This window comes from Blennius ocellaris (genome assembly GCF_963422515.1).
Source record: "Blennius ocellaris genome assembly, chromosome: 4".
Taxonomy (NCBI): Eukaryota; Metazoa; Chordata; class Actinopteri; order Blenniiformes; family Blenniidae; genus Blennius; species Blennius ocellaris.
Window position 1 is genome coordinate 3,859,748 of NC_137653.1, and position 143,204 is coordinate 4,002,951.

The window sequence follows — 143,204 nt, forward strand, 5'->3', positions numbered from 1 at the left end:
TCCCACCACTGGCAGCGGAACCAGCAGGTGCTCAAGTTAGATGTCATTTTCCCAGAGGAAATCAGAGCCTCCGTTCCAGTTTAATCTCTTCATTATACGACAGTAAATATGTTGTTTCTGCTCCCACCGTGTTGTGAGGTCATTCTGTTTAAGCAAATCCTTGCAACACCTCCATTTATAGCCTCAAAGGAAAGTACATGCGCGTCTACGCCAGCCTGCATAGTTAATAGTTGTTTTAGAGAACCTCATAGCTTCTGAAGCGGTCTTAAACTTTTTTGTTGTTGTTGTTGTTTTTGACGACACTGTTGTACATTTGGTTTGACTGTAGGTTATTACTTGCTTTAATATTGTGAGAGGCTACTGAGGAAACTAAAATATCTAGTAAGTCATAATAGTCTTATTTTGCCAACAACATTAAATTGTTGGACGTTTTCCAATAAAACCTTCTTGAAATCCAGCGAGACACAAGTTTTGTTCAATAATTTTTAATAGCTTTAGAAGTAGCTCTGATTGTAACTAATTTTTTTATTATGTATTAATGGACTAAAGCATTTTTTTTTTTTTTTATTACTTCTCGAAAATCACTAAAATGGAAAAGAAAATTGCATTATCCTTCATTAAGACTCAAAAAGTGCCCTACATGACGTGTCTTTTGGTTTCCAGGTTACCTCGGCTACACCAGCGGCTTCTCCCTCAGCTGCATGGTCTTCTTCCTCACTGCTGTAAGTTCACACGGTGGCACGTCGTTACAGCGACTCTTCACACAGAGCCTTTATTTATTCTGGCATGTCGTCTTGGCACGCACGTCGCCCACTTTCCCGGCCTTGTCTCTTTCCCACCCCGGGTCTCTATTTTCAGCGGAATGTGGTTATGTTTGATAAGGCGAATATAGGAGCTACTTAAACACATCAAAGCCTGCGAGGAAAAAACCGAAGTACTTAAGAGGCTGAGTCGCCCTAATCTTGTCTGAGGGCTCCTTGTGTCCTGACACATGTCTCCATCCTTACATCTCACCTTTTATTACATGCAGGGTTTATTTTTTTTTGTTTTTTGTTGTTTTTTTCTACACACACACACATCTTTCTGCAGGTGAGTTATAAGAAGTTTCAAATCCCCTGCCCCTTTGAGGAGTTTTCGGCCAACGGTACCCACGGCAGTCTGAACGTCTCCGACCACAGTCACGAGTTCAACCACAGCCTGGTCCACGAGCAGGACGACTCCCACTGCAGCCCGCGTCTGTTCACCATCAACTCGCAGGTAGGCAGCCGGATTCAGAGTAATAAATATATAAATGACAGACTTCCTCATCTTGATTTTCCGATCCGACGTCGACGCGCTTTGTTTTGGAAACGCAGCCCCCCACTCCTAGTAATAATAGAAAGTCATGTGCTTGTGCGCATCTCTCTCCTCAGACCGCCTACACCATCCCCATCTTGGCGTTCGCTTTTGTCTGCCACCCGGAGGTCCTGCCCATTTACACCGAGCTCCGCAAGTGAGTCACCCCTCGGCTGCCGGCGATGTTTGAATGACACGTGGGTGCAAAATGTGACGGCGGCGTAACCGTCAGTGCTCTGTTTGCAGTCCGACCAAGAAGAAGATGCAGAAGGTGTCCAATCTCTCCATATTTGTGATGTACACCATGTACTTTCTGGCGGCCCTCTTCGGATACTTGACCTTTTATGGTGAGAGCCGTTGTCCGTGCCACCGCCTCCCCTGTTTACGTTTTCACTGCCGGGGGCGTGAGTGCAAATGTCCTAATTACATATTCAAAACTGCGACGTAGGCTTCTCGTTGTTGAAATGATAAAGGAGGAGGAGAGAAGCCTGCTGTGCTCGCTTTGGTTGAAGGCGAATAGATAAAGGAAACTTTAAAAAAAAAATGTTTAGCTGTTCCGTATGACCTCTTTCTGGGTTGATTTCACTCTCGGAACATTTTTCAGTGATGAAATGATTCGCAGTTGTCATAGTTGCGGTTTATTATTATTTTTCCTGTAATGTGGTTGAAAACAGTTATTAAACTTTGCACAGTAATAACTTTTTATTTTGTTATAGAGACCAAACTCCCTCTTGTGCAGACCGTTTGTCATAACGTGTGGTACACTGTTCACGCGCTATATTAACGTACTACAGGGGCTTGAACTGAGGAATGGTTTGAAGTCTTTGGATTTCTATTTTTTTGTTGCCTCTAACACGCGATTCTTAGGCTGATTGGAGTCTCTAAATTGGCCGAAGGTTTGTCTGTGATGGACTAACCTGGTCAGGTGCAACGTCTCCCGGCACCATGACCGTCGTCTGGATAAAGCACGTGTAAAGGATAAATGGATGTTTATGAATAAACAAATAGATACTAGGTGTGTGTGTGTTTATGACTGGTCTGTTTACACATATTAATCATGTTTTTTTTTGTTTTTTTTAATTCCCCCGCAGACAAAGTGGAGCCTGAACTGCTGCACACTTATGCCCGGATCGATCCTTATGACACTTTGATCCTGTGTGTGCGAGTGGCCGTCCTCACTGCTGTCACACTGACTGTGCCCATTGTGTTGTTCCCTGTACGTTCAAACCTTCCTCCTTTCTCGCTATCAAATGCCACTGTTTTTGTCATTACGATTTGCTAACCATTTCCCCCTGAATCGAATGCACTCCTGCAGGTGCGACGAGCCATCCTGCACATGCTCTTCCCCACAAAGTCTTTCAACTGGATCCGCCACGTCGCCATCGCAGTCGTTCTGCTCACTTTGATCAACATGCTGGTGATATTCGCCCCCAATATCCTGGGCATCTTCGGCTTCATTGGTTAGTACTGTGGTTCTCATGGGAACGTTGAGAATTGGGCAAGTTCCCACACGCCCGGAAGCAACTGGAGATAAAGATTTCGGTTCCTTATTCCGTCGGCAAATTGAGTCCGCGTGCTTCGGGAAGACGGCTACTTGTATCAGAAAAGCATTAAAAAGCAAAACTAAAAAAAGCGTGTTTGCTCGGGGATGGACTGACAGCTCGAGTCAATATTGTCGCCACACTCTGTCCTCAGCTTGGTGGCCACGTTCCAGGGGTCAGAGGTCAGAGTAGAAAATGTTTATGCTAAAGGAGCACCAAGGGCATCTTCAAAGCCGCTTCAAAGGTTCCTGCTTCGACAAACATGCGGCTGCATTTATGTACACGTGTGTGTGTGTGTGTGTGAGCACATACCAGGCTTCCTTAAACACACATACAAGCACTGAAACATGAAGAACTGTGACGACACAAACTCTTTTGTGGCAAAATAAACAAAAGGAAAAAAGAATTTAAAACCAAAGGAGGAAACAGATCTGTGGATGACGCAACATCCAGCAGGATCATGACTTATCATTTTCCGTTTACTTATTTAATATTTTAACGTCTTTACTTCTGATGTATTTCTCTGTGTGTCTTCTGTACCATATAATAACGTGTCATGATTTCAAGATAACGAAACGCCCCGAGGAGGTTTTGCTGTGCTTGATAAAAGACTTTGAGTCTCGACTTGGGATTAATCTGCACTTCATTTGGAATTTGAAGATAATTTAATGTTGATTGCTAACCGACCACGGTTTGATTAATCTTTTACTGGATATCATCAAATTATCCATTTCTTCTCATATCTGTTTGCTTTTTGTGGTGAAGTTAAAGGGGATTCTCATGAAGGGACAACAATGAAGGGACGTGTCGGTTCCTGACCTCTCTCCCCCACGTTTCTTCCTTCAGGTGCCACGTCGGCGCCCTGCCTCATCTTCATCTTCCCCGCTGTCTTCTACATCCGCATCGTTCCCAAAGAGCGCGAACCCATGAACTCTACCCCGAAGATACTGGTGAGGCTTTTAAATATGTGTCCCGCTGTCAGGGTGGGATTCACGTGCTGCTTTTCCCAGCATGCCTTCTGTCTTGTTTGTTTTCGGGGGAAAAAACTGTGGTTTAAAAGGGAAGCCAGTGAAACTGGTTTAATCAACGACAAGTGTTTAAAGAACTGAATCAATGTCAAGGTAATGAAGATAATTAAATGACACAGATATCGTCTATATTATTGAGGTCTTTGGTCGCCACACTATGTGTGCTGAGGAAGATAAATAAGATAAGATAAGATAAGATAAGATAAGATAAGATAAGATAAGCCTTTATTGATCTCACAATGGAGAAATGTACTTGTTACATTCTGCTCTTCAGGACACTCAGTAGTAGGAAAGACAAGAAATGTGCAAACAGTTAGGTAAGAATAGAGGAATCTTATATACAATGACTATCAAGAACCCTAAGGACCAAAAATATTTACATTAAGAGTAATAATAAGTAGATAAAAAAAAATAGGACTAAAAATAAGATAAAAATCACAAACTATAATAAAGTATAATAAGTTCTAAGAGGAGCAAAATATACAGTAAGATGAAATACAAGGAAAATTATGATGGGGGGACGGCAAAGTGTAGAATAAAGTACAATAAACATACTATAGTAAAAAATAATATCAGTGTTGGCAGTGCTCATTTGATTTAAACGTACATCGTAGTTTTCCACTGAACATTTGGGGTTCAGTGTTTTGCTGAAGGGAGAAACGAGACAACCGCCGACACTCACACCTCGGGGAGATTCAGGGTCAGATGGATAAAATAACAAGTTAAAAGGCTATAAATGTGAAACCATATGTGTAACAGCAGGCGGATAAGTTCAGGGATCCACGACAAATGCCTCCAAGCTTCGTATTCATGTGAAAAATCTCTTCTTTGGTTGAAGACTCCACTTCAGTCCCAAAATTTTGAGCTGTATTGCAGTATTTCAGTGAGTTTCCACGAGAGTTGGCCGGCCCCATTAAACTACTGTAGTTTATTTCTTATCGCTGTAAACAAAAGATTTCATCTGCGAGATAAAAAGGGGGGGAACTAAACACTCCTGCATGTAATCTTGAAATGCATTTATTGTAATAATTTAGCGATAGAACCATTTTTTTTGTTGTTTTTTTAAAAACTTCTGCTCTTCTTCCTTCTCAGGCTGCCTGTTTTGCTGCTCTGGGTGTCTCCTTCATGGTGATGAGCCTCAGCTTCATATTTATAGACTGGACATCAGGGAACAGCCGTGCTGCCGGAGGCCACTAGATGGTGTTGGAGTGTGTGTGTGTGTGTGTGTTTGTGTGTGTGAGGCCTGAGTAGAAGGAGTGGGCTGAAAACCCAGTCTTTGTAAAGGGAGTCGTGGAAACACCCGACAGGGCTGCGGCTCACGACGCTGCCACAGTATGGTATGATGAGGAATCACGCTGGTGTCGGTGAAAATGAAAGTCACTTTTTCCACAACAAGCATATGTCCGATTTAACGCAGAGCCGTGATAATGTAAGTTTATTCATATAATCAGGAACGGAACAGGGTCTCTTCTATTGATGCCATCTCTCAAATGGTACTTTACACACAAACAATTGCAGCTGGTACTGTACAGAGAAAAGATCAAAAAAATAAATACATAAATAAATAAAAATAAAAATCGTGTGATTGCCTTCTGGGCTGAGGACAGAAAGACAGTATATAACAAGATAACTTTAAAGCTATTTTTTAAAAACTACTTAAACAGGAGAAAAGCAGGTGATTTTATCATGAACCAGCAACGGTTGAAACTTTTCATCGTCACGTAATGTGAGAAGTGGAAGTGCTTTTCGGCCTCCGACTGCAGGAGAGTTTTTTTGTTTCTCATGCATGAATAAGCAAAGTTTCTTCACGAGCCCCCGGTGCCTTTTAGTATTTAGAACAGCACACAAGTATACAGTACAAAAACGAAAACAAAAAAAAACTCGAGTATATATTTATTTAACTCGCTTCTATATCTGTGTTTTTAATTTCAAATGGACTATATTTAACTACTGTATATGATGAAGGTAATGATTACAATACATTGTCTATGGTATTGTGTAGTTTGCAGTATGCAAGTGTTACAGACTGACAATATTTTATATGCTTGGTAAAATGCAAAGAGCTTGATTTGAAGATTTGATGCTACTTGTTAGGAAAACATTTAACACGCACACGCACACAGTTATTTAAGTTTAGTTTTTAAAGGAGCTCTTGATTCCTCCGTCAAAGATTACAGAAATAATATGTTCACGTTGGACAATAAAATCAAAACACTTCATTAGCGATGATTGATGCTTAAACGGAGTGAATATTTTAACTGAAACTGCAAAAGGTTTTAAAGCTTCGGATAAAATCAATAGTGCACCGTTTTAACAGCTGGTTTGTTTTTGCAAATCACTTTAAGCTTTAAAGTGTTTAAAGAGTTTTAACTTATTCAGCACAAGATGTTTTTTTTTTAAAAGACGCCAGAAATATAGTGAGCAGCAGCCAAAATGGACGATTTAGGAAGAAAAATTACATATAATCACTGAGTCTGAGTTAGATTACAACTAATCCAAACGTTTAAGTGATTCACTTTTTTTTTTTTATGAGTCAGTGAAGAGAGCCCGCTCTAAAAGCTTTCATTTTACAGATCTTATCAGATCTCATGGAAGAGAAATTAACCAAACAAAAGTCGCTCACTGCAGGAATAAAAACTGTAACTTAGAGTTTTGCTTCTCACTCTGTCTCAGTTATTATGAAGTGGCTTATGTGGGTTTTTCCTTCCCGTGTAGTTTCAGGTACTTCACTGTACGTGTCACAAATTACTCAACCGTGTCCCGGTATCCAAATACAAACCAGCAGTGTCTAATTTTAGTTTTTTTCCACTTTCACTCACATCTTCTTCTAAATCCAGTCTCCGACTAACTCGTGGTTATTTTTGAACCTGCTCTGTAAGCTTTCATTTGCAACGCTACCAAATACGATGGAAGAGACATGAAAAAAACTAAACAAAACATAAGACATATTCAAGGTTGCTTCTAGTTTAAAAGTGCCACGCTTGATGGAATAAAAAAAAAACCCAAAACAAAAAAAAAAAAAACAACAAAACTTGCTGCTGTGATTGTCGAATGTTGAGTCCATCCAAACGGCCATATTACCCCGATATTTGCCAATGAATGTGTGAATTGAGTGTAATGATATAAATGCTTTTAGATGTACTGTAGTATCCCGGGTTCTGAAGGTCCGTTTTATGGACAAAACAAGTATGTGGACAACATGATCTGGATTATGTTTTATTTACATTTTAATGAAGAAATTATTTTAACCAATGCCCCCCCCCCCAAGACGAGCCCCTAATGGTCTGTTGGTTTTATGAATATATTATTTTAACAATGTCTTGTGCTTTTTCGTGATTTTGCCATATTTGTTTTGCCTTACTGGATTGTAGTGTTTAGTTGGGTCTTGTTTTTGCATGACGTTTTGCTCCGGTCGACCCCGTAGTCAGTATAATAACCTGCACAGAACCTTTTTTTTTTTTTTTCTTTTTTCTTTCCCTCCCTCACTGTCATGTATAGATAGTATTTGTAAATCTGTACCCCTGACACGTTATAGTGAAGTGTTTTGAAGTCCCAGTCTGTGCCGTCGTCGTGTTTTTATGAAGCGCTGCTACAATTTTATGTCAGTAAAAAAAAAAGAAAATAAAATAAATCAAATCCTACATAGTTTTAATAGTGACACAAGGGGTTTTCACACCCACAACCGCACAGACAAACTGCATAAGCGTTTGTTTTAATTTAATTTAATTTTTTTTTTTTTTTTTTTTTACAGTATTTCATTGTTCCTTTCTGGTGGCAAATTGAAACTACGCAGGGAGTTGGTGGTTGAATCCCGGTCGGGGGAAAAGATAAACTTAACGCCTCAGGAGCAAGTTGCAATGACTTCCTTTGGCAATTTCAGTTGCTTTCATTACATCAGAGGATGGATATGAAGCGTTAACTTGCAATAAAAAGACAAAAAAACAAACACAATTGCCATATTTACCCAAAGAAAGTTTTATTATATCACAATTCTCAGGCTTTGGTAGAATTTAAGTGCTCAAGTGGTTCACTTACTTTATAAACATATATGTTAAGAGAGAAAACGTTTAGTAGCTCCGATCATGACCACTGCATTTCACAGATAATGAACAACGACTGAAGGAAGATAAAGTCCCGAGTATCAGGCTGCTTTCATGTACTTGAAGTGGTTGTTGTTGTTGTTGTTGTTGTTGTTCAGCTTGAACCCAGTGTTTCTTCACTTCAAGGGATCGTGACAAAAATAACAACCGACAACCTACCGCTTGGAAACGCCTTCAGTTTTTAAACAGTTACCGCCGTTTTATTACCAAACGTATGAAACCAAGTAAGACGTTGACCTGTACCCGAATGAATATCTGTGATGCTTTATTATAGCTGTTGTTCAAGATGTTGATCTGTGGGAATAACATGACTATAAATAAATAACAAGGTCGATGGAATTTTTTTTCTTTTTGGTAATTAAGACGTGACTTTATATAAATAATGTATATAAATGTATACCTTTTATATTCACGATGCATATTTACAATATAGCCTGTAAAGTGTAAATAGCACGGACAGTTTTAGTTTGGCAATAAAATAATTGTAGATGTTTTTAAATCGACTCTGTTGTCTTCATTTCCCTTCTCGATGTAATTTGAGGAAAGTTAATGTCATCGTGTTATGAAGTGTAAATGCACAAGCGAGCTCAGAAAGGACAATAATTTTTTTTTTTTAAGTTTATAATGCAAGGAATAAAACATTTTTGCTTTAACATAAAGAACTAAGGCAGAGATTTGTTGGGTTTCTCTCTTAAAATCACCTTGACATGACTGTATTGTATTGGGTTCTTTATAAATAAAGTTGAATTGAACTCGGATTTACATTGGTGAGCACAGTCTCCCGCACACTTGTGTTTACAGTAAAAAAAAAAAAAACATTCAGAATGTGATGCTTTTGTCAGACATTTAAGTAATCTGTCAAGGCTGAGATGTTTCTTTTCTTTCTTTCTTCTTCTTTTTTTTTTTTTTTAAACCAAACACTAAATCCTAATTGTTTTGTCGATAAACTTCCAAGTTTTTACTGTGACACAAAAACTTGCAGGCTTGTTTACTTTGAATTCGTAGGGGGGGGGGAAAATAAACTCGTTCTACAAATGAGTGAAAGCAAAATCGGAGAAATGCCTTGCTGGAGAGGTTGTGGGTGCAAACCCAGCTGGAGCAAGATGCCGGATGCAGCTTTTATAGAGACTTGGCTTGGTGTCCAAGAGCGCCATCTGGTGACGACAAACTGTTTAGTTTTTTGGTAGGAAACGATCCTAGAGGCTCTTCAGTTCGCGAAACAGTCTGATGGCTACAAATTCCACATTGGTTGTCAACATATTGATGCAGAGAAGTGACGCTTTTTTGTTGTTGATAAAATAGATTTATTAAGGTAGAGTAACATAAACAGTTTTTATGGAATTCAGTTTTGTTCACATATTGTATCCAATTTTAATAAGCATGACTCCTCTGTGCAGTGATGATTCAGCAACTTTCATACATATACAACCATTGATAGGTTTCGGGCTGGAAACAGTTGTAACATGACAAAAACGCCACTACGTCGACCTACTTGGTATTTTCATTGAACAGTAGAGGGGGTGCACCGTTCCTGGAGGTACTGCAATACCAGGTCGATGCGTGGAGTGGACGGAGCAAGCCCCTATTCCATCTCCCTGTTCCAAAAATCAATTTAATATATGGTCCCCGGGTAGGGGACGTATCAGATATTAAACTGATAAGAACAGATACTACACTTGATCTTAGCCAAAAGGCCGAGAAGCGATACCTACACTGGGTCCGCGGAAAGGAAGTGTTTCTCGGTAATGACTGCACGAGTCCTGGTGTGACACCGACACAAGTTTATTTAAGGCTTCACGTGGAAAAAAGGAGCATAAACAACACCGTCCAAGCATCACTGCTATGGATCCGATGCGTTTAAAAGAGAATAAAGAGGGGTTTTCTGTTGCAACTGAAGCGTGTCTTTGTGGACACGTGATCTATTCCGGTCCAATCAGAAACGGAGACATCGAAATCAACATTTTACATTCTACAACGTTTCCTCGCTACTCACACGAAGACAACACACGTCGTACTGTTTGCTTGTAATAAAGAAGAAAATGCAATTCGATATTATTCCTACGTGGAACATTTAGCCCAGTCCGAGCTAAAACACATTGTGTCACACAATAACACATCCGTGGGTGATCAGCGAATATACACATCAGTTCCGACCACCACAGATGTAGACAAGTATGCGGCTCCCTCTTGTGTATAGGGGGAGTATTACAGCCCTAACGCTGCAGAGTTTGCTTCTCAAAACATATCCCTTTTTAAAAAAAAAACAGTTTGTTATCTCGTAATCACAAGATCCTGCTTTGCATCAATCAAGTTTTGGGTTCAGATTTTTACTGACGCATGACCTAACCCAAAGACAAATATTGTCTGGTGCGGTACCTCTGGAGATGTCAGCAAGTTTTTAGCAGATAATAGCTGACTGTCATTTTTTTTTTTTTTAATGTTTCTTTAGTGCCGGCAATTGATTTCACAATGATGGAAAAGCAGAAGCTCAGCAAGGAGATGGTGGAGGACTGGTGTGTGGAGGAGCATGCCATGAATGTGGACATCGCTCTGCTGCAGCAGGTCGAAGCTCTGGAGAGGAAGGTCACTGCTGCTGGCCTGCAGGTCAAGGTACTGGAAACGGAGCGTCCTCACCTGTTTTACAGCTTTAAAAGACCTCTAAACACTTATTTTAAATGCAACTTAATTGTCAAAGTTTGTTCCAAGTGGTATTACAGGACAAGATGTGGCCGTGGCCAGCTTGTCGACTTCAGAAATTTTCTCTGAAAATCTTCTCAGTTATTTTCAAATGCGGTTCACTAAGAAATGTCCATTTTGCAACTGTAAAAAAATGGATCATGACACTGATTCCTCTGTCAGAGATGGAATTGCCCCGAGGCCCAGTCACTTCGTGAGGATCTTATCTATCATGAGCACCAGCCCCTGTCTTCCTCACCTCTGCCGAACACGGACCAGAGAGACAACGGTCAGGAGGACTTCCCCGGGTCTGTTGAGCGACGACCCAACAATCCCCTGGACGTAGCCGTCACCCGCCTCGCAGAGCTGGAGAGACACATCAAGCCTCGGTACGTACAGAGGTCGGCTTCCTCAGGCCAGGACAGATAAAATGTATTCTACTTTGCACGATGAATCGAATCGGAATAAATGCTGACATTTCCTGTGTGCAGTAGAGGCAACTGTCACGTTCCGCAGATTGTCTTATTTGCTGTTTTGCGCTGCGTGACCTTACAGCAGCAAGGAGGATGGGGCTCCAGGGATGAGACTGTGGCGTGAAGCCGTGGGCCGAGTTCACAGCTCGGCTCAGCTGTCGCTCTGCATTCAGCAGCTGCAGAAAGCCATCACCTGGGAGCCGGCTGTCATGCCGTGGGTGAGTGTCGCCTGGCCCGTGTTTCCCATTTGATGTCACGACATTGAATGCATTCTGGATCGGTGTGGAGGAGAATTTGTGTTCATAGTTTTATAACATATCAGCGTCGGCAGCCACTGTTTGGGGGAAATAGCATAGTCACAAATAAGGGTCATCCAATATGCCTGGCTTCACAGAGCAATAAATAGTATATTTTGTGGGCCTCTCCAATGTTTTGAATGCTCTGTCTTTCAAGAAAGCAGCATCAATGAGGAAGACGACGGCAGCAGGGAGGATAAAGGGACCAAGAAGAGAAAGAGAGACGACAGTCTGTTCACCTCCCAGGCTCCGCCTCCACCTCCAAGCCAAAACTCCAAACTACCTGACCTGAGGACAATGTGGGTAACTTGTGTTTAATATGTTGCGAGCGCAGAATAATGAACTTTATACATTTATAAATATAAATTTCAATTATTTGTCATGATTACAGGTAGTCGAGTTTGGAGATGTTCACTCCTGATGTGACCCTAGTTTTCAATAAATGTGAAAAATTAATTGAGGACGAGTCTGTAATTAGTCGAGCCGGCCACTACGGAAGTGTATTGCATTCACATGAAGAAAAAAAAAAAAATCGACTCTGTTTTTCTGAATTAATGACATAATTATGTCATTAATTTCCCCCGTATCCATGCAGGTTCTCAAATGAATCAGTACTTCCTTCATCAAGTGCCTTTTCTAATCCCTGCCCTGGTCTGTGCACCATTACTGCAAAGTACCAATGCAGTTCTCCCACTTGAGTTCATTCTCAGTCCGGAAGCATTCCAGCGCTTTGAATAGTTCTTCAGCTGTGGCTCTGCCTCTGACATATTTACAAGAAAGTAGATCCTCAGCATTGATACAGTCTGTATCATCAAGCAGAAGACTGGAGTGGATCTGCAAACAGCCACTAAGTAATGCTGGAAAATCAAAATATGCATGAATACTGAATACATTGTAAATGCAGCATTCAAATTGAAAAATGGGACATTATTTATTATCCTATTGAGGCAACAATATGTTGAATTAATATTAAATGGTAACATGGTAAAATCCAGCATGCCATCGGCCTGTTCTTGAATCTATCTATCATGTTTTTTTCTTTACTTCACAACTGTATCTCTTGGTGGTATTTTACTCTTGACTGTATCGAGAAAATTAAAGTGTAATAGCAGCTTTGTCAGTACCGATGACCTACTGATTAGATTCAGCGTATTTCAACAAGCACCCCAAGACTAACAGATTGACGTGTCCTTTTGACGCAAAAAATTAAAATAAACATGTTTGTAAATACTGCATTTTGTGTGTGTGTGTTTTTTTCCTTCCAAAAATCAATCAAAAAATAAGAAACAAAACCCAACTTCAGTCCAAGGTGGGGATGTCTGTGATTGATTTGTGTGTTTCTGTGACACACTGGATGTCCGGACCCTCCTTTCAGCCACTGACTCATGTAACAAATGGATGAGCTTGTAGTTTGGTGTGGCGTACCACATTTTGTTTGTCACATTCTGCACCCATTGTCTGTCATGCAAAAGATTAGAAAGTCCTCTGTGACCGTCTCAACAGACAAAAAAAAAAGAACATCATGACCTCTATAAAAGCTTAATCCTTTTACATGCTTTTCAATCTGGAACAGCTGCTGTTTTTACTAAAACTGTTGAGACGTTCACAAACTTAATCTGGTTTAAGTTAAACGGACGGGATCTGTTGAAATAATCGGGAGTAATTCTAAGAGCTTATCTATCTATCTATATCTATATCTATATCTATATCTATCTATCTATATGTATGTTTCTACTTCTATTTACCTTGAGAAGATGTTAAAAAAGTAGGAGATTGTACCACATTTAACAGCGTACTTTTGAGTGTTTTTCAAACGCTGAGGTCTGAGAAGAAAATGGAAAAAAAAATAAAAAAAACAAAACTTCATCCATTGGGTGGCGCTCTCCACCTCTCATTCCAGCGGCCCTTATTATGAGCCAAGGTATTTCATAAACATGTGACGCAAAGATCCATTTCTGCGGCACGTCGCGCGCGCCCGCAGATCCGGAGCGTCTCGTGCAGCGGGGGGGTCCGTCCGTCACTCACTGGCTCCGGCTCTGCTCTGCGCGGCTCGTCGTCTCGGGGAGAGCGGATAGTGCGCCTCATCCGGCACAAGCTGCGGGGGAACGAGTCTGGCACAGCGCCCACTGCAGCCCGCCGCGCGTCGCACCCGCAGAAAATCACGCCTCGCCGCTTCCCTCTCTAATTGGCTCCTCGGCAAAAACCCGCTCACCTGATTTAATTGGACTATCGCGACAAGTGGCACGTGTGACGTATCCGCGACTGGTACTTGTAAAGTGGCACGGAGGGGGAATAACGGAGGACTTGGGTTTTTTTTTTTCTTTTTCTTTCCTCTTCGTCTTTACGCGCGAGCCCTGACTGAGCATCTGAGAGGACCGCAGCCGCAGCAGCAGCAGAAACAGACCCAGACGTGCAGGACCAGGCCTCCTGCAAGACCACAGAGCTCAGCTCAGGCATCTCAGCCTGAGGACGGAGCGTTTCAGTGCGCGTCGGCATGGACCGCTCAGCGCAAACCTGAACTGTGGTACGAAAACACGCGATCATCCAAATTCTTGCCTGAGCTGGATCCGAGACTTTCAACGCGTGGATTTTATTTTATTTTTTTAAAGAAAAAAAAGTGTGGCACGGGGCGGTTTTTTTTCTTCTTCCCCAAGCTGCTCCATCGTTTATTTCTACCCCGTACCCATTTTAATTAGATTTTTATTTATTTTATTTGCGCAAGTGGTCGGTGCGCCCCTGCCTTCGGATCATGGGCTGTACCGTGAGCGCCGAGGATAAAGCTGCCGCGGAGAGGTCAAAGATGATTGACAAAAATCTCCGAGAGGATGGAGAGAAGGCAGCCAGAGAAGTGAAATTGCTTTTATTGGGTAAGTCAAAAACGGCCAATTCCTGCTCTTGTTATATTGACGCAGAAAGCGGTGACATTATAGACTCAATCTGCACAGTTTATGGCCACAGTCTGCTCATAAAAAAACACATCAATGAAGTATTTTATTGTAATCTGCCCATAATCTTGAAGAGGAAACCCACTCATAAGATTTACCACATAAGAAATCACGAAAAACACACATAGGAGCACTATATCATGAGCTCTCAGCCAAACTTGAAACACAGAATAACCTTGTCATGAATTCAACAAGCCTGTGTTCCAATACATTAACAGTGTCACAGTTCAGCTTTCCTCTGAATCCACACCAGCTCCTCCACAAAGGATTATAAACAAGGTAATTTCCTCTTGCTGGCTTGAACGCTTGAAGGAAAAAAATTGATTCTGCAAGCTTGAAAATGCAGCCTTCCCATATTCAATGTACCTCTTGTACACCCCCCCCCCCCCCCACACACACACACACACACACATACACACACCCTCCCACCTGCTCATTGCCACTTTCTCTTCTCACTTCCCCTCTGATCCGTTTCAGCTGCCATTGTTTACAGTGTGCGGTGGAGACTGAGGCAGGTGGAGGTGGGCAGGTGGAGGTGGGCAGGTGGAGGTGGAAGTGTGTCGCCAAGCTGTTTAATGTAAAACAGGATCCAGCAAAGTGCTGAGGAGCTGCAGGGTGACTACTTAAAGTTGTGATAACTCAAGAGGTTTAATAGACGCTCATATGCTGGTTGCACTTAAAATGGTTGCCACCAGCAGCTTCTTTATGAAAACTGATTAAATCAAGATAACTGGTGACCACATGCCCACGCCTCAAGTGACTGTATTATTTGTTCTTCAATCTGCTGCTGCTCTTTATCTGCAGAAGGACCCCTCTGTCGCTTAAATCCGTCATATCTCCATGTCTGACCTTTCTACACTGTTGTAAATCGATGGCTGGCTCCTTCTTGTTTGATTTTTCGCGTCTGCCCCTCTTGGGCTATTCTTCATCTTCATCAAACGCATCACACACGCACGCTGCTGTTTTGGAAATGCAATAATGTGACAGTTGGCTGAGTGAGCAACACAAGGTGAAGGAACGAGCTCAGCATCGGCGGAATGTCATTTAAAATGAAGACAAAATGAAAGCGGAAGCACGGGGCCCCAACAGATTCCTTCGGCCATTTTGACATGTGACAATACAGAAGCCACGCAAATGAAATGACAATAAAATAAAACAATATCGGCAAATGCTGGCACTTAACCTATCAAATGTAACAAGCTGGCTGTGGAAAAGGTTTATTGTGGGGAAGTTATGAAAAATCCCCCAATATTACTACTGATAATTGGAAATGTTTCCATTGTGTGTCTATAGTTTACATAGGAGCGTTTTCTTTAGTTTGCACAATTCACAAAAAAGTTGACATTTGGGTGAAATTAGATGGAAAAAGTTAAAGTAGGGCATTTAATTAGAGGCATCAAGCAATTTATCAAAACAAAAGCCAGGAACAGTGGTGGGGGTACCACAACGAAATCCTATCAACGTCTCCAAATAAATACCAACTCTGATTAAACTGGACATTCATTGGTCCGTAAATGGATCAAACACATGTTGTGAGTTTCGTCATTAACGTCCTTGTTGGAGATCACCGAGTTCTGCAAAAAGCACTTAAGCATTGAAGAGTACATTTAAAAGTTTAGAGTTCACCTGGTAAAGATGAGAAGTGCATTTCTAGGTTCATCCTTGGCGTGGAGTCGGACATAGTTTACGTGGAGGAGAAGCCGACGCAGCAGTGATTGAACATTTTAGTGAAAACGTTGTCGGACACAAAGAGCTTTTCATGTCTCGTCTCAGCGGTTGAGCTGAAAAACGGGTTCACAGGAAACGCTCCGCGCGCTTCTTTCAGCGTTTGAACAAAGGATTTCACCATGTTGCACCATGCTGAAGAGAAGACCACTCGCAGCAAAGGGACGGACTAACTGGATGGGACGTCTTTCATTTGAACCTCGCGTTGCATGAATCTATGCAAGAGGCATAGATTCTGATGATTCTCATCTGAAGCTACTCTTTTCAAAATTTTTCCACGCGTGTTGTGTCGGTTTGGTTTCAGTGTGGACTCATAAAAGCTTGAATCTGGACCAAACCGTTTTTCTAAAGGGATTTTTGCTTAATATATACAAATACCATACAAACAACAAAGTCCATCATTAGCGCAGCAGTTTTTTTCTGTAATGTTTTCCAATTATCACATTTGTTTAGGAGAATATCAGCGTTTGCCGTTTGAGTGGCGGCTGCAATTCTTTTCAGATTAAAAAAAAATTTTTTTTTAGAAAACCAACAGATCATTCATTTGCCTCTGTAATTTGAGAGGTGAAACCAAATGAAGTCGGAGAGGCGCACTCTGTTGCTGTGAAACCTCACGAGATGATCTAATCTGGGCTGTGGAGGCCGAGCAGTGAGAAAACTCCATTAGGAAAGATTATGGCGAGTAAACAAAACTGTTTTAAGTATTGGAGGACTCAAGTGAGTTTCGGAGAAGTAAGAAGTCTTCATCTCTCGGGGGGGAAAATGCACCATAATGTAGGTATTGATTGACCTGTCGGAGATGATTCATCGACGCAGATCTCGATCCTCGTGAAAGTAGAAACGCCGCAGCTGAAAAACACAATGTGAAAAATTAGCCATGGAATTCATTTCAATGTTTTTTTCCTTACAACCACAACGTATCATTTCTTTGTCGGAAACCCAGTCATATCTGTTACCAGTAATTTCATCGCCATCAATAAAATCTCACATTCAAAGTGTTTTCTGTGGTTGTTGATGAGTCAGACGAGCGGCACCTCTTTCTCTGCTTTGCAATGATTAATTTTTTTTTTTTTAACCTTATTGCATTGAAATGTCCTCAAATCTGCTTCCACTGAAGCTTATCTCTAATTCCCTCCTCAGGCAGACAGTAATAATAGTGCTTCACAGACGTTACTCACAGCTCGTGACAGAGAGACTGGATCAGGGTAAGACTGTCCGTCCAGAGATGACAACTTCACGGCCGCCCACACGTCCAGAGAATATACTTATGAGCCGTTAGTCACGTCTCTGGCGGATACCACTAAGTCCTCGGTAAATGCATGTGCATTTACACAAGGTGCTGAACTGGCAACAAATGAATCCCGGCTGGAATCGAACAGAGGGGTACAGCTTCTACTTCGATATGGATTCAGCGAACGCTATTTCTGTTTATGTGCACAGTGACTGTGGCTAACGGAGCACTGGGGCCATTTTTCGAAATCCTAATGAAGGTGAGGGGATGAGGAGTTCCGTGTACGTCTGTGTTTGATAAATTGAGAAGTGAGCGGTGGATATTTCCTGAGGCAGGATGGTGGTTTTATGACACCCTGCTGAGTGTTAGGTTTGGTATTTGTGGAAGTGAGAATTCTTCTTATTTACAGGCCGTCGTGTTTGACAGTTGTTGCGTGTGATATTTTCCTTCTGAACAATTGAATCCCTCAATTATTTTACAAATCGCGACTCGAGAATAAATTTTTACTGTAACCTATTATGAAGGGCGAACAGAACTCTAGGTGCAAAAAAACAAACCCAACTGCTTTAATCTGCTCTTTCCCTGTCAGTTGAAATTTTTTTGTTTAATCCCGCACTTTTGTGATTTTCCAAATCACTTCATCTGTGAGTTCAGCTACACATTTTCACACATAGAGAACCAAAGAATAGCTTTTCCCTCACACATTTCTAAATAAAATAAAAATTACACACGCTAAAATATAATAATTCAGGTGTAAAAAAAAAAGAAAGAGAAAATGTTAGTAGACACAAAAAACACAACAGAAAGGTCATATTTTAAATTTAAACTTTAATGTTTCTATTTAATAAACTCACTTTCTTCATATTTAAAATTCTGTCAATTAGAAATATTCAGAGCTTTGAAACAAGCTGACAGAAATGTGTTACGATTGACACAATTTTTGATGTGAAAGTGGTCAAACTACATGCAAGACTGACTTGTTTGCACGGATTGACTTTAGCTTCGGTTCTAATGAGCGTCCTGCAAGTTGTTGATCATTTAATCCCCTTATGATTTAATGACGTCAATCAATCGACAGCATGATGGTACAAAAATTCAACATTGGTATAATTTGCGTCGTCATGAAGCCTGATCTGTGAGGATACTTGAAATATGGAGTACAATAATGGGCAAACTATTTCCTTTATCAAAAAGGCTCCGTGATGGTCAGAAAAGAATACTTGGGCCTCATCCCAATTCAATTTTGCACCCCTATTGCACCCCCTATCCCTACCCCTAATAATAAAATGTTATAAACACGGTCTCTACGAAACAAATACACACGGAAGCTACATACGGCAGCGCTACTGCCGTTCTTACTAGTATAAAACAACAGGTTTATATAACTTTAGAAGCGTATATATGTGAAATGCGAGTCCTTGTTGGTGAGTTGCGTGGAAGTTTGAAACTCCTCCTACCCCTCTGTTTAAAGTGTGCATCTGTAAACGCTCCGTTACGAGGGGTGAATAGCCCTTCCCCTTACCCCTCCGCCTTTGTGCACTAGTGAAATGGGACACCCCTTAGACTCTCGTGAATGCACATTTCAAAGGGGTAGAGGTAAGGGGTAGGGCTAAGGGGTAGAATTGGGACGCAGCCTTACTGTATGTAATTCTATTTTAGATTTTTTTTTCAGTCAGTGTTTGCCACTAAATATTCTGGACCACAATAGTGTTCTCTACCGAAGCATATCGCAGTCGCATGATAAAATATAAATACACTCTGTTAATTAATGACATGATAAAAAAAAATGGCTCTGTTTTTCTGAATTTATGAGATACTGTTTTCTAAAAAAATGGAAAAAAAATGGCTCTGTTTTTACTACTGAGCTTCACCGACTCGGCCTTGGCTCACGTCTGCGGGTAGCAAGCTTTCAACTCCGGGTAATTCTGCCTGTGGAGTTTGCTGGAGGGGAAACAGGGAAGACATCCATAGTCGCACGCTGATCGTAGCACGCGTGCACAAATCTGCTGCATTGCACAGGGAACGACGAACCACAATATCCCAAGCCAAAAGAAGTCACACTCCACTTCCCACAATGCATCAGACCCTTAAAGTGACAGGCTCAGCATGTAACGACAGGCTCCTCGGGAACCCGCGGCTGTTAAAACGTAAACACCGCTGGGTGGTCGTTGTAAAGTTTCTCCAGGATCAATTGGGCAGATGTGGCATTCTTCATGGGTAATTAAAGCTCAGGAATAAACCGGGTCTTCTAGCTACGGTTTGGAGTTATGAACCAGCCATGGTAAGACTGTGCAAAGTTGACAAGCTAATAACAATACCATCAACAATACTTACCGTAAGTACAAGAGTATCTCCCAATGTCTCAAACCAAACAGAAATAAAGCTGGATTAAACTTCAGTGTTGTTTCCTATAACAGTCTTTCCCCCCCAGAAAACAATATCTCATAAATTCATGAAAACACAATGCAAACGTAATTATTTTATCTCATAGTTCTGAGATAATTATGTCATTAATTCAGAAAAACAGTTGGTTTTTTATTTTTTTCATGTGAGTGCAATACGCTTCCGTAGTTCTCCATATTGTGTCTCATTTATCCATCTTCATTTGGTTCTCAGGTCTCTTCCATGGTATTTCACAAAAAATGTGTAATAATTGTCGATGCAGAATTCTCTTGAAATTTCATCGTGTTTTTCCACACAATTGGATTCATTTTAAGTATTTAGTCGGGGGAGGTGGATGCTTTTTGCCTTTTTAATTACATTTTCTCCACAGTTTCTTCTTGTATTCGATGACAGCAGGCACAGAGAAGACAACATTACATAAGATGAAGCCCTGAGGCTTTTTCTGCCTGTATTACAGTAATTTGAAATATAATTTACATTTTTGTTAGTACAATATAATAGATTTTTTATGTGCAGTTTTTTGTGCCATTGTTTTCTAAACTTTTTAATGTCATAATAGACTTTTTGGGAGAAAGTAAGTTTTATCAGCAGCATATTCAACTCGTCTCACTATGTAAAGTATTATCCCCATTTCAAGAGAGGGCATCTCTCATCTCTCTTCTTGTGCAGGTGACGAATCAGGTTTTTCCTAATCTTTCATTCTTTTAATCATGTTTCCATTATCAGCCTCATTTATAATTCAGTGAGCTTCTTTCAGTGCTTTCACTTTGTTCTTCCTGACCTCGTCTTCGCTCACACAATAAGTGAAAAGTGCCGCTGCGCCTCGATCGAGAAGAGACACAAGTTTACAATTTTACCGCGTCAACATCAGTCAGCGTGTTGAAATTGCCTCGAGCCAGTCAGGGAATTAAACATCCATCTTCCATACCGGTTTATCCTCAATAAACAAGATTTTTTTTTTTTTTTTTTTCTAATCTCAATGGAACTCCCAGGGTGAATTATTTAACAAGCAATTCAGAGTTGGACTGTGGGAGAAAACCATTTTACCTGGAGAGTAAACACACACACACACACACACACACACACACACACACACACACACACACACACACACACACACACACACACACACACACACACACACACACACACACACACACACACACACACACACACACACACACACACACACACAGGGATAACATGCAAAAGCTGTAAAGAGGAGCTCAACTTGATCTTCTCACTTATTCCAAAGTGCTTCATTTTACAATTATGATACTTTTCTTAAAAACTGAGATATGCAAACTGCTCAAGGGTCCCCCGGCACCATCTTGGACTCTCCCCGCTCTCTTGGTTTGGACCAAGAGAGCTGGGATCGACTAAAATGCCCCGCGATCCAAAGTGGAATGAAAGATGGATGGTGTGGTAACTTTAATTGTAATTAAGAGGGCCATAAGTAGCCTCTGCATGCCAGCTGCAGAGGCTGAACTGGTTAAATGGCGTGCTGACACAGCTCTTCTAGGCAGCGTTCCCTCAGGAGATGATTTTCAGCTCCGTCTACAAAGAGGCACGAGTAAGTAATTGCACTTGGAAAAAGACGTAGGAACACTTTAAAGGGCAGTGGGCCACAGGAAATGTCTCCCAGATCAGATTTGATGAATGAGTCCCTCTGCAAGCACTCTTGTGTTTATTATTGCACCCCTCTCTTTTTTTTTTTTTTCATGTGTGCAAGGATTATATCAAAATACCACCACGAATCGGGGGTTACTGAAACGCAAAACTTTTGCAAATACATTTTAAAATAAACTGACCATTCATTGAAGGCCTTTTCTCCATTTTAGGGTAATTGCTTGCTGCAAAACATGCATAGTGGGGTGCAACAAGATGCTGGTTTTGCTCTGCAAAACGTCAGCGCAGCAGATCTGTATATCCAGTATGTTCAGTTGTGGCGGCCGTGAACCCCCCCCCCCCCCCCCCCCCGAGTTCTTCTGGCTCTACTTGGCTGTCAAGGTCACTCATCGATCTGACTTTCACTTGATTCCTGGAATAACCATCAACCCGCCTCCCCCACACATTCACAAGTTCATAAAATATACAACCGGAGAGTTCTTTGAGATCGGCGCAATCAGCAAAAGACGTCTCAGTTGCACATTAAGTTAGAGGTTGATTCTCAAGAATCATGAACTTTCAAATTAATTGTTGTATGAAATACCTTGTTTATGAAGAGAATGCAGGAAAGAGAAAATATAAGCTGTGAGGTTGAAGTTACCCCTTCTATCGATTATTGTACACTCTACTCCAGGGTGTGCCTTCACACCGCGGCTCAAATCTCACTTTTAGCCCACGTGTGAGCCATATCAGATTTTTCTATGACAGCCTGACTGGCACAAATCCAATACATGGGATAAAAACACGCAAGCTGCACAGAAAGGCCTCGCTGTGATTATAGAGTGCAAACCACTACACCACCTCCTGTTGTTACTGTATGAGATCTTCAGTACACAAGTTGTACGTTTGACACCGCTCCAGCACCAAATTACTTACACTGGTAGTTTCTTTTTGTTGTTGAAATATTGTGTTTATCCAAGACATGGAAACTATCATTATGGTGTGGCGAGTGAATCGAATGTTTGAATGCAGTTTAAAAAAAGAAAAGAAAAGTGTCATTGATTTCAGCTCAGCCAGATGAACGAGTTTGGTCTCGTCTGCTTTGAGTCGTTGCCTTGGTTGTTTTCATACTAAAGGATCAACTTTAAAATGTTTGAACGTCAAACGAGTTGCTTTATATTCTCGTGACGGAAAAGTTAAACATCAAAAAGTACAAAAATAAACAGATATAAATGGGTTTTGCTCTCATTCAAGTTGGGGGAAAAAATAATCGTTCCCATTTATCATTGTTCCATAAATGAATAATACAAATAATTTTCCTGTTACACAACAAAAGTTCTCCTACAAAACAGTCTCAACATTTTCCATGTGATTTTTATGCTTGAATTTTTTTTTTTTTTAAAGATCCGATTAAGTGTTGAAAGCATCATTTTTCTATTAGGATTAAGGAGAAAAATCACAAGCGCACCACCTGTTTGTGACCTAAATATTTCTTGCAACCTCAGGGCATCATTAGCTTCTTTTGCAACACTTTTCTGGGCTTTTGAAAGTTGCTTGAGATCTTTTTAAATTATTAATGCCATCGCAAACAGGTCACCGAGTGGCTGGGTGTGTGTCCTCGTACTTTTAAGACGGCTCTCTGTCAGAAAGATTCAATTTATTCATATTTTGTGAAGCATCCATTCTTCTTGATACAATATTCATTCCCCCTTCATTATTCTTTACCTGTTTACCTGTTACCTGCTCCTGTCAGCACTTCTTCATCCTGTCGACTACCGGCTCAGCTCTAAAACCAGGCACACATAATTGGCAAATTAAGCGTCGTGGAGAAGAAATGTGAAAATGACTACTTAAGGAATTGTGGAGAAAAACCTGGAAGAAGGTGAATTCTGGAAGGGGGCCAGAAACGGTGAACCATTTGTGGACTCCTCCCGATAGAACCATAAAACCCAATAGATGGATTAACAACAAACACATCTTCCTCTGCAATGTATCCCAGTAAGATGTAGCACACCTTGTGTGACGTGTATCTTACATTTCTCTACTTCATAATGACTCCACTTAGTGCAGCGTAAATTAGTTTTATTAGATTTGCATGGTTTGGTACACAATAAGCCATACGTCACAAGGCAAAGATGTTCGAAGGGCAAGGCCGAGACAAGATTAAAAAAAAACTAGTGATTATTCAAAATCCAGACGCCAGATTAGACGAGGTGAGACTGGCAGGAAAGGCAGTGCACGACTCTCGTGACTCACCAGACAAGCTGTCGCTGACAAACACACAGTAAACCGCTTACAGACACACCGAGAGGCAAGAGGGGAGAGGCGAGGTGTCCGCAATCGGGGAAATGGGAGGCTGACGACCAGGGTATGAGACACACGGAGCGATGAGTGACGCCAAACCTTCAACGGGAGGATTTTTCGGGAAGCAATAACCGAATCTGATCATGAAGTAATGGCTCCGCGCGGCGTAATTCTAGCCGCCCTGCGAGTTTATCACCTGCCGCACTCTGCACAGGGATTAAATTATGTTCAGTACGACGGCATGTTTGACTTCCTCTCTGTCTTGAGAAGAATAAAGTAGTTGACCGTTTCTGCTCCCTTTCTCATTGAGCCAAAGTGTGCTTATCTCTAATATTGGGAAACTCTATTGAACTCCTGAGTGGAATGGTTATTGCCATTCACAATTGGTTTATATATTATTTTTTTTTAAATTGTAAAGCGCAACTCTGGGACTCTTTTATTTATTCTACTGAAGATTTTTCTCTCAATTCATACAGGTTTCTCCTGGAAGAAGACGTCCTTGACCTGATTATCTGTGCAGGGAAGTCATTCAGTATAGAATTAAAGAGAATTGATGCAGCATTTTACCTCTTTAGTAATCTGCATCTTGGTAATCTATTACTCTTGTGAAGCGCTGGTGTCTCTTTAATCTCTTTAATCGGTTTTCTGGTTGTTAGTCACCGTAGCCGCAGTCACATTGTGCGCTGTGGTGAGACTGTGGACATTTCTGATACAGTCAGGGAATTATCTCGGTTTGTTTGTGGTGAACATCACCATGACGACGGCCATCAACAAACTCCTCTCACTGTACGACAGAAAACCACACGATAAGAGAGATGTTGTCATGGTTGTTCGTTGTTTCACTAGGACGAGACAAAATTGCACAGGTTGTACTTGAAGCGATCAGTGAGACAGACGCACACGTTGACAAGTTTGACTTGAACCATCGGTTGAATATTAAAATACATGAAGAAGATGTAAGATGTTGACTTTTCTTGTAAATATAATTAAAGGGTTGTCTTGACACGTTCTTGCTCATTCAATTTGTGTTCTGACACTTCTCACGATCTAACGAACTTCTTCAAGTAATCTATAAAATAAAATGTTGATTGGCTGTCTTTATGTGAAAACTATCCTGTGTCAACTAGACTGCAAAAGACCTCGTAGCGCTGCATTATGTAATAATAGTTCAATAAGTAATAGTGTAATACATTGTCAACTTATTATATAATAATGTTTAATAACGCATTTTGGATTAACTTCTTGAATGTATTTTCTAACGAATTGTGCCACTTTTCGTAAATACTTGCTACACAATGCAACAGTTATTACAAAATATGGGTGTTCCTCTTGTTTTTTAAGAAAATGTCATAATGTCATTACATAATGAGTTAAAATGTATTACAGTATTACATATTGTGGCGCTTCCGCCCTGAATGCATTTGAACATTATTATTCAGTGGACTTTAATCGGAAAGCCCTGAAAAGTGAAAGATGACTCGGCTTGAGACAGAAATATTGGCTCAGAGAAAGAGTTCTGTTCTGAGTAATTAAAAAAAAGTTTATGATTTCGATTTGTGTGCATACATGCCTATAGTGTGCCATCGTTTTCCTTCAGACTAATTACCGACATGCACGCATACTTCCAATCTCTGTAACTCAACTATCCAATTAGTCATTCCCACTATATCATCAGACGTGATTCATATAAGATTTAATATGCAGTGAGGCTCCTCTGGATTAATGGACAAGTCAAGTCATTTCAGTTATGAAAGTGGTATAATGTCGTCTGCACACTTACCTCCTTGATAACAATTGTGTAAGGTTCATTAGTCTGTTGATGTATTTTAAACATTTGACGTTTAAAGATTTTAGGCTTCTGTTTCACAGTACAGTGATATGAGATGTTTGTTTTTTCAAATCATACATATTTTCGTAAAAGGAAGAGACAAAATGAGTTTGTCCTGATGTTATCAGTTTGTCATATCAACTTTAGAGAAACAAGGCAATGTTCTGGGAAAATTACTTTTTAGCGCAGAGACCTGGTTCTCCAAGTCTGGAAACGCTTTAATCAGTGAACATTATAGGTGTAAGTAAATCATTTTCCATAATAGCTATTCTTTCTTATTTTTAACTGGTTTAACCATTTCGACTTGGTGTTCTTGCAGTGTGTCTGTAGGTGTGTGTGGGTGATGATGATTCTCCCTCTCTGTAAGGCACTGATGACCTGACCGTGTTTCCTGCCTTTTCACCCGTGTCGACTATGAGCTTCTCCTGCCCTTCATCACAATAGTTGATAAATAGAGCTCTGAATACATGTCTCTATGATGAATTGTGGGAAATAAATATGTGTATTGCATATATAAACTCCCCTATATAGTTATTCCCCGTGCACATGCAACAGAATCGCATTCCTGTCTCGCTGCAGAAAGGTGAAACATGCGAACCCAACGCGTTGTTATGATGATAATGAGTTAAGAAATGTTTTGGTGAGTCAATGTGGTATTGTAACCATGGCAACTATTCCAGTTCAAACATATCCAGTTGTCATTTCCCCAGCAGCTCTGCCGGGCTCGATACCAATGTTTTTGACGTGTTTTCCTTGGAAGTGGCCCGCCATCCCATTTCTCTCCCAGGCTATCAGACATCAGAGGTCGGCCGTAATGAAGCGGCGTCCCAGCTGGTGTGACTCCAGGCCCTATAGGCAACATTGGGAAGTCAGAAAGAATGATGGCACATTACAAGTTAGGGGAGAAAGTGTTTGTGTGTAGGCTGGATGAAAAATGACTAAACATCAAACAAAAGAGGATAATAAATTGTGTCTGTACATAAAGGCTCCCCACCTGCGTGTTTTCCATTTAAAGATGCCCACTTTCCCCATCATAACATCATGAGTCACTGCTGCTTTTCATAATGTCAGATTTTAGGTGCCAACCAGCACCACAAAAAAAACAACCCTAAAAAAGTAATTTCTGTGAGGAGATAGCCTGAGCACATAAACCTGCACTAACAATCTGGTGTGCCAGCAGAGTGCTGCATGGTTTTGCAGCCTCTCAAACCCTCCAGCAGCTGCCCGGCACTCCCGGTGCTTCATCTGTTTGCTGACGTATGTGCGAGTACATGGAGTAGAAGCTGACATGCTGGTACACAGAAACATTGAGGGGTAGGAGAGTAAGCAGAATGACTGCTGGGCAAACACCAGCTGTGACGGCGTGTTCGGCATGGAATCGCTTTCCATCTTTAGTATCTTTAGGTAGCCTTCTTACCCACATACTGTATGATTGACTGTTTCGATTGTCAGTTTCTTAGATTGACCGATTGTGGGGTTTTTTTCTTAGTACAGATTAACGTTAATCTAATAGTGCTAAATACTGCCCAGAACAAAATGTAATTTCCACATTGAATACTATAAGCTTCTTTTCAACACCATAGATTCACCAATTCAACATTTCCTCCTCAGACAAAGGTAAATTGGCCAGTACTTCCTGAAACTGTTTACTTCTCATAGCAACCGTTAACACATATTGACTTTGTTGATTGCTCAGGATTTAGTCTTCATTGATTTCCATTGTCAATTGTAAAACAGTGGATCCTGCTTGAGTTGGTTCTTCTCATGACACACTTTGTGTTGTGAAATATGGTTCACCTGAAAACAAGGGGCTTCGATTTGTAGATTCTTAAAAATGTTTCCACGACCTGAACTTCTTCTTCTTTTAGTAGCTGCAACAACATATTCCTCTCTGATTACACTTGCTTCCTCTTCTGTATTGAGTTCTGTTCCTTTTCGGTTAAAAACCTCCACATGTCAAGTGTTGTAACGGGTGATCAATACACATTTACTTGATTGGTATAATTAATAGAAGCTCTGGCGAGCCCGAGTGCATATTGATTTGGTTTCTCGTGTGATTGGTGTTATGTCCAGAGTGACATCTGGTTCCTCCAAGTGTCTGTCACCTGTAAAATGGATGACCAGCTCAGCTGATGGCCAGAATTTCCACTTCCTCTGGCCAAACGTGGGTGCTTGTTGATGCAACGGTTAAGTATTTTGATGTTTACAGATTCTGTGGCCATATCACAAAGGCAACATCTTCATCGATCTCTTCTTTGTTTTCTTTTCCTGCTTCTCTTCTCTCTTTGTCTTCTTTACGTCCTCCTTTGTTTTCTTTGTCCTCTCTTGCCTTGTCTTATAGCTCCTCTCACTACCATTGTTCCTCACATTGGATCAATGTAAATAGAGAAACGGATATCTTGAAGTTTAATTTACCTTGTAGTTTTTTGAAATGACTGCCTGATTCACTCGTCAGGATTAATTAATCAGACAATAGAAGGAAGATTTTTGTGCAATTTTTTTATTTTCCTTAACAGGGGGTATTTAAGTCAGTGTGAACGGAATAATCATTTACTGTGAAGAAAGATTAGCTGTATGAATAAACATTTGAACAATGGGTGTAGGGAAAGACAAGAAGAATGCTAGAAATGTTTCCAGGTGTATATTCCTCCAGATCATTTCCTATCAAATCATGATTTTCTTTCTTAAAGTCAATATTTGTTGTTACACTGTCCATTATATTGATTCCATGACAGATTTGTGATTTGCATATCTTCTGAAAACTGTTTTTCTTTTGTAAAACATGTCCAAAGCCTATATGTGGTGACATATTTGCACTTTTTTAAATGCGTCTAACAATATCCATTGCTACGAATCTACGCAACCAGTAACCCATTCGTCCCACTTTCTTCTCATTTCATGACCCAAAACATGTCGACTTTGTAGTTTATTAAGGACTGAAACTTGTGCTTCAACAACACGGGGTTCAATTTCTGCTGCGGACTTTCAAATATGTCTCGTCTCGGTGTCACTTCTCAGACCAGACACAACTATTCCAGTACAGGCACAGGCGCACAATATAAAGGCCAAAGGTACTGAGAGAAAAGAACTTCTTGATCCTCTGCTGCATGCAACATGCAGGCCGGCGCTACACTCAAAACCTCACCTTCAAAAGTCTGAAAAAACACCCACAACGATCTATTGTTGGCACATACACCTATTTGCTGGGAATAGTCGACTTTACCTCACTGGGGTGTAATAAGTCTTAATATATCCTGCACTTGATATCATGAAGTAAGATTCATAAAATCCCAGGAGTGGCTGTATTATTTAAAGATTAGAGGAGACATAGTCTTATGTTTTACGTCGGCACCGAGGAGCAAGCAGAGGGAAATAAATGAGAAAAAAAAATTGCCCCTTGTTGCGAAGCATAAGTCTTGTTTGATAAGGAGCAGGATGGGTTTTTTTCTGCGGTGACTAAAACCGCAATATTGGAAAGGTATAAGGCAGTCGAGAGCAGTGCTGGTGACATGTACCCACTGCCTGGAGACATCAATTCAAAAGAGGATGGTCGACGGTGCTGAAGGATGCGCTGCCTTCTAAAAGGATTAAAAGCAGAAAAGTGCTTGCTTCTGTTATTAGAATTCTTTAATGAAGTGTGTCTCCGCAATACTGATCCTACGAGCTTAGCGTTCCTCCGGAGGCAGCAGAGATCAATTACATCACACATCAGCATGCCATACTACCGTTGTTGTTTGTCTTATGCACTCAGTCAACAGTTGTGGGTTTGTGTGTTTCCACACTGTCATCTGCTCTTCAAATCTACAACGGGCTTTTTTTTTTTTTTTTTACTTCACTCTCATGAGCTGCAGCTGCGTAGGTGCTTCCACTGTCTCAGCGCTGGCTGTACGTGCAGCAGGAGCGAAGCAGTGAAGCTCCACTGCTTCCTGCAAGGCTGATGACCTACTTTTCCACTTCAGGCGATAACATGCTGCACTGTATCCAGCCATGTAAAATTCCTGCATCACCCTCTGCTCTCTGCTCTGCATGTGAAAAAAAAAAAAAAGGTTTGTGTGGTGGCGGGAGGAGGAGGATAGCTGTCCGGTTGAGCTACCAGCTCTGGATTATTTGACTTTCTAGTTAAACCTACATGTTACAGAACAAACTGAATCTGTTCTTGCTTGTGTGTGAAATAATTCAAATACTACAGTAGTTGGTTTGTCAATAGAAGAATAGAGTAAAGTGTGATTGTAAGTAAGTCTCCTGACAAGAATCAAGTGTACATCATATTTAAAAAGGCTTTATGATAAATGGCTGTGCAAAATTCTCAAACGACGGAGGTTTGCTGCTACTGAGGGAAATGGATCTAAAAACTGTGGGTAAAACCTGTAAAGGTGAACTGCAAAAATTTAATCAGTGCAGCATTGTTTTTGACATATTGGTGCATAGCTTGGTGTTGAAATAGGAGCTTTCTAACAAGAATTACGCAACAAAGCAGTATTTTACAGGTCACCAGCATGGATTATTGCATTGCATTATGTCCAATGTACTGAGCTTTGTGAATTTTTCATGTATTTTCTTGTCCTCGGAAACACAGCCAGTTAGTGATGCGAGATGAGCACATCACATGGTTGATATTCATCATTTATCAGGTAACATATATGGATGCATGAAGCATGCCACTGTTGGAAACATCTGACGAAGGAATAAGTCACAGCTTGAATCAAATTGCATGTCTTTTTTTTTCCGTTTCAGGCTAAATATGATAAATTCTGCAATAATTGTAACCCAAAACTGGTTTTGAAGTGTTTTATTCAAACCAGTGGTTCATATCTGCATTTAAAGAGGAATTGATCCATAGGAGGACCAATACCCCTGACCAGCAACAAACACTCAATGTTCAAGTAGTAAGAGTGCAAGAGTGGATCATTAGGAACCTCAGAAAATGGCTCAAGAAGAAAACTTTACTTACAAATGTATTAAGTTGGGAAACGGCGTCAGGGCTGCCTGTGTCAGTCAGCCGCCTCAGTTCGCTGCGACAGGGCTTTAAATAGCAGCAGCAGCATCATTGTTGTGCATTCTGCTCAGTGTCATCAACACCCAGAGGAGGTTAACCTTTAAATGGCTGTAAAAGCTGGTTAGACGTGAGCAGTCGTGACACCAACAGTTGGGGGCAGCAAGCCAGGACGTGAGCGAAGGAAGAGTCGTGTCGCAGCCGGGCCAGTGACTCATTCGCTCATGGAGGCCCATTAGACAATAGGAGGCCTCTTGACGTCGGCATATGCTGAGATGTGTTGCGTGTCTCCACAGAAGAAATGCATCGCGGTGAGCTGTGTGACACAGAGACCTGGATAAAACAAATCTCTGTATGTACGGACCGACTAACGATGCTGTGACATGCTGTTTATACATTTCATTGAATAGCTGCGAAATATTTGCGCGTCTGTTCAAATCCAGTAACATTTAAAATCTATTATAGCAGATAGCAACGTTCATGCTAAGTTTAATAGTACTGTTTTCCCATGTGTTGCCATGGTTCTGGTTCTTCTGTTTGGAAACTGGTGACTTATATTCGGTGCTTGTGACTCATTGAATCAAGCTTGATAAGCCTTGTCTTTTAAGTACAGAGGGTGTTTGTCTGATGGTTTCTCAAAAGAGCCCAAGAGACGTCTGTGTAATTGTGCATATCTCCAATAAGCAATAAGTGCTCTGCCAGGATGACACTGTCGGGTTTGAATTTTGTACATCTAGAGAAAGTGTTTAATTTCTAGCCTTGGATTTTTAGGGATCAAATGCAAAGAAAACCTAGTGTGGTTGAAATGAGATCTCTGCTGCTTGCCCAGCGCTCATACCACGGCTTTTCGTTTACAGAATGAAAATTAGCCTTGCATGAATTATGTTTTCAGTGTCACTCTTAAGCCCAGGTATATTTTATTTTTTTCAAGTATTATCCTAGTGGTCAGTGGTCTGGCCTTGTTGCAAGAAGATGATGGGTTTAAATATCCAGCCAGGCATTTCTGTGTGGAGTTTGCATGTTTTCCCTGTGGCTGTTTGGGCCTTCCTCCCACAGTCCCAAAACATGTATACAAGGTAAATTAATAACCCTAAAATTTCCTATAGCTGAGAATTGAGAGTATGGTTTATCGTTGTTTGCGCTGTGATGGACTGACGACCTCTCCAGTGTGTATCCCAATTCCTTCCCCTTTAAGCTGGGATAATCTCCAGCGACCCTGAACAGGACAAAGCAGCATAGAAGATGGATTGATGGTATTATTCTGTCGAGTAGCTTAATTTGTGAGTTAAAGAAGTAACCCCTGTAGCCGTTTGTCATCTAATGCGTTCGTGTGATCACTACTGCTATTGGAAGTTTTGAAGGTATTTGTTACAATTCGGACGTTCGCACCAGCCTTGGGTGTATTTTTCATTTAATTCCAATGCATATATAGCAACAAGCGAGTGTTGGCGGCCCTTGGGAGCTGAGAGCTGCTGTGGCCTCACAGCGGGGCTGCAGACGTTGGTTTATAAATCGACAGTTACTCCTACACTGCCAGCAGAAATGTGAGGCAGTTTGGCTTCAGACTGCTGATGCTGCACTCTCACTTCTGTCCTGTGAAATGTAACTTTGCTGAGTGTGTGTGTGGTGTGTGTGCCTTGATGTCTTGATGCGTGTGTGTATTCACCGGCATGCACAATATTGGTTTGCATGCATCATGTGTCTGTCAGATGCTACATTTTTAAAAATTGATTTTCCATTCTACTGATTAGTAAGATTCTGGCAAAACGTTCACTCGTATGATGAGCTCACAAATGGTCCGTACTCATTTTAACAGCGCATCTTTCCTATCGGTCTTCAATCATAGTGACAGAGATTCAACAATGTGTTGGTCTATATTGACACGATGGCGTCACACGGATGCTACAGATTCATCGACTGGGATGCCCATGATGTGAATGTGCCGTTCCAGAGGTGCGCCGTTTGTTCAAGTGTGCAAAGAGAAGGCAGGATGAACCTGTGCTGTCACGTTATTTACATCAAATTCCGAATCTACTGCGTAAAAACACAGACTGACTGACACGCTGTTTGTGTTAATGGGTAGTTAAACAGGGCGACTTAATAAAGTGCTGCACATTTTTCTTGATTATTTTCCCCTCAGTGGAGGGTAATAATTATCATATTTAGCCTCATTTTATGTTAAGTAGTGATGTTTTTGGGTTCAAAGCTTGATTACCTACATTTTATCCTGAGCGATCCTTTTATGCTTTTTAAAATGAAGAACTGTGGAGAGCCTGCAGGAGGCTTTTGCTGCTAAAATTCAGATATTCATTTATATAAATCCCCATTGGACCGGTTACAGTTACAGCTATGTAGTGGACTTTGTTTTATAATTTCAATTTGCCTTTATAGTCATATCTGAAATGTGTATTTTAATAAAATATGTTTCACTTTTCAATTCAACTCTGTCAGCACAGACATTGGTGTGCACTCGTGAGTGTACTAAATGCTGCTTTACACAGATTTCTTCACATTTTCTCTATTAGTTAAAAACGTCTCATAAAGCTGAACTAATTTTCAGTCTAATTCACTGTTTTCAGAAGTTTAAACGTTTTCTGCTTCGATCTGCCGGCAGTGAAGTGACGCAGAGAACGAGAACCAAACGAGCTTTGCAGCTTGTCCTCCGCTGGACCGGCTTTTCATTTGGCTCGTAAAGCTGCTGACCTCATACCTGAATTCTGCATTAATCTGCACATGGGGAGATAACCCGCCATGAATATTCATGAGTTCATCCGGCGCTCACGCCGTAGGCCTCATCCCACCAATGTTGATGATATTCGAGTTTGCCGGTGAGTCACTGACTGTGTCGGGAGGAGTGGGCGACATTAGGGTCAGATCAAAAACTGATCAGCCGAGACAGCAGTGTCATAAAACTATTTACGTTACAGCAAGTCAAAGTTGGACTGTGTGCTGGTGTGTGAAAAGGTGTTTGCTGAAAAGCTCATGTTTTCTGAGGAGCTTCGGTTCTTTTTTTTTTCTTGAGACGTATCCGGTTGTTTATAAAACATATGGTGTATAGCGACACCTCTCCTGGCTTGTAATTTAGGCGTATGATTCCGAGACAGACAAAAGAAAAATTTATTGTTTTGTATTTTAAACACTCCAAAAGGACATTGTGTTTAAAAATGTATAGCTGACCACCATCAACTCGCAGTGGCTGCAGATTCATTGAAGTGTATATACAGTGGAGCTGACGGGCTTATATAAGCCTGAAATACTGCACTGCTGTCTGCAGGATGCTTTTTTTATTTTTTGTTTTTTTTTGCTGAGCAAAAAGGTATGCACTGTCACTATTTAGAGACATTCCACTCCTACCTGTTCACTTAGCTGAATTCACAAGGAGCATTGTCAATAAATAAAAACAAATATAAATGACTAACACCCCACCCCCCCTAAAAAAAAATAAAAAATGGTATACCTGTAGAATAAATTCATTCATTCAGGCATTCATAATCAGTGTATATTATCTAACTGGAACTCTTACCAGTTCTGCTCTCGCTGACGCCTTCTGCAAGACATGGAGTCATTTCAGTCGATTCTTTTCACCCACACTTGATTATTCTCAGTGGGAGGTGCCCATTTTTCTCCAAAGAGCCACAATCCTTTGAAGTAGTGCAGTTTTCACATTATTTCTTGCAGACTCTGAACTTGCAGACACTGCCAGTTTTTTTTTGTTTTTTTTCCTTCTCATTGGCACTGTCAGATCTGTTGAGGGTACGTTTTCTTTCTAAAATGTTTGGTGATTATAAAGTTTCACTATTTTTCTTCGCGTGATTGCTTACAGTAGATTTGAAGAAAATGTTATTTGCTCATAAAAGTCTGCAGTTAAATAATTAACATAAACCAAGAAACAGATTAAATATTGATAGATGTCGCTTGTACACATAAATACTGCTGTTTTTGCACGCCAGGCTAATGGCTACCGAAGTCTTTACACTGCAACTGCAGAATTTGTTTAAAAAAACAAAACACTATTTCTCAAATAAATGAACAAAGGCTGTGGTATTTAGAGATGTTGCATTATTGTCTGTATTGTTTTCTTTCCCCCACTTTATCAGTTGCAAGTTTCCAATTCATTCAAAATCAAATTTAAAAAGCATATTCTGAATTATAGTGCCCATTTAATACAGTCTGAGCCAAGCACGTTTTTATAGTGTCATAAATACCTCAACTGACCTCCTCGTACAAGAGCCAAACTTTGCCCACAATGTCTGCTTGCTAATAAATCCCTATTTAAACTGTATAAAAAGGTCCATGCCAGTTTGACAGGATTCCAACAATAAAGAGTTTAATGTGCATAACTATTACACCGACACTGCGACCTTGTAAAATACTGCAATATTACAAATAACGAGGAACGTATTCGCAGTCTTGTGAGCTCAGAGCGAGCACGTCTTTTTAAGACGGCATTACTTTATAATAGCAAACGGGGAGAAGATGAATTTGTCCCAATATGACACGACCAAACTGCATCTCATCTTCAGTTCAGGTGCAGACATTTGTCGAAACGCTTCCTAAATGACGAAGGGACGACGAGGTGCTGCGGGGGATCAATCCACTGCCACCAAGCAGAAAATTACCACGGGTTTATGTGACAATAAAACAACTGCTCGCGTTAATTGATTTCAAGAACAAGTTCAAATATTTACATGGTCATGCCAGCGAGGGAACATGAAACGATTATTAACCGTTTCATTCACCTTCTGTGGGTGAAAACCAAAATGTTGTAGGAGAGCAGATGCATCCTCGGTGCCTTCACTGAGCCGGAGCAGCATAGAGGCAGGAATCGGAATTAGAACGATCCATCTATGGGCCGTGCTGGCAGGGAAATACAAGCTCTTTCTTTTTTTACTGCTTTTTGCAACACAGAGTCGCTCTCTGGCAATGTGGGGATGATGCCACCCCCATTCTGCTTCTGCGGGTCTGACTATTCATAGTTGCTCCCAAGTTATTGTTGTTGTTTTTTTTGTTTTATTTGTTTTTTAGTGCTTGCCCAGAGCACACTGCAATGATTAACAATGTGATTTGTAGCATAAGGGTTGAAAGCAGCCGGGCTTCAGAAAACGCATCCAATACACTCTCGGGCCCACTCGCCTGGATGACGGCCTGGCAGCCGTCTCCCGCTGCTGAAGGCACCACAGAGTTTCCATTCCTGGACTGAGGAGATTTTCTTATCCCAGCAAATACGCATGCAGTTCAAGTCAAACTCAAAGCACTTATCTAATCTACATCTTTTCTCAAGAGGTTTGATTACATGTTGTTGTTGTTTTTTTGTTTTTTTTGTCCTAATACAGCTGGAGTGGGTCGATCGAGAAAGTCACTTAAAACCAACTGCCACACTTGTTTAAATTATTTATAGTGCATGACGCAAAAAAAAAAAAAAAAAAAATAAATAAATAAATATATATATATATATATATATATATATATATATATATATATAAAACCTCACTGACTTGGAAGATTTTCAGTCGAGCTGTACGGTATTGGATTTAAATATTTATGTGAAATCATATTGTTGCAGCAATACTCAATATTGCATGTTCACTTCAGTATATGATGGTCATTGTACTCTGGCATTCAAGCCTCCAAATAGCATTCCTATCAACAGCATTTAAGAAGTGAAGTAGTTTGTTGATTTTTTTTTTTTTTTTTTTGTGCAATTAATTCCTTGATATTTTCATTTTGTGCTTCTAACTTCTGCCCTCCAGCCACTGGGCATGAAGTACATAAACTAATTGTATTTATTTGCACTTTTCATTCATATTCAAAATGTGCAGAATGAATACAGCACGTAAACACAATGTATTGCAGTTTATCTTGTTTGATGTGCATATTGTGCATAATGTTGCATTAAAGATAGACCTGTTATATATATATACTGTGAAGTTTGCGTTTTTTTTAATTCTGTTCATCATACAAACATAAATTCAGATTTTTTTTTAGCCTAACTACGCTCAAGCATCTAGTACTTATAAGCAAATGAAACTTGTTTTTGATGATTACTGCTATCAAAGAAGTGATAGCACTGCAGTATAAATTGAATTACATAGAAGTCTCAAGGCCAGACTTTTCCTCTGTTTCATTTCTTCCGTTTTTTTAAAATCTGTTATTATTGTTCTCTAGTTGTCATTATTATTGTTCGGGTTCACAAAATAGCATAGTCATCATTTTGTTGGAGCATTCAGAAAAAACTCTTCTTGTGTTTTCATTTAAAATAGATGAATGCATGTTGTCCTTCATGTCTTCATGAGAAATTCATTTAAAAAAATTTTTTTTATTACTGCATGTGGTATATTGGGCTCTGAAGACAAAAAACAGAAAAAAGTTCACATTTTACAGAGTTTATTCCTTTTGATTTGAATGAGGACGATCTTAAAGCTATGCCCAGTTCCCCTGATGCAGCTTTGGTAAGGCTTCTTCTTCTTCTTCTTTTTTTAAAACTTCTGTTCATAAGCTTTTGCCTCCCTTTAGGCTTGAAATATTAAAGGATGAGTTTAATTCTGGAGTCAGGAAGGTCACCGTCGGACACGTGCGTGTCTGCAGAGAGACCGATATTCCACTTTCTACCGCCCACCGTTTATCTTTAAACTGGGTTTTTTCACACACATTTCTGTGTGAGATACTATAGTTCTTCTTCATGTTTATCTTGCTGAAGGCAACATTTTATATTCTAGATGCAGTCCTTAAATAAATAAATAAATAAAAACCCAGACATCTGAAGTCAAAACAAAAGAAGCAGATGATTAGTTGCATAGTTTTATCTTGATTGGCTGGTGTGCTTTTTTGGGGGGTTTTTGCCAAGTTTTCTTCCCCAGTATCCACTTTAGATTCAGTTAAAGAACAAAAGGGATAAACAAAAAACCCAGTGATGACAAAATTGTTCGTCTTCAGGAAAAACTAATATTTTCTTTAACAGATCTTGTATATTACACACACACACACACACACATACGTCGGTGTGATTTTGCTGATTTGTGTCACATTGCCATTGACCGGGACACAGAACAGCCGGAGCTCCATCCAGATCTCAGCCTTCATGCTCGTGCAACCGAAGGAAGACAAATGACAAGCTTGTGTGGCGGCAAACGCAAACCTCAGACCTCGCTTCTACACCCCTTCCTGTGCCCTGTCCTTCCTCTGGGTTTTTTTTCTTTCCGAGAAAGTGCCGGATGTGTGAATATGATGAGTTTTGACGGCGTGAACGAGTAACACTGCAGGTCCCTCTTGCCCCGTCAGTCGGCGGCCGGGCTGATGTTGGCTGACAGGGCCGGGTTCGGTGGCATGAAGGCACGGCAGCATGGTGGCATCTTCCTGACGGCGCCAGGGTCAAAGAGTCGACTTGGTTTTAACAAGACAACAAGGGTTTTTAAGTGCACCCCCATGTATTAATATTTTAAGGCAGCAGGTTTATTAGCTATGAGCAGGTATGTGCTGACTTGTGAAATGTGTGTGTGATGATTTTTTATTTTTTTTTGCTGCGCTATCGCTGCACCAAAGCTTTAATTTTTAATTTGTAACAGGTTTTGGTTTCTTTTTCTCTGTGTGTGTGCTTTAGGTCCTGAGTCTCACTTGCTTGCACGTTAATCTTTTTTTGGGGGGTCTAACATTGGATAATTAAATATTGAAATTGTTAACATCTTGGATTGTTTACACTCAGGGTTGTTATGCCCCCGGTGGCTTCTGCACTGGTTCTGTTTTCTGTGTTTTTTTGTTTTTTTCTTGGCGCATTGTTTATTTGTGCACATTGCAGTAGATCCTAGAAAGACCCAGAACTCCGAGATGAAGTGAAAATAGTAACAGTTTTACACTTGGAAGGAAATGTCCCTATTTGTCAGCATGATAGAACTTTACTATTGAATCGTTGTTGGGATATACTTTTTTTTTTTTTTAGATTTCATCATTATAAAGCGTGTTACTTTTCTACAGACCTGTAGATTTAAAAAAGAAAACAGAAGAAAAAAAAAGAGGAAGCTGTATTGGGATTCATCCTCTGTCCTGCACCCTTTCTTATGTCGGGGTGAGAAATAAACATAGAAATGAGTAGCGGAAGTCTGCGTGCACATCTGTACACCATGTCCTCTCACACGGGAACATAAATAAACCAGACAGCCCAGTGGACCAAGTGCGATGTCAGCGGCGGGTCATCACTGGGTCACTCGTGCTTTTGAACCAAGAGCAGCTTACAAGGTCAACTTTACTGCGATCACGTACACAGACGTCACAGCCGAATTCATTTCTAACTCTTTTGCTTTACTTTTCCAGGTGCTGGGGAGTCCGGAAAGAGCACCATTGTAAAGCAGATGAAGTAAGTAACGCACACACACAAACTCTTTTGGGGGTTTTTTTTTTTTTTTTTTCTCGGCTTAAATAAACCTTGGGTGCAGTAGTGGATGAGTTCACATTTGCAATCAAAAATTCTGACTCCATATTTAATCTGAATATGATGTGTTGGTAGCACAAAAGTAAAATCGAGGGTTTCTTCTTTGTCTTAGATCTGATGATTCTTGAGTCCCCCGTCACGCTTCACTGCTCTCACCTCCTGCGTTTAGCTCCGGCACACAGCTACTGACCATGAAGCATCTCACCTCAGTGCTTCTCAGGAGTAAACACTCGCCGTTAGATTACAGTATTTATGTGCAGTTTACAGGCCGAATTGGTGTCGATAACGTTTGTTTGGTTTTTTTTCCCTGCTCAAACAAGAACGACGGCGTGAAGAGTGTGAATACGAGGTTATTGTAATGCCTGTTTGCACCTATCAGAAATCACTCACTCACTCACTCACTCACTCACTCACTCACTCACTGAGGCCTCTAAATGGCTTAATTATTCACATTCCTCTTGGCTAGCCAGGCATTGAATCTATCTTTTATGAGCTTGGAGCAGGAACGGTCTGTTGCTTTTGAAGCCAGGTTATTAACACGTACAGATAAATCAGCTTGCAAGACAGAAACCCTCCCGACGCTGGTCTATTACATAACGTTTTCACGTGACGGTGTCTCGTGTAAACCTGGACCTGCAGCAGGGAAAGTTGGGGAAACTGAATCGCATTCACGAAATGGCTTCAAAATGTTACGATTAAGAACTGAATTCTCTCCATTAACACTTTTCTCACCGCTGACACCCAGCAGGTAGCTTTCCTTTCAAATAATGGGAAGATGTGTCTGTCTTCTCGCGGTGCACTTCCCTTCGCAACCTGATGAAATCTTTCTGATTGCACTCGTGACAGGATGCACGCGAGAGCGCACACACGCGCTTTGTTCCCTCACATTGGAGGTGATGATATTGCGAGAGGTAAACTCGGTATACCACAGCTGCCGAACGCTGAGGCGTTTGCTCAGTGTCTTCAAGCCACTGCTTCACGTCATCCTACACAGCCTGCTGCCAAGGTGGATGTGAAACTGAGTGGAGGGTTTGCACGTTGCTAGACTAGACTGGACGATAAGAGAGAGGAAAAAGATGCTTTCCAGGTTTCCAGGTTTGCACGTTTTTTAGTGTTATGTTTTTAATAATGCAGACATTTAATGCTCAAGTTGATTGACACTATTATCTTCTGTAATTTACGGAAGTATTTACTTTTTGTCCTTCAGTTTGAACACAAGCCTTTGTACTTTTCTGCTCCTTACGATCTTCTAAAGGCCTCATAATTAGAACTATAATCAGATTTGGAGTGGAAGGATCTCTGTTACTCGTAATGAAGCTCCAGGAGTTGATGAATTTACAGACGTCCCAGTGTTCAGGCATCATTAAAGGAAGAGAAGTAATGTCAATGATACTTGCCATTAGGTTTAAAAGTTTTCCGCGTCTGCCTTAAATCACGAATCCCACTGCGTACGTCCGCCTGGCAAAGCTTTTCTATGCTCTGATTTCCTGGTCTTTTTTTTAACCCCATTACAAGAAATATCTCATTTTCTAAATGTGGACTTTTAATATATTATAGTGGCCATTAAGGTGAGCAGGTTTTCCCCACCCTGACCGTACTGGCTGTGAAAAGGTGACCTCCTCATCGTTCACTCTGTTCAGGAATAGAAGATCTTTAACAAAAATAACTGAACTTTAAACCTGTGAATTGTGAACACGGACACTTTGATAAACTTTCTTCGTTTCTTCTTATTATTTTCAGAATCATCCATGAAGACGGCTACTCGGAAGATGAGTGTAAACAGTACCGGGCGGTGGTTTATAGTAACATTATCCAGTCCATAATGGCTATTGTTAAAGCCATGGCCAGTCTCAAGATAGACTACTCCAGCCCTGGCAGAGTGGTAAGACACACAAACACTCAAACACACTTAAAAGAAAATGATGTATTTGTCCAAACACAATATATCCGTATATTTCAGTCCATTAAAAATAACTTATCCGTAGGCACAAACATGTGATGACCACAAGAAATAAAGAACAACAACTTTTATTGTTTGTGGAAGCAAAAATCATTTGGACTTACCAGATTAAGATTTCCTTCAGACTGCGACAAAACTAAACCTGCATTTTATTTATTTATTTAGTTTCTCTCTCAGTTCTTGTGCTTTCTCAGAATTCGAACCTCCGGAGGTTACTTTTGTCTCCTCAACTGATTGTGTCCCTTTTACCTCGCTCTCAAAGAAAAAAGCCGAATTGCACGCAGTGTTTGTTAGATTAGGAACAAACATTTTACTCCCTCTTGCTTAATAGTTTTTCCAGCGCAACCCAGAAGAACGAAGATTATTTCCAAGGCTGTAATGCTTCGGGGGGAAACCAGGTCTGCTTCTCTCAGCAGTACGTGTTCAGTCAATAACGCTGCTGTACGCATTTTGAAACAAATGTGAGAGCATGTGACCTCCAACACGCACCTGTTCGCTGCGGCGGCTCTGCTGAACCACAGACTGGAACACGGTGAAATCCTCGTCTCTGTAACCTGCAGGGCGACGGTCCTCGTCTTGCCAACTTCCATCTCTTCCAATCCTTGATCTGCACTCTCATCAGTTATGAGAGACAGAAGGGCCTGGGAGTTTAGCTAAAACCTGCAGCAGAAGCCTCAGAGGTTGTTTTTTTTTTTTTTTTTTTAAAGTAGGATCATTCAATAATGCAGACAGGACACATTTCAGTGGCACGCAGCCATCTGCAGCCTTCACAACAACACAAATTAGGCTGTCATTCAGTTTCTGTCGTCCGCCGACCTCTTTTTTTTCCCTCAAAACCTGTCCAGTCTCTCACAGCTGTAATGAATCAAAACTCAAATGTCAGCTTTTTGAGAGGTTTGCGCCTTTTAGGGTGCGTTAAGGGAATTGAACCACAGCAGCAATTCGCTTTTAAGAGGTTTGATAGATGTTTCTGTGAATTTCTACCAACAGAACGATAGCCAGCTCTTTGTCTGGCTTTACTCTGAAACCAGAAGAACAACTATTAAAAGTGGGCATTGTCTAACAATTTGATGATGAAGAATATATAAATGGCTCTACTCGGAGAATTTATATTTTTATTTTACAACAGTGAGACCTATAAAGTATGATTACATCATCTCCATCTAATCTAATCATCTAAAAAACAGAAGACTTTACATCTACATTCAATTTTTAGATCAGTCATTTCAACATGTTCCAAACATTGATAAGGTTATAGTTTTTTACCTATTAATATAAGTGAATGCGAAACCTGGGAGGTATTGACAAAGTGATTAATGAACCCAGAGCTTGAATGGCATATATAAGTTTAGATTCGCTGGTTGTTTCCATGTGTGGAACAGTTTTTGCACCACAATATTTAGATATCTTAAAGAAACTGAAATGTAAATGTATAAATGTTCCCAATTCCACAACTCTTGGGTCACCATTTGGCTGACAATTAGAAACATACTTTGTATAACACCGATAAGAGCAACGACTTGGAGCTTCGGGCAGATGAAGTCCTATTGTGGCTGTACTTTTGTGTTTGTGTGAGATTTTGCACTGGACTGAATGTGCTCAGCTCCTGAAGCAGTAATAAAAGGATTGAGGACTGCACTGTGGATATGTGCTCTTTTTTTTTTTTTTTTCCCTTTTCTTTCTCTCAGATCTGTCAAATGGCCGTGTGTACGTGACGGTACTCTCACACTCCCACACAGCAATTAGTGCACAACGCTCGCGCGCAGCAGCCCCGTCGAAACACACAGAGATGAGGGTGCGCTCGCATGCATACACATGCAGCCACGCTGCACCTCATCCGCCATTTGCAGTATCGACCACTTACGATCCAGCTGCCGGACTTCAGCTGTTTTTTTTTTTTTTTGTGGGCTTTTAAGCTTGCAAGTCATCCTCTGCATCCGAAATCCTGCAAGACTGAATTAGAATTCCACCGAGATTGTTTTGGCTGTTTCCAACATTTAATTCAGGCGCAGACGATTGTAAACAGGACTGTTATCCTGTCTGAAAGTAAAGAATACCAACTGGTGACTTGCGCACAGAAAGGAGGGAAATAAACATGGATCAGTTGTAGAAAGCTTGTTGAAAATATGCAAACAAAGCTCGTGACAGAATCAGCATCGATGTCGTGAGCTTGAGCGGGAAACACAATTCCCTCCCCACTAAATGTTACAAATCTAAGCAGATTTCATGGAATATTTGAAATCTTTTTTTTTTCCTAATGACTCGCATATTCAGAAGTGTCAAGGGTGATGAAATTTGTATTTGGTAGATTATCAGTCTGCTGTCACAATGCTAACACGTGCCAAAACACGTTTATTTCCCGATTTAACGATGCCTTTAGGAGTAACATACGTTTGCGTGCATGCTCCCATTAATCTTCTCTGTTGATGTCGAACGGCTTATTTTGCTATTGACTCTTGGTTTATTTTAATTGGAAGAACTGCCACATATTGATGACTTCTTTTTTCATTTAACAAGCAAGAGCGTCCGTAGATACTGTAAGAATTTAGGAGGAACATGATTGTCTCCTTTGAACTGTATTTAAAAAGATTTCCATATATTTATTGTAATACTTCTGTCTTTGTTTCATACTCTCTATTTAAAAGTATATTTTGACTGAAGCAGCATTACATTTTTACATTATTTAGATTCTGGCTGTGTTAAAAATCTCATTGCAAATGTTTTAAGAGGAGCAACATTTTGTCTGTTCATGTCAGAATGCAAAGTAATGGATAAACAACTATTTGTATTAACTGCATCAGTTTTATCTTCTATTGCCTATATCTACAGCCTCTTCTCAATGTTTTCACTCACTGAGATTTATAACGGGCTGCAAAGCTCTCACTCGCCATTGCTCACTCTGTTGGATGTGCAGACACATTCACTGGCTTGGTTTTATCTATAAGGCAATTCTTGGTTTGCTGCCTCCGTACCTTTGCAGTTATATGACCCAAAAACCCCAAAAATAACTACAGCCTGCGGTCTAAAGACTTGTTTTTTCTCACAATGCCAACTGTCCGTACGGAATTGGGCAAAACAAGCCTTCATGTGTTCTGCTCCACATCATGGAATACTTTACAGACCGATCTTAAACTGGTCTCACTGGGAGAGTTTAAGGCCCTTTTACAACTATTTGATGGTTTTTAGAATCTTTCTTTTTATTTGTCATATGCTCTCTGTGTCTGTAATTTTATTTGACTTCATGTATCATTTGCTATCTATTTGTGTTTAAGAACATTTTAGTATTACTGACACTGTATCTTAGGTACCTCTACCAGGACACACTTGCAAAAGAAATTAATAATCTCAATGTGTTTCTCCTGAATACATAAAGGCGTAATCCAAACACATGCAGTCTACACAGTAGATGCCATTTGGTCTTTTTGCCAACGCCAAGGATGAGAATTGTCATTCTTTGGATAATAAAACTCCCTCATTGTAAGTGATTGTGTGAGCGTGGTGTGCTTATCGCCCCCTGCAGGACGATGCCCAGCAGCTCTTCGCCCTGTCCGCGGCAGCTGAGGAACAGGGCATCCTTCCAGATGACTTGGCCAACGTGATCAGGCGATTGTGGGGCAACGATGGCATACAGAGCTGCTTTGCGAGGTCGCGAGAATACCAACTCAACGACTCTGCAGCATAGTGAGTGTGGCTCTCTGGGTGTGATTGATTTTTTTTGCCAAGTAAAACCTTAAAATTGTGTGTGTAGAATCTTATTAGATGTACTAATTTTTATTTATTTATTTGCACAGTTTTCAAGCATGCAGATTATCCTTGTTTCCTGTCAGATTTTCTTCTGCTCACATCCTGAGTACCTGTCAGTCGTCCATCTAAAAAAAAAAGAAGCATGCAGCAGAAACACGGCACCGCCTATTTTAGTGGAAATAGGAAGCAGCTCTGGACTGTCACCGTGAGAGAAGTTTGGCTGTTTGTTTGCTTTTGGCTCTTGATTGCGTTTTATATTGCCATCAAAATGAGGGCTCCCTGACAACGGTGCCATTGTGGATGCCGTTCTCCTGCTGTTCTCCTGAATCTAATGTTCGGCCCTTTCAGCCTCCCTCATTTAAAAACCTGTCTTTCCCCTCTCTGGGGATTTATGGAGGCTAGAAAGATAGTCCAATAACTTCCCTTTTATGATTAGATCTTGCTTCCTTGGCTTGATTCTTTAATATTTTAACCTCATAAAACAGTGTGCCAACAGTTTGTCTTGAGGTGTGGGAAAAAGAATTCGAGATGTGAAAAACTCTGTTTACTTCAATGAAAAAGTAGTTCCCAAGCCAACTTTGAAAATCGATTCTTCTTGTAATCACACTCCCAAGCGACTGCTTCAGTTTCCCTGAACAAACGGATTCATTTTGTTGCAGCACTTTTACGATATTGTTAAATGCTGCTTTGTGTCATTTGTAATAATTCCGGCTTCTTGTTTATTGTCCCATTGCAGCCGTCATTAGAAAATATTACAAAACATTTGTTTAATCATTTATTGAGCTATTTTATCAGTTCAGCCAGTCTGTCAAGGCTGTATCAGCTCATTAGCATTACATAGAACTGCAGCGCCGGATATACCGTATATCTCTTTTCCTCTGCGAAGTGTCGGTTGGCAGGGCGGCTAAATCTCCCAGCTGGCCTTGGGCGGCGATGCAGTGCTTGTGTAAAGTGGGGCAGGCAGTCTGAAACACGGTGAGGATGCTTCCACACTCCCCTACTGACCAGCCAGTCTGTCAGAAGCCAGACCCAATTTACAAAGACGGTGGGAGGAAGTGAGAAACGGCAATAAGAATTGGGACATAATAAGCACAGAAATGAAGAAAACTAGTCAATACCTTCATAAAATGATGCAACTTGTGTATTATGTGTTTGTTTTAGAGTTTTTGCCCTCATCTTTAAGCTCTGTGATGTTTTCTTTTCTTACTACATTGAATCTGCACAGCATATGCAGTGAAAAACCTTCCACTGAGTGTGATGGTATTCCCTCAGTAATTTCAGTAAGCAGTTTTACACAAGATTTATCGCAAAGTTGTTTGCTGTCCATCCACTGACCTCCTCTCACCCACTGCCACCCGATACCACGCTCGGCTTCGCAGGGATTTCCCCCGCTGATGTAAAATGTAAACCCGAATTATCGCATCAGAGCCTAAAGTCCCATGGATTGGACAGTTCTAAATCAGAAGATGGAATAGCTTGTAAGTTTGAATTTAAAGAAAATAAAATGAAATCTTCTTTAAAAAAAAAAAAGCCTTTTAATGTCACTAAGCAGACTTAAAAAAAATGGCATGCGTGTTAACTGATAAGCTTAAAGTTAGCCGTGAGTGTTGCTCAGTTAGTAAAAGCACATTAAGTCAGCCTTTACTGAATTCTTAAATATATCCATTAACACATTAAACTTGTGGAACAAAGGAAATTGAGGCAAAATGCAAAGCCAATTCCACACGTAGTCATGATTCAAATCGAAATCATGATTCAAACTCTTGGAGTCTTGACAGTTAAAAAATGGGAAAAAAGAAAATGAATTCAGCCAGCAGCTTCTTCAGAAATCTCCTCTGTTGTGCCGAGCGAAGTGGAGAAAGCCAAAAGAGCACAACAACAAAACTGGCATCATATGGAAACCCGACAAAGAAAGGATACATAAAAAAAAAAACTGGCAGATGCAATGGCCAGATTCACTCCAAAAACACAGATTTTTTATTTTTCTTTTTTCCCTCTGAGCAACATGTAATATTTGTCCTGCTGCCATTTAATTCTTGCTTGGATTGCAGACTCTGTTGGGACAGTAACGTGAACGTGAACGTAGATTCTCAGTGCTGTCGTGAAGTGATGGCCATTCAAGCCTTTATATCGAGGCAGCTCATGTTGCGGGTTCAAATCTTTGGCCTTATGTTGTACGTTGAGAGGATCTCAGTCCGCAGCTCCTCGGCTCGCCGTGCTCGTCATTTACTTGCTTCTGAAGGTGATCAATCACCGTTCACAGGGTGAGGGCAGTCGTTTACCAGGCGGGTATTTAACAAATAAAGCTGCTAACATCACACAGTTTGAGAGGGGGGGGTCTGTCCTCATTTATTTAAAGATCACAGCATCTGCTTTTGGACTCCAACCTGCATAATGCAGCTTGTTATTACATCATTATTGTACGGCTCTACTACTGCTGCACTTTAAAAGGCACTTAAACACTTAAAAGCTTAAAGCAATTCGGTAAAATGCAAACTGTTCTTGATGTTAATGCACCAAAAGAAAAGAGCCTGCATCATGTCGAGACTGTTTTCATTCATCTTTCTCTATTTTCCTTTTCTTCCAGGCTAATGATGCTAAAATGTTGACTTTTTTTATTTATTTTTTTTCGCCCTCTCTTAGTTACCTGAATGACCTTGAGAGGATAGCCAAACCGGATTACATCCCCACCCAGCAGGACGTGCTGCGAACTCGGGTTAAGACTACGGGCATTGTTGAGACCCACTTCACTTTCAAGGAACTGCACTTCAAGTAAGGTCGTGCAGCGACAGGAAATGGAATTAATGAGAAGCCGGTGTTGTTGAAAACGCATGCGCACACACCTCTTTGAGGCGACAATGCAACACAGCTGCAATAAAGAAAAACACATAGAGCAGTAAAAACATTTCAGATCTGTGAAACAAAGCATTTTTAGATGATTAAAGGCACATTTCTATTCTAATAGCCAGTGAGTATATCAGTAAACGACACAACTCAAGCATCGGTAGTATAGTTTCCCTAAATTACATTGTACAACCGAAACCCGTGACATTGCAGCCTCCACTTGTGTTTTAACACCAAAACTCCTCTCTGGATTTCCAAGGTATTCTCTACACTTCGATCACAACGTCCTCCGGAGATATTCTCACTTAATTTTAGTTGCCGTTAATTGTGTTGAGGTGTGACTGACCCTTCTGGCGTTTAAAGTACAACCCCGCCGCGCAGAAGCCAAATTGTACCGATTAATTAACACGCTTATGCCAAGGGCTGTGTGCATTAGACGCTTGCCACAAATGCATGTGTTAAATAAGCCCAGAGGTTTACTTAGTGTTTCCATTTAAATGCGTCCTACAGGCTACGGTACTTACATAAAGTATGTTCTGGTACAGATGAGCACTGCTGTGTGGGATAGTAATGGATGTATAGACATTACTCTGAAGAGGATGTCTGATAACAACTCATGACACTGATTATATGTAAAGTATGGATAAAAAAATATTGTTTTTATATAATTGCTGAGCGTAGAGTTCGGACATAGTCCTCCTCTCTCTTTTTTTGGTTGTTTTATTGAACAGATTTTAGATGGTTAGTGGTTTAGATAGTCATTTTAGATGAAAAAGCTTCCTTGAAGCAGGTAAATGTGTGACCGGCGGTGGTCACATGTCTTTGGTGTGACCTGTTTCCCGATGAACTCTGTGATATTTACCTCGTTTCACAGCCTCAGTTTTTCACCCTGAATAATACATGAAGCAAATCGATAGGAAGAAAGTCACATTTTTTATAACTCTGCTCTGTTGGCCATAATAAGTGTAGACCGAAAAATACTTCCTAAATACAGTCGAATGTCATCTTTTGGCAGTGGCCTGATATTTACAGTATATATCTATATATATCAAGATGCTGCTTTTATGTGCCGCTAAGCTTAAACAGGCGACACTCGGCGAAGGCTGTGTGTTCGCGCCCTGTATCGTCGGGGTATGGCAGCTGCTCTGGATGTGGCGGACTGTTCTCACCTCGGCTGTCTGCAGGATTTCGCTCACACCTCCTAACAGTTTTGATCACAGCCCTGAGCTCAGCAATCAGCCGGTGGTTTGCTCTGGATGTGGAGGCCTGCACTGACCCAGTGGTCCATCATCAGACAGGCATCTCTCCACTTTTGCTCTCGAACCACCACATGAAAACTTAATGCATGTCCAAGGGACGTCACCCCAGATTCCTCCTTCCTTCTTCTGCTGTCGTTTCCTCCTGAAATGTCCTCCTCAGTCCCTGGTGACGGTGATCCCCCGGACAACAGGCGGGAAAAATCCTACCTAATTTTCCCCCTGTGTTTGATCTGTGTTGCAGAATGTTTGATGTTGGAGGCCAACGCTCGGAGAGAAAGAAGTGGATTCACTGTTTTGAAGGAGTAACAGCCATTATCTTTTGTGTTGCTCTGAGCGCGTACGACCTGGTGTTGGCCGAGGACGAGGAAATGGTATGGAAAGCCCTTCTGTGTGTCTTCATCAGCATGGATAATGTCAATTAACTGAACTCATAAATCTGCTATTGGGCTCGTTCTTGGTTCAGCGTAGATTAGATTATATTGCAGGGCTTTTATGATCACCCGTCCCTCTTTATTATTGCTAAATAATAGTGAGTCACAGTTCATAAAATTAGCCCAGTGAACTGCTATGTGAAGTGCAATTATACAATAAGAGATATAATAGGTATTTTTCTTTTCAAGAGGCGTGAACCAATTGGCCTCAATTTCTCAAACTGGTGATGATTATAAAGAAAGTGCTCTGGAGAGACTTGCTCTGGAGAGGCTCTGAAGCCTCCTCCAACATGTGACAACATTGCCCCCTGGTGGCCGCTCTGTTATATGTCGTTCAGCAGTGATCCACGGCTGCTTTTCTCCTTAGAACCGAATGCACGAGAGCATGAAGCTCTTCGACTCCATCTGCAACAACAAATGGTTCACCGAGACCTCCATCATCCTCTTCCTCAACAAGAAGGATCTCTTTGAGGAGAAGATCACTCGCAGCCCCCTCACCATATGCTTCCCGGAGTACACAGGTACACGTCCAAGGGATGTCCCGGGAGCAGTTTAAGCTCTGCGGGAATTCATTGTCTTGATTTTTTATTTATTTTTTTTCCTGCAGGGGCCAACAAATTTGATGAAGCCGCCAGTTACATCCAGACCAAGTTTGAGGATCTGAACAAGAAAAAGGACACCAAGGAACTCTACACCCACTTCACCTGTGCCACCGACACCAAGAACGTCCAGTTTGTCTTCGACGCCGTCACCGATGTTATTATTAAGAACAACCTAAAAGACTGTGGTCTTTTCTAAAGGTGGGCTCCCGGCCACTCAGGGTGGCTGGAAATGATACTGCACCAATTGTACAGTGTTTATTGGGTGGAATAAATGTGATTATACGTTGAGTGAAGTTTCAAAATCAAAACATCCACAAAACATCTGCTTCTCAAATGCAACGCATAAAGCCACTTTATTCAAAGACCAAACAAACAAAAAAAAAACCCAGATCAGATTAAGAGTTTATAATCTCCAGGGAAAAACATCTGTCAGAGTTCAACACACAATCATGCTGCACCATTTGACTGCAGGCAGTGCGTTTTATTAAATAGACTTCCAGTTTTTAACAATATGTTGTGCTAAAACATAGGATAGAAATGAAATTTGTAGACAGGTGGTCGTCAGAGGTTTTGACTTTGAAAGAGAACGCCATTTTATGTCATTTCAGTTAATTTCATAATAATGTTATGATTAAAAACCATTATTTGAACCAGCTTCTTCTCATCCCTTTAAATCCGAGTCTCCCTCTTTGTCCTGTGAGAGTTAAAATAAATGTGTTTTTACACTTTGAACTATTAATCAAGATGAAACTTTTCATTTGTACTGCATCTGAAACTCTGGGGTATTAATCACAGCCTTGCAAGGAAAAGGCCAGATTTTAATCAGGCTGAGGTGAATTTAACATTCAAAGGAAGCTTATTAAAAGAACATGAAGTGAAAATCAGTTTTCCACTACACGTGTATCTATATAACAACAAACGTTTCAAACAAAATGTTAACAGTTCAGTGAAAAAAAAGCCTGTACAACCAATTAAGAGTAATGGATTTTTCAGTGTAAACCAAAAATGATCGAGAGGTTTTTGTCTTTTTTGCTCTCGATTTCATGTTGTGTCTAATTTGTTTTGTTTTTCTCATGTAGGATGAAGCCTGGCTCGCTCAGCCTGCATGAGAGACTGCATTAGCCATGAGATGATTACTGCTTTTCATAATGAAAACCATAACGGACTAGATTCCTGGAGGGGGGGGGGACCTGAAGAACTTCAACAATCACTGATTTTCAAACATAGCCTTGTCTGTCTGACCTGTTATTGCTATTTTTTGTTTTTCTATGTATCCCTCACTGCTCTTTGTCAAGGGCCGTTGTACTGTTCGCCCTGACCGAGGACCCTCGAATTGAACAGGAACAATCAACTCACAATCGAGGCTTTTTGCTTTTATTTGATTTGTAAGGTGAAAATTGTCAGCCAGTTGGCTCAATAATTGTAAGAAGATCCAAACGGGGCAAACGAACAGCTAATCTCATAATGCCTCGGGGCAAATGGAAATAAAATAAAAACGTATCGTTCTCATCCGAAGTGCATCATCATGGACCAGTATGAGAACCACTTGTTTTTTTGTTTTTTTCAAATCTGTTCAATCTTTCTTTTCTGTATCCAGATCTTTTGTTTGTTTTAATTTTATTTTCCTTTTTGCTTTGGAAGCTTAGGAAGACGCAGAGAAAAAACCTTTTATAAAAAAAAAAAGAAAGAAAAGAAATCACCTTTAGCATCTGTTAACTGGCATTTTATGAACCTTTTGACTGCACAGAGCTTATTTTTTAGAAGAAAACAAACAAACAAACAAGCATGGAGAATGACAACGGCTGAAGGGAAAATGTTTTTGTACAATGTTTACACAGATCAATATTCACTCTTGTACTATAGTGCATTGTTCTGCATGACTGTCCATAGACTAGCCTGTATAACCCGTCACCACAAACAGAATTACATTCCTTGAGTAACTTCTTTAACGAAATAAAACAGAAATGGTTATGTGTCACTTTTAAAAAATATCTGCAAGGTTTTTAAGTGGTTATGCGTGTTCCTAACATGATTGTTCTGTACTATTCGTCTCATTCCAAGTCTTTTTACATATGTTTGTGCCTTGATATCCGTTTACACTTGTTCTTTAGAGACATGCTATTTCCATAGTGTGAATTAGGGCTATTTCTACTCCACTTCCCGTCACATAAACCACGATTTAGGATGCACCACGACGCCAAGACAAATGGATGATAGTTATACATTAATATCAACAGAAAAAAAAAAGTCAATCACTTGTTCAGTGTAAATAAAGGTTTGGTCGCACGATGTTTTATTCTGCCGTGTCTCTTCGTCTGTGTAGACTTTGCATGTCTTGGTTTTCTTCCTACAGTCCAAAAACATGCATGAGGTCAGTTGGCGACTCTGAGCTGCACTGAAAGTGTGTCAGTGTTTCCCGTGACGGACCGGTGACTTGTTCAGCGTGGCTTCAGCCTTCGGCCATATATAGTCGGCTGTGAGCAGCTCCGGTCCAACGCCACGCGAAATTCAATTTAGATAGAAGATTTGATTGGCTGAACAGGACAAACTCATGATTTTTCGATTAAGTCTGCAAACATGAAGAGTTATTGTGTAAAAACAAGACTTCTGAATGAATCAACGTTGTGTGCTTATTGGTTTAAAACAAGCAATAACAGTATAAAATGTAAAAATGGACCGATGCACAGATTAAGAAAAAGATCATTTAGAAGAAAGCAATAACAATGCTTGTGTAATACAAACACTATAAACTGATAAGAGTTAATCTAATGAAAAATTGAAGGATTGCGACGAATAAGACTGCTGGTCAGAGAGACTCAGACTGTCCATTAAAAAAAGTACATGATATTTAAACACAAGGTATTAGGGAATGACTGACTCATAAAAGACAACAGTAGAGTATCAGGAGAGTTTGACAGTGCAGCTTTACTGTGAAAGTGTACCTGTGGAATAAATATCTATGAATATTTTTCAATAAACCCAGACAATAATTTTGTAAAATCACCTTTCGTTGTTCTTTATATAAAATTAAAATCTTCACCATACATCATTATTCCATATATCCTGCACAGGTCGTCAGTCTATCACATCATCCGTACCATTATCAGTGAATCCCTTTTATGCTTCTTCATCTTTAATTCATTTATGTCACAATTTGCATACATTACATACAACCAAAATGGCGTGAAAAGAACTATTTGAGCATTCAGGTGATAAATGGTGCTTTGACAGATTATGACTGCCAATGATTATTAGTGGGATTTTAAAGGCAAAGTTATGCTTTTATTTGACATCAACTTAAAAATAAAAGGCTCCTTTCATGCTTTATCATTAAAAACCCGGACAGAAATCACAAAATTGGCAAATATAATTAGCAAACTAAAGCTAAATTAATAACCAACATTTTTGCATACAACCATCTCATTCAACATTTGTAAAATACATCTCTTTTCCTTTTGCAGAGACTTCCACAGTTTTCAATTATAAAATCAAAAGAGTGCTTAAGCAACACACAAGAATAAACCTCACCTGTGTGATCTTTGATCAAAGGTGACACATGATGTCTGATCCGTGGAGGAGAAAAGTCATTTAATGCCTGCAGGAAACGTGTCTTCTGTTAACGCCTCACTGATTGAATTGAATATTTCTCTTGAAGTAAACACAAGAGTGTGTTTCAACTTCATCACAATACACAATCAAAGAGGTGCAGCAATGACACGGGCTTCATGTAATTAATTTTTTTATCTGCAACAGAGGTGAAATCTTGAGAGGATATTTGCACTTCAAAGAGCCAATTAGAAGAACTATCGACAGTAACTCACTCCCTCCACAAGGTGGCAGTATGGCGATTTCAGTAAATCGGCACATCTGTCTGGAGGTGCTGAGTGAGACATAGAAAATGCTTTAAAGAAGAAAAAAAAACTTTCTAATGAATGTAACTATTGTCTTTAGTGCGATTATTCATATTTAGAAGTTTTTTGGTTTTTTTGTTTAAGTTTTTTTTAGTAATTAAATCAAATCAAGACGTGGAGCGTGCGGATACTCGATACAGGTCTCTCGCAGGAGGCGGGGTCTTGATTCAGGCGTCTTGTGATTGGCTGCCGTCGTGATGCTGAGCGCTGATTGGCTGAACGGCAGAAAGTCATCATGGCCAAAATCCTCTGACAGCCCCGCATCCCGGACCAGAGGAGGGGGGAGACACGCGCAGACGCATCTCCTTCTGTCAGCTGTGCATGTGTGGATGTGTGGGATTATTCTGCACCCAAACAAGGTGAGTTTCACTTCTACAGCCTGAACTTTGATGTGTTTAATGCTCACAAACTGAACGCATGCTTCTTTTGTTTCAGAAAATAATAACAACCCACAGTAAAGTACTGTCTCAAAACGCAATGGTAAGTTGTTTTCTTTATCATTTAAAGGATTACCAATGTGTCTTGAAATGTTGTACTCTTCACTTTGTGTTCAATCAAACACTTGATGGATTGGTTCTAATATAGGCCTGCTTTGTGTTTCACGACTCTTAGAAATATTTTTCCAAGGCTGCTAATTTAACCCTGAAGTCACAGTACAGTCAAAGCAAACTGTCCTTGGCAAAAGGCATACAGCCGGGTGAATCACCTCTCCCCTTTTGTATGTATGCAGCCAAGAAGAACAGGGCATTTTAAAAGTGGCAGACTGACCACTGAGTCCCACTGTGGGTTTTCCTCTGTATGTCTGATAAATCTCCCCCGGGGGCCAAATGGTTCAGCGCCCACAGCTGTGATAACATCATGGCACTGTGGTGTCCTTACTACTCCAAGCCAAACAGTGGCAAGAGAAAGAGACTGAACAAACCAAATATTATAAGAACACAAAAAAACAAACTGTGTGAGAGAGCAAAAAACAAAAACAAAAACAAGACTTTTGTATGTGTATGAGGACTAACTTGGAATTTTCAATAAAGGAAAATGGCATTTTCAAAAAAAATTTGTAAAGCTTGGAAGGAAGTTTTTCTCTCTCCATCTTTTCATCTGTTCATAAAAACAAAAGAAATGGTATGATTCATAGTGAATACATGATTTTTGTGTAATTCCAAAATGTTGCGGTCATTTCCTGCTTTTTACCACACACCAGTCAACTTCCTGTGGAGCAGCAGGAGTCCGGATAGGATACGTGAGCCTTTATATTTCACTGCAGATTCACCTCCACTCTGTCCAAACTTCCCCTTTTAACTTGAGAAGGCAGAAAGAAAAACTTTTTTTTTTTTTTTTTAATTCCTGTGTGAAATGTGTCTCTGGCTGTCCAAGGGTGAAACGTTTTTTTTTTTTTTTTTAGGGGCAATAATTCAGCATGGAATGGTCTTAATAAAACTGCTCTGAGGTTTGTCAGGAATACTTCACTTGTTATATGGCAACAGCGCCGAGTGATCTCAGCTAATAAAAATCTTATTGGCCCAGTTGTGGGAATAACACAAGGAACCGTTCAGACCTCAGCAACTCTGGCCAGGGCATGATGGGATATTTTGGAAATCGGCAGCACTTTTTTTTTTTTGGTGGAAGGGCTGTCTTTAAATATACTGAAGTCTTGTGTCTCTCTCGTTGTGCAGCTGTGTTTAAGAGATCCTGCCGACTGCCTCCGGGATCAAATGCAGTACATGATGAGATCCTTGCAGGACCTGAAGCAGATAAGCCGGCCGAGGCCGCTGAGCGAACCGTGCGTTCAGTCCTTCGCCGTGACTCGGCTCTGCAAGCAGAGAGCACATCAGGAGCGACTCGCTCGACTACGCGTCTCCGACGCCAGCGAAGCCAACACGTACGATTCTGCCTGCTGCCTGGCCAGCCCGCTGGAGGAGGAGGAAGAGGAGGAGGGCGAGCAGGAGCATGAACGGCTGGCCCAGGGCTCCCCCGGCAGCGAGAAGAGTGTGGACTTTGATTCCGGCTACTCTGAGGCTTCTTGGCAGGATGAAGGTGTGGTGCTGAGGAGGACCAGGAACGTGAGAGTGTCCTCTTCTGCATGTCTCCGGACAAACATTGGACCTTCGGGTCGCGTTCGGCCGAAGTCGACCTCGGACGCTTGCCTGGAACGCTGGACTTCGTTCGAGGCCGGCGACCCGGAGGACTGGACGGCGTCCCTGTTGAGCCGCAGCAGAAACAGACAGCCCCTGGTTTTGGGGGACAATAGCTTTGCCGACTTGATAAAGAACTGGATGGACCTTCCAGACTGTCCCGAGCCAACAGAACTGAGGCCCAGTGCAGGCCGGCGTCTCGCCAAAGACATTCTTGGTAATATGCGCCGGCGACTGGCAGGGATGTCTAGAGGTGTGGAGATGAGGCAAAGGCCAGCGGACTCCACGAAGGCCCACAGGGCTGCAGGAGCTCCCAAGCGGATGTCTTGTCCGGTGGGGTTCCAGGGTCTCAAACCTTTCTTTCACCAGTCCCACACAGGACTGCATCAGCTGGACACTGACTTCCACCAGTTCACCGCCCTGATGAAGACGGGCAGCCGGCAGCCCATCATATGCAACGACATCATCGGATATATTTGACTGTTCAATCACAAATGTCAATGAGGCCGTTTCATTTTTCAGCATCAACACCTCTGAAACAAAGGGGATTTTTTTCCCCCCGGTTCCTACAGAAGTTTGAGCAGCGCTAAACATTGCAAAACCTATTAAAAAATAACTTAAAATTCAAAGGTATTATTTTCGTCTTTCATCAGCTTTTTTGAACATTTCATGACAGCGTGTGTCGCAGGAATCCTGCTGTCGACATCTGCATAGCGTTTGGTTTCATCCTTTGATGGCATCCCAGACATGTTTTTGGAAATACGCTTAATAGCTGTTGGAAAACCACACAATGGAGACACTGAAGCTTTGTGATGTGTATAAACTGCTCAGGATTTTATGTTGGCAAAAATAAAACAAGTGTGATGTGGTCAATCCATTTCTGTGTATTGCTGTGGAAGTGGATGGGCAATTCTAAGGGAGTTAAATTGAACAGTGACATGCACAGACTTTTAAAAGTTCTATTTATTGCATTGTTGTTAAAACATCTTAATCACAAAGAGCATCAGGCATTCACATTCCCAATCATATAGCGACGATGAACTCCTATAGGCGATTACAGATATGAGATGAAGCGCCCGGTATGATCTAAATTTCGAAAAGTTGACAATGTTAAGACACGTCGACGTGAGAGTGGAACACATTGTGAGGTTGTGGAGAAGCTGAGGAGTCTCACAACAGTCTGACAGATGGATGCAGGCTCTTTGTTCTCAGCTGCTCTGGGATTCCTGGCCGAGGTGAGGAGAGTGTCTCGCTCTCCTCAACACTAAAAATAGTACAACATCGAAACTGCACCGCACCACCATTGGCAGGTGATCAAATCTTGAATCAAGCAGCCCAACAGTTAGTCAAATATAAAATTATTATTAAAATAAGAAAATGTCAAGCAAGAGTTTAAATGCAATTGTTCCCTCTCCCAAAACCTCAGTTTTTTTCTTTTCCAATACAACAAAGGAACAAAGTATAGATCCAAAGTGAAGGATAGCACACTGATCAGTTTAACTGATTAGAAATGGTCCCTGAGGAATTTATCCAATGATATTCAACAATACTCAAATTGTTCTTGTAAATCAATCTTTTCTTTCCCCCCACTCTTTGTTGGTTTATATTTTTCTTCCAATAAACAACAAAATGGGACAAGAGAAAGACACAAAATAACAAAGAAATAATATAAGAAATAAAGAAAGTAAACAGACTGGAGTGTGGGAATGAGTAAATCAAGTATATCCAGTGTTTCGGGCCACTTCAGCTGTCTGAGATGCAGCGACGGCGTCACTCAAGCAGGTACCGGATAGTCGGGACGGACTCACAGTCTTCATCTTCAGCAAATGAGGGGATCAACTCCAGCATCTTCTTGTGCGGAGGGATGTCTGCTCTCGTCACTGTCTTCACCACCTCCGACACGCTGTGGAAATAATGCACACATTGATAAATGCAAAATAATGAGTAAAACTACTTCATGTCTTTAACGTTTAGGTGCTTTAAAAGGAAGGTACTGCCTTTAAATGTGCATGTCACAAATAAATGAACAATGTTCATTATTCAGGTATAAACTATCATTCTATTAACTTTTATCTTGGTCTAAAAACAACTGAAAAAAATGAAGAAAAATGGCTGGACACTTTCTTGGGGTGATTTCTTTTTCTTTCTTTCTGTGTGTCTGAATTTTCAGGGCTTTGTTAGCTTCAGTGGCTCAACACAGGAAACCTGAGGCGAACCAACTGCACAGGAAGCGGGGTACAGCAGGGAGCATTTGTCATGTCGGGTCTGCCGTCCACATGGTCGGCACTCCGCCTCGCTGCTCTGGAGCCTAATCTCACCACAGCACCCAAAAAAAAAAAAGTCTCCCCGGAGACACGGCTCGCAAAAACTAAAAAAATATAAAGACAGCATTCTTTTCCTGAGACCTCACACAAATATAAATCAGATTAATAAAAATTCACCAAGTGAAATCAGCTCGGTCAAACCTCATTTGTTATTAGTTTCACTTCCTGTGGGATTCAAAACATCCTGCAGGATCTACGTTTCACCGTGACTGATAGCTGATGGGGAGAGTTCACACTAGTGATATGTGACTCATTTCTAAACCCCCTCGGGTTAATTGGAACTGCCTTTAATGTGCAGCAGCTCCAAACAGGCCCAAACAACCTAATTAACACCTTAACTTTAGTCCTCAACAAACAGAGGGAAACCTGAGGAGAAGTCTCACTCATCTGTGTGTGTGTGTGTGTGTGTGTGTGTGTGTGTGTGTGTGTGTGTGTGTGTGTGTGTGTGTGTGTGTGTGTGTGTGTGTGCGTGTGTCTCCTTTCCTCGCAGGTTCAGGGGAAACATCTCATCCTCCTATTAGTTTCTAAACAAACAAAGGAACACCGCTTATCACGGCCACTTATCTGTGCAGCAACAGTGTCAGTGCAACATTTAGAGATTATCTTTGTTTTTACTGGACGTACCTCTTCTTCAGCCTGTCCTTGTGTCCGTTGTACAAGATGGCTGTTCCGTAGAAGAGCATGCAGACAGTCAAGTCATACTTTTCCTGCACAAACACAAACGATCAGGTTCAATATGCAGTGCAAAGACATGCGTGCGGCCACATGCTTTACACAACTTTGATTTTAACGCAGGCGCGAGTCTGAAAGGCCAACGAGGTCTGTCCCATAACTCTAGAAGTTCAGGAAGTTCTGCAGCGTCTCATCTGGCAGACCAGGGGACACGACAAGTTAAAGGTTAAATGAAACCTGCAGCAATAACAACCGATGCCAAGTTATTTCACCTTCACCTCCTAAAATAAACAGACATAAAACAAAATCAGTAGAATCAATAAACCAAATGTCTTTTCAGGACAAGAGCGTGAATGCATCAAAAGTAGGCTGGAGTTCCTGTGGTGAGACGATCTGCTCATCACCTGGTATATGTAACCTTGTAGTAAGTGAAAAATCACAAGATTAACGAGAAATATTCAAAATAAATACCACAACAAAATACAAGAAAAAAACGCAGCAGCATATTCCTGAACCTTGCTTTAATTTCATTGCTTTATTTGAATGTTTCCAGCTTGACATTTTCTTTGGAAATTTCCCCACAATTAAAGGCTGCAGAGTATGAATGAACACATTTTATTAAATCTGTCCAAACTTACTATACTTAGAGGCAATCGGTTGGAACAGCGTTAATGGCAGCTCACTGTTCTCCCAGTGAGATACAAGCTTATATTGAATAAATGCGACGGTATACTGTACGTATTTTGAAACTCTCCAAAACAAACAACACAATGATAAACATGAACGATAACATAAGAAATGGTGGGAGTGACATTTGTAAAGAGGATGCACTCGGTTGTCGATGCTTCTGCTTTTGCTTGATGATAAGATGAAGGTCACGTAACTGTTTAAATACAACAACGTCATGGTAATGTGTGGACGTAACACATTGACTGGAATCTACATTTGAGGCAATTCTTTTAAAATGGTTTTCTCGGTTTGAAATCTTTACTCGTCCAACCTCAAACTTTATAGTCGATTATGAGAAGAAACATACGGTTTATATAATACTGCGCTTGTGAATGGTAGGTGTGGAGGGGGCCGATAATTTCCAACAACAGGATTTGTGTGTGTGTGTGCGGGAGGAAGGTGAACAGGTTTATTTCCAATATAAAAAAATTAAAAAAACATTCATAAAATGTGTTCTGTGTTGAAGAAAGTGTGCTTCCTTGCCGAGAGGAGTAAGGAGGCCGTACCTTGACATACTGGAACAGATCTTCCAAGGTCATTTCCTGCTGGCCACTGCGTCTGCCCTCAACCAGGAAGCCATCCCACAGGGTGTATTTCTTTCCTGCGACCTGATGATGGAAACATTACACACACACACACACACACACACACACACACACACACACACTCGCTGTGAGGGAAGTGTGTAAGATGTTTGAGGCCGTAAAGAGAGTGCTGGGCACTCAAAGACAGGAGGGCTGCATTTGTCATCGCTGTGCCACAAAGCAGTTGAGAGCAATCAACGAACAGGTCAAGAAGAAGCTTCCTGAAGTGACTCGTTTCATTTGTCACGTCGCATCTTTCTGCCTTCCGTCTCACAGTTTTTCAGTCACTGAGAAGTTAAAGCTGAGGAGTAGCAGCACAGATGCAGTTGAACTGATTTACATAATTTGCAAAATACACAGTCAACGTCGCAAGATTGGTGCCCACTTTTCACAAACTTCTATGGCTGGTTTCAGGATTGTGAACATGACCTAACATGTGTACATGACTCCTAACTTGTCCGATCTTTATGGTCAAAACACCTTTCCTAATCATTTTAAATATTACCCCATTACCAACTTCACTTTTATTAACCTTTATCACACTTTGACGTCTCATAATCAAACACAGATCACCAAAACACATTTTTAACACACGTTTATGACTGCTGGATTGAAATCCAGCCACTTTGTTAAGTAAAATCTGGTATAACCGCCCGCTCTTCCTTCTCCCCTGAAGGCCTTCCTCTTGCGCTTCACGAATACCCTCTCCTATAAAACCCTCTTTTGATGGAACGTCGGAAATGCCAGCATTTCTTTTTTTTTTAATTCTTATAATATTACCCTCACTTGCAAACTTTGCTTTTGGAATCAGAACTAACAATATTTTAATCATGTTCTATTTGACTGAGCTGATACTGATAAAGTATGTAAAAAAAGTAAGTACATTTTGTTTGCCTCACTGTTTTTCTGCACTGTTGGTTCTTGTTAACTGTTGTTTGGAGGACTGAAGAAGACAAGTGGACAAATTGGCAACTGATCACACGGAACTTCAAGCTGGCGGCAGCACAAGGAGGTGGAGGAGATCAATAAAGAAACACAAATCTGATTCTCTGTACGGTTAACAAACAACCCAGTTGTCGAAACATTACATTCTCGATGAAAGTGGTGGATGAACATCCTGATTTCATGCTCATCAGTGCAGCAAGGCTGAGTTATGATATAGAACCCGTGACTTGACAGAACTTCAGGCAATCACTGAACTGCATGTGACGCGAGGACAAAACGTCATGTGAGTCCTAAAGGAGCATCCACATTGATTCAAACAGATATAAATGATTTGTTTCCTCTGCTTCAAGTTCCAGAGTAAGCACCCCCCCCCCCCACCCAAAATAAAAGCAAAAAACACACTGTCGTCATACCTCTCACGTCTCATAGGATCAGGTTTTAGGACCGATGACCCGACAGTGACTCGCCATCCTACAAGTCATTATTCCTATAGGATCGACCCCTGACCTCCAAACAAAGACACACTACAAAGTCCTGACACCCAGACTGATCAATTTAACCCCTGCAAACACACACGAGGCTCCTCTGTTGCCACTGGATAGCGTTCCGCCCTCACATGATATCACATGTTTACACTAAACAACATAATCCAAACGTGTGAGACCTAAGGGGCGGGAAAAAAAAAAAAAGTACCACCTGACCGAAACGGGCCAGGATTCCTCACGTGCAGGAAATTGAGTCAAAATATGTCACTTTGAACGAACCTCGCTCAGACACAGACCCTGTCTGGTAGCAGAAGTTGTGAAGATCAAAACTTGGCTTGAGCTGTGAATACCAAAAACTGCGGCTGAACCTGGTACCAATTATCTCTGCTCCGGCAACCAAGGGGAACTTTCTGAGCAGCCCGCACTACTCCCAGCACTCACGGGGTTTTTTGGGTTGATGGGAGACACACTCGCAGCACGCTCTCCAACTGGTTGTTCATGTCCTTTGTCCCAGTTTTCAGACAAAGCTCATTTTGTTTGCAAGATGCACATCGTAACCCCAACGTGATTGGCGCTTCATGTGTGAGTAAAGTATTTGAACCATTTTCTTAAAAAAAAAAAAAAAAAAAAAGCTTTTAGTTTCTCTTTTTAAGAAAACATCATTGTCAAACTGAAAAAACAAACAAAAAACAACCTTATTTTTCAGTAGTCCCTTGTCAGACATTTTCCTCAGTTCTTTTGTGAGTGGATGCTGATTCTACACAATGCGAAGCAGGAGTGCAGGGTATTTTTACTCGCTACCCCCCTCCTCCTCTCATGTCTGTTGCTCCACTCCAACAGGAACCCGAAGCCAATCACCTCCCATATCTGTGAGTATATGGAGCGGGTCTATAGAGAGACGTTAACTATTCACTGGATAAGGAGGAAAGAAAATAAACAAGCATGCTTGAAGCAAACTGGCCTTCTGGAAACGGCTTCAAATGGTTTCCCACAAGCAGAGCTCTGCTATACTTTTGTCATGCAGCTTCGACAATAAAAATCTAGACGTTCCAACAAAACTTTTGAATTGCATGTGAAGCAGAAAGATATTGTGTTCCTCTCGGAGAAGTATTAAACTGAAGTGTGGAAAATAACTAAAGCTGCTCTGCCGGGAGACGCCACAAAAATCTACAGCATGTGGTGGACACACTTTTACTGCAGGATTTATTTTTCTTTTCTTTGATTATACTTGAAAAGCAGAAAATAAAAAATTGGTTGGGGTTGTGGTGTAGAATTACAGTCACCTGTTAAACGGAGAAGTGCACGATGGACAAACCACAAGCAGACAAGCTGGAGGAGAGGACAGCTGCCATGACGGTCAGCACAAATGCTTTATTCCAAATGTGCTGAGGAGATCATGCCGAAGACAGCTGATTATTTAACACAAGCACTGACTCAATGCGGGCATTTCTCATGAAAACCATTCGATTAAACCACTACAACTTAGGTCTGTATGTGCAATCTACTTCCCACTATCTATAATGCACAAGGTTTTAAAGGTGTGCATGTTAATTTAGTCTCTAACATTTGCATATTAATAAAAGAAATGTAAAAAAAAACAGTGTACTTGATAGCTAATAAAGTACAGCTGGTGGTTTGGAGTCGGTTTGTCTGAACAGTACTGAGTTTAACTCCAGAGGATGCAGACGTGACAAACAGCCACTCCATTGGTCTGGTGGCATGAAGTCTCAGCAGTGAACATATGGGAAACATATATAAACTTACACTGGGTCTGCCTTGTCATTGGAAGTTCGCCAAAATTCTCATCTGCTTTATAGTCTCAATTGCAAACGGCGCTTTGAACTTCCCTCTGAAACATGAAGCAGCTGTTTGCCAAAACAATAAGTTCCAACATATCTAGTGTTTCAATGCAACTCATGATTTCTCAAATGCAATTGATTCTCACCATGTGTTGAATATGCGCGTACAAAGTTCCATAGTTCTTCACTATGCATGTTACTAACTAATTCTCTCTCCCTACGTGGCAAGTTCAACTATGAAGTTCCTCATCTGACTCGCAGCCAAAGCTGCAGGCTGCTTCCTCTTGTTGACAGGAAACCCAGAGAGCTGCCTTTGTCTTTCTGAAAAACCTGAATGTCAAAAAGCAAAAGCAATTATCTAAATCTTAGGCCTCATATAATATAGAATAGACTCACACAACTTCAAATCTCCTCTTTCTATGAAACTAAAAGTGAGGGCTGGATACAGATAAAAAGAATCAAAACATTTCCATTGTCATTAACAAAGTCAAATATGAGGAAAAAAAGACATTGATTGAAGTTAGGATAAATAAAAGGTCTTCTCTAATTATAATATACAGCTGCATAATGTGAGCAATTCCCCTTCACTTTACTGACGTCGACGATCAAAAGGCCGCCAGGACCTGGCTGCATCATGAAGTCTGATTTCCAACAAGTCAGAGCAAAGATCTGAAAACCTTGGCGAGAACCCGAGGCAAAAGCCGACGGAGTTTTGGTTTCACTGTCTGTGCCTCCAATCAAACATGTTATCAGAGGAAATTACAGGATGCAAATTGGTTAGTAGTTTGCTGTAAAACTGAAAGTTTCTTGGTTTAGAAAAAGCACTTTAAAATGTGTTTAAAATGTGTTGAAAGGAACATTTTAACCCAAAAGCGAAGGTTGTTTCTATACTTCAGGACTATAAAGTTGTTTCAACCATCACATGCAGGTTATTCGCTCAAGTTTCTTCTTCTGTCCTCCGTTATTTACACACAAAATAAACTAAACATGACTCGTTAGACTTAATTGGTTCAAAAATAGATACGGTCACTTTCCGTAGTTTTATGCTGCATATGTCCAAACACAGTATTTCCTTTTCTTTTTAAAGTGAAATAAGAGTGCATAAGGTCTTCCCACAGATGAAGCTTTACTTGTTTCATCCTATGTGTCTTATCTTTATTTGTTGTTGTTTTTTTTTTTACTACACCATGACCTGGGAACTGTGAGTCTGAGTCTGAGAAAAGAAACATTACAAGACACCAAATATGGCCCAAAAAAGTCCGAACCACCATGTCAGCACATATAATTTCATGCCTGATAGGATGTGACATGTGTACTTTTTCATAAGCATGACTCAGATCTAGAACATTTTAAAACTTCCTATAAGTTGAACACCTAAGAGCGACCTATGAGAGTGGTAGAGCTTCACCAACATGAGCATCTGAATGCGGTTGAAAACATGCAGCACCATTGAAAAAGTGACAGATATTAGAAAAAAAATGTAAAAGCAACATAATCTAAAAAATAGAAGATTGAGTTGATGGAGTCAATAGAAGGTTAATTCTGAAGTCGAGACAAAACTTTGAATCATATTTTCTGAATCCCACAACAATATGAAACTCCACTCAGGCAGTTTGCAACAAGTGACCTGCAACATCACAAACTCTCTTACAATAACAGCAAAACTGATTAATGGAGCCCAAAAATAGACGGCCCAGTCTCCAGATATACACGAGGGCATTGGGAATGCAGCCAGAGGAAGTCGTGCTAATGAACCCGATAAAGAAACAGAAACAGTCGCGGTCCAACCCAAACACACCCGGGCAGGTTGTGAAGCACCACCGCTGCATCTGGAGGGAAAACGTGAGATTCCATAATGCACACTTCAGTTTTGCCCTTTTTGGACAATAGGGCACTTTTGGGGACAGGAAGCTGGGATAAGTAGGGAAACTATGATAAGTCCTCCTACCAACGGCCCACCTCATGAAACACCTCTGCCGAGTCACGCTCTGCTCTCAGCCTCGATACCTGGCCTCAATCCCAACAGTGGAAACATTTTTACAACCCGTTGTGGCAAGAGGCCTTTTTCTTCAAAGGCGGCTATTTTCCTTCGGACGGCTTCAAAGTGAGTTTCAGAGGAGGCAGACGGAGGATCTGCGTGGTCTGTTGAGATCATATTTTCATCTTAATCTCTTTTAGTTTTACTCAGTTTTCCTTTTGTAGACGATGTGGTAAGTCGTCGCTAAGACCTCAACTGAGCCTTAAGCTACGCTTCACTGCGATTGATTCTTTTTCTGTACACTGCAGAATATGTGAGCATGCACCAAGGTTAATAACTAACAACGTCTCGAGCTTAAGACAGTTTTGGGGTTTTTCTTATTTTACTGGCTTTAAATTGAACTAACATCTGTCATATTTCACATATTATATTCCATAAAAGCCCAATTGAAATTTATGTGGCTTAAAAACTAATATAAATAGAATACAGAATGTGCATGAGGTACAACGATATCGACAACACACTTTTAAAGCATCTATAAAAGTAGTTTGCTATTTCATAACATAGTAAACCAAAGGGAGGAAACACACTGTGCTTTCAAACAGCCACTGTGCTCATTGGGAACATAAATGAACAATCAATTTCCTCTTATCGTATTGACCCCCACCATTCAGCGTTTACGTCATTCATGCAACACAGAAGCAACAGTTCCACATCACGATAGTGGCAGTAAGGTCATATTCAGAATGACTGGAAAACTCTGTGGAGTGAATATCCTTTACAGCTTTATCTAGGTCGGTGTCGTGGGGCGTTGGAGCCACTGCCGGACAACGACAGGTGAAAGTAGGTGACACCTTGAACAGGTGACGAGGTGACGAGTCCATCACAAAGAAAACACAGAGAAATCACGGACAATTTAGAGTCACCGATTAACCTTGAAAACGTTCGAGAAAGCAGAGTACACTCACAGAGAGAGAGAGAGCGAGAAAGAGAGAATATGCAAACTTCTCACAGAAAGACACATGACTGGACTGAAAGCAGGGATTTTGTCACTTTGAGGCGAGTGCACTGACCACTACACCAATATGTGGCCCAGGACACGTTTAATAGGCTTCACATTTATTCAACAAGCCCCAAAGTACAGCATGTGACCAGAGAATGAACTGCTACTGGACATTTGTAGGAAGTAATCAGGTGAGAGCAATCATCATGAATTGTTTTAATACGACCAAAATGTTTGCATTAATAGTCAGCAGTCTTGTTAAAAAAAAAAAAAAAAAAAAGTTTTGTGCACCATCTAACTATGAGAAATATCACCATAAGCTCTGCTGGGGGGCAGATTTCATAAGTCAGTGACGAGACTCTTGTTTACATGTCCTCGTCTTCGCTGTTTTCATTGATTTTGCGTTTGACAATGGGCACTGTCATGTAAATCATCCTCTTTATGTGATCAGGAGTGTCATCTGCTTCTTGATCACTATTGATCAGCAGTTTCTTTGGCCTGCAGTGAAGAAACAGATGGCCGGGAGCTCCAGCTGCTCACTCCAGCACTCTGCTATGACAACACCCCACAGAGCTGCCGGGATACCAGACTTACATGCTCCCGCAATAGAAAGTGATTCTCCCAACCAGACATATTAAAAGATTTCTTCATCTGAGATGTGTTGTTTTGAGAGAAGGGGGCTTGTGTTCTTTGGTGGAGGAGGAGCGGGATGGACGGCCTGGCAGCACAAAGACACTTCCCATGCGAGTGCCGAGTCTGACACACAGGCTAAAAGCGGGCCTGTGCTTTTGAAAAGCCTCCATTGACGTGTAAAACAGCAAACAGAGTCCCAATGCGATTGTCTTTCAAATGAGAAGATAACAGCACTCCACCTGACTGAAAATGACCCGGGGCAGAAGTACTGAGTCAATAAAGCACTCTTCCAAATGGGCCACTGACATGCTGGAGCCTGCGGAGACACTCAAGCAGCAAATGTGCCATAGATCTGCACTTTTGAAGCAATGAATCATTGTGAAGATGCTTCAAAGTTGTGCACCAGGCAAATCGGGAGAGTGATAGCTATCATTTTATTTAATTTTATCATTTCAAAGTGTTTGCGTGGGTGCACTGTGATTGACAGTTATATGAGAACAATCTACTTAATGCATCTAAACACCATAATAAGCAGCACGTTTATTTTACATGCATTGCATTTCATGACTACTGTAATTATCTAAACACATAGTGATTATTGATGCTATGGTGTATAAACCACAATAAAACAACTTGCATAGGTTTCATGTCAAGCATTGGTTCAGCATAGAGCTGTGGACTCCATGGTCGCTATGTCAGTTGTTGATGTATCTTAATTTGTAGCATTGATCTGAACTTCAGCAATCAAAGGTCACATTGTGAGATTATGTGAGCCGATGCTGTATAGAGTGATGCAACCCTGGCATGTTACCCTGGCATGCTACTATGGGAGCTATCAATAGCTGCAGGTCAATACAATGTCCACTTCCTGTCAGTAGCTAATTAGCTGGAGGCATACAGTGATGTTGATTAGAAATAAGAAAGAAAAGCACTTAAGCTCTGCAAATTTGGAAAAGGATATGCTGGTTGCTTTAATCTGTGCTTCAAACATAAATAATTCACTGCGCTAAAGGTACTTACTTTTCTTACTTAATACTGTAAGTCCCATTTAAAAGTTTAGTAATCCCGAAAAAGAAATCCATACCCAGAGAGAAGCAGGACCCCCCCCCCAAAAAAAAAAAAAAGTAATCCAGCATCTTTTCGACATGATGCTGAGTCAGCAGTTTCAGCCTGATGTGTGCACAAGTGACGACTTGAAACGAAAGCATGCAGAGACATTATGCTGTATGAAAATCTAACAAAGAGCATGATAATAACTGGAGTTTATTCAAGGTCAGCAATCTAATCCAGGCATTAAGTGAGTGACGAACAAAGACCCATTAGATTTCCTTTTAAATAAAACGTGTCTCTTCTGCTAAAGGTAGCATGAGGCCATAATGAGACGTCTACTTCAATCAAAAATGTGTACTGTGACATGAATTTGAATAAACAGTGAACATACTGACTTTATGAGTAACATTCTGTAAAATAAAACATCTGAAGACTTTGGTTTCACCGACTGGTAACTCATGTGCTATATCTCATCCTGTCTGACTGATTTAATATCGTAAATAGCGTCTAAATAATGTAGGTTATAGTGCAGAACAACTGACATTACAACTTAAAGGGTACAGGTACAACACCACCAACAACAACAAAAAAAATCCCAGAAAACAACAGAAGGCACAAGCCGTTTATGCTGATCACAGATTACTCATTATCCCGCGAGCGCTATTCATGTCTGGGTCTTGAGTTACAAACTGCACAATGCCCTCTGTGGTCCTCAGGGAACCCAAAGGGCCTTGGATCATGTTCACCCTGTTTCTTTACTGGCACAGCCAGTGGAGGCCAGAGCAGATTTAACCACATGTGAGGAAAAGCTCCTTCTTTGTTGGTCTCGCTCACTCTTTCAGGCATCCTCCGTTTTTTCTGTGTGACAGATGTGGCGCCTTTAATTACTCAAGTGCTGAAATCCCAAATTAATTAGCCACGGGTTTTGTTTTCTACATGCGAAACGTCAACTGGCATTCGACTTTGAATACCCGTTCCACTATTTATACATCAGTGCTTCTTTCAGACTTTGTTGAGCACACATTTCAGTAAACAATGTGTGGATGAAAAGTTATCAGAAGCAGAGACTGGAGCTGATGAACACAACATCTCTGCCTCCTCCTGGTGCTCCGCAGAGCATACAATGAGATCACACGCTGCTCTCTTGGAAATCTGGTTTCAATACACTGCTTCCTGTGAAGGCAGGAAATAGCCATCATTTCTGTGGGCAATTAACAAAGAAACCAGTGTGAGCATCGTCCTTTGAGTGGCTTTCGAGAGATCAGGAATCTTGCCTCCAACACTGTTAATTCAATTAGAGGCTAAAAGGTGGAAAATAAAGGGGGCACCGAGGGAGTGTGAAAGGCCACGATGTTAAGGCCAGGATGTGTGCACAAGCATGGAAGAGGGAGTATTTCCATGGCATAGAACCAGCAGGCAGTCCAGCAGACACATAAAGAGAGCAGACACGCTGCTGGAGGGAAGAAAATCTAGCTTTTTAATACGCAGCTGAAACATGTCCTCCTCTGTCCTGGCCTCGGGTGACGTGTCTGACTGAGGCTGCAGCTTGGTTACAGCTGCGCGAGCACAGCAAGTCATTAATCTTTGCTGCTCTTAAAATTTCCTTTAATGCGTTGTGACTTTTCAGCTGCAAAACGTTGGCCTGCACCATCTGCAAGGCAAGGTCCGGAGTGAAGATGACCACTCCTTCTTTCAAATACGATCAATTTGTTGATATATGAGGTGGGGGGAAAAAAAGCTAAAAATAATACATAAGATTTTTTTTTGTTATTTAATATTAGCTGCTTTTCTGATTTGAACCGAACTCCTTGGAAAAAAAAACATGATCCATTGTGCAGTTACATGCTGCTTACTTTGTTTACATGCCTAGAAACAATAAAAAAAAAACTGTTTATTGCAGTACTATTTTTCCCCCCAAATGGCCTGCCTGTTGTTGATGCCTGAGAATTAACTATAGCCATGAAACCAAAACAAGCTGGAAATTCTACGTGTCACTGCAGATTAGCTCAGAGTTATGTATACAATTGCTCAGTGCAACTTATTTGTTATGCATTTCTTAACCACAAATGCATATATTAGGGTGTCAACACTTTGGGAGATATAAATAATAAATCTTATATAATTTATTGTGTTAAAACTTCTCCAGAGATTGCCATCCTGTTGCCTTTCTCTCTCTTTTTCTCTCTCTCTCTCTCTCTGAGGGGGCAGGGCTCGTTATAGCCTTGGCCCTCAAACAGAAAAACATCAACAAATGGGAAGACAACTATGCCCAAGAGACGCAGTGTTGAGCCCACAAAGACAGTCTCCCGTTTGTTTACATATTTCTGCCTTCATACAGAGGACAGCAGCAGGAGGGGAAAGCCAGGGGAACTTCCTATTTTGGGAAACAGCTGCTTTATAGCAACAAATTCTGGAAAGTGATTAAGATAGGGGGAGATTGAGCAACCACGTATTGAAGTTTAAGAGTAAAAACTGTTTTGTAGGGACAGTAATGCTACCCAACCACATCTAAAGTGTCATTTCTATGAGGCCTCACTCGCACAATAATAATTTCAATCAGATAGTTTTGTCATTCAAATGTCAAACCAGACATCGTAATGTAACTCCTGCTGACAATATTGTGACTTTTGGCAAACATCGAGTGGACCACCAGTATAACCAGTGAGTGTCGTCACTCGATATTAATGAACTGAGACTGATCCCGAGAAGTGAGAGGTCTAAGTCACTGCAAAAGTAAGCCGAGCTCTTGATACTGCATGTCTGATCAGTGACATTTAACAGCTGCACGTCTGAAGTTGCTTCAAAAGCCGACCAAAGCCTCCTCTAATCTCAGATTAGACAGATAAAAGAATATTATTAACAAGTGCATTTTGCCCTCATTTCTGTTCGCTCGTCTGCTGCTCCCACGCCAAAATGCACAACGTAAAAAAGTGCATCAGGAATTAAAAGAGCTTTTAAACATTATTTTTTCCCACTGGCTTGTGAGATAATGTCTAGACCACCAGCTGGATACAGACGAAGCTCAGCGGCTTGGAGAAGAGAAGCACTTATATTTATATATATCAGGACAAAGTGATGGGAGAGTCTACTCCAGTTGGAAGAAATGTGACTGCATAATTAAACCACAATAGACAGTTACTATATCTGAGGACCGGAAGTTTATTCACATTTATTTACATTTTGGTAATGTGGTAATGGTAATACATTTTGCAGAGTTGCGTGCTCCATTGGGATACTTGACCTCGAACCGTGTGAGTTCTTGGCCCACACCAACATGATCATCACTCCCCATCCACCTGACCCGCTCAATTTGGCTCTTTGTAATTTTTATTCTTCCTCAAGATGAGGATCACACTTAGGAAGAGATCTGTCACATATTTTGCTTGAGACACTTGGAAAGAAAGACTTCCAGAGAGAGATCCATGTATGTCAGGTACGTGGTGCACGTGGTGCAGTTGCACACTGGGTTTTTTCCATGGGTGCAGTTCCAAAACTCTTTGACAGCCTCTTTTAATGTTCCTGACATTTCTGGATTTCTCACGAGGTGAAATCACTGAAATATACCCATTTAGGACCTTTATTGTGTTTATCAATGTACACTAATTATACGTTCGGTTCAGCTTTTCATATGAGGCATGCACGAAATGAACATTATATCGAAGATATTATCAATTCATGTTGCAGAAGAGTTCGTTTTTTTTTTGGAAGGAAGAAGGCGTCATAGATATATTTAAACTAGTCATTAATACTTAAAACCGAAATGTTGGTTTTGGCAGAACATGCAGCATCTCCCACTTGTAAAGCTGAGGATTTGGCAGCGAACCACCTCTCTGTCCTTCTCATCTCAGGGAGTGTTTCATTATATGTGTGCCTCTCATTTATGAGATGTCTCTTCAACACTGTGGAAGCATGGATACAGAATCTCTGCAACATCACATCCAGCCTCTGATTTGGCCGCTCAGTCAAACATAGGAACATTAAAGCTCAATCAGTGAAAGTCTGGAAAGAATTAATGTTCGCCAGTCTCTCGAACTGAATGATTCAGCCTCTGCATATGCCTTCTGGCCGGGGTGAGGTCAGGCACTCTGTCAGTGAGACTGTTTGCAATTACTGTGTAATTTTCTGTGCTGCTCCAATGAACATTGTGATTATCCCAGGAAAATTTAGAAGGCGGGAGAAATGATACAGGTATGGCATGCGCAAAACACGACCAAGTTTACAGGCAACAACTGCGAGAACACCGGGGTCTTTGTATCCGAGGAGGAAAGCATGTTTGGAACGTCGCAACTGCGGAGAAAGTCACAGCTGCCCCTGTCATCATGGCACCCTTTTATGCAGATGCTGAATTTTTGCCCGTAACCAAAACTGAAACCAGATCTCCACTGTCTCGGAGCTCCCTGTCACTGCAGCCTCGTATCCCGCCGGACACAGTTACCCCACTCGGTGACCCCTCGTGACCCCGACCTGTCAGACCTCCGCTGCACTCAATGGGAATGCTGGAGAGTGTGGATTTAGTGTCTGATTACCTTGAGAGGTGGGCTATATGCTCATTCAGAGAAACTAGTAAGAGTGCTAAAATCGACTCATCAATTATTCATTTAGACTTAATTCTGGGTTTCAGTGATGTCGACAACCTCAGATTGAAAAAAAAATACATTTCTGACCCTAAAAAGGTCTCCATAATAAAAGGGTCAACTCATTTAGTTTTCTCTTGCACTGGCCTTGAGTTCACTTAATTTCTTTTAACACACAGTCAAGTATGGGTCTATTTGTGTCTTTCCTGCTTTAAAATACCACAAGGATTACAGTGAGCTATCTAAACACTGACTTTATGGGCACCAGATTGACAGTAAGCTGTTGATTCTTGTTCTCAAACCACTCATTCATAACTTAAGGTTTCTTCAACCCAGGAGGAAGGATATAAATCCACACAGAACTCAACGGACCGATCCCCAAAGCAAACTGATTTATGAGCGTGCATACAGTAGGGCTCTGTCAAACCTTATAGAGTGCCTTTCTTTTTCTTATGGAAAAGTGACTGAAAGCTGCACAGAGCTCAACCTTTCGCCGCTCCCAAAGCTAATAACAAAAAATGACTGTGATTGTGCAGAGCGCTTACTCACTTCGAAGGGCTTAGCGCGACTGGGCTGCGACATGACGAAGTACTGGACAGCGAGGTTGATGTAGGCAGAGCGGTACGAGCTGATCTCCTGCCGATCCTGCACCAGTTTGTACAGCTCCAGGCACATCAGGCCTGCAACTGCAGCCGTGGTGGTGGCGATGGCAGGAATGATCCTTCCAGCAATGCGTTTACTCTGTGAAGAGGAAATTGAATGTATGAATTGTACTGCACAGTACTTTATATTGTATACAGTCTGTCATAGTTCAAGTATAAAGCCAGTGCTTATGTATAATCCATTTCGAATCGCAGCTTTATTTAATTTGATGGTGGTGGTACGGGGGGGGGGGGGTACATACAGGTACATATCTGAAAATATGAGCCAGGCCACACGACTGCTTGAATGTGTAAAATATTGCATGAACTGAACACGTCTACACAAAAGCTGAGCTGAAAACATAGCTAAACGGTGAATGGTGGCGAAGCTATTCCAAAACAAGATGCAACACGTGCATCTGTGTGTAAGATTACAGAAGGCTAGGTTTCTTTTGTGTCCCCTCACTCGGCACTGCCCCGCCCCCTTCCCCTCCATCTGTCTCGGCTGTGTGTGTGCAGGAGTGGTGGGTACAAGGCCTGGCTCAGGTGTCACCTCCCAGGCGACAGGTAAAGTGCTGTGATTAGTTCTGCTCCAGGAACAATGGCTGAAGAGGCTGTTTCTGTGGCTTTAGGGCAGGTGTGAGCGGCACAGTGCAAGAAAATCACCCCAAGGGAGGAGGAGCAGTTGGCACATATATATATATATATATATATATATATATATATATATATATATATGTATCCTCATCTACATCACCCCTTAGGTCACTGTTATATCTTTATCTCTCTCTCTCTCTCTCTCTCTCTCTCTCTCTCTCTCTCTCTCTCTCTCTGCCATACAGTAAAACTCCAGACCTGGTGGCGATCTGCTGTCGGGATGTCATAGTTCTCTGCTCTGAGGTTGGATGCAGCAACAACGTAGTCCATGTGGAAATTCGTGTCATCATCCTGCAGCAGGCGGAGAGATAAAGTTAATGTTAGTCACATATAAAACACACAGCAGAGACAAGTTTAATATTTTTTGGTAAATCTAATTTGAAAGACACACCTAGATACATTATAAAGACATTCATTGTTGTTTCTTTAAGCTCGCCTTTCAGAATTAGATATATGGAAGTTGCTAGAGGCCCGTTCAGGCCCACGTCCATTGCCAAGCCACACGTATCTCCTGATGTCATGCTCTTTTCCTTCTTTGAACTTTCTCCTCTTTGTTGCCATGTCACTTAAATCACCCTGCTATATGAATTGGTCACCGTATCGTGTGGAAATCAGATTTCTGTCTTGATCGACGTGGCCAGTGAGGTCATGCCCCTGCCGGCGCGGCTCTACAAAAGCAGTGACAGTGACTGTCACTCCCGGATGGCTGAAGGGGCTTCAAGCTGGCAACCCGATGCCGCTCAAACCCTCCTACACACATTCCATCTGTCCGCGGCAAGACCAGGGCACATAGGGATGAAAATGAAGCTAAAGAAATTTGGGAATCTGGCTCTTACTCAAGATGATACCCGATAGGCACATACGTACCTCATACACCTTCATTTTACTGAGTCACTGAATTCTTTGCTTGGGGAAACTTTTTAAAGTCATTCACCCTCTCCAAATTCCTCTTTGGGTACTTTATGGCTTACTTGAAGTGCTTTGTTGAGCCAGGAATACTATATAAATAAAATAAAGGATTTCCTCTCATTGTCACCGCGGTTCAACTAATTATCTTGTTGGCATTGCCTCTTGTGACTTCCTTCTTTTTAGAGGAGTCAAAGGGGCTTTGTTGTCTTCAAACTAAACATTTTGTTGTTGAAAGGTGACAAATAAATAATTGCAAGTCACCTTTCAGTTTTGTTCTCTTTCCTGGAAAAACCCAGAAAACATAGATGGGTCAGAAAGTCAACAGATTAATGGTAGAAATAATGAGGAAACACTTCCTCGCCAGGGGAAAATCGTTATGGCTGCAAAAATGTAGAAGAATACTTATCATATCTATTTGGATTAGTTGTATGGCTAAGTTGTTTTCCTTTGCTATGAATTCAATGCATTACTTGTACATAATTGTGTTGCAGTATATTTAGTTTCTTAATGTGTTGCACGGGGTATTCTTGATATAATGTGAATTCTAAATTTTAAAAAACCTCCCAATGGACAAGACAAACACCAAAACAATACTGCAATTATATACAACAAACGTGTTTTTAGAAATTTTTTTTTTTTTCAATTATTCTGCTGAAGCCAAGAAATCAAATTATAAAATGCCAAACACATGCTGTAAACCATCTGTTTACATGCAACGTTAGATGGGTAATTTTCCCATGTTTATGTTACAGGTTAAAAGACGACCCTGGATGCAGATGCACTTCATTTAAAACTTTTCCCTCCAATTCAGAGCTGTGGGGAGCTTGAGCGATTTAAAGCTGATTAATAATGAATGCAGGCCGTCTGGACAGGTCACCAGTCCATCACAGCCCATAGAGAGATACAGGCGCAATATCAAATGATCAGAGATCGTCTCGCTGCGAGATGAGAGCAATGACCATTAGACCACAGAAACATAAACTGTACGACGAGTAAAAAAAATTAGAACCAAAGTTTTCTCATTTAATTCCCAGAAGATTAGAAACAAGAGTCCAAGTTCAGAGAGAGATTTGTTCCACTAACTTACTGTGTTGAATTTAGGGCGTAACTGAATTTGAGGAAAAATTTGGTGAGGATATTGTTTGGGACATTCTTTGGGAATTTGGGAGTACAGTATATCTAAGTCGGCACTCCCTGATAAGTTTCTACAAAAAAATGAATCACTCTGAATCTTGTTAGCCAAGAACTGAGCCTGATTTAATGTCCGTTCAGAGTGATAAGTTGTTAAGACGTTGAGTGAAAGTGTGTGAAAAGGGACTGTGACAGTGGTTAGATACACAGTGGAGCTGTTACACAGGGAAATCTCTGTTTTGGGGCTCCGAGTGTTAAAGACTGAGTTACTTGCAGCCTTTCCGCTGTTCCATTCTGCTGCCAAGCATCAACAGAAGTGTGCTGCCTTAGTTTTAACACAGTAACCCGTTCAGTGACAATGAATTGACTGAGCTGCTGTTTTGCTCCTATTATTTCTGAAAACAGAAACACAGTTATAGACATAACTTTGCTCCAAAGCACGGTTGTGCAAAGACAGAGCCAGCACTGTTTTGTGACTGTGTTTAGGACCTGCTCAGATTCAGGTCACTGAGGACCCGACGATGGAGAAAAAAAAAAAAAAAAAACATATTCTGAGAGCACGTATAGCTGTGAGTGCAGCTCCCTGCCACGACTCCGTCGCCGCCGTGTCACTGTCTGCCGCCTCTGCAGAGTGTTGCTGCAGACGAGCCACGGCGCTCATCATACCTTCTCAAAGTCAATGGGGAACATCTGAGCCGAGCGATTCAGAGAGGATGAAGTCAACTTTTCTTTCAACTCCTCGAGCCGGGCTTTTTCTGCAGGAAGGACACAAAGACAGTGGAAAAAGGTGGAAAAAAGTGAAAGAGAATTCCAGTTGTCCTAGCAGATCTGAATTTTTTATTTATTTTTTTTTAAGTTGAGATGAGGGATTATTGAGGGCCGTGACTTGAGATTTAAATCATTTATTCATTCATTTGGAAGTTTTCTCACAATTTTAATGGCTTGTGCTCTGTCATGGTGTTACAGTACCTGTGGAAATTGATTTATGGTGTTCTACTGATTGAAATAAAGTCAAATGTTGCAGCTGTACTGTTTATTCACTGATCTATTGTATTAGGATGATACATGATCAATTATTGATTTGGGAACAAGCTCACCCACCTAGCAGTTTACTCAATGGGAAACCTCGAGCAGTCATTTATGTATTTTGTTTTATTTAGCACAACGGAAAAGAGCAATGCTGTTTATGATTGGATCTGTTCTTAATGCATTTGAATGTAAACTACTTCATTCTTCAGCAGAGATGCCGCTGCTGTTATTGTAGTAAGAGGCAATTCCTTGGCTTGCTTGTCAGGACTTTATCGTGAGACCTTCTGTTTTGTAGCCCTCTCTTGAATTTTCAATTTTCTGACATATTCAATTTTCCTTTCTCTATATTGCATTTTTTTCTTCTTTTAGCCAAATTCAGCTTCGTTTTCAGTCACAATCTGATATGTTTGATAACTTCCTCCACCAATATGTCTGCCGTATCACACTGTCAGTGCTCTATCAGTGCAGCATCAATGCTCTCGCTATCAATCCATGGCGGTACCGTTTCTAGCAGATCGTTCTCGAGCAAGCGGGACAAAATACCCACTAAACCTCCATTTGACTACTCTCATTTGCCCATGATGTTTCTCATCCATCAAAACACACTCAAACTGAAAGTGAAATCTATTTATTGAGAAACTTTGTAGATCAAAAAAAGCAACTCTATGATATCGCAGAGACAGAAACCAACTCACCGGCATCGTCACTGTCATTTTTCTTGTCTTCCTCCATCTCCTGGTCAGTAACATGAATCTTCACGGAGGACTTGGGAGTGAAAGCTGGCACCTGAACGCCCTCTAAGATATTTCGGATGGCCGTGCGCTCTGTTGTCCCTCTGAGCCCGTAGATCTGCCCATACAGGTTCGCCGCTGCCACCACATAATCCATGTGAGCGGTCTAAAGGAGACATCCAAGTATAACTTTTCAGGAAATTGTCATGAAGAGAAAGACAAAAAAACTAATTTGTGCTTTATCTACATGGCCTGATGATTTGACTCATATGATCACACTGCGTTCATAGAAGATATTCAAAACTAAATCACATTTCATACAAATAGAAGATTGAAAGTCTGTTAAAAGACAAGAAGTGAAGCAAAACTCTGATCATTGCACCATTACCCTCAATTATATTGTGATTCCAGCGAATTGTAGCCTCGTTGTGTCTATTGTTACTCATTATGACAATATACCGAAAAAAGTCAAGGGGTCAGAGGAGCTGTATCTTAGTGCAAATGCATTTAAGGGTTAGAAATAAACCAGCTAAAGAAGGAATGTGAGAGGCCATAACATAGTGTGGTTTCTTTCTGTCATTCACATCAAGTGAGTGTATGTTACAGCATGAGGAACTGGGCCAGACGTGACTCACGTTGCTCGGGTCAAAGGTCAGAGGGTGAGGACATCTCTTAGATCCAGACCAGAAGGGTAGACCAGTTGCAGTTACCTACAGAGAAAAAACAAACAAAAACAACAAAAACCTTTCATCCTTGATCAACAGCCGTAAAACCTTTAAAACCAACTGAGATCTTCTCTGTATCTCACAGTAATAAACATTTATTGGCAACAATTAGACCTCTGTCTTGTGTATAAATGCATGACATCTTGGAAATAATAATAACAATAATAATAATAATAATAATAATAATAATAATAATAAGATGAAGAAGGAGGTGGAGGTCAAACCTACATTAACATAAAGTTCAATGGCTCATCTTTGGCGCAGCGCGCCAGTAAATCACCTGATAAAAGCTCAGTTGGTCATTTAGTCTTCCAACAGAGCAGACCTGCAGACTTCCTGTAGCGCAAACAGACTAATATTGTTATCAGCTGCGTGTGGACTCCACAATTTGTATGTCAGATAAAGGAACAAAGAGGCCTGAGAGCTTTGAAGTCACCAAATGGTCCATATGCCGAGAAAGAGAGTCTCCTACTGGCGGGGCCGGCTTGTCCTGCAGGGGGCATTTCTTTAGTAGCCAAAAGGCACCAATAATATTCTCCCGTTCAGGATTAGGCTTCAGATGGCCGAGGAGCAGGACAGGTGATAACAATGACAATGACTTCTCCTTTCGGGGGAGGATAATACGTTTAGAAACGTTAATGCTGCTCTCCTGTGAGCCTCCTGTTCTTCAATCACCTATGAATCAAGTTTATGAGCCCTCGAAATGTACCCGCGTAAAATGTATTACTTTACATGCTGGTACGAGTTTTGGGGTTTTATGTTATATGGAATTGCTGTTTTATTGAGTCATTTGCCTTATTTAGTGATTGCAAAAACTGAACGCACCAATCTCTCTTATTTCTCGCTCTTTTTTCTTTTCAGTGCAAGACTTGAAGACAGTTATTTTATTCAATAAAAATGTGAGAATGCAGTAAGAATATTCATTCCAACTACTTCTTAATCTTATTTTACATCATTTTGTACTTTCAAGTTTGTGCAATTATCATATTTTATTTTTTTCCCAGTACATTCATTTGAAAATCTAAAAAAAAATTTTTTTTTAAGTGTTCTTATGCTGTTGTTTTTAAGACATCCTTTATGTTAAAGTTCTTTTACTGACTTGTGGTATGCGATATTCAAATGGTGCTGACCAGTTAAGTATCAAAAGCACTTGAAGCAACAACAGACCAAGGTATCGTGTTCATGTGATGAGAAAACAAGATTGAAACCCCAGTGTTACACTGCCCATTACTAAAACTTTATTAATCCCCTTAAGAGTAATTCATAGTATTTTCAATTGTAGGATCCATATATTGTAAAACAGCGTGTATAATACACAAAGATTATCTGCATACCTAAACATGCATATAACATTTATTAACCTACCACATTCTAGTTTAACAGCTTTTATTTCACTAAATTTCAGCTTTAAGACTCACAGTGACGCATGTGTAAAATAAACACGCTCCAACACATAGATTTAGCCAAACATTATTCACACACCTACAACTGGCTGCCATATTTACTTCCATGTTTGCGTCTGACAGATTGGCAGCTGTTACGCTCACTGTGGTCAACCGCCTTGCTTGTGTTTTGGTATATGTCAGGTAAGCTGATGTTTTAAAGTCTGTGGTTACACATGACTTTTCAGGGGAACGTCATGAGAACAAAGAGACGTTTGGACAGAAAAAGGAGAACCGGCACTCAAAACAACAGCAACAGTTATGGTTGGGTGTGCAATGACTATGAAGAAAGATATAAAGATGTTTTTTAAAAAGAAGAAGCATTTTCTGTAAATATTTAAGTGGTCATGAATGGATGATTTTTTTTTTTTTTTTGGTTGAAGGAGTTTTCCAAAACCCTCCAGGACCTGTAATGACATTAAATAGGCCCAGAAGTGAGACTGGGGTTAGTGAGGGCTTGTTTGGGTTGACACTGATCCACCCCGAGTGTGACAGAAAGATGTGACATCACTGTCTGGATGCTTCGACAGATTATAATCCCCCCCAGAGCCCCTTGGAGATATTTATCAGCAGAAAGCTCTGTGTGATTCAGGTTTCACACAAAGTTAATAGTGATCTCAGTGGAAAAAACAAAAATGCAACACCACTGCTTCACTTCCCTGTTTAATTGATCGGCATGCAAACACCTCATACACAACAGTGCCCCTCTGTGCCCATAAACTTTAATTACATATTCAAAGTACATGGCTGTAGGGAGAGTTATTAAGCTTAATTTTACCTCTTTCGGAGGGAAACAGTGCAGAAGCTGACGGATTTCGTTGTTGTACAGAGTCTCCCACTTGCAGCGTGCCCAACTGATGCAATCCTCCCAGCTGTTTGGACGCTGACCCCCAGCTTCCATGTCCTCCAAGTTGCTGCACACCCCTCCAAGAATCTCCAGGGCCTCAGCATCTCCATGGTCCAGAGTTCGCTTTACAAACCCCAAATCCCTGCAGGAAAGACAACAACCATGAAACTAATAAAACAACCACCAGCTGTGCAGAAATACAAGGAAAAGGGTTTCGCAATAAATTAATTAAATAAATCTATATCTGTAATGCAGTTTTCGGAAATGAAAATTGAGCTTCAGGTGATTCACAGTTTAAAAAAAAAAAAGAAAGAAAGAAAAAAGACGTGTTATGTTTATGCATTGGTGCCAACTATGACCAGCAGGCCAACTTTGATTCAGAGTCCAGTGTTAACCTGCCAACTCATTTGAAAAATCTGATGCACATATGAAAGTTAAACTGTCCATTGCAAGTTATCAAGTGTGTTTCGAAAACTCACTCCTCATGAGTGATCCTGCCTTTGGAATATCTTTCTGTTTGTCGTCCACAGGAGAAAACGTTAATACAAAACAGTATTGAGATTGTAGCAACAGCTTATAGCTAAAATAAAAAAAAATAAAAAGTTGATAAAGTGAAAATGAAAGACAACGTTGGCGTTGTGTACTTTGTGACTCAAGTAGGAATTTCTTTGACTCCCGATTTCACGTTTCTCAGCGGGGGAAGCAAAAGGTTAGTGCGTTTGTAACGCGCTGCATCAGTGCAACTCCAAAGCCACAAGAACGGGTAGTCAGTGTGGCCACGATTACGTGCCGGCTCACCGTACAACGGTGGATACACAGTGGAAACAAAACACATCTGCCTGAATGTTACACCTCAACACGTCCAAACAGGAACATCGAGTGTCAAAGTTCTGCTTAGAGCGGTGTGGGTGGGACTGAAACAACACGAAACATGATTGTTTCTTTCCATGGCCTCATCACCCATGACTTAAAATGCGCTGGACTATGACATGAAGCTGACCCCCTCAGGGGGAAACGTCCAGAGAAGTTTATTTTTTATTTTTTTCCATATTTGCGAAATCAACCGGAAAGGAACGATGATGAGAGTATCCGTGAACCCGCATTCATGATAGCGTCTCTTAACTTAAGAGTAATAAAAGAAACTGTTATATCTTCTGTGTAAAGACAGAAGTAAGTGTTTAAGCACTTTACAGCGAGTGCGGGATTACTGTCAAGTCTTACCAAAGTAAACAGGGAACTTCTGAAAAAAAATGGCTGGATTAGGACGGCTCCAGCACTCAAAGCTCAGACTCTGTTTGTAGCTGGTGCTTCAAATCCATCACTGTTGATCTGTTCTTTTACAAATAGTTTACTGTTTTATGTTAATCTCTAGCAATTTTGCTTATGAAATAGCAAACTTAGCTTTCCACATTTCTTTCAGATTGACAATAGACTAAAAATAAACCACATATCCTTTAATGACTCAAGGGAATGTCTCTACTATAAGGATAGACTGTCGTTTCTTTTTTTTTTTTTTTAGGGTTTTGCTGCTAAAAAGCCAACCACATGTTTTCCTGTTTATAAAACAGAATAATGAGCTCGAACCACTTCATTAGCTTTTGTAGGTTGACTGGAATGCTTTATAAGAGACTGTTAAGGAAGCATTGTTGAAAAAAAAAAAAGAGCAAGTTAAGTGACAGCAGATTGGCACCAGAGTGGAGACTCGCTATGAATGTGGGGATGAATTATTGAAGGATGAAATCTTTTCTTACCTCAGGAAGAGATTCACATTTTCTGGCGCATGCTTAAACAGTCCTTCAAACTGGTCCCTGGCCCACTAAAACAAACAAAAAATAATTTATTGCACACAAACATTGTTCTTGACGATGATTAAGTCAAAAGCTGAAATACAGTTCTGATTTATTTGAAGAGTTGGACTCTCAAATCCATCAATTCCTGGAGAGACATCTGACTCATACTTCAACAAGCCATTGAAATGTAGATTTTAATTACTCTAGCTGACGTTGTCCCCAACACCACAGGTCAAGATTTGAGCCTATTCACGATAAATTAACTTGATTTCCTACCTGCAGCGTGTGCTCGATTCGGTGAGGGAAGTTCTTGAGGGTGCACAGTGGTATGGCACTGCTGGAACTTGACTTGGCTGGTCCATAGGACTCCGTCAGGTGAGGGACGACCACCAGGGTGTGACCTTTGCTCCCAAGAGTGCCTCCCTCAAGCATCGGCCTCTGGTGCTGGACACAGCGTCCGTCCAGATAGACCCCTGAACAGCAGAAAGAGCAACTCGCTTTCTTTTAGACTTATCTAGTGCAAACGGTTCCATATAGAGGGATTTGTTTATTCTACATTAGACTCACTGGCTTCCACATTATCAAGGGCGGCCGCCACTCCGTCCAGACCCATTAAGAAATTATAGTCGTACACTCCTTCGCTGTCAGGGTCCAGACGATTTTGATGTGCAGTGATTTTCATCTTGGGGTTCATGTCGCGCACGGCTTTGGCTGCAACTTCTGATTTAGATTTCTGTTCATAGAAAAGTTTGTTTATGTTTGCTAAATAACATCTACGTGCAAATGAGGCACAGAAATCGGCAATTACACATTTTGGACGATTAACTGGACCTGTTACTGGGTATTTCGACTAACTTTTCTTAAAAATAATTACCAATATAGAAGACAAATGAGCTGCTCTATGCTTCCTGACAATAATCAGTCTGACCTCTAATGTGCAACAGTAAAAATCCGCAAATCACACTTGCTTGGCATCGTTTGAACAGAAACACATGACATAAGTTGAGGTACCAATCGTTGTTTACCAAACAGCGAGATCAGCTATTTGATGTGTTCCTAAAATAAACCACAAAGCCAAACAATCCCATGTGATGCAGAATGGGAGATCTGTGTAGTCGGACACGACACATCTCTGACGGTCACGGTATGTTCAGTCTCATTAGTAGACCCCCAGGGGTTTTCAATTAGCCAGCATAAACAAGAAACGACGTCAAGTGGGAGAGGTGGAAGGAGAGGATGACGATGAGGAGAAGTGGAAGAGGCGGTTGTGATATGCTGGACTGTGTGCTGCCTCACCCCAATGTCCTGAGACCTGAACAGGAACTGTCGGTTCAGGTTGGATCTTTCTATGAAGTCCATGTCTGTGACGGTGACGAGCCCCTCTTCTCCTGCCCCGAGCCCAATGAGGGCAAAGTTTTTAAGAAGCTCACAGCCAATGGCTCCAGCTCCGACCTTGCAAAGGAAGAGTGGTTTTAGAGTAAGGATGCAAATGCATTGCAGATAGACAAGATCTTTTGGATTCTGTTCAAAATCCTGCGTCTGTTGTTGCATGTGACTTTACTCCCCGATGCACAAACTGTTCAACTCGGTGAAACATGTCAAATCAACAAACAGAAAAAGGTGCAGCGCTGTTAGACGGACCCCCGTGCCGGCGGTCAGCGCTGCCAGGAAACGCCACCTTGAATCACAGCCATTTCCTGCCCGTGCCATCATCAACACCAGACCAGATCAAAGATAAACACAGATGGCGAGAGCCTGCATCAGAGAGCATAGGGTGCCCTCTGTTGGACGAATATCAAAACCCGTCCTCACCAGGAAATACTTCTGCCTCTCAAGCTTCTCCTGGAACGCCGACCCAAACACAGCAACCTGCCCATCGTACCTCGTGCCGTTCTATCAAAGAGAAAACAAAAAAAATTGGGGGGTTTTTCAGGTCTGAATCTGGACCGCTTCTTGTTACATCTGTTGAGTTTTCCGAGCATCAAACCTCTAAAACTGCACTTTCTGTCAGCCGATCCTCCCCTGCAGGAAGGCACTCAAATGCGTCAAAATACAGCCACTGTTGAAGAGGTGTAAATTTCCCACTGCACGCCTGTGGGGGTATTCAAAAGGGTACAAATCAACACGCAGCCTCCGCCCCCCCCTCAATTAAACACGATGTTTAGCACTCAAATAACATTCGAAAAGATGTAAATATTACAGGCACTGACTGCTGCCCTTACCTTAATCACTTCCTGTGCAGCCACGCTCCCTATGAACGCGTTCACAGGAGCCAGATCGCCTCGTGCCGTGAAGGACAGGTTTCGCACGGCGGCCTCGTCGATCCGCTCCAGCTGTGCGACGGTGTTCAGCTCTCTCACCAAGGCGAGCAGCGAGTCTGCGTCCGACTGTAGCAAGAAGTCACCAACAAGTGAGTTATGGGGGGGGGGGGGGGGGGGGGTAATGACCAGTCAGCAACACCAACACAGGTTTAAGTTTAACAGACCTGACACCAAGAGCGAGGGAGTCTTTGTTCGTTCCTCACAAACTCGTGCAGGGCTTGAAACACCAAGTGCAGAGTCTGGTGCCTTGGTATCTTTCCAAAGTCCGTCCATGTCAGCTGCTCAATGTCATTCAAAGCCTCACAGAGTGGTTTCTGTAATTCATATCAGCAATTTTAATGACTTTAATGACCGATGGAAAAAAAAATGTTTTTAAGCTTAAAATAATTCTTGATTCGTACTTACAAAGTTGAGCATGACGGGCTGTTTAACCTCAGTCGCTACGCCGCCACGTTCATACTCAGAAAACGCAGAAGTGTCACAGATAGTAAAGGAATGCGGGCCTGTTGATTGGAGTTATATATTGAAGATAATGTGATAAAGACTTCGGTCTTATTGGGAGCTTCAGCAGGATGTATTGTGGGAACGACTGTGGCTCTTGGCACAGTGACTATGAACAGATTGGATTAAGAACGTATCACAAAGAAGGAGGAATCATGATAAAGTGACACTCACCACCAACTCTGATCTCCATGGGTTGGATGTTGTTGAGCTCCGTCATGCCTTGGACTTCGGAGAAGAAAACTTTGGCTCCATCTGAAAGTCCATGCTTTCTGTCATCCGTGCAGATGACCACGCCAGGGTTGTCCTGAAAACCGTGTCAGTGAAAGTCGCGTTCATTAACAATAAAGGTCATGAGAATAATCTGAGGTTAGTTTTCTTGTATGACGCACACACATGGAGGATTTCCAGAAGTTCTCACAGGTTGCAACACACGAAAAATGCATTGCTATCAATAAAATCATGTTTGACTAATTACTTTACAACTTCCATATCTTTCAGGACAAGATGAATGCGTCCAAAGTCGTTTTTATACAAGTGTCTGTGCTTCTACTTATGTAAAGAATGTGAGTAGTCTCGCCAACTCGGTAAACTCCTGAGTTGGCAAACAGGCCAGAGCCATAAAACAAAAAGAAAGTATGACCTTTGAGATATGTTGTATCATCACCGAAGCGGGCATTTCTCCGTCCCGATCGAGGACCTCAAACGCCTCGCCAAAGTCACAAAACAGCTGCCTGCAAATAAACGGCCATGTTTTCACATCTACCTTTTTACACCGTCATTAAATTCATTTCAATTGGCTATGCACTTACCCGCAGAGTCCCTTGGTGTCTGCTATGATGAGTTTAATGCGATGAGAGTGGCAGAATTCTCCAAAATGCTTCTGATCATCCAGCGAGGAGTCAGTGAGCACCACCACCTGGAGGACGGCAGGTCACTCATTCTGCCAAAAGTCTCTTCATCCATGTTACCATACAACAATGTGACATTCTTGGTGTTTTGCTCATTCAACCTCTCAACTCCAACGAGTATCGACGAGGCAGCTCGATGCGTCGTACCTGAAATTTCAGAACGAGCTCCTCATCCAGAGGCCCGGTGTGCGCCGACACGTGCACATGCGGGTTTAAGGCGGCCAGCTGCAGGACGCAACTCGAGGCTCGGTTCTGACCGACGTGGGACTCTTTCAGAAAGAACTGGAGGCGACAGTAAAGAGTGTGTCGGTAAAACAATCTCGGCCCAAGAGTTTTCCCACTCTACTTGGTGTGGAGATTATAACTTCATGTTGTTTCAGCTGCTTTGTGTAAGATGGCGATGAAAATAATTATTATAAAATCACAGATCATGGGAACTGAATGCCAGAGAATAATAACTTCCTCTCAACAGGCTATTCTTAAACGCAAGTGTTCACTTTTGCCTGACGGCAAAAAAAAAACAAAGGGAGAAGTTCCCATTGTGAGGAAAGAGTGCAAACCACTACTTCACCATGCATTCTTAGTTCCTCACCCTCGTGAGCCAAAACATTTATAAAGAGACAAGTTGTTCAACGTAGATATTTTTTCTGCAGGTATAATAATAATAATAATAATAACAATAATAATAATAAAGTAGTCATCACTTTCTCCTCACAGTGAGAAAGTGATGACATGGAGTTTGCATGCTCTTCCCATTTGAGTGATCGACCAGGATAAAGCAGGATTGAAGATGGACGGATAATAATAATAATAACAATAGCAGTATACACACCACCGTGCACCAGTAAACATGACTGCAGTACAACCAACATATACAACAAGTATATGCAATTAATACTTTTAGAAGGGTCATATTATGCAAAATGAACTTCCTCATCGTTTTCCAACAGTAATAATTGTTTTCATACAAGGAACGACGCCCCAGAAGTGAAGACAGTCTGTCCTCTCTCTCCCTAGCTTGTTTACATTTTAAAGAAGTGTGTTGCTCCAACCAGCCAATCAGAAATCAAACCCTATGTGTGGGCGGAGCCAGTCCAGCTCTAACAGACACAGCAGATTCTGAATGTAGATCCTATCATCCAAAATTGAAATGGTTGACAATGAACGAAAACGTGGATTTGAGGCAATAAAGTTTGAATTTTATCTTTTTCATCAACGAGACCCTTGAGAAAGTGTTGACACCCTGGATAATCTGACCTATTTAACAGTCACATGAGCACTTTGAATAAATAACGAAGTAAGAACTTTGATCAAGTGACAATACATCATCCCTCTCCTGTCAGTACCTGTGAGGACAAGTCGCTCCACGAGGTCTGACCTTCGTCCTGCACAGTGACGGACTTCACTCCGGACAGGATCACGTTTTTGGCCGTTTCCACCCCCAGGCCCTTCATCCCCGCAATGAGGACGCTGGCTGAGCCCATCCGACGCATGGCCTCATGTCCCAGGACATACCTGAGCCAGGTGGAAGGAAGGAGGAGAGCGTCAGCAGTAACTCTCGGAATGCATAACAATCCATCAACATGATCAGCACTACTCACAGCTGTCGAGAGTAAAATCCTTCATCGATTTCAGCGGATCCTGACATGATGTCGTTTGACCGGACTGGATAAAACAGCTAAAGAAGAGAAAGTGAACCTGCTGAGACGGTTACAGATTGACATACGACTGAATTTCACTTTCGTTTCATATTAACAAGGTTTATCACCGTACAGAGGCTTTGTTCTTTATTCGACCACTAGAGGGCGACCCCGGACCGATGATCAAAACAAGATAGACGCACTCGAACGCGCAACTGAAGGAGTTTAGATTATACTGGGTGCAATATGTAACAAACAGAAAGACTATGGGGAGGAAAACATTTCCCAGCAGGCCTTACTCTAATTTTTTGAGAGGAAACCTTGACATTAAGGGTTATGAACCTCCCCAAACTGTGTGACTTTTCTGAAGTCGAATTCAACACTGATATGTTATTAAACAATTAGTAAAAGTGACTTTAATGTTCGAATTTACGACATTGGTTATTATTATTATAAGTACTAAACCATGACAGGTCACAATTACGCGTCGTAAACAACATAGAAATGTCATTGCATTATGTCATCATGGAAAATCTCCATACTGCTGCAACGTATTCTCAGAAAACCCCCTGTCTGTTGAAATTACAACCTTTACACACGTCCCTTCAGATAAAATTGCCAAAATAGGTATTTTTTTCTGATCGTTTAAAATTTTGACTTTCATTTCACAGAAATATGCATACATCTTGAGTTTGACCCTTGGATGTTTGTTTCTCTTTTAAACCAGATTCTGAATTTAATGAGTTGGTGTCATTTGTATGTACGTACATATTCAAAGTTAAAACATGCCTGGAGGGAACAATAACTTTTCCATGGTGACAATAACAATGATACACCTCAGTATTGCCTCATATATTTGTCATTAGTTTCAACAGGTTCAGTCTAGTAAAGAGCCAAAGAAAACCCAATGATGAGCATTGCAGTGGAGTGACCAGATATGATTCAACGTTACGCATCAATTACAAACATTAAGAGGCAAACCAGAAACCTCAGTGTGGTATTTGAATGAGGAACACACTAACACAGTAGAAAATCCATTTATATGGCACTGATTATGTGTTCCACAATTACAGAAAGACAAAAAAAAAGTATTTTGACACATAACTGGTTGAGTGGAAACTAAACAACTCAGTGCCTGTTTGTGTTTGTTTGTTCATGGTTTTGTTAGTAATGCAAGAACAGATTCCAACTCAAGGCCTAAATGCAATGACCTTACCTTTTGTTGTTTCTGGCTTTATTTTTAATACCTGCCTCTAAGACAAAATCTTCGTTGAGCTGGAAAGAATACAACCTCTTGTCAGTCAATTATATTTTGTTCTTCCTCTGTCAATATCACAGCTCTCATTGCCTCTTTAGTGTGCAATATTTAGATTATGGATCTTTGTGGCTCGAGGCAGTGAAAGTGTGAAGAGAGACACCAGATTAGTCTATTTGATTTGAACTTTGGATTCAGTGGTAGATGTTTAACTTTTAGATCTGTAGTGCCACATTATGGCAACTGTGACGTTTCTATCTAGACAATGTTGGTTATTAATGCTCTTATATTGCTGCAGGGATCAATATATAGCAGCTCCAAGGACTCTTTGAGTTCTATTTTGTGCCAGTGGCAGGTTATGTGAGAGGTTTTATGAAGTAATCACTGCTGATATGTGCACTGATTCTTCCAGCTTTCATTTCCCGTATATCCCCCCCCAAAAAAAAAGTTTGAAGAGCGAATGCATTCCTCTCGTAACTTCCTGGCTGGAGCTGCCAACTTTTTTGAAAAGTATCTTCAGTCCTCACCCGAAAGAAATGCATTTTTGGCACACACAAAAAAGCCCCCTTGAGAAGGTATCTGCATTTTTTCCCCTTTAGAACAGTAAAAGTGACGCACTGACAGCGGATAAGAGTATAGTCTCTGCTGATAGGAGACGATACTGGAAGGAAACGGAGGATATTTAAGACGCGGTCAGATTTCGCAACTCTTCCAAACTTCCTCATTGCGGGTGCGGCTTGACAGGACAGCGCCTCCGGAGGGAATCACCGTGAAACAGCGGAAACTACTGCAACACTTCCCTTTAGTCGACTGGAAAATAAAACCCGGCTTGTTTCTGTAGAAGTGTCACAAACGGTTAAGAGTCTCTTGAGGATAAAGAACACATTTTCTTGTTGCACATTCAAATTCATGAAAATACACATAATTATATAAACATAATAAAAAATGTATGATCATTATGACTTTTTGACGTTTTTTTTCTTCCCAATGTATTACGCATTGTATCACGTTATATGATGTTGTATTGTTCTGTATTATATTGTTCTTTATTGTATTGCATTGTATTTTACTTTACCACATTGTATTGTATTGTACAGGGCGGTATGGCTTGTTTGGTAGAGCTTTCATCTCCTAATTGTGTGGTTGCAGGTTCGAATCCCATATCCCCCTGTCCACAAGATGAAGTGTTCTTGAGCAAGACACAGAACCTCAAATTGGAGTGACAGTGCCTTGCATTGGGGTGTGAATGTGATTAATGATGAGTGAACTCCGTGTACTCGATTCCATAACATTGTACTGCATTGTATATCAAGCTGTCTATTGTACTGCATTCTATAGTATTTTCTCCTCCCCTCTTTCCGCCCCTGGTTCTTGCTTTTATGTTGACGGGGTGTACAGGATGCACTTCTTGGTCAAAGGCTGCAATTTTCGTCCGTCATGAAGCTGCTCGGTGCCACTGGGAGTAAAGTGAGCGTCAGTGGCAGTGAGGCTGTCAGGTGAGTGTGGTCAGAGCGAGGAGCTTCACCGTCACAGGATATTTATCACCTCATCAGGACTTCTAATTAAGAGCTTATTGGACAGTCTCTCAGAGAGATCTCCACTTTTCCCAAAGCCTGGTAAGATTTTCATTTGCATACTTTGGTGGAAGGTGACTTAACTATTGTTCCACCTTAGTGACTGAAATTACACTTATCTCTAATTTATTCAACTGCTCTTTTTTTGTGCAGCTATTTTTCTTCTATAATACCTATAATCATAATGGATGGTTCTAATAGGAGTTGCTGAAGAGTCATTCTTACAACCATTTGGATTTAAATTAGTTTGATTTTGTTGTACCGACTCATAAATATAGTCATTTTAATTCCGTGTATTGAAATTGACTTTTTGAGATAGCATATGTATTGTGACACACATAATGTAGTTATTACTTTGTCTGTGTTAATGGTGGTTGTGGAGGCTCGACAACTGCCACGGTTGCTCCACATGTTACTGCCTGTCATGTCTTGCCCATTTAGATTTTTAACCAGACCCTACCGACTTGTTATTTTCCCACTGGCTTCATTAGCCCAGTTGAATACACATCAGTCCCATACATCTTGATATACAAGCTGTGACCTTCTCAATGTTTTCCAGAAAAGATTACCACAGAGCAACTGATCCTCTTCCCCCTCTTCAGGCAGCAGTAACATGTTTATAGAATCCACCTACTCTTTCAAAAGAAATGCGTCTCTGTTGAGAGTCACGCAGTCTGTCTGTGAAGCTTCAACTGTCTCCTGTTTTCCCTCACAGAGCTCCTGCCGGTTCTCCAGAATGTACTGCTGGAGGAAAGTATCTTGCAGGTAACACTCGATCACCTTGGAGTGTGACGTGGAGATGGTCACTGTGACTGCTCTGCTGGCAGTATGCATATGGATACAAACACCAACGGCCTCGGGGGAGCACCGATGTCCCTCCACCCTTCGAACGTCGGAGGACTTCACTGTCGAGTATTCCCTGCCACACTTTCAAACGGAAAAACAAATACAGAACATCGCGGTGAACTGGGACAGTGAGTCTACAGAGGTGTACGTCGCATGCCAGAATGAAATAGTGGCAATCAATGATGCCTGGGAAAAAAAATGGGACGTGAAAACGGGACCGGTTGGCAGTCCAGACTGTGAGACGTGTCTGTTGTGCGACATCGAGGCGGACCCTGAGGACCAAGTGGACACCGACAACGAGGTCCTGCTTTTGGATCCCGATGGAAAGTTTTTGCCATACTTGTACATTTGTGGAAGTACTCAGCACGGGATCTGTTACTTTATTGACGTTAGTGCTCCAACGCCCCAACCTATGTGTTTATACAAGAAGACGCAAAACTTCCCAGACCACTGTCCCGACTGTCTTGCCAGCCCACTTGGCACGACGGTCACCATCGTACAGCACGGAGCCACGTCTCTGTTCTTCGTGGCGGCTTCTGTCAATGAAAAAGTGACACAGAGGTACCCGAGGAGGTCCATATCCGTGATGAGGCCACTTTCAACTGAAGACGGCTTTCTTATGTCCTCAAACAGCCTCACTGTCCTCCCCAGTCTGCGCGACTCTTACAGCATTGACTACATATATAGTTTCTCCACAAAGGACTATGTCTATTTTCTGTCCCTGCAGAGGGAAAATCCCTCCAGGGGCGATTCACCTTTTCAGACTCGTCTGGGACGGCTGCCCGTTCTGATCCCAGAGATGTGGATGTACAGAGAGGTGGTCCTGGAGTGCCGGTACGAACCAAAGCGCAGGAAGCGATGGAAGGACAGTTTCAGGGACATTGTGTACAACGGGCTACAGGCGGCATACTTTGGCCGAGCAGGGAAGGACTTGGCTGAGGACCTGAGGGTGGATGTGAGAGAGGATATTCTGTACGGGGTGTTTGCAGAGGTGAACGATCGGGGTGAGCCGCAGAAGAACTCGGCCGTGTGCGCATTCCCTTTGACTGCAGTCAACCGTGCGATCGAAATCGGTGTGAAGGCCTGCTGCAGCTCAGGTACAGAGCAGCTGTCCAGGGGTCTGTGTCACTTCCAGGCTTGCGAGAGCTGCCCACATGAGGTGAGTAAACTGTTTTCTTTCCATTCTCTCTCTTTTTTTTTTAATGCCCGAGTGTCATCAGAGGACAGGAGCCGTACAAAGGTCAACCTATGAACAGACAGGAAGTGTCCCGTGTAGACAAACATTGTGTAATTAGATCACTTGGGATCACTTGTACTGCGTTGATATGATTTGAGTAATAAAAAATGAAAAACACGCTTTTTTGAAGACAGTACTGTTAGTTGTGTGCCTGTGTATGTGTATGCGTGTGTGTGTGTGTGTGTGTGTGTGTGTGTGTGTGTGTGTGTGTGTGTGTGTGTGTGTGTGTGTGTGTGTGTGTGTGTGTGTGTGTGTGTGTGTGTGTGTGTGTGTGTGTGTGTGTGTGTGTGTGTGTGTGTGGGTGCTCAATGAAAGCAAAGGGAGGGGTGGATGAGTCAGTGTGTGACCTGCACACATTGCTACACTATTCCGCTGCTCATTCAGTCAGAACATTCGAGCTTTCTCAGTATCAGGGTGGCAAATGTTTACACGTCCAAGTGTTTGTTTTTTTGTTGTTGTATTTTGAGATGAAATGCACAGGATGTCCCAGATTTTCATTCTAAAGATGCTCTCATGCTCTCTGATAAGCCAGCAGAAGAGAGAGACACTGAAGCGTGAATTTGAAAGCAACTCTTGGAGAACCGCAAACTGGAATTAAAAAAAAACAAAAAAAAAAACTAAAGGTGTGGTCTTTCCCTTTTATGGATTTCAATGTGTGTCCTTTGAGCCTTCACAGACGTGTACTCGGGATGTGTGCCAATAAATGCAAGCTGTAAAAGCTTGCTGATAAAAAGATGGAATTTCAAGGGGAGGGTCAGTGTCGGACTGTGTCTACACAGTTGGTGTGAGTGGGAAATAGAGGAATATTAAAGAAGGGAGGGGCAGAGAGGGAGAGAGAGAGAGAGAGAGAGAGAGAGAGAGAGAGAGAGAGAAATATGGAACACACTGGTTATCTAATAAAGCCGTCAATTTAAATCTGGTAGTGGTTTTTCTGGAATTGTGTGTTTAATACTGTAAGCTGCAATTTGTACGTATCAAAACGTAAACTGTAAGCATTCAGAGTAACTCAAAGATCAAAGAGTGAGAATATTGAGCCCCCAAGAGGGAGACATGCTGGTGCAGGTCAGCTTAAGTGCTCTGTAGTGGAATGTTTACCATTAGTTTAACATACCCTGTCTTTTTTTTTTTTTTTTTTTGGAAACGTCAGCTTGACTCATGCTCTGCTGACCTGCCGTCTACTCTTATTTACATGTGAAGGTATCGGGAGTCCAGCCTGAGCCGCTGATAGCCTGCTCTAAGAAACAGTCATCAAGTAAACAGAGCTGAAGTCACTTCTGCTTTATGACCTTCCTGTCGCTGTTACTATAACTGGAGTTGGGATGAGAGCATTTCCTCTTTATGAATGACTTGATACACTGTGTCCCTTTTACAATGCCACAAAAGTACACGGATAGTGATGCACTTACTGATCTCCATATGTCTCTGCCTTGACGGATATTTCCCCCTCTTCGTCGGCTGAATCTTTAATCCCAAATACGTGAATTCCTAAAGCTGAATGTGGTTTTCTTGTTTGCACAGAGCTCTGAAGGGAATGACACATGCACTCAAAAGCCTACTCTAGTGTCTAAGCCGTTCTACAGAGTGGACCTCTTCAACAGCAAGATGAGAGACGTCCTCTTCACCGCAGTCCTCGTCAACACCGTTGGGAATCTTACTCTGGGGCATTTTGGTACCTCGGATGGCAGAATACTGCAGGTAAACATGACGTCGGGGGTTTTATTAGCTGGCTTTGTGCTTTGTGCAAATGCATGTAATAAACATTAAATGTGACGGTCCTTATGATGTAACCTCCCATTTTTCACCATTCTAGGTGATACTTACACTGTACAGGCCAGTTGTTTTTGCCAACTTTTCTCTTGGAGACGTCGCAGTATCCAGGACAGCAGCCATGTACCCGGATGACTCACTACTCTTTGTGGTTGGAAATAAGGTGATATTTTATTATACTATTCAGATGTGACCAAAGCAGTGCACACCTCCTGCTCTAGCAGTATAATGGGAACTTGTGTGTTCAGAAACCTCAAGTAAATGGAAAAAAAAGACTAAACAAGGAAAGTATAAAGTAGCTCATTGACGAACATAACACAGTACACGGAGAATGTATTGCTGCCTCAATGACCTCATTTGGTCATTAGTTCTCTCCCTCAAAAATCGCTTGCATTTTTTCTAAGAAAGTGTTTTGAACCTCAAGCTGGCAGTGTGAAATGATGAAAAAAAATTAAATACAGGACAGGAATTTAGTCCAATCCAACCAATTTGCAAAGGTTTATATATTAGTTTATATCTCTTTACTGGGTTTAACAGGGATAACAGGTGATGCAAAGTGACAGTGGGGTCCTTATAGTAGTGTAATTGCAGAGCAATACAAAGAAAGATAATTCCTGTCAGAAGCAACAAAAATTTTAAGATAGAAACATTTTTTCCAAAATGTACATATTTGGTTTGTTTTATCCTTTTGTTTGACCTGGAGCAGTAAGAGAGGGGGAAGAACATTTGATTCATGCCTTTTCTGTTTCTGTATGGGTGTTTTTTTCATTTTTACACTATTTATGTGCAGAATGAATTAATATGTGAAATTAGTGGTTGATAGTTGGAATCCCTCCGCAGATTGGCCCCCCTACTGTGGGTCCATGAGCAAAGCGTAGGTTGCATCAGGAGGAACATGAATTCAATCAAACATGGGGATTAAATGATCCACATGGGAAGGGAAAAAGCAAAATGCACCTCCAGTAGTAAAAGTAAACTGAAGTATTCTAACTTTTCTCATTGTCACCTTTAATATCTGTTGCACGTAGTTCCTGCTGTGTTTATTTTTCTTTCATGGCCCAACCCCCTATCTTTCTCTCTCCTGAATCAAGATGTTCAAGGTTCCCTCTGCAGGACCCGGTTGTGCACACTTCATGACTTGCTCCATGTGTTTGACGGCTCCACGCTTCATGAACTGTGGCTGGTGTTCGGGAATCTGCTCGCGGCAGCATGAGTGTGCCTCACCGTGGAACAAAGACTCCTGTGCGCCTGTCATAACAGAGGTAGAGCTGCTGCTTGAGTGTGACTGATTAGCCACTGATTAAAGTTTAAACAGAATGAGTCACCGGGCTGTATTCACCGCACTCTTCTTCTACTGAGAGAGAAACTGTTGCCGCTTATTTGTGACTTTGCAGTTTTTCCCCAAAACGGCGCCCGTCGGCGGAGAGACGGAGGTGACGCTGTGCGGCTCAGAGTTTCAGTCCCCTCGGCCACCGAGCATCGTCAGTGGCAAAACACACATCGTCACAGTGAGCTCTGGTACCTTGGCTACCGTCCTGCCCGTGAAGAGCAACAGTGAAAAGTGAGTTGCAGACGTTCCGTGTGTCTCTGACGATGACGCGTCAGACATCGTCTCTCTCTTTTTTTTTTTGGTCCCTTCTATTGGAAGCATTTCATTATACTCAACACATTCCAACAAGTTACCTGGTGCTGATATTCATGTGGTTATTAATTAAGTTCAAGAGCCACATTCTTACACAATGTCTGACTAGGACATAACTTCTATCTGTCATTACTGCATCTGTGTGGTAATGTCTGTGCATATTATCATTCATCCAGTTGGGAGGTACTGAATCTCAAAGCAAGTGAATCAGCTCAGCTGGACGAGTGCATTTCTTTACATTATCACAGTGTTAACAATCAAATATGAGAAACTAATTCCAAATGCTATATGGAACCTCAATACTGAAGAGGATCCACAATAAACAGTTACATTTATGTTAGTGTTTGACTGTATGGGTGTGTGTGGCTGGAAACCTCTCGTTCACCGGAGCGTCACCTTCAACAACGTTGTTCACTTTGTTTTGTAATACAGGCTGGTGTTCAGAATTCACGGTGAAAGACCAAACCAGGACCTCAACATTACTCTGGAAGTGCACGAGGGGCTGGTGAAGGGGAGATACTCGATTGAAGGCACAGCTCAGATTGGTGGCTTCTCCTTTGTGGTGAGTATAAAGACCTAAATGCATTTTTACGTATAAAATAAATTCAGTTAAGACATACATGGAAATGATGTTTATTGAGTCATGTGTTTGCCTGTGTTTGATCAGGAACCCGTCATAACTGACATCAAGCCTGACTATGGACCCATGTTTGGAGGAACAACTGTTACACTGACAGGAAACTATCTCAATTCTGGGATACAGCGAGAAGTCTACTTTGCCGACAGAGAGTGTCAGATTCAGAGGTAAACTGCTCAAATGTTCAACATGCCAATATTATTTTCACTACATTGGTTGGGGCTACTGCTTTAACAGCTTTTCCATGCCTAATTGCATATTTTAAGAATTGCATGTTTTGTTGACAGTGACTTTTGTTGGTTTTAGTGTTTCCGAAGGAACGGAGATTTCATCTTCAATCGTCTGCCAAACAGCAGCAGCAACAAGTGTCGGGAAAGTACCTGTGAAAGTCTCTATTGACAGCCTGGAAGTGACTGCCAGCAAGATGTTCTCCTACAAGAGGAACCCTCTGATTAAATCTGTTCATCCCCTCTGCGGTTTCCAAAGGTACGAACACTGACCTGGTCTCAATGATTTGAACCTGAGATGTTTTTGTCTTAAAAGAAAACTCCTCACATGAAATAACATTCATTCTTAAAACAAGTCAGTGTTATTATTTACCTGTTTCCAATCATGCTGTCATGCAGTGGCTCCCAGCTGGTCATCGAAGGTCAAAATCTTGACTCCGCCCACAAAACTGTGGTTCAGTACACTCCCAATAATCACCCCTTGCAGCCTGTCCAGCAAGTGAGTGGAGTCTTGATACTATGGCTTTGAGAAGATAGAAGAAGAAATATCTGGCACGCCTTCAGGATTAGGCATTCAGCTGCTCATGTCACAAATGTTGCCTTTGTATAATGTTTTTGTGTAGCAGTTACAAGGTTCTCTGCTTTCTATTAGTTGCTGATTTTTAAATGTCCGAGGAGTTATTGTTTGTAAAAGCTACGCTCGACAAATCTTTTAAATATTCAACACTAACTATTTCTTCAAAGAAATGGAAAAATAAACATTTGTATTGTATTTTTTTTTTTGTAACTATTTTCTCCTTATTTCACTTGAGGTGTGCGATGGCCCAAGAAATGCCACTCACATGAAGTGCAGGGCTCCTGCTTTCACAGAGGAAATGCCGGAGGGAAAGTTTGAGATGGGACAGATTTCTATTCACATCGATGGGAAGAGCAACCTCTGGAAGAAACGTTTTGACTACTACCATGACGCTAAAGTCATTCCCTTTGAAAACGATGACAACGTGTTAGTCCTGAAACCCGGAGACACTGAAGTTTCACTGCATGTATGTTCACAATACAAATTTTTTTACCGACAATTCAGTTGAATTATAAAAAAACAAACAAACAAAAGAAACGCAAGATGAGTGGCAAAATGAACTTTTCCAGTGCATTCTGATGTTTTGAGATGCGCGTGTGTGTTACACAGCACAGCAAACTGAACACAGTGAGCAAGTGCATGACGATCGAGATGCTCATCGGCGGCGTGAACTGCAGTGCTCAGGTTCTGGTAAATGAGCTGACCTGCAGGATTCCCAAGGGCCTCGTTATCCCCAGTGAGGGATTTCCTGTTAAAGTAAGACACTGCGCTTCCTCATCATCATAATAAACCAATCACTAATAAACTAAGACGAGAGAATGTCCAATTAACCTTTTCTTTTACTGCCGTAGGTGCGTGTGAATGGGGAAGTTCACGACGTGGGTACGGTGGTGTATCGTGAAAGCAACAACGACGTAGTGATAGCGGGCATTGTCCTGGGCATCATTGCTGCGCTCGTCGTTGGCGCTTGCCTTGCATTGACTGTGATGATTCATCTGAGGAAGAAAAAGAGAGGTGAGCAAGCGTCCACTGTGTCTCAATGCATTTTTTTTTGTCAAATTCTAATGTTTTTCTGTTCAACTCTTACATTGTTGTTTACTGTTAACTTTTTACTCACTCACCCAAACACAGCCTGTTTGCTGTTGGGTGATGCATTGATATATGATTTGTGTCCTTTCAGCCAACATTGAAAATCGTCTGTCAACAATGTTGTCTCGTAGCCGTATGGGAAGCCGTCAAGACGCTTCTCCAACAGGTGACTACAGACGAGGTTAGACCTTCAAATAAAATCATCCATCGATCAGTGGCGATGTTTCCTTGTTGTTCCTTGTCCCTTGATTTGAACATTGTGGTTGTCCCAGTAGACAAATAGACCTTTGTGCACTGAGTTTGGTGAAACACAAGTACAATGCTGTATATTAGACATGAACTTTGCTGATACTGTAATTTATATTGCAACCTTTCCACAGAGGTGATATTTGTCTCCCTTGCATGCTTCTGTTGTGTGTCACAGTGGATCTGTCCAGCCAAACATCGGGTTCAGGAGCAGTGGCTTTTCAAGGTTTACTGTACGCTGCCAGCTATGATCATTTGGCTGTTCCTTTATTGCCGAGGGACAATATCTCAATGGTCAGCTTGAGCTCAGATCTTCTGGAAGAGGTCAAGGACGTGCTGATCCCCGCTGAGATGCTTCGAATCGAAGAGAACCAGGTTATTGGCAAAGGTAAACAACCCCTACTCTTGGTTTCTTGCTTTCCTTCTTTTCTTTCTTTCTTTCTTTCATATTTCAATAAGCTCTTTTCTCTCTTGTACAGGTCACTTTGGAACTGTGTATCACGGTTATTTAATAGACAGCAATAAACAGGAGACTCACTGTGCTGTTAAATCATTGAACAGTAAGTGAATATTTCTATATTTCATGAATAAAATCCACATTTTTGTGACAAACGAGCCTATATACGTATCTGTATATGTATATGTATATGTATGCAATGTTTTTTGTTTTTTTTTTTACTGACAGGAATCACAGATTTTGGTGAAGTGGACCAGTTTCTTAGAGAAGGCATCATCATGAAAGGTTTCCATCACCCCAACATCCTGTCTTTGCTGGGCATCATGCTGCCTAAAGAAGGGCTCCCTCTGGTGGTTCTGCCGTACATGAAGCACGGTGACGTGCGTCATTTCATCCGTTCAGAGAAAAGGGTAATTTAAAGGACACTCATGACTGATAATACTTGCTTTTTTTAACCTGTTTTTTTTTTTTTTTTTTTTTTTACCTTTTAACCAGGTTTGACCCCTGAAAAATATTAATTGAAATTTCTGTTTTACTTGTTTGTTGTTTTTGTTTTTTTTGTGCCTTCAGAACCCGACAGTGAAGGATCTGATCGGTTTTGGCCTTCAGGTTGCCAAGGGCATGGAGTACTTAGCTCAAAAGAAGTTTGTTCACAGAGACCTTGCTGCACGTAACTGCATGTGAGTGGGATTAGTTACGGACCCGTGCTTTGTCGGGAAAATACTGTGTTCTGTCCTTTTATAAGATATGTAACTGTTTCTTAATGTAAATATTAAATGTGTAGTTTATATAGGGGCGAGAGTTTGACGTGTACATTTTTTGAGGAGTAATTGCAGCTGTCAATGGGTCAGTTTTCAAAAATGTATAAATTGTTAATATCATGAATAAGAAAGATCAATTCACCACATTTCACCCTGTTAGAAATTGCTATTACTCTTACCTTTTTCATGAAATCAGCAGCCATAGCCGTTAAGTTTCCCTTATTGTTAGGAGTACTATTCCACTATATTCTGGCCCTCTGGTTGTGCCCCTCGCTGGTCAAGAGTTATGTTTATTAAAGGAGAGCCTCTGTGGATGAATTCATTTCTTTTGATATTTTTTATTTGCAGGCTTGACGAAACCTTCACCGTGAAAGTGGCTGACTTTGGCATGGCCAGGGACATCTATGATAAGGAATACTACAGCATTCAGGATCATAAGCGGGCAAAGCTTCCGGTGAAGTGGATGGCAATTGAAAGCCTACAAACACAAAAGTTCACAACCAAGTCTGACGTGGTGAGTGTTTTAAATATGCTCACGTTAACGCAGAGGAATTTTGTATTTGATGCGCTCTATATTTGTGTAAAAAAAATGTTTATGTCTTCCTCAGTGGTCCTATGGCATCCTATTGTGGGAGCTGCTAACCAGAGGTGCCAGCCCATATCCAGATGTGGATCCTTATGACATCACTCACTACTTGTTGAAGGGACGTCGGCTGCCACAGCCACAGTTTTGCCCAGATACTCTGTAAGATTCACACCAGCGCCTCAACAATATCCACAAGCATGCACATTATAACGACAGCACATGTGTCTGAGCATCTTAATTTAATTCAACAGGCGTATAACAAATTTATGCCTGGGCTCATTTCTGTGTTACCATATGTCAGCTCACAATAGCGTTCATTCAGAGGCTTACTTAGAGGCTTGCATATTTATTCACATATGCTTTCATTCAATCATTTTCACAATTACTCATTCCACAGCTATTTAATCATGCTGGCTTGTTGGGATCCAGTGCCGGAGCGCAGACCGAGTTTCCGTAGCTTGGTCACAGAGGTACATCAGATTCTGTCCTCTTTGGAAGGAGAGCACTACATCAACCTGAAGCTCACCTATGTCAACCTGGACCAGCCGAGACCTTACCCCCCCCTAACTGGATCTGCAGATGAGGCCGAGGACTCTGACTCGGACGGCAACCATAGTGACGCCAGCTGAAAGTGAAATGCCAGAGGACTCTGGGACAGTATCTCACGATCCAGCTAAACGTTGGAAGCAAGTTTCCTCGTCAGATGAATTGTTGGTTTACAGAACTGGGCTACGCACCTGGAAGAATTCACTACTGATTTTAAAGACACTGTTGGTCCTATAAAACTCAAACTGGAGGCCAAACCCTGCGGGAAGTATCCCTTCATGGTTACAGCATTTTTTATGGATCAGAATAAGGACAACATGTAAAGACTTTTTTTTTTTTAAAGCACATGTTTGAATGAGACAGAATGAATGTAATTGTGCTTTTGCTCTTGAAAGTGTAGACGATGATAAGGTGCTGTATTGTGGACAAGTATGGTTCCTATAATAGGAAGTCCTATGAATCCTGACCCGTGCTCAGGGCTCAACAGTTCCACTGTGTTATCTGTTCCATGGACATGAAATAAGTTATGGGCAAAAATAATTTATGCTGCACAGATTCAGAGACAATAATACGCAAAAGCTCTCCACAAACTATCTCACGCAGAGAGCGAGTTCCATGTGCTGTTCTGAAACATATTCAGTACCTGCAATCATCACTAGAGGGCGCACTGTGTCCCATTCTCATTCTCCAGCACTGCTCAGCTCTACAGAAAATATAACTAATAATTATCTGAGCCTCATATTTCTATATACACAGCTTCGACTATGAAAAGGTGGCAAATTCAGTCTTGCAACTCAATAAACACAGCGGCAGCATAGGTTATACTTTGGGGATTTTATTTTTTTCTTCTTGCATTCGAATAGAACGATCAATACACCAGGTAATAATTACTAATCCAAGACCACTTATGCCATGAGTACTGATTTTCAAACTCAGCACAGCAATGAAATCTGCTTTAAATGAAAACATTGTTTGAGCTGATAGACGAGTTTTCTAATGGGTGTTCGGTTCTGATGTGCTTGATGTTTCTCTGACCGTTTTCCACTTTCCACTTTTAAGCATGTCACCATATGAAATGTCTCTCACTTGGCATTGTTTTGAATAAATAAACCTAAGGAGAAAATGCAGCAGATACACAGGCAACGTTTAAAATAACAAGGGCATATACAAGTATGCATATATAACCGCACAAAAAAAGGCCCTTTTCTGAGCGTACAAAAGTTCTTGGTGCAAGTGGACTCTCAAAGCCAGAGAGGAAAGTGATGCTGAGTGTGATGACACAGGTCTGAAGCAGTGGGGCTCTTGTTCTTTGCCTGGCAGATGAGAGGAAAACACACACTGTTAGAGGTCTGACTCATGTCAGTTCAACCAGACTGAAAGCTGCACGCTCCCGCCTAATCTGTGTATCTAGCATTTGTAGCACTCCATGAATAATTTATGGGGTAAAACAATCTTTAGGAACTGAAGTGGTAGGCTCTGGCATAACACAGGTAGAGGAACGAACTATAAATATGCAGAGATGCTCGCGGTTAAGGGCTGAAGCAAACAGATTTGCTTTCACTGAAGTCAAATTTGTTGAAATTGCACTGCTCACTTAAAGTTTTTACCATTTAAAAATATTCATGGCTTCAAGGAAATGAAATGCTGGATTGCTTCCGATTCTAAATCAGATCATTTTTAGAAACAGTGTCGCACAGAGGTGAAGCAGATGCGTTGGTGATGATGAACAAGTAATCACCATTGCTCTTCTGCAGCCAAATGCACAGCAGTCAGCATTGCACATGGCTGATCCTCAGCAGGACAACCACAGACAAATTCAGTCTTTTCTTTTTAAGCACGCCGATGCTTTACAGTATCTCACTAGATTTTATTCATGTTTATCCTCCAACTCAACATGGTGTCACCTTGCAGGGTGATCTTATGATTAACTTGCCAATGTAGCCTCTTCATGCATTTTAAATAAAATTGGGTATGTGACAAGAACGCTGGCATTAAAATCAGATGTTAAAAAAAAAAGAAAAAAGAAGATTGGCAAGATGAAACAAGTTATGCTGGGAGGGCAAAGAAAGACTTGTTTTATACGGAAATTAGTTGTGTGTTGTATTTAGTGTGTAAACCAGATCTGGCATCTTTATAGAGCCGACATCAATGTGAAACGAATTGAAAGGGGAGAAAGTTTGTGCACTCAGTCATCTATTATACTTATGAGAGTTTTGTTTTTATTGCATTGGGGATGATCCAGCGGCTCATTGTAACTCCTCCCTCATAAAAAAATGTGAGTTATCTTTTGTGCAGCCTTCATGAACTTATTACAGTTTAGTTGCATCATCATGTGTGAAGATGAAAAACAACTTCCTCTAAGACACTGAAGGACATAATGATTTTGAAATACTGACAGAGGTAAACATGCACTTTAAGTCAAACATGTCAGGTCACATATTTGAGAAATGCTTGCCTCTCTCTTGGAATTACATTTTAAATGATGACATGTTGTCAATAAGTGCTGACTTGGCTGCAAATGTAAAAATTAAATTGAGCGTAATTGCATTCGACCTGTCCAGAGCGTACCCTGGCTTTGCCCATATTTAGCTGGGATCGACTCCAGCGCCCTGCCACCCTGAACAGGATAGAGTAAGATGGATGGATGACTGCATTTAAGATGATCCTGGAGTCAAACAAACTTAATATTGTCAAACAAAATATCCCCAAAACTTTCCATCCATTTTTACCCAGCTTGGCATCATTATCACCATTCGTGAATAAACATCCCCACCATCCCAACAAAAGAGACACACATTGAAATAAACCAATCGTGAACTCCGTCAGCAAGTTTAAGGTGTTCTTTGGATTCATAAGCAGCAGATATCTTGTTCTTCTTATGTTACACACACACAGAATATAGCTGCACTGAATAAAGATAAAACCTTTAAGTATTCAGTCTGCATTTCTTTTAGTTGTTTTCAAGTATATATTTAAAGATACATAGACGCACACAGATATATATATATATATATATATATTTTTCCCCTTTACACTTGAATGTTGCACTGCCTTGATTTTGGAGTGGAGTTTTGTTGAAAACAGCAGAAAAAAAAAAATCAGACAGCAGCTGTGGTGCGATCCATGACAAACTGGACAAGCAACAGTAGCTGTGGTTACTTATTTCCTGTCAAGACTTATGCAGATTTGTCCTCAGCAGAGAGGAGCTGAGGACATACCACATGTTGTCATTTTCAATTTAGTTCCCAAAGTCACTTAAACAATTTAATAATTCACGATATGTTTTCCACGAGGTCGGCCAATTATATAGAGAATGAAAGACTTTGTCTCAGAATGACAATATGTGCTGTTTTTTTTTCTTCACTAATCCGGGCCAACTTCAATGAGCAACCACCCTCCAGTTGCTGGGGTGGATGAGGTGACTGAGCATGTCAACATCAGCTGCTTGAATTTCAAGCTCAAACATTTGGTTGAGCTCAGCGATATCTCACATCTATTCTAGAGACGATGCTCAGAGTTTTACTGACCCACAGAGGAACAATAGGAATTTGTTACAAACGCATAAATGAGTGGTGATGGATCTCTGCTGTCAAACCCACACAAATTATTAGTATGTGATTCATCTGTGCAGCCTGGCCACAAAAAAAATAAAAAAATCATGCCGTGAGCTTTTGGCCTTTGTGAAGCTCCCTGGCATCAGATGCTCTGCATTGCACCACTCGCTATGAAACGGCCTGAGGAGTCAGAACGGAGAAGAAAAAAAAAGAACTCACCTGAATCACTGCTGCTGAGCCTCATCTTGCAGGTGTTGTGAACTGAGCTGTGTGCATTATATGTCGTCAGGTTTTTTGTTTTTTCTTGTTTTTTTTTTTCTTTTCTGCAAACATTTCTCACTCAAGGTCTCTCAGTTTTCCATGATGTTATTTCAGAACACGTTGACAGAAGAATATATAGGGATGATAATTGCAAGTTTATATATTGCAGTGCTTGTCATATCACACATTCACAGTGTTTAGCTGTGTGGCTCCTCCTGTTGTGTGCTGGTTTGAAATTTCACAACATTTAGGACAATTAACTTGAAGGTCCTTTGTGAGGCACTTTCCCAGTTCTTCAGCTGAAGAATGTCTAGCTTTAGGATTGAATCCTCGAGTCACTTCTTGTTGCACTCAGATCTGCTTCGTTCATCGTGTGGTATGCAGCTATGCGAACTGTGTTCTTTTTAATCGGCATTTTTCTAAGGTAATGGACTGAATCGCTTCTATCTTTAATAATAATAATAATTGAAAAAAATCTTAATTTTCTGAGCAGAATATCTTGTGAGTGGGTCTGTAGCCTTTCTCACACTTCTGTTCTCTGAATTGAATCTGCTATCCTTGAGCTTGTGTACCATCAGTAGCTACCTGAATAGCGAGGCAATCTTCCTCTCCCTCGCTCGTCTTCATTGTTGCATCGCATTCAGAGGGAGGATGAGGAGTTGGGAGGTCACAGATGGAGAGAAGTGTTATGTTTGTTCCTGTCTCTGCTCTATGAGTGAATGTCTCCACAGATGGGATTATATTGAAAGGCACACACAAATTTGCCAAGCAATGAAAGAGCTTTAGAAGCACAAGGCCAGCCACATAGCTAACTGTACTTGTTTTTTCAACGGCCTCCATCAATCTGCCAATGTATCTTGCGGCTCACAAAAGGACATTTTCTGTTACAGTGTTCATGCGACATATTGCCTATATCACCACACATGTGCCATTAAATGCAAAGCAGATACTTTGAGACAACATAGGCTGGCCTCCCTCTATATTCTGTCATTAATGCAATTTTGTCTTTACGAACTCGTCAACTTGCTTTTGCATAATTAACTCATCAAGTTGCACACCTCAAGTTTTCATAATATATAATTGATACTGCAGCTGTGTCTAAATTTCCTATTGTTTTCTATACTACAGGGACGCGTATGCATATACATTATGCTCCACCCTCGCCTCGTCGTGCAAACGTCACTATGATCTCTGTATGGAGATTTGGATGTTTCACCTTAGCATATGAGATTAAATGGCGACTATCTGCATTTGCCCTGTGATGGATTTGCAACCTGTATAGGGTAAACTTTAGTCAGCTGGGATTTGGCTCCAGTTGAGACAACATGTATTATTTAAGGCATTAAGACAATTATGATAAAAAAAAAAGACAATAATGTCAACTTCACATCTTATTATTTTATCTAGATGACACAGAAGGTATTTTACATTGTAATTCGATATGATTTTGTGCATGCTGTCATTTTTTCTTTATTTTTTCTGCCACAGTGCTGTTCTCTGTGACTCTATGCTCCCTCCACCTCAATTCTGTTTGGTTATTTATGGACTCCTCTTCCTTCCTATTGTATTCTTGCTCACAAGAAAAACAAAAATCCAGCAGTTGTGGCATTCCCGCAACTTTCCTTTTCTGTCACGTCCCAAAAACAATAGACTGGGTATGTTAATGATGGCCAGATTTAGTACTGTCTGCAGGAGAAACCTTAAACAAACACATGCAGCTGAAAACTCCCCCAAAACTGGTACCCTGCCAGTTTTGTCTGCAGTGGTCTCTCTTATAGATGTTTTAATTGATTTTTCCACCCAGCAAAGTGCAGTTCAATTTTCTTCAGGAGAATTGCAAATATAAGATAATAATAGCATCGTCCGCAGACACATTCAATATTTCATGGGGGAAGATATATTGTGGTTGGTGGTTTTGAATGCAAATTGTATTGGGAATAATGTGATAATGTGATTGCAATGGGAAGTGAGATGCTATCAGATACCAGTATGCTTTCCCCTTAAATGCAGAGGATGGAGGTCCCAGCATGCAAGCATTCTCAATTTGAGAAAATGCTTATATGCAGTTCAACTTATGGTGCTATTTCGACGTATGCATTCTCGATACACTTTCTCTCTCTCATTCGGGCATGAACTTGCAAAATGTTCAATAATTTACACACATCTGTAAATAGGCAGCTCGACGTCAGATGTGTTGACTAAGCAAAATAAATGTAAGCCTGCAGAACTAGTGCAGATGCAGTAATTGCTCTGCCTGAAATCCAGCATAAAAGGAGTTTTTCCAAGTGAACAGGCCACAGTGAGCTCTGGTCAATGCTTTACAGTAAAGTTTTATGAAGTGCATTAATGTCCAGCTTGCTCTCAATGATCACAGCAGCTTTGGAGTGATGAAACATGACGTCATGCGCACTGTTGAGAATATAGGTGTTCAATTTCCAACCTTCCAGAAACATCAGCTATTTCTTTCCTTGAACTTTATCTGGCTTGAATTGCATGAATGTATTTAAATAGAACACACAACGAACTGGTTCATCAGGCGAGAACCTCAGTCCACAATATGAAGAGCTCAATGAATTCCTCTTGTTTCCCACTCAGAAACAATTTGTTCTGAAAACAGTTTTGGCTTCTTCCGCCTGTAAAAGTCACACCTAACATTTGCTTGAGGCTGTGTCAACTTTTAAGTTTCACACTAGAGTCCCAGCTCTGGAAGCACTTCCATTGTATGCGATGGGTTTCACAGTCTCGTCTTTGGAATGGCTAGACCAAAGCATTCGGCCACTGTCTGTAAGTGTCAAAGCATTTTCACTGATGCCCGATGATTGGAAATTGTAACTCAAACTTAAGCCATATTAGTGGGTAAGCACAGTGCACCATATGAAAACCACACCCAGCATGTTGACTCCAGACAAAATTACCTTCTTTTTTTTCACAATGGAACCAAACATGCAACAGTCATGTTGGAATGGACACCAATAGCCATCCAATCTGGAGTATGCAGCACAGGGAATATCACTGTAGGTTTGCTGTTTAATGAAAATCCCTCATTGGGTCGGATGCATTCAAACGCTCAGACGGTGCCGCAACTCAGACGAGCAAAGATGAACCGCGACGGCTTCCATTAGTGATGTTTAGAGAGGCTTGCAGACAGAAAAATGTGCATGAGAGAGGTTTACTGTTATGCTGATATGTGTTTGTCTTCCAAAAGCCCTGTTGTGGCTTGTGAGCCTGTTGCTATGACAACCATCATTTGATACCAGTAGTGTGTAGGAAGGCGGCGAGATATGGTTGGAAATTAGCAAACTGCTTTATGCATGTTTCATAATCTATTCATGAATTTCACGTATTTTTTTGTTGTGTCATTCAACTATTGACTGAGCTTTTTTTCCATCCCATGATTAATTAAAGGATTGCTGTACAGTATGCACTTCAAAGTGAATGCTTCACTGTGAGCACTCTGAATACATATTTTATTCCACTCACTCACCGAATGGCATCTTTTGCTCGTCTTTGTTACAGAGATAATGTAGTGGCCCATATCTCCCACGATAATCTTTTCCACCCGTCGTGGACCATAGCTTCAGTTCTTCACCACAACATTATGACCACTGACAGCTGGAATCATAGACAGATATTGATTATCGTTCTATGATCAGATCCGTTTCGTAGCCTGACAGGATTTCAATGGGTCTGACAAATCTTTGATGGGCATAAAACTTGACCAGAGCAACTCCAGTTCCTCATCCACAATGTTATCTATCATAATGAGCTACAGGCCAGTCAGCGCTGACTCCTGTTGATCACGAGAGCGTTAACGCTGGACTACAGGGCAATTAAAGAAGAAGGCCTGGTCTGGTGGATCACGTTTGTTTTTACACGGCACGAATGGATGAGTGTGCATGTAATGCCGACCTGGAGAACACAGAGAACCAAGATGAACCGTGGGACAAACACGAGCCTGGGGAGGAAGTGTGATTCTATGGATAATGCTTTGATGGAAACACGTGGATGCCGACTCTCCACAGGACAATACACTCTGCCACAAAGAAAAATGGATTCCCAATAGTTCGAAGAACATGACAGAACAGCCGAGCATCTGGGCAATGGGCTGGACTTCGCATGTCACCTCGGTTTTAAAAGACTAAAATACAACAGAAGTCTTGTGGATATAGTGGCGATGGTAGCAAACGCCTGCATGTACTCTCTGTGTACGTTTTCTCTGGTTTCCACCACTGCCTGAACTTGGTTAATTTGTGACTCTAAATTTCCTGTAGGATGTGAATGTGAGTGTGTGTGATTGTCTGTCTCTCCGTGTTTGTCCGGTGATGGACTTGACAACCAGCTGCTCATAGTGTAATCTATCTTCGCACACAAACACGTCTATTACTCGATATCACAAAGGGTTATAAATAAAATCCACATGTATGAGCAGAGATTGTATGAAGAAGAAAAAAAACAACTTTTTTTCTTCTTTTTTTCCTACATTAATATAATCTGCCTCTTTTAAATAACTGTGAATATAATGGAGATGTGTAATATCTCTACATCAGCCATAGCCTGCAGCAATTAGGAAAAAGAGTCCCACTGTTTGTGAAAGTGGTTAAGTGCCGGTGCAGACCCAAAGGCAGCCCTCATAAACTGTGAATTAGCACAAGAGAACTAAGAGATAAATTGCGTTTCCACACAAGCAGAGAGGCTTCAGTAATTACAAGGACATGAAACCTTTAAAGCAAGTTAATTGGTATTTATTATGGTTGCTTTGTCCCACGAGCCTGGCCTAATAATGAAGTGTACCAAACCAAAGTTTGTTACCATCGAATCTTACCCTCTTCACTGTGATAAGACTTGAGATTAAATTGGGAGTTGTATACATATATGGGCTGGCATTTTAACGACGGGCTCATCTCTCCTTCCGCGGATGCTTCTCCACGAAAAAGAAATGATTGTGGACAGTTTGCTTCAACTCTCGGAATCAGATGCGCCGCGACTTTACGAGCCGCTCAGCATTATGGACATCCGGTCTCGCTGTGTTGTGGTCGCCATGGTAACCTCCGAGAGCACCAAATGTTCTGCTTGAAGTGTGAGGGTATCAGCTGTGACATCGTGTCTCTTTTTCCTCTGTGAAGGCAAAAACAGGCACCATCCAAATGACTTCTCAAACTGTCGACATCCGCTGCAAGTTTTAGTGGACGAGGTTAAAGCTGCCCCCCCCCCAACCCTCCACTTCACATGTCACCCCCCCCCCAGTACATGGAAATACACATGGACGGTTGCGATGCTCATCAGCTAGTCTTACCCAAGGTCATTTGACAATGAGTCCTTCACAGCCTAGCAACAACAGAGACAGCTCAATTACACATTGTAAAGGTTCATTATTGTCATTTAAAAAAAAAACCAAGACAAGACAAAATGTTTTTCAAAGTCGTGGAAGTCATGACTGCACAATACACACGGCTTCTTTTCTCATCGCAACACGCTGCTGATGTTTCTTCTTCACAAGCTATTCAGTAACCTTTCTTATGACTGACAGACATGCAGGCTTATGGATCTTTCATGCTTTTGACAGGTTAAAAAAAGGAAAAGAAAGATGTACTTGCTTTGGCATCCTCAGTGCTAAATGTGACTGCAATTTATTTAACTTTCTATCAACAGATTCTTCGCTCAATCATTAAATATGACTGATTTTCATTGATTTTCTTTATAATAACATGCCATACCACCTTTTAAGTATATATTTGTCTTCTGTATTTGCTCTTCTACGAAAAGTTGATTCTGCCCAAAGCCTTACAGAGTTCTCAGTGGCCCCGAGGGGAAACTTTAAAAACCACTGGTACACATGGTATATTTATAAAGAGACACTTTGCCACATTCTGAACAAAAGCAGCAATCAACACTAATTTATGTTGCTCTTACTCCCAAAACAGATGCAGATGTGTTTAGGTTTTAATTATCCTCCTGAATTCCGAAAAATAGCAGATGGTCATTAGTTTTCATGGGGGCTCATTTATTATAACGAAGCTTACAGTAAAATTTCCACTGAAATTATTGCGGTTACAATTTACTACTACACTGAAAACAATGCTGGTCTGCATCCTCCTCTCTATATTAGATTTTTTTTAAAAATAGAATAGAATATTCTACAAGGCTTTTGTGTCGAAACATTTTCCGAATGGAGAAGAAATTATTATTCAACTGCCTTTTCTTTATAAACTATAAATAATAATAATAATAATAATAATAAATATTTTAAGTGCTATTACAATAACAATAATAAACAGCATATATTCATACTCAGAAGGATTCAGAGTATCATGGGCTTTATAAATTAAACACTGAGAAATTGTTTTTGTCAAGCATGAAAGCTCATTTCCAGAAATATGTGAATTATTAGTTTTATGTATGAAGCGAGGAAGAAGATCATTTTACAAGATCAGGATAATTCAACTTTTATTTTTTTTTAAGTGTCTTAACCCTTGTCTATTGCACCCGTGTGTAGGAAATGTCAAGGGCTGAAATGTAATCAACTTGAAAATCAATGTCTGGGATAAATATTCCAGTTTATTTGTTGTGTTATTTTATCACAGTAATAAAACACGCTTTTGAATTTTGTCAAATAGTCCAGAGAGGATTGCATTTTGTTTTTGTCTCATAATGTCCTCAGATGTTGGTTTCAACGGTTGAAAAGGGGAAGAGCAGACATTTAGGCACTTGTATTTTCTAAAATGATTCGTAGAAATGTGGTTTTATGTATTAGTTACTCACCCTTTGGCTTCAGTGTTTTCATAAAATGTGACTGTTTTGTTGGGTGAGTTTTTATTAGATGTCCAGGTATCCACTAATGCTTGAGAAACATGCCTTTAGCCCTTCAAAGGTTTCCATCACAGACCCCATGACTGTTGGTTTTAGTTTCTATGGCAACTAAGTTGAAATATAAGTTGACTCATCGTTTACAAGTGAGAGTACAGGATAGTGGACACCAAATAGGTTTGGTTTGTTTGGAGCAAATTGTGATCTGCAAATAGAAAAGAAATGACTGTTTCATCAAACAATGAAAATAATTAAATGCTTTTGGTGAATTGAGAGGTACCCCTATTCATTCATTCAGTCTTTTTTTTTTTTTCTTAATTATTATTTACGTAAAGATGCACAATCGATTTTCTGGACAATTCCAAGATACCACAGACAATGCACTGGGATCAATTCCTGTCTAGTCTGATGTGAAATAAAGATAGCCTACATTGCTTTCTCCAAAACCAACTCGTGGAGAAACCGCAGGGGATTTTGGACACAGACTAGAATACAGACATGCTAAAACTGTGAGGCAGAGAGCCATTTGAGTCCATTCATAGACTTACAAATGCTGGATTAACTAGACGCAGCCATGGTAACGTAAGGATGAGCAGAGCATTGAGTAGTTTCTGAGAAGCACAGTGAGGTACTGCCTGCAAGCTTAATGACGCAGATTCCACTTTTGCGTATGCAATCACTGTATGACTGACTAAAAAACCTCATTGTGGAAAATAACAGCTCCTATAATGCCTATTAGAGGAACACACTGCATTATTCGTTCTTCTCTTGTTAGCAAGTGACAGAGAGAAAGTGTTTTTAAAATGCATATATATGCAAGATCCATTTAGAATCAGGAAAACAGGTCATCTATGACCACATTGTCATTCATATGTACAATAACTGTTGAACGTCACTATTTTTGTATTAGTAAGTTGAATGTACAATAATCAAAAATAAGAAAATTTAATCTGAATACCAATCCAGTAAAACTGAAATGAGGTCTTTTCAGCTATAATTTGTGGAGAAACTTGATAGCACAAAATGATCCCTTAAAATGACTTCTTAAAACGTACTTTTATAAAATTCATTAAATATAGGATCCAGCTCTTTCGTCCTGCTTTATCTAATCCTGTGTGTCTGCTTTAGATTTACAGTATCTGTTTTTATCTGATTAAATTAAAGCACTTTGTGTGACGTCTCTGCTCTTGGAACATGCTACATAAATAAACTTCCATTCATTTCAGTGTGTATTTGTGACAAGCACATAGATATAATTAATTTTATTAATCCACAGAGGTGAAATACAGAGAGATACTATGAAATGTAAAGACTACTGCTGCATGCACACATATGATGAAGTGATCTAGACCTATGTTAGGCTTCTTTAACAATGCATGATATTGCACTGCTGTAGCAGTGCGTCATATATAATCTCTCAATGCGCCTCGACTTTCATTTAATGAACTTCCATTTTCAGTGTTTACCTGAACTCTATTTTTTGACACAAATCTCTGCACATCCTCTCTACTTGAGGTGAAACGAAAGAGAAGCTTTTCTTCTGTTGTTGCCGCTGTGTCAGCTCAGGTTATGTTTATATTTCCAAGTGCTCCTGTGTCTTTCTCCCATCGTGACTTTCAATCTCAGGTTGAAACAGCTGACATAATGACTAAGTCCCACCTGCAGTGAGGACGAGAGGAGAGTTACAAACTTATGATGGCTCAAGGATGCTGGCAGTGATAAGAGGAACTCCAGGATGTAGATTTGCGACGAAGCACAACTTGCACCCCAAAAACAACTCTTTTTCTGTGGAGCCATACGATACAGGGAGTCAGTAGAGAGAAAGAGAAAGAGAAAGAGAGAGAGAGAGAGAGAGAGAGAGAGAGAGAGAGAGAGAGAGAGAGAGAGAGAGAGAGAGAGAGAGAGAGGGAGAGGGAGTAGGAGGTTTTATGGGTAGGTGGGGAGCAGGTTAAAGATGCTCCACCGCTCTCTTTCCTGTTATCCCAATGGCTTTTTAGCGGCATTACTCATTTTAGGAGAGAAGAGACACTCCTGTTACATAAGGCAGTGTTACAGTGTGCCTACCAGCTATAATCCCTACAGATCCTCTGCATACCTGTACATAATTGCAAAGTGTTACTGAAGGTTGGATGAGGCTTCTCGGTACTTGGTGAACTTTTCGAAATTGCAGATTTCTGAAGTCTAAACTTAGCGATTTTGATTATAGATGAGAACGCCAATAAATTCAAACGTATTTCGAAGCCTGTATATTTTCTGTAATGTTATGCTGCACGACTATCTGTCCGTCAGAGAGATTTTACTGAGGTGTAATATTCACGACAATACAATAGCTTAATCATGATGATGATCAATAACAACAACAACAACAACAACAACAACAACAACAACAATAATAATAATAATAATAATAATAATAATAATAATAATAATAATACACATTTTACATTTTAAACCCTGTACAGGTAGAAATGTCAACTTGACCTCAGAAGTTTGCTGAGGCACACAGTCAGAATGCACAATTACATTATAAACTGTGAAGAGGTGACACAGCCCATACTAAGCTGATGGTGGTTACATTTCTGCCTCATTGAATTTTGATATCCTGCATATCTTGGGTTGGATCCGTTTCGATCAAGTTGCAGGGATACGAACGTGCTGAGAGACGAATCTGGTCATGATACATGTTAGAAACAGAAAATCTCTCAATGCTTCCCTTGTACCATTCATGTCCATTTGAAAGACCTCTCCTCTCTCTGAATAACACTTTCTTTTGGCACTGACCCCAGTGACGTGGGTTTTTAGATCTGTTGGTTCACTCAGTCTCGGTCTTTCTTGTACTTTGTCGGATTAGTCCTTTCCTTGGGCTGTTTCATGCTTTGCGAGTGTGACTGTGCAGTGAAATCAGCTACCCGGTCTGCCATCAGCTGCTTCCTCCTCAACATATTTGATGGGTTGTGACAGCTATTGTATTTTGTGATAGTATATAGTTAAAATCATAGTATGCTGGTAGTCTCCCAGCTGTATTTTTTCCAGGTTTTTTTCTGCAGAGTTGAAGGTGATGCCATGATGCTGTTGTCAGGTCTACCTTTACCATTATGTAAGATCAGGCAGTGCTTGAGCAGTGTTATCTGCCTTTGTAGCACCTGCATGAGCATGTGACAATTTAGTAATATCATAAAAGTGAAGGACTTGAATTCCACTTGTGAATGCATTGGGAACTATGTCTTTCCTGATGCGTCCACATTCCTAATCAATTAAAGAGTTTATTTAAATTGAAAGCAAAGAAAGCTGAAATAAGGAATACAGATTTGTGTTATATTACTCACAACAAGCGGTGTTTAAAAGCAGGAAGTTTTTCCTGTGAAAGCCAGGAAATAACTTTTTGGTAATTAAAAAAAAAAAAAAATAAATAAATAAATAAACGTGACGGCTCCTCAAAATGTACGGATGCAAACATCATCGAATCAATTTCCAGCCCAAAAAAAGAAAGTGGCAAAAAAAATAAAAAAAATGGTGATAACATGAAACATTTGATGCAGTGGACGCACGCACAAACATTGTAGTGATGGAGCGTGGCGCGCACGCGGGCGCGCACACGCTTCCCCTCCTTTCCTGCATCATAGCGCGCGCTGTTACCATCACACGTTCACGTAATACTCGAGTGAATAAGCTGACTTGTTGGAAATGCTCGAGGATCTGAAGCCCTCTGACAGCACGCTGCCTCTTACATCCGCCCAGAGAAAAGTCGAGCCGCATCCCGGAAAATATTCCAAAATTAAGCAGACGGTTGGATTACTGATCACCACCAGTTCACTTCACTGAAGGTAAGTGAGGGTTATTTGCGTCATTTTGGTTTGAAGTGAACAATGTTGAGGAATGTTCTCCAACATTTATTTATTCTGTTTATCTGATCTGATACCAAAACCATGGTGTTTTTTTTTCTTAGAAAGTTTTTTTTTTCTTTGTGCCAAATAATCAATTGATGTTAGATAAATTAATAGTGCTATCTTTTAATAAACATGGTCATTTAAAATCTTCTGATCTGCAAGTGACTTACTGATGCGCAAATAGGTTAACACTATCAACCCGATTAACCTGTAGGACTATTTGTCTTTTTTTAATCAGGTCTTTTTTTTTTTTTATTAGTCATTTTATTCAAGCTTTTGTTACGCCTCCTTAATATGTCAAGCATGACGAGTCAATTCACAACGTGAGCTCTCTGTCTATAGTTGCAAACTGCGCTCTGGATTTACATAAGGCATGTTCTTCATGCACAGACTGCAGTACTTCTTCACTTCACATTTTAACAGTCTCACAGTCTCGCAGTGTCCCTGCCTCCCTGTCATTATTTGTCATGATTTCACACCCAACCAGCTTGTGATTGCCATCCCCACTTAGTTTGGCAAATGCTTACACCACCACTCCATACGCCCCAGAAGGAGAGGGAGAGAGAGAGAGAGAGTGCTTTTGACGCACCAGAGCAGTTGGATGGAGCGATGAAAAAAAAAGTATAGGAGTCTGTCCTTCACAGATTCATAAAGCTCTGTGCTCATCCAGACAACAAGTGTTGGACAATTTTCAATTATCACTTTGGAGGGCATGCTGTTAGTATCGCATGATACTATGCCTAAACGATGCACAGAAGTTCGGATGGATGTAGAATGTCACTTGTTTTGACGTTGAACGCACAAATAAAAATGTTTTATTGTAATGCAAAAAGAATCACCCAGGCTCATTTAAATGAAAGAATTTGTGGTCATTTATTTTCCTCTACATAAACCTTGATGGCTTGTTCTTAGAAATAGCGAAGTATTAATCACTAAATAGAATTCTAGAACGACTAACATGAATAAAGTTCTCTGTTTATGTAACCAACATTCTTTGATTTGAATTGAGGACTTCTGTCATTGTGTACGCCAATGGGCTTTCACTTACAGGTAATTAGGTTGATTTCATACAACTGGGAAAAACAATAGTTGGACTTTTATGGCAAATTAAGCATTTGTATTATGTATCATTGTTATTTATTTGTTTAGAATGTTTTTAAGTTTTTTTGTTTTTTTAATACAAACTGAATTCATGCTCAGAGTTGTTGCCACATGAAGCACTGCACTCACTGGTGGTCTCGGGCAGAAATGGCACTGAGCAGGCAGAGAGCTGCTCTGCACAGAAGGTACCATGGCGCAAACTGTAGCGCTTGGAAACCATGGCAACAAAACAACATCAGAAGAAACTGGTCAGATGAGCCAGTGATGCTCGAGAGGGGAGATGAATGGTAGACTCCATGCACAGCAGGAGGAAGGACAAAAGATGACTGATTCATAGTCATCAAAATGTTCTCCACCTCTCCAGAAAAAACAAAAAGAAGCAGAAAACAAAAAAACAAAACAAACACTGTCCTTTGTCTGTGTTTGTTTTTGACATAATATCCCTGGTTATTAGGGATGTAAATGTGTTCATTGCATTCACAGCGAGCAAGAAGGGCAATTATATCATAAGTGAAGAATTACGGGGGATAAAAATTGGCTCAAACGTCGTCGCTACCATCTGCCCCTTGTCACTAAGCAGTTCCCTTTGAAGAGACTCTGCTGCCGCCAAATCCACGAGTCTGGCCTCCTGCCACTCTCTCACATGGCTTTGACCGACAATCCAACTCCAAATAACAACAAAAAAAATCTTTATTTTAGGAAACAAACACTTACACACTCATGGTTCTAAAATATCTCACACATGCCTCCATGATAGGGATCAAAACATTCATTAACCATGTTTATACAAAATGTGATCAAATATTTATTTATTGCATTAATTAGACTGATGGCAACTCTTAATAAAACATGAATTCCCTATTTAACTATCACTTGACTTACTTTACATTTATAATTATATTAACCTAAACCAACCATTTCCCAATCTTAAATGAACGGAATTCCATTATATTGACTGTGTAAATTGATTTATGTCATTACAGCAGGGAAAAATTCACAAGAAGTCATGTATGCATCCCTCCTCCACATTGACAGCATGGATAACGAGAAGTAACTGCAAAAAGACAACAGTAAAGAGGAACTCCATGATAAAAAGCTGTTGCTTTGAGAAAAATCATTATACACGGCCAATTACCGGTAGTAGGGCATCATGACCCACCTGGTGTGTCAGTAAATGTGTTCCGAAGTTAAAAAGCAATATAACTTAATTAGAGTGAAAAGTTGAGTCAATTTTGCTGTCGGAGTATGTGATAAATAATATAAGCCAAAAACCAATATACACATTTAAGTATGCGGTTATCGCTTTGAACAGGAGTGTCAGCTTGTTGTAGCTGAACGTAATAATAATAAACAGGAATGAAAGTATAACAGCACATTTGGGTCTCAGGTTTTTAAACCATTAAGTTTAAATGTAGCACCTCAGTGAGGCCCTGGGAACATATTGTGGAGTGCCAGCGTGCAGAGCCAAAATGCATCATCCTTCAGCAAAGTTGTGAGTAGGAGTGTCTGAAATATTTGAATATTCTACTTTATTTTTAAAGTCACTCGCTTGGCCAGCTACCGAAATACACTAAACTCAAACAGACACTTTTAAGACATTCAAGTTTACTGCTCAGTTAGGTAGGTGTGGTAATTTATAATTAAGTTTCAATCAGTTTCAATCCGCCAGCAACCAAAACACCAGTTAATTTCTCTATGGTTAATTAAATATTGCAGAAGGGAACATATTTTCGGAGACGCATTGGCTCAGGAAGCTGACTGAGAGGTGTTGTCAACCACTTGGTTTGGAAATGATGACAGTTCTCCTGAGCGTGTCAGCGTTACTGCAACTGCTGCAACACGGTGTAAAGATGCCTCATCGTCCATCCTTTGCTGTTATTTTTCAAAATTAGACCTGCTGTGGGCGTCTGAAATGTGGCCCTTGACGCCAACACTCATACGTACAGGTGAACAGGCACCTCATTTCATAGTCCTCCGATACTGGAACCTGCTGCGTTTGCATCTGATGTTTCTTCCTAATAACGAGTGGGGTGATGACACAGGCCCAATGCTGCCCAGTGTTTGCTCTTAAACTTTGTAATATTCAAATCAGTTTTATTTTTCTGGCCCAAGATGACGTCTCCCTGCGCAGTCGTGCAATGATGGCAGTGTTTACTGTGTAAACGAAACGTTGTGGGCCTACTTTTGACGGCTTAACAGTGATGAAAGATAAACAAAGGCCTGATTGGTGTTCTTATGAGGTTTTAGATCGAATGTCAGCTGTTGTTGTTGTTGTTGTTTTCATCTTTTGCCCTGTTTTTGAGTGTGCGTCATTGTGATCTACTCTGTCTCAGAGCCCCATGTGTCCGTCCTGAGTTCTGTCTCACTCTGCTCAAAGTGTCCTGCAATTACAGCACACCCCCCCTTCTCCCCAAAAACAATAAAAAAGAAAGAATACATTTACCTTCCCCCACTTTTGTGCTGAAATCTATTTAACAGATCAAACAGTACTGAGATTGTCTTAATTCTCCAAAGGTTTATCTTCTTTTTTGTAATGCTGAGCTGTGCAGCAGTCTTAATTTGAAACAGCATTTAGATTCCCATTAATGAAGAGCACTCCATTCAAATCTTTCAAAAGGCGAAGATAAAGGACCTCTGACTCAGCAATAGTCAAGTGCCTTCTATCTTCATCTGGTGAAGGAGAACCGCCTTTTATCTGAAAGATCGCTTTGAAAGGAGAAAAACAACTTTGCATGAATTCTTTTTCCTGACTTGTCACACTGCTGTTTAGCATTTTTGTGTGTCTTGATGCTGTGGAGTCGAGCTTCTGAAAGCAGGCGTGGAGATCCACCAGTTATTGTGAGAGCTGGTAATTAAGCGGTCGACCTCAGGTTTACCACTTGTTTTTGCTGTTTTCTTGCAATTTAAAAACAGAGGGGCACCAAAAAGTACCAAGGGGGTTGTTCTTGGCGGTGGTGCATTGAATTAAGTTCAGGACAGAGAGCAATGAAATATACAGTGCATGTTGCATCGACTTGCTGTGATGAAATAAACACCGCAGAGATTTAACCTTGTCTTAAAAAAATATAAAGTTATCTGGAAAACCTGCTGAAATGTTTGAAGCATAAGCCACAGTCCATGTACATGTCTCAATATTTCATGCATCTATTTAGACAAATGCTGAAGACACTATGTATTTTGGAACGTTTAAACAGATATCATCAGGTTTGTAGCTTCAGCCGTTTCAAAGGTGGCCATGGATCCAAAAAATATACAAATACACTGAAAACACGTTTGCTTTTTTAAACAAACTTACTTCAAGAAACAGTGAAATGTCCAACTATTTAGATTTATTAAACCTCAACTGAAAAATGTTATTTAAAAAAATATTTATTAATAATTTGCCATGGAAAGTCATGGAAATGAAATATACAGCTAAATATCTAAATATCTCAATATTTCAGATGTTGCTTTTTTTCTTTTTGATCAGATTGCAACTCACATTTAGAAAAGCCTTGCACCTCTTTACAACATATGATATGAATGTGAAAATATCCAGTAAAACAATGTTTAAATTATTTGTTGTTTTTGAGATTGTACATGTTTGTTGATACCTACTTAGTGAAAACAGTGTCAATAAAAGACGTGTGTGTGTGCTTGCGTGTGCTCTTGCTTGTCTTCATAGGTTAATGGAGACGGTAGCACAGTTCTCAGGTATAGAATATGAAAAGACACAATGCACATTCACAGAAAGTACAGCTGTGTGAGTCCAGGTGAGAACCATAAAACAATAATGGCGGGTCAGGACATTCTTCCTGCAGGATTCTGCAGCGGCGTGTCTCTCAAACGCACGCCGTACTCCACACTAATGGTGACCTGACAGCTCTCCCCTTTAGGATGAAGCAGGACCACGCCGCCGCCGCCGCCTGAATCTTGAACAGATGAAAGGGAAAGTGAAATATGGAATTGTTCTCTACAGTAACAAGATGGATTTTTACTAGTTTACAGCATTCTCCTTTCACTCACCCCAGGGAAACACTTTTACATCTTTACTTGTGTATACTTTTAGAAAATCATTATCTGGAATGGATTTAAACAATAAAAGTAAAGGCTGGGAACAGGACACTTTATCCCCTGGGCGACACTGAGTTGACCCCAAACTGCACTTCAACATGCAGCTTATTGCAAGGTGGCTTTTTTTCCTCTCTTAACAAAGGAATAATAAACAAGAAGAAGGGCACTTAGAGAGTGCCTGCTGAGAATCCATGCCCCATCATCCTTTAGCATGCTTTTTTTTAATCAAGATCCATCTGCACGTTTTCCTGTTAATCAGCAAACAAACCAACGACAACGAAACATATGCCTGGTGGAACCGGCATGACATGCTGGGATTTACATTCACACAGAATTGTACACTTCTTGGATTAAATTAAACCGAGTAGGAAGATGGAAACAATATCCAAAAACTATGAACGCCAAAAGAAGATTTATTTCATTTTTCAGGAGGATTTTTGTATTGACAAATTGGAGGAGGAATAAATGTAGTAAATGCACTAATGGTGTTCTTTGGTAAAAAGCATATCATGCACAATAAAATCTAAAGAGCCCTATATTGTGAATAAAATAACGGAAATCTTTAAAATTTAATGCGATAAAATAGTTAAGATGAATCTTTTCACTCAAAGCTGATTTTTATTATGCACATTAGAAATCAGCTGATGTAATGTCTATTCAGTGTAAAGAGCTTTTTCAAAACTGATCAAAAAGATGCTTAATTTTCAGATAACGTCTTATTTGGTCAGCATCAGTAAAGAAGCAGAAACATTTGCGCAAATGCATTTGCTGTGGTCATAATGGCCAAGTAATTTACATACAATGAATTAAAGATCATCTCCACAGCAGAGATCTGTGGAGACTCGAGTAATAAGTCTCCTTGTGGACAGTAGCACACTCATACAGCCTACTTTCCCCATTTGAGATCGCTCCCATGACCTCTACTTTTTAACAATACATAATAATAATAATGTGTAATGACACTACTCAAACCCTCTCAACACGGCCATTCTGAAGAATTGTGTTTTCACATTGTAGGCTCACACTGTGTGATGCTACAGCTGTTTGTGGATGCTATTTGCTGGGAGAAATCTCTGCCTCTGGTCTTGACTGAGGCTACAGACGGCACCTCAGTAAGATTTTTTTTGTACTCCCACTCTTTTACACTGGCTGCCATTTCCAATGCAAGGGCTGCCAAAAAAAAAGAAGAAAAAAAAAAAGACTCTTTTCTTCCCTTACAAACATCTTGTGTCACCAGTTGTGCTGAGCTGCCTGTTGTGGACCTGGAGAGAATTCCGGTAGTTTATTCTGCTTGTGGTGCAGCCACGGCAAATCAAGTTTGACTTTTACGTTTTGATCTTAAGTTCTTGTTATTGACTACTGTTTTTACTTTTTGTCCTCAATAAATATACACAAGAGGGGATGTGTGATTCAAATTAAGTACACGCCACCAAAATAAATAAATAAAATGTTTTATGGCGACTCATCCAATGGTCGATCACCCTATGTCCACGAGACTTGTCCAATTTTCAAGATATAAAAAAAGCTGCAGGGTTACACCGCCAGGCTGGTAATTTGGCACAGAAATGTGTTAATGTGACTTCATGTGGGTACATTTCATTTATTGAGCTTTTCGCCGGGCGTTTTTGGAAACATTATGCCGTGTGAAGTAATTTATTCTGTACTGAGAGAATTCATGTTATCGGGGGGGGGGTCTGCAAAATTGCAGCTCTGGAGCCACACGTGGCTCGACAGAGCCTCTTTGGTGGTTCTTTCAAAAGTTGTTGGCTTATGTAAAGTATCTCTTTTCATTTCACCAGACTATCTTCTTCACAGCCCAACACTTCAAGTGTGACATTTAAATTAGAGAACTGTTCAAATGTCTGTCACATGCCACTATGTCACCTGCACACTGTAAGTTATAAATATGGATTTTATTTCATTGAATATGGAATTTTCATTCATTGCCAAAAATAAGCTTAGTTGCCATGTTAAATATATTTGTGCCGAGAAATGACAAAAAGTCATAATAAAAAGCTCTAAAAAAAACCAAGTTAAACCACTACAAACGGTAAAAAAACAACAAGCCCAAACCACTAAAGTTAAAAAAATTCAGTTAACAATTAAAACATTTAAAATGGCTACATCAAATCTGCATACTGCTCCCTAGTCCAACACTGGCTTATCAACTGCAGCTCATTGTCTCCATAATGCACTTAAAGACATCTAAATGTGACTGTAGAACTGAATCATGTTCATATATGAGCAACTATTGCATATACCACATAACAACCATCATGGGGCTTCATGGGGACCAAGTGTGTCTGATTGTGTGTGTGTGTGTGTGAACAATCTGTTATTTAGAAGAGGAGATTAAATATTTACGCTCATATCGAATCACGCTCATATAGTTATGTTCTTCACATAAAGATGTACCAGGGTCTGTTTCAGTATTTTTGAAAGGTATGGTTTCGTCCAAAATATTGAGGCCATGTTGTCAGAAATGTTGCTTCTTTGTCTTCTTCTGCTGATTAGTTCTCCTCCTGAAGCGCTAATATATGTGTGTGTGTGTGTATATATATATGAGACAATAACTACAGCTAAAGCACAGGGTCAAGGCCATTTGAATAATCTTTAGTGTAAAAAGCAGACGAATGAATGCTGCTGCTGCTGCTGCTGCAGTACGAGTGTGACTCACTGCAGATGGGAAGAAACAGGCCTGGCCGTCTGACGGAGTTCACTGGAGAAGATTATGTTATTGAAAATGTTTTGTTTTCATGTTGTGTTGCGCCAGTGGTAAATTGAAATAATTAGCTCCCACAAGCTCAATTACACTTACCCGGTCTCGGATGCGTCAGCAAAGAGACTTGAGAGGAAGAAAATAACACAAGTCCACAGCGCTCCCTGTCAGCCGCTGCATTGATTTGCTGCATTCATTTTGTGTGAAGCCCGTGAAATCTTACAAATTTCTATCAGGTGCCATTAATAAACCCCTCGTCTTTTCCTTGTGAGCCATTTCGATGGCACCGTCGCGTAATAGCCGGGAACCAAATGACTGTCGTAGTTATGATGTGTCAGAAATGGAGCTGGAACTTTTCATGTTGTCGGCAGGTTGTGTTGCGGCAGGATCTTCCCTGGCGAGGGCACGAGCTGCCATGCCATTTGGTTGTCTGACTCTGGGAGAGAAGAAGGATTACAACAGTCCCACAGAGGTGTCCGACAAATATGACCTTGGACAGATTGTCAAGTCGTGAGTACATCTGTGGACTAATGAATGCTGATCAAGATCGTGTCGAGGCTTCCAGGCTTTAAAAAAAAAGATAGTCACACACATTGTGCATTTGCTTTTGGTTTTCTGTGTGTGTGTGTGTGTGTGTGTGTGTGTGTGTGTGTGTGTGTGTGTGTGTGTGTGTGTGTGTGTGTGTGTGTGTGTGTGTGTGTGTGTGTGTGTGTGTGTGTGTGTGTGTGTGTGTGTGTTCGCAGGGAGGAGTTTTGTGAGATATTTCGGGCGAAGGATAGGAACACCTTGAAGATGTACACATGTAAAAAGTTTCACAAAAAGGACGGGAGGAAAGTGAGGAAAGCCGCCAAGAACGAGATAATGATCTTAAAGATGTAAGTGGCTTCTCGCCGTGACACACGCACACGTTTGACTTCCGACCCGAAGGACACTGTTTACAAATGAGCTGTGAAATGATTCCATTGGGCAAAGTTGGCTGCAAAGGCCAAGCCTCCCTTAAAAAAATATATATCATCAATAATTCACAATTTGATAAAACCATATTTTGAATGGGGAGAGTTGATTTCCTTTGTATTTTAACTTCTTTCTCGACTTTAATTAAATGACTGCGTCTGGTAATAGCCTAGATTTACTCACTGTCAACAAACCTGCTGAAATGGGTATAGCTCCCTCCTCTCCCATAATAAGAATCATAATAAAAAAAAAACAACAACAACCTCAAAATCATTATATTGCCTGAGATAGTTTAACCGCTGGGATCCACAGTTGATTTTGTTTCAGGTCGACATACAATGTTGTTCTTCATCCTTCATCTATACTTTAGTCCACAACGTGTATAATGTATGCTGGTTTTTTTTTTTAAGGTTTTAATAATAAATTATTTAATTTTTAATAAATTCTCTGTTGCCGATATCAGTTTTGGTTTAAAAGGGTCATGTTGTACAACTTTTCATCACTTATCACATGGATCTCATTGGTCCAAAATCAGTTTATTGCCACAAATCCAGCTTTTACTTGATTTTCCTCCATTTGAATATTGGATCATAGTTGCTACATTCAGAATCTGCTGTGTCTGTGTGAGCTGGACTGATTCCGCTGACACATGCCCTTCTTGGGAAGAGGAGGAAGTTCTTCTTCTCGTGGTGCCATGTGCCAGAGCAGAGCTGCCTAGTTGTGGGCGGAGTCAAAGGGGAGGAGCCTACCTTGATTGGGATTGGCTGAACTCCCGATGACACTATATAGGGTTTGATTTCTGATTGGCTTGTTGGAGCAACACACTTTTTAAAAATGTATACAAGCCAGGGAGAGAGAGGACAGTCTTTCTTTACATCTGTGGCGTCATTCCCAGATACATATTACTGTTACAAAACTATAAAAAAGTGAATTTTACATAATATGACCCCTTTAACCTTCTTAGAAATTTAACATGGCTAATTTATTTCTGTTTATTTTTTTGATGCCATCATTTTTTTCTCATTCATTTAATAAAATTTTTTCATTGAAATTTTGCTTATTTTTGTTACACTCTCTCTCTCTCTCCCCTTCCTGCATTTCAAAGGGTGAAACATCATAACATCCTTCAGCTGGTTGATGCTTTTGAAACGAAGAAAGAGTACTTCATTTTCCTGGAGCTGTGAGTATCAACAAGGCACTTCAGAGACAATTTAGCACACAAAGCAACGGGCTCTTTATTTCCCTCCCAATAGTGCAAAACTCACATTTTATGTTTATAATGTATATTTCTGCCAGGACTGTTGAAATTGTATGTGTGGGTTTTGTCAGTGCTACAGGCAGAGAAGTGTTTGACTGGATCTTGGATCAGGGGTACTATTCGGAGAGAGACACCAGCAACGTGATGAGGCAGGTGCTGGAAGCCGTGGCTTACCTGCACTCTCTGAAAATAGTCCACAGAAATCTGAAGGTACTGCTGACACCTAGTGCTCACCTGCAACGTTTCACAGCACACTTCTCAGCGTGAACGACCTTCACTAACTCGAGGTGCTTTTGTTTTTTTGTTTTTTCTTCTGCCGTACAGTTGGAGAACTTGGTGTACTTCAACCGTTTGAAGCACTCAAAAATTGTGATCAGTGACTTTCAGCTGGCAAAGCTGGAAAATGGACTGATTAAGGACCCATGTGGGACTCCAGAATATCTCGGTGAGAGGCTGATTCTTAATCTTCAAACAGATTTGGTTCTAAATATATACCCCAATATAAACAATCTGTAATCCTTCAGTCTGAAGCTATGTCACAGCACCCAAATACTTCAAAGTTGTTGTTGATTGCAGCTCCTGAGGTGGTTGGGAGGCAGAGATATGGAAGACCTGTAGACTGTTGGGCCATAGGAGTCATCATGTACATACTGTAAGTGTTCACTGATCTGCTCAAAAACACATTAAATATAAAAAATTTTAAAAAAATAAAAACTTTTACATTTCCCTCCTCTAAAAGGTTCTGTGCTTTTATTCTTTCAATGCCACAGTTTGTCTGGCAACCCTCCGTTCTACGATGATGGTGACGAAGATGAGTGCGATCGTGATAAGAACCTCTTCCTGAAGATTTTGTCTGGGGACTATGAGTTTGATTCTCCATACTGGGATGATATTTCAGATTCTGGTGAGACCATATTACAGTTTGGGTTTTTTTTAATGTGTGTTGTTTGTCGGTGAAAAGCACATGACAGATGGTGTGTCTAAGGTCTGATGCAAATTAATTTCTGCTCCTGTTTTTTTATTTTTTTATTAATTTTTCTGTGTATTGCAGCCAAAACTTTAGTGGCGTCTTTGATGGAAGTGGACCAAGACCAGCGATTGACTGCGCAGGAGGCTATTGCCCATGAATGGTAAAAAGAAGTACGAATGGATGAATGAATGAACGAATGACTGGAAGATAAACTCTTATGTCATCAACAGTTGGTGTTGATGACATAAGATAAAATTAGATTTTTCCAAGCAGCTTAATCAACATTGTAAACCATGTTTATGTGGTGCCGGATGCATAATGAAATGTTATGCTGGAGAGAATAAATGCTTTGTTTGTCTTAGGATTTCTGGAAATGCTGCCTCAGACAAGAACATCAAGGATGGTGTTTGTGCGCAAATTGAGAAGAACTTCGCTAAAGCCAAGTGGAAGGTAATAATTCCAACAAAATGCCATATATATTGTCACATATTAATGTTTAGATAATGAACATATTGAACTACATGATTGCTGTTTGTGATGACTTGATCCGAGACACCTACTTGACAATCTGCCTGTAAAAGTTAATTCATGATTAGAGACTATTTATTTCAAAGGTTGTTCCAAAATGCAATTACGATCTTCCATAGATGATCCAGGATAGCTTTGTGGGGCTGGACACACTGGACAGGTCGCTAACCAGAGAGAAACACACACTCATTTACTTCTACAGCAAATTTACAATCATCAGTTATTCTAACAAGCACTACTTCTGAGTTTTGGGATGAAGCTGGAGTATTTGGAGGAACTCCATGTATGTGTAGGGGGAATATGCAAAACAAGTGTCTTCTTTGTAGAGTAAGATATCAGGAATATTCAGATTAAGGGGTATGGACTTACTGTATGTAAGGTATCTCAGCTAATGGAGCAAAATTACAAGAAGTCGTTGCCCAGAAATGAACCATGATTGTCTCGCAGGCTGGCAGCAATGCTAACCTGTATCACCATAGTGTCCCCATTATAATGGCAAATAACTAAATAACAGTTTGTGATTTAGTGAAGATCTTAGCCAATTTCTTACAATCAATCACAATTGAATTATAAAAAAAAAAAACCTTTTATTTGACTTATTCCTAATTTGAATGCTTCTTTTTTTTTTTTTTTACCACTTCTTATTGCAAAGATAATAAAGACGATTGTGTTTCATGTTCTGATTTCATATAGAAAGCTGTTAGGGTGACCACCCTGATGAAGCGACTTCGAGCGAATGAACAAGGAGATGCCGCAGCAGCCGACCCCAACGCGCCCGGCGCTGCAGCTGAGACCGGGGCGGCCCCTCCGGCCCTCGGCGGCCTCGGCGGCGGCGGCGGCCTTGCGGCCTGCTTAAAGGCTGCAAGCCTTAGTGAAAAGGCTCCCGACACACAGACTGCAGCCACGGTGGCGCCCTCCCTGCCCACCGCGGCCAGACAGGAAGAGCAGCAGCAGGCACCGTGCAACGGTGACGTTCCCCAAATGTTGCCACAAAGAAAAGAAGATTAGGCGTTAAATCAAGTAGAAGAAGAGGATCCTTGCCATCCAACAAGCACATGTGCAGTACCAATAAGTTTGGCACCACTGATACCGTGTCTGTGCTGTCTCACTATCACAGTTTGCAGAATTATTACACAACATCACACATTTCATCCTTTTGCCTTCTGTACTGATTGGTCTAATGAATAGTGTTCTCCACTCTCCCTTGTTCTTGTTTTTTCTTTTCGTGTGTAAAAGTCCCTTTAAAGCTTGTCGCAGCGTAGCTTTTCTGTTGTTCTCCCTGAAAACTGTAAAAAAACAACAAACTCATTGTGTAATTTAGTGAAATCAAATCATCTGAATTCATCACTTCATTGTATATAGATGTATTTGTCTGTTTTAACAAACTGCTACTTTTAGCTTCAGAACTTTCAATAATGAGTTCATGTCTTGTGGCTTAAAATTATGAGTTGAAAAAAGAAAATTACAAATTGAGAACATCGAAGTTTATTTCATAAAATTTATGCGAATTCACAAGATACATCTTTTTGTGTATTTGAGTTGACACCGAACTTGAAAACAAGAAACTTACACAAATCAACAAACTTTTCATGTACATATATATCGAATTGATCACTAGTGAAAATATATTTAGAGTAACTAGAAATTTATATCTAAGAAAATAATTGTACAGGAAAATACATTTTATAGCAAAACACAAACATAATTAATAATCACAATAATCATGGTCAATGATGGGTTATTCCTGTAAAAGATTAAACAACTTAGAATTTTAAGGCAGCAAGAAAGCATATTTTAAGTTAAAGTGCCTTAATATTTGTTGCAGTCATGTAGTAAAACGTTCCAACAGAAGCAACTTGATTATAACTGCTTACTGAGTTCATCGAAATGTGTTAGCTGTTATATTTGCTCATGTGTTTTCAGTCTTAAAGCTGCTGTAATGATTCTTGTGTTCTGTCCTTTTTCACACTTCAATAAAGTTAGAAAAAAATAGACAAAAGTAGGTTTAGAGCATTTCATGTGGGGTGATGTTTTAGCTGTTGTCGTGTTGTAACTTGTAATTAGTAAATTCAGAGTTTATAGGAGAGTCCACATACTTTACGATAATGTATATTTGCATTGTATGTGCACACGTGTATTTTTTTATTTATGTGTGTATTTGGCAACATTTTAGCTGAGCTAAGTGGTTGCTACAGATGCTTGTGAACAAATAAAACGGGCAATACTGAGATTGCTGAAACTGATAAATCGCTGGTGTTGTTCTTTACTTGAGATGGTGTAAAGCAATCACAATAAATAGAGATAAAAGTTCAAGTATAAATAAAATACTGAGATAGAAAACTTTGTAATGATGCTTGCAATTTTCAAGTAAATCTATTTCTGTATAAAATCAATTGTATCTCATTAGCTTTCAGAAATATCTGCCTTATTATGCAGCATCGTTAAAGCCAAGTTGTACGATAATTGTTAAAATGGCATGCATTTTGTTTTTTTAAATGACAATTGTGAAGTTACAAAAAAAAGGTTAGACCTCGAAACATCAAAATTTTATTCTTTTATAAATTGTGACAGATAAATTGTGGCTACAGTAAACCATTGAATTCAAAATGAGATGGTCACAATTAAACTTTCCTTTGGGAGTATTCAAGTGCAGGATTTTATCAGGATTTTTAATAAAGGTTTGAATTATTTGGAACAACTTGCTACCATGTGCACATTTAGTTTTTGCTCAAAGCATCAGAATTAGTACCAGGAGTGCAACCACCAATAATTCTTGATTGTTGGTGTCATGATCTGGGGAAAATACAAGCACAGCAATCTGATATCCACTAGATGGCAGCAGTTCCACCTGCCTGGAAATAAATACATCGAAGAAGAAGCAGCAGAAGACGACGACGAAGAAGAAGAAGAAGAAGAAGAGGCGGACCGTCCGTCTGTGCTGCAGTAAAGAAGAAAACGGTTCGTCTGCACTTTTCTTCATTTCGTCCGAGTCATCGACGATCTGGACGACAGCTGCTCACATTTTCGACGAGACTTAAAACTGAGGTACCTCCTCGGAATAGCACGCCGTGTCTATAAAAACACGAAGTCGGTGACAGAGCGAGCTCCGCCGCATGCTAACCGTGATTTAGCCTGTTTCTGTTAGCCCGATAGCGTCACATACACACGCACACACACACACAGTCACGACCAGTTTGAAATGATCAATCCCTAATATGCTGTAATCGACGTTATTTCTCATTTGTTTTTTCCCCCCCTCCCCGTTGCATTCACATCTCATCTTTCTCCGTATGTGTTCTGTGGCGCAGACGTGAAAGGCCTGCTGGTGGTGTTAATGAGCGGGCCACTGCTGTGAGCCTGTCCTGCTCTCATTCATGCGTTTTAGATTTAAAAATTGACATTAATCGATTGTATAAAGTATCAAAACACCCGAAGCCCGGCCAACATATGATGATGGCCGCTATCTCCCGATTACTTTGCACAAATAATGGCTATTTAATTGGTGCTAGGATGCCGCTCCACACACTATATGATTGGTATAATATAGCTTTGCCTTAGTGAACTGAATATATTGTGAATAAACAAACATTTAAGTGTAGCACTGATCTACACATTGACACTATGATCTCAGTAGTTTTACGATTATTCTTGATCAAAGGTCAGGGTCTGAATAGTTGTAAATACTATGATACCTCATCAACTCGCACTGACATCTTTTGCTGGGAGATGTGAAGCATGTTGATCTCTAAGACTACATTTACATCATTTGCGAGGTTAATTTCCAACACAACTCCAATGTCCACACAGCATGGGTGACGTTTTGAAAAGTGTTTCCAAGCTTTCCGTTTCAACATACCAACTTCGGACATCCCATGTATGTAAAGTTAACAGGATGTGAACCATCGATATATTGCGAACACTGCATGCTAATTAGTATTGATCAAATGTGCAGCGCAATCAATGGATCTTTGCGCATATAACTGCTAAATCTCCCCAAAAGTGCTTTACAATGAATCTCAAGTATTTCCAATTATGTATTCCTCTTGTCTGCTGTTTGTTATTTTCTGTCCTGGTTCTTTTCTCTCTTTTAGAAATCAGACCTCTCCTAACAGATGGCTCTTACTCTTTGACTTGTTTTTTTTTATTAACTTTATTATAAAAGGACTTGTGATGTGCGGTGAATGAATACGGCTTGATCGAAAATCTGAAAGTTAAAATATTGCACGCATGTGCCCAGAATGAGTTCTTAAACTAAGTTAGCCCTCACAAACTACATACTAAACTAATTACTGACATTCTATTTTATAAATAGAATTATTACATCAGATGGGATACTGGGCATCAATGAGCCTGTTTACATGCAGGTTACAATATCTGTTCATCATCTGTTCATGTTATAACAATATAATAATACACTTCATTAATACCAGCAGTAACCTGGTTATGACAAATGAAAATAAAACCTTCAGCCACCTTCAGTGATTGTGAAGCATCTCTGCAGGTCTGAAAGCAGTCTTGCATGCCTGTGACCAACATGCTTCTTGTGTAATGATGCAAATATATTTATTTTGTTTCAGATAAAATAGTGACTTGCAAGCATGTGGGATGGACCTGGCCCCGGGAAAGGACCGCGGGGAGGACCACCTTTTCGGTAAATACGAATTTTTATAATTTTGCTCAGTTTTAAGTAAAGCATTATAAGAAAAAAAAAAAAAATTTTCAGCTCATAAATTGATAAATAAAATCTCTTACAAGTTATGTTGTTTTTATGCTTTTACAGAAACACGGTTTAGGTCTTACACAAATATTTTCTTTTGCAGGTTGACTAATTGAGACCTTATAGGATTAGACTGTTTTTATTGATGTCATTTTAATCTCACTCGACAGACTTCTGCAGCTTTAGTACCCATGATTGTTGCTGCCTGCTCTTGAATATAATCTGATCATAAAGTTGTTTTGTCTCTATGTTTTCACTGCAATTCTGCATCCAGATTTAGTACACCGTTTAATTGTAGCAGCTGTAGTAAATCATCTATATCTTTTGATTTTAAGCATTTTTTCACAATTCTGTTACATTACTGTAGTGATGGTATTGCTTATGTGCTCTGGACAAAAGTGTGGTGTGATTTTCTTTTAAAATGACTGAGTAGTTATTTTGCCAAACATTGTCTTGCTGTGTCATTTTGAACAATGCGTTGTTCTGTGTTTGTATGTGTCACAGCGGTGATCACCGTGGAGAAATGTTTGGGGGCAGAGATCGTCCTATGCCAGATTACAGAGGCCGAGATGGGATGAATATGGGCCCGATGGGTCACATGGGCCCACGGCCACAAGATGGGCCACCCATGGACATGAGGAGAATGGATGGACCGCCCATGAGGGGGCGTGACATGGATCCACGGGATATGCGAGGAAGAGAACCAAACAGAGAGTTCTTCAGACCTGGAGAGGAACCAGACTTTAATCTCAGAAGACATTTTGACGGTTCCATCAGAGACAAACTGAATTCGCCTGGTTTTCGTGGTCCAGGCAGGAACCCAGACATGGGAGGGAGGGGCCCTCCTCCGCGAGAACCAAACAACAGGTTTATGGACACCGGTGACAGGGAGTCATTTCGTGGCGACATGCCACGATTTAACAACGCCAACGTTGAAGGACGAAGGGGGTTTCCTATGGAGCGAGGCGATGGATTCAGGGACATGCATGACAGGCCACCAATGGGTATGGGTGACAATGATTGCTTTGACATGGACATGCCTCCACGTGAAAGGAGAATGATGGACATGGACAGAAGGGGTGGCCCACCTTTTAATCCAAGAGGGGGATTTGATTCTGACATGGATTTCAGGAATCGTCCCGGACCGCCGACTGAATTTCGAGGTAGAGATCGATCTCCTTTAAGGTTTGGTAACAGTGATGGCCCTCCAATGGACAGGGCGAGAGCGGACATGCCACCAGACGCTGGCCCTCATAGGCCGGAGTTCATGGGTGCAGGAGATCCGTTCAGTAACAGAGAGTATACGGAATCAAGTGGCAGTCCCCTTATGGACTACCGAAGTGGTGAGGAGATGACTCTTGCAGAAGAATGGAAGAACCGTCGAAAGGACAAGACTCCTTTCTATAACGTGGGTAAAGGTATGGGAAATGTACCGGAGCCCAACTTCCCTGTTGACTTTGGAAGAGATGTGAATGTTCGGGAACCACCACCGTTCCAGGAAAGAGACAAACCAGCTTCTGAATTCCAAGGGAAGGATGTTGGCTATCCCTGTGCTGATCAGTTTCCACCCATGGGTCTACCACCAATTGGCAAAGTTCCACCAGACCATCCACTCCCAGAGGTTAGTCCCCTGCCTTGTCCTCTGGATAGAGAGAATGACGGTAAGCGCTGGCTTGGAGAGAGGGATCCAAAGCACGTCCAAAACAAATCAAATCGAAATGAAAGGCCTCCTTACCACCAAGAGAAGACTCAAGCTTTACTAGAGCATCCGGAGCCAAATGACTGCTTCAAAGGATTGAAAGATATCCCACACAATGAGGGTCCTGCCAGGGGGAAGCTGGGGGCAGAGCGGGACTTTCCAAACCCTAGCGCTGTGCAGCCACGAGATCAGGACTACAGGGACATCGACTACAGGACCGCGTCTGGGAGGGTGTTTGAATACAAACCCGAAGAGCTTCCAGCTCCAGAGAAAATCCTCAAAGAGCCGAAGTCGGTTCCACCTCCGAAATTTGGCGATGCTGTTTCGCAGGTATGTGTGCATGTTGTCAGTAGTAATTGTGTGAAGAATGGATTTGCATCTCTAAACATTAAATGACCCTTGTCTAAAAGGATCAGGATTACAGGAGTGCGTCAGTGGAGGACAAAGTTTCCAATATCATATCCATAACTGGTATTCCAAAGACTGCTACAATGGAGCAGGTAATTAAACAGATACGCAGTTTATTAAATAAGATGCACACACGCTGGCTTATGTCAGTAAACGTTGCACAAAGCTCGTTCTTGACTTCTACACACACTTTTTTGCAGATTCTTGGTGCCTTTGCGGTCCGTGAGGGTGTGCCAATGCAGGGGATGAAGATCAAAAACGTCGTGCCAGGTGAGAATAAAGTTCCTTTGTGGGATGATTCGGGGCAGTTGACCGCTAACCTGTCCCCCTCCCGATATTTCGCTTTTTTCCCCGACATCCGAACCTCCGCATTTGTTCTTTTATGTTCTTGGTTGCTTTTGTCGTTGGTGGTCGTGTGTGGACTCGCTCAGTAAACACGAAAGCGGGGGTTTCACGTCTGCCGTCTGCTCCCATATCTGCGGATGTGGGCCTCAAGGTTTTCGCCTAGGGTTTTATATCGGCAGTGTTTTGGAGAGCGATATTCAGTGTCAGTCACTGGAGATCTCTCACAGGTGACTCGCTGAACGTGCCCCTCAGGGACACTTTCTCAATGTACTCTGTACAAAGAAGTCAGCAAACTTGGAAGTGGAAACCGCCTCGCTAGTGCTCTGTTCATCCTGCTGATCCAAACATCTGCATTAAAGTGAAACGTTTCCTCAGCGGGTTGCTATACCCACGTGATGCCAAGCCTATCAGGGGCCATCATTTTGCCTAAATACCTCAAAGCAGAATCGCAGAAAAGAGGTACTTTGCTAATGTGATGCATATCAAAATATGTCTTTCTGTCCGTTGGTGCCATCATTGCACACTTTCAACTACCAGCTGTCTGGAGCATCTGTCTGATAAGGCTTGGCTTTTCCAATGCCTCTCATGGCAAAGTCTGATATAAGATGTTTCAGAAGCCTGACTCGGAAAAACCGAGTACAAACAAAAAAAGTTTGTCCGGGGGAAAAAAAAAAAAAAAAGGTTTGTGTGTAAAATATTCGCTCGCATTGATCTCGATGTATTCACGAATGCTTTTCTTCTGTTTTTCACTGGGTGACTGTCATTTCTGACGTTGACTAACAAAAACCCATCTGTATTTCAAATGCTGTCCCCAGGTTACAGCTACGATATGGCCTATGTGGAGTTTTTAAACCTCGAGGATGCAGTCCACTTCATGGAGTCCAACAAGGTGGCCCATCCTCGTCACTCTACGGAGGCCGTCACTCCCATGAGGATTTTGAGGGGTGGAGGGAGGGGGGGGACTTTTAAATAGATGGGTGGGAGAGAAATGTTTGGACAACTCAAGATGGTCAAGGGGATGATGACAGATAATGGGTTTCTTAGCTGTTTATTTTGTTTTTGTAACAGTCATATATATTTATTTATTTTTTCTTCTTTTTAATGGGTATATCAGTCATTTTTGTGCCTCAGGTATTTAGCTCATACTTAATCCTAGAAAAATATCAACTACAAACTGTAGTCAGACCTCCTATGGTTTACTATCTCAGGTTTATTTTTCTTTAAACTGAAATAAATTAAACGTAGTTTTAAGGAAAAATCAGTCAGAAGGTGTAGAATGTGTTTGACAATTAAGAGGGTTTTGGCCGGGGGGGGGTGGGGGTTTTGGCTGGGTGGGGGGGTGCTGCTGTTATGTGGGTACTTCTCAATTTTATTGCAACGAACTGCCCGTGGAGAAGTTTGTATTTAAAAAAAAAAAAATCTTTCTAAACTGCGGCTGAAGATTTAAACCACTCTCTTTAAAGTTTTTTTTTCTTCTTCTTCTTCCTTTTGTTGAAAAGAAAATGCAACGTGTTTTGGTTCGGGATGGGTTCTGTTTCACATGCCAGGGACATGAGAAGTTTTCATTTGGTGTCTGAAGGGCTTGTCAGATGCCAGATACTAAGTTTTCCAAACAGGCAGAACTTTTAGGAGCCGTGACGTGATGCAGTTTGCTGGGTGACTTTGCATTTGCAAGATTGGAGTTTTGTGGGATTAGAATGTATTTTGCTAAACCCTTCCATGGTTTTTCTCAGTAATGTTTTTTTGTTGTTGTTTCTTTTAAACTTCGCACAGAGCGAAACGGCAGAGATGTTATATTGAACGAGTGTGAACGATTAGAAGCAGCTTGAAGATTATTTAGCCATTCTAATGCAAGAGCTTTGATGTTTTTATATAACTTGCTTAGCAACACATGTATTTCTATGGCGTCCTGGACTTTAAAACAATGCCTACAGTCTGGTTCTGTGGTTACTTGTTCAAATATTCTGGAACAATATCTGAACTATTGTTTGAATTTCCATGATTATTTGTGGAGCATATCTTGGTCGAAGCGGATGAAGTCGTTTGATTTTTGGTGATCCCTGGCTTCTTTTACGCCATAGCTGCTTTTTAGTGTGTTAAGAGCTACTCCATTTATTGTCTGAAAATATGGAACAGGAACTCTTGGTTCCCAGGAGATCCTCGCGAACGAGTACAACTTCAGCTCATGACGTCAGTGATTCTATTTCCTTCACCACATGAAGGACCCGGGTGTGGTGCTGGTCCTCCTTTGTCTTTGGGAGTTTTGTTCATCCCCTGATTTCTCATTGCACTTCCAGCTAGTCAAACCTCGAACCCTCTGTTCCTTTACCCATCAGTGGTTGTTCTTGCCCGTGAGCAAGCTCCACATTCCCTTTTCTTGTTGCGTCTCTGCAACATTTTCATTTGACCAAAAAAAAAAAAATTTTTTTGCCCGTTCATGTCTTTACTTTTGCCAAAGAGTGCATATTTTCTTGAATTCGTCTGGATTTTGTTTTGATTTCAGCCTTTGGTGGTGCAATTTATTGGTGAATTTTACATCTCGAATCACTGAGCGCCTTTTCATTATAACGATTGTTTTGATCAAATCTAAAGGTGAAGGTGAATCACCAGCTAGTCTGTGCGACGCTTGTCATGTGTAGCGGGTCTCCTTTTTTTCCTCCTCGCTGTTTTCCTTTAATAGATTCTGTTCCACTATATTCTCGCTAGATGATCAAGTTTGGTTCACTTATTTTATTATCAGAGATTTGAAAACACACTTGGAACGTGTCCCAAGAGGTAAAAGGTGGCTCGAGGTTGTTTTTACGTGTCTTTTAGTTGAATACCGGTCTATTAACTCATCTTGCAATGATACTCTTTCGCTTATAAGCATGGCGTTCAGTCTGAATTTGAATTATACACAGTTGTACCAGTTTCCCAACTGCATTCAGATGTTCTCTTACCTTCCTCCGGAAAGATTTCACATCGCCTCTGCAAATGCGTTCCAAGTGTTGGAATCGGATTCACAGGGACGTTGTTTGGTTTGCACGTTTTACCTGCTGAGAGGGTGGTCGGCTTCGGAACGACAACGTTTCTTTTTTCCCTTTGAACATTACGCTGTGAAAGTCCTATCTTGAGGGTCAGAAACTCTCCGAAAGTAAAAAATCTTAAATGTATAAACGGAAAAGAAATTAAGCAAATGTTTTTTATGAGAATTTATCAGGCAAATGTGGCCTGTTTTTAGCGTTTTTGTCTCACTCCGACAGTGAATTGCAAAACAGATTTTGAATAGACAAAGACACATGTTGAGCATGTTAGTTTTTGGATTTTGCAAAACAAAAGTATTTTTGCCATCTCCTTATCATGGCTTCGTTATCAGATCTTCTGATCCAGAGTGAAAATGATCCACTCTAATCAATAGTTTCTCTGAAACTAACGTAGCCTCAGTGAAACTGCGCGTCGTAGTGATGGATCTTGGCGTTCCACAAATGTACCGGCCTAGTTTATCCTCAGTATTGAAGAGAAAGGTTAAACCTGCCACAGTGCATGTTGGGTGTGTTTATTATTTTAGCTCTATCTGAACAGTGTAGTTTGATACTGAATGGCCTTTTTCTGTTCTTCTTGTAGGGATCCCTGAAGGTTGGCAGTAGAACAACATCCATGAAGTATATCCAGCCAGAAGAGTGTGAAAGAGGTGTTCCTGTGAGTGAAACCAGGGAAACCAACCCACGATCTCAAGATTAGGAATCGTGCAGAGTACAGGAGTATTTACCTCGCAAGTGAATCAAATATATTGTTTTTTTCCTTTGTGTGTTTGGGATCAGGAATCGGATCACAAAGCCCCTCAACCCCAGTTAGCCAGACCTGCAGGTCCTCCAGAAGAGTTGAACACGAACCTGAATGGGTCCAAAGCAAATCCTCCCATGGAGCCGTTGGCCCACGCTCAGTGGCAGCGCAGCTCTGACCTGACTCCAGAGGCCTGGCAGCAGCAGGTGGACCAGCAGCTCCAACAGCAGGACCCAGATCAGCAAGGAGAGCCCTGGGGCCAACACAACCCTCCACACCCCGGTTCACAGCAGCCTGAGTCCGTGTTCAGAGACAGCAAAAGTACGAAGATCTCCGTAGCTTGGAAGGATTGTGATGCGAGATCCTCTCTTTTTTTTCCCCCCTAACTAATTGTGCTTTTTCTTTCCCTTTATAGCCATGATTATAAAGAATGTGAAGCCCAATACCACAGTAGAAACGATCCTGAAAGCACTGGATCCCTTTGCTTACCTGGATGAGAGAAACGTCCGTCTTGTGAAGGGCAAGCCGCCGGGAACAAAGTGCTTTTGCTTTGTTGACATGGATTCCCATGAGGTAGCCTGGAACTCTTACTCACATTCTTTAAGAGAAAGAAATAACACATACTTGGAGACTTTGGGAAATCACTTCTCTGTATGACGTCCAGCTCAAACCATCGCGTGTTCTTTTACAGCAAGTTACACGTCTGGTTGAGCTCCTCACTAAGCCACGGCCCTTGTATGTTGATGGAGTCAGAGTTTATGCTGAGGTGGCGAAACCCCTCAAGAATCAGAAGTAAGTCCTAATGCTCTTGGTTTTTTTTCCCCCCTGAAATGGTGCAGCTATCTAGACACAACTTTAATGTAATTTGCTGTTTTTTTTGTTCCTCTTTCAGTTTCAGGAGAGATTTTGATAAATCGAACACGTCTATCCTTGGATATCCACCTGAGGCCAACATGCTGGGGGTACGTGGCGGCCTTTCCTCTGGTTAGCCTGATCAAAACTCTTTAAAGAGTTTCTGGTCCACATGAGAAGTTTTCCTGCTGCAAGGCTGTGATCTGTTCAAATGTTGACGAGAAGTACGTTTTTTTAACACATGCCTTGTTTTTGTCGCGGTATCACAGCCGCCGCCAGCACTTCCACCTCCTCTACAGCCGTTCATGCTGCCTCTACCGCCTCCTGTTGGTGCACCTCCTGCAATGCAAGGTGATTCTTCCTCGGGTGCATTTTCACTCTTTTGACAACACTTCAGGCAACTTGAGCCAGAAAAAGAAAGACATTTCTCACTTGGATTCACTTTTTCTTGCCAGGAGATCCGATTCCCGGCTGCCCTAATCCAGGTTTTCCATCAGACCCTAGCATTAACCAGGTAGACCTCGGAGCAAACATTAAAAACACGTTTACGATATTTTGTGTGATTTCTGGATAGTGAACGACTTATTTCACTGCTCACAGGGACTTGGCTATGCGGACGCTCCACCTGTGGATCCGTTATACCAAGCTGGTGGCTCTCATGTGCCCACAGATTCATCTGGGATGACGGCTGCTCCAGATGGAGCACAGGCCTTTATGTATGGTAAGAAAAACAAGTTATATTTATGAAATCTGCATGATTTAAGAGCTATGCTTCTGTTCACAGTGCTGCGGCTACTGTTTTGTTTTTCTTCTGTCCATTTCGTGTGTCTCATTTGCATTTTTTTCACACTTCTCCCAGGTCCGGAGACTCCTGACATTTCCAGTTATTTGTTTGACGCCACGTCGGGTTTCTACTACGACCCAGAGACGACGCTGTACTACGACCCAAACTCCAGGGTAAGAATGCAACATATTTCAACTTCTACTTTGAGTTAGATTTTATTACAGAGTAGTGTAACTTGGTCTGGAGCAGTTGTTGTTTTTTTTTTTAATAGTTGTCAGTTACAGTGTTCCATTAGCCAACCAAGACCAATGACAAGTAGATGTTTAAACTGATCAAGAGTGAATTTACCCACCGTAAAGATATTTTTTTATACTTGTTTTGTGTAATGTTTTAATGTCATTTCTCTTTTTTTTGCGTCCTAGTATTTTTACAATGCTCAGACCCAGGAGTACTTGTACTGGGATGCTTTGTCAAAGACTTACATCCCGGTCCCTGGAGGGACTTCTACAGACGTCCAGCCCGTTGCCATGACGGCAGAAGACCAGGCCATTCTCTCAAACCCGGCAGCAGACGCTCCTCTCGAAATGAAGAAACCATCCGTACCTAATGCGAGCGAGGCCCTGGCGCCGGCTCCTGTTTCAGCTGAAAGCTCCACTCCAGAGGCCGTCCCGACTCCCGGGGCCGCTTCCGACAAAAGGGAAGACGACGAGTCTAAAAAGGACAAAGACGAGAAGCCAAGAAGTCTCGCTGCCGTAAAGGTAGAACTCAAGTGATGAAGGACAGAACATACGGGGAGAGCACATGGTGTTGAATTTTTCTTTTCGCCATTTGCAGATCATGAAGGATATGGAGCGGTGGGCAAAGATCCAGAATCGCCAAAAAGATACGGTCCGCGCTCCATCTCCAGTCCTGAAAATGGGGTTTGACGACGACAGGAGGCAGTCCAAGTCCGCTGATGCTGGTTTCGCGATATTCGAGAGAAAGGTGGGGAGACTTTTCCACCAGCATTCAGATTTCAATGTACTTGATCACTTCTAGGCAATTGATGTGTCGCAGCTATAAGTTTTGCTTTGATAGATTTCAGGTGGCGAGGACCTTTTTAAGAAGCCCCTTGCTCCACCCAAGAAGGACGAAAAATCAAAGGTAGGAATCATTTTTAGTCACATGGCTTGTTGTTTCTAAAGATTGATAATCTTGCTTTTTTTTTTTTTTTTTTTTTTTTTTTTTATCTTGGATTTAAAAAAAAAAAAAAAAAGACTGGGCAGTGATTGTCACTTGGATAACTTCACCTAGCATTTGCCTGCCTCGTTTCCCAGCGTCCCATGGGCTCTCTGGGTCTGCTGGCATCCGACTACGCTGCTGGGAGTGACGACGAAGTGGAGGAAGATAAGGAGGACGCCTCGAGAAGCAGTCAGAGCAGCCATTCCGAGGATAAAGAGGACAAGCTGACGGACTGGAAGAAGATGGCCTGCCTGCTGTGTCGGAGGCAGTTTCCCAACAAGGATGCACTGATCCGTCACCAGCAGCTTTCTGACCTCCACAAAGTACAGCCCCCCCCCCTCCTCCCTTTTTCTATCGGCTGCACTTAACAGAGACTTTGCAGATTTGGCTTCTAAAACCTTTTGTTGCTATCTCATCAGCAAAACATGGAGATCCACCTCAAGATCAAGAGGTCAAAAAAGGAACTTGAGGCATTGGAGAACCAAGAAAAAGAAGTAAGTGGACATGGAGCGCAGGAGGAGGGGAGAGTACCATGTTGTATTGTTACTGAAGGTGACATTTTTCACCCAGCAGCTGAGCGCCAGAGAACCCACCAAGTCACCAGAACAGAAACGAAGAAAACAACAACAACACCACCACCAACAGCCGCAGCATCACAACGCCTGGGCTGGAAGCTCCAGGTAGGCGCTAACGGCATTTACCTCACCGTGACGGAAATGTAAACGTTCTGAAGATGTGTGGAGAGTTATATTTCTTTTTTCTTTGTTTAGGGAAACAAGCAAAGTCAGCGAGAGGCCTGGTTTAGGTGCTGAACCCGCTCCTGTAAGTATGAACTTTAATATCTTTGTCTATCTCGTGGTGTGTGTGTGTGTGTGCGGCTTCACTAAATCTTTCTTTATATTTTCTCTTCAGCAGAGGAAGAAGAAGGAGCCCGTCGTTTGGGATCACGCCACCTACAAACAAGCAGTGCGCAAGGCCATGTTCGCACGATTCAAGGAACTTGAGTGAACTCTTCTGAACACTTCCGCACTTCAATATGTGAAATGTTAACGGCATGGTTGCCCACTGTGGCACGAGGAATCTCCCCTTTGACTGTTTTACCGTTTCTCTGCCTCGGACATCTTTTTATTTTCTTCTTTTTTTTTTTTTTTTTTTTTTTTTTTTACTGATTCAGGCAAAAAATAATTATTTGATGTCCTCAAATGAATTTTGTTGATAAGAAACTGATTTATTCTGTTGTTTTGAGTATCTCTGTTTTTATTGTCTGTATGGAAATTGTGAAATGTGCTCGGGCTGTTATTCTTTTTTTTTGTGTGTGTGTGTTTTAGTAAAAAAAAATTATGTTTTTCTGGTCACTGTTTATTTTGTTTATTCTGAGCAGTTTTGTCTTCATTCCTATGGGAATAAAGTTGCTACCATGCACATTTTAAGTGAAAAATAAAAATGAATTCTTTTGTATTTGTGTGTTTTAATGCCTATATGTGACATCTGTAGTGTGTACTGGTTCTGACCACTAGGTGGTAGTAAGAGGCCATGTTTGATTTGTTAAGCTACTGTGACCTTTTCCCAGTGAAACTACAGAACCAAATCTTCATTTAATATTTCTTGTGTTTGCCAACTTACGGAAAAATAGTGATAAAACTAAAGGGGATGGATATTTGCAATTAGGATTTGGTCCTCAGGATAGCGGTAAAGTCGCGTCCCTGATGCTTTTTCTGCAATTCTTGGTGTGAATGCAGCCGTAATGTCTCCCAGTTGTGCTCTGCTGGAATTGCAACGCTCAGTCCTCCCCTCTGACCTTTGCTAATATAAAGGAAGTGGCCTCCGTCCTCCGGCAGGCTGTGGTTCACTGAATGTCGGGGATTGCGTGGTGTGCTGACACACCAGCTCCTCCGAGAGCAGTAACGAGAACACCGGGGAGCCGGCAGAGCTGCAGCCGGTGACAAACAGCAGACGCAGGACTGGAGCCAGCAACTTTGTCAAATATACAATAACAATCATGCCTCTTACTTTAAGGCAGTAACCCTACGAGGGATAA

At 41.0% G+C, this 143,204-nt stretch overlaps 7 protein-coding genes across 13 annotated transcripts in view; 6 read left to right on the plus strand and 1 right to left on the minus strand.

Annotated features, from left to right (window-relative positions):
• The window catches only part of slc38a3b (solute carrier family 38 member 3b), a 26,861-nt gene extending 18,358 nt beyond the window's left edge, over positions 1–8,503 (plus strand). For both annotated transcript variants that reach the window (XM_080495188.1, XM_080495189.1), the window contains 8 exons: positions 664–722; positions 1,090–1,257; positions 1,413–1,492; positions 1,582–1,682; positions 2,427–2,551; positions 2,651–2,795; positions 3,723–3,826; positions 4,997–8,503. In XM_080495188.1, the coding sequence (XP_080351314.1) occupies positions 664–722; positions 1,090–1,257; positions 1,413–1,492; positions 1,582–1,682; positions 2,427–2,551; positions 2,651–2,795; positions 3,723–3,826; positions 4,997–5,101 (887 nt within the window). In that variant the 3' untranslated portion in view covers positions 5,102–8,503. The remainder of the gene's footprint in view (positions 1–663; positions 723–1,089; positions 1,258–1,412; positions 1,493–1,581; positions 1,683–2,426; positions 2,552–2,650; positions 2,796–3,722; positions 3,827–4,996) is intronic.
• Positions 8,504–14,198: 5,695 nt separating this feature from the next.
• On the plus strand, positions 14,199–50,982 carry gnai2b (guanine nucleotide binding protein (G protein), alpha inhibiting activity polypeptide 2b; the record flags this gene model as incomplete). The annotated part of the gene is made up of 9 exons (XM_080495733.1): positions 14,199–14,316; positions 38,791–38,833; positions 40,649–40,790; positions 44,389–44,549; positions 47,256–47,384; positions 48,957–49,086; positions 49,514–49,667; positions 49,754–49,946; positions 50,828–50,982. The coding sequence occupies 8 exons, from the start codon at positions 14,199–14,201 to the stop codon at positions 49,942–49,944; spliced, it is 1,068 nt and encodes a 355-aa protein (XP_080351859.1). The 3' UTR covers positions 49,945–49,946; positions 50,828–50,982.
• Positions 50,983–53,940: 2,958 nt separating this feature from the next.
• Positions 53,941–56,664, plus strand: inka1b (inka box actin regulator 1b). Its single transcript, XM_080495734.1, has 3 exons — positions 53,941–54,018; positions 54,095–54,139; positions 55,333–56,664. The coding sequence occupies exons 1-3, from the start codon at positions 53,989–53,991 to the stop codon at positions 56,269–56,271; spliced, it is 1,014 nt and encodes a 337-aa protein (XP_080351860.1). The 5' UTR covers positions 53,941–53,988; the 3' UTR covers positions 56,272–56,664.
• A 112-nt stretch (positions 56,665–56,776) lies between these two features.
• Positions 56,777–87,870, minus strand: uba7 (ubiquitin-like modifier activating enzyme 7). Its single transcript, XM_080495729.1, has 24 exons — positions 87,804–87,870; positions 87,549–87,717; positions 86,350–86,484; positions 86,104–86,210; positions 85,935–86,025; positions 85,466–85,598; positions 85,196–85,293; positions 84,955–85,104; positions 84,692–84,856; positions 84,457–84,561; positions 84,282–84,362; positions 83,766–83,921; positions 83,037–83,202; positions 82,746–82,942; positions 82,431–82,495; positions 80,611–80,821; positions 78,301–78,375; positions 77,630–77,831; positions 76,572–76,660; positions 74,064–74,156; positions 73,117–73,308; positions 60,023–60,124; positions 58,740–58,822; positions 56,777–57,694 (listed from the first exon to the last, which is right to left on the minus strand). Exons 1-24 carry the CDS (start codon positions 87,848–87,850, stop codon positions 57,562–57,564), a joined length of 3,045 nt encoding a protein of 1,014 aa, XP_080351855.1. The 5' UTR covers positions 87,851–87,870; the 3' UTR covers positions 56,777–57,561.
• Positions 87,871–90,594: 2,724 nt separating this feature from the next.
• LOC308129697 (macrophage-stimulating protein receptor-like) lies at positions 90,595–103,841 on the plus strand. Of its 3 annotated transcripts, none has more exons than XM_080495720.1 (21): positions 90,595–90,713; positions 91,387–92,676; positions 94,273–94,449; positions 94,565–94,684; positions 95,613–95,783; positions 95,916–96,082; positions 96,596–96,725; positions 96,831–96,967; positions 97,107–97,286; positions 97,427–97,526; positions 97,840–98,070; positions 98,214–98,360; positions 98,456–98,618; positions 98,785–98,874; positions 99,118–99,327; positions 99,419–99,499; positions 99,625–99,806; positions 99,967–100,076; positions 100,506–100,671; positions 100,766–100,902; positions 101,141–103,841. In XM_080495720.1, the coding sequence occupies exons 2-21, from the start codon at positions 91,471–91,473 to the stop codon at positions 101,370–101,372; spliced, it is 4,137 nt and encodes a 1,378-aa protein (XP_080351846.1). In that variant the 5' UTR covers positions 90,595–90,713; positions 91,387–91,470; the 3' UTR covers positions 101,373–103,841. The 3 variants fall into 3 exon arrangements, with proteins under 3 accessions (XP_080351846.1, XP_080351847.1, XP_080351848.1); XM_080495721.1 differs by having other exon boundaries at positions 98,785–98,859; XM_080495722.1 differs by lacking the exons at positions 99,967–100,076; positions 100,506–100,671; positions 100,766–100,902; positions 101,141–103,841 and having other exon boundaries at positions 99,419–99,503; positions 99,625–99,783.
• A 20,215-nt stretch (positions 103,842–124,056) lies between these two features.
• On the plus strand, positions 124,057–128,386 carry LOC308129707 (caM kinase-like vesicle-associated protein; the record flags this gene model as incomplete). Its single annotated transcript, XM_080495737.1, has 10 exons — positions 124,057–124,178; positions 124,412–124,543; positions 125,728–125,802; positions 125,952–126,090; positions 126,205–126,325; positions 126,457–126,532; positions 126,651–126,784; positions 126,932–127,010; positions 127,213–127,300; positions 128,072–128,386. The coding sequence occupies exons 1-10, from the start codon at positions 124,084–124,086 to the stop codon at positions 128,384–128,386; spliced, it is 1,254 nt and encodes a 417-aa protein (XP_080351863.1). The 5' UTR covers positions 124,057–124,083.
• A 1,911-nt stretch (positions 128,387–130,297) lies between these two features.
• On the plus strand, positions 130,298–142,510 carry rbm6 (RNA binding motif protein 6). Of its 4 annotated transcripts, none has more exons than XM_080495725.1 (23): positions 130,298–130,423; positions 131,956–132,029; positions 132,600–134,124; positions 134,205–134,294; positions 134,403–134,472; positions 135,363–135,436; positions 138,151–138,225; positions 138,348–138,630; positions 138,725–138,882; positions 139,001–139,101; positions 139,202–139,271; positions 139,431–139,512; positions 139,617–139,675; positions 139,762–139,882; positions 140,021–140,118; positions 140,368–140,703; positions 140,780–140,929; positions 141,023–141,088; positions 141,262–141,489; positions 141,586–141,660; positions 141,737–141,846; positions 141,937–141,988; positions 142,079–142,510. In XM_080495725.1, the coding sequence occupies exons 2-23, from the start codon at positions 131,977–131,979 to the stop codon at positions 142,172–142,174; spliced, it is 3,972 nt and encodes a 1,323-aa protein (XP_080351851.1). In that variant the 5' UTR covers positions 130,298–130,423; positions 131,956–131,976; the 3' UTR covers positions 142,175–142,510. The 4 variants fall into 4 exon arrangements, with proteins under 4 accessions (XP_080351851.1, XP_080351853.1, XP_080351852.1 ...); XM_080495727.1 differs by having other exon boundaries at positions 142,082–142,510; XM_080495726.1 differs by having other exon boundaries at positions 141,740–141,846.
• Positions 142,511–143,204: the final 694 nt, after the last annotated feature.

Excerpts from the sequence above, each read along its gene's own strand:
- rbm6 (XM_080495725.1), top strand. The coding sequence starts at position 131,977 with ATGTGGGATGGACCTGGCCCCGGGAAAGGACCGCGGGGAGGACCACCT. Across the intron at positions 138,226-138,347 it reads AGTGTGAAAGAGGTGTTCCT|GAATCGGATCACAAAGCCCC; the intron begins GTGAGTGAAACC and ends GTTTGGGATCAG. Across the intron at positions 139,272-139,430 it reads CTGAGGCCAACATGCTGGGG|CCGCCGCCAGCACTTCCACC; the intron begins GTACGTGGCGGC and ends GCGGTATCACAG.
- uba7 (XM_080495729.1), bottom strand. The coding sequence starts at position 87,850 with ATGTCAGGATCCGCTGAAATCGATGAAGGATTTTACTCTCGACAGCT. Across the intron at positions 84,857-84,954 it reads TCCCTCGCTCTTGGTGTCAG|TCGGACGCAGACTCGCTGCT; the intron begins GTCTGTTAAACT and ends TTCTTGCTACAG. Across the intron at positions 77,832-78,300 it reads TGACCTTTGACCCGAGCAAC|ACCGCTCACATGGATTATGT; the intron begins GTGAGTCACGTC and ends TGTCTCCTTTAG.
- LOC308129697 (XM_080495720.1), top strand. The coding sequence starts at position 91,471 with ATGGTCACTGTGACTGCTCTGCTGGCAGTATGCATATGGATACAAACA. Across the intron at positions 97,527-97,839 it reads CCTTGCAGCCTGTCCAGCAA|GTGTGCGATGGCCCAAGAAA; the intron begins GTGAGTGGAGTC and ends ATTTCACTTGAG. Across the intron at positions 99,328-99,418 it reads GAACCAGGTTATTGGCAAAG|GTCACTTTGGAACTGTGTAT; the intron begins GTAAACAACCCC and ends TCTCTTGTACAG.
- inka1b (XM_080495734.1), top strand. The coding sequence starts at position 53,989 with ATGTGTGGGATTATTCTGCACCCAAACAAG. Across the intron at positions 54,019-54,094 it reads TTATTCTGCACCCAAACAAG|AAAATAATAACAACCCACAG; the intron begins GTGAGTTTCACT and ends CTTTTGTTTCAG. Across the intron at positions 54,140-55,332 it reads TACTGTCTCAAAACGCAATG|CTGTGTTTAAGAGATCCTGC; the intron begins GTAAGTTGTTTT and ends CTCGTTGTGCAG.